The sequence below is a fragment of the Eucalyptus grandis genome, chromosome 1, assembly GCF_016545825.1.
Source record: "Eucalyptus grandis isolate ANBG69807.140 chromosome 1, ASM1654582v1, whole genome shotgun sequence".
Taxonomy (NCBI): domain Eukaryota; kingdom Viridiplantae; phylum Streptophyta; class Magnoliopsida; order Myrtales; family Myrtaceae; genus Eucalyptus; species Eucalyptus grandis.
The window spans coordinates 27,105,475-27,249,653 of NC_052612.1; the positions used below are offsets into that span (position 1 = coordinate 27,105,475).

Below are 144,179 nucleotides of genomic sequence, written 5' to 3' on the forward strand. Positions count from 1 at the left end.
CTCTTGTCTTACATGTTTGTTTTTATGATTTGTTACTTTTAGCAAGCATAAGTTTTGCTGTTATCTTATCTTATATTTATGTTTGATTTATTGGTGTTTATAATTTGGTTGTTCGATATCGCATTGCTGATGAATATATAATTTGAAATAGTACGTTTGTCTTTTTAAGGAATGTAAAAAAGAAAACAGAAAAATAAATGATTAGTCTCGGGTTAACCCTGGAATCGAACTGGATCCATAGAGTCGGTTTAGTCATTGGTCCCAGGCTCTCTGGGTCAGTCATTGGTCCCAAAAATTGAGGACCGACATTGTGTGGCTTGGTCCCTAGGTTAGGTGCTGATTTGGCCCAATTACGCGTTAACAAAACTCTCATCAGAAATAAATATTTAAAGCTATTTGCAATGCAAAGCTTGAGCATGAAACTTTAAAATTTCGCTTCGACTAAACTACTCCAAATCGATTTTCATCAAACCCATAGCTCCACAACGCCCTAATATGCTATTTCCATATAATTCCACAGCTTAATAACTGAAAAATCAGGCCTCATAGTTCAAATTTCACATAACTTTGAAATCATGAGTCAATTCCGAAAACTACTTCAATTAAATGAATGAATGGCTTAAATCCTTACCGAGTGTTGCAGAAACGAAGTAAATTCAGCTTGGTGAGGCCTCTATGGTGTGTACCCCTTTCCCTTTTCTTTCTACTTTGTGCCTCTCTCTCTCTAAACATGCACTTTTCTTTTTCTTTTTTTTTTTTTGGGGGGGGCTTTGTATGTGACCAAGTGAAATATGACAAAACTTACATGATAACAAAAAGCGCCAACTAAAAGTTCGGTCAAAGTAGAACACTACAACTTAAACTAGTTTGTTTGAACTTTATTAATGTCTATTTCAGGTAAATTCAGAATCACTAGGAAACTAACTCAATATAACTAAAAGGCAAACTCACCTCCAACTCAATGGTTCAACAAGGGCAAATATCAAGGCCAAACATAGTAGTTTTTGAATCCAATTTTAACAAGGCACAACAAATTTCAAAATTCCACCCCAACCAAACCGTAACTCCCAATCAAATTTTCTACCATTCTACATGTTCAAAACATTCTAAGGTTTCCTTAAAACATGATTTCATAGCTTCGAAATCTCTAGTCTCGACCTATAAACCAATAATTCAATGTAGTCCTAAGTTATAGCTTTACTTAGATATGCTCTTTGATTAAAAGAACCAAGGGTTGGAATTCTCACACTTCGAAATGACCATAATTCAGTGTGTTGAGATGTTTGTGGCTTGCATGAATAGGCCCTTCCTTCCTCTGTCATGGTTTCTCCTCCATTTCTTCTTTTTTCTTGCCTTTGTAGGCTCTCCCCTTTCTCTTATTCATTTCCTCTTCATTTATTTAGCAAGAAAAGTGTCGAAAAAGTCCTAAATCTTTTGCCTTTGTGCCTATTTAGTCCTAAACCTTTTTTTAGTGTCAATTTAGTCCAAACCTTTTTATTTGGTGCTAATTTAGTCTTTCTGACAAATTTAGCTCAAAAAATGCCTACGTGGATACATAGTCAACATTGGTCATCCTACGTGGCCTGAATGGTATTAACATGGATGCTTGTAAAAATAAACGATGCCATTTTTATAAATCGATAAAATAAAAACCTAGAACCTTAAAAACAAAACAGCGCCGCTACTTCTCCTATGGTTTCCTCTGCCCCAAATCAAGTGAACGTCTTCAATGATGAAGGAAGAACCTAACTCCTATCTGCCCAAATCGATTCGGTCTAAACTCAAGCTAAAGGATTTTGCTCAAGCCAAGTTGTTCTTTCATCGAATCGACTCCCCAATTTAGCCCAACCCCTTCGTCTACCCAAACCTTACACTTCGGCCTTCAAAATTGCAAAGGCCCAATTGACCCGATTCAAGTTGCAACCCAATTGACCCTATTCAAGTCATGACCCGATTTGACCTCAGTGAACGCGCCAAAGTGTGTGATCCAAATTTGCTCGTGTTGTTGGCACTTAGTAGACATAAAGGTATGTTTTTGTGGTCGTGGTCCCCAACCCTCAAATTTTGTTGTTAAAATTCTAACATTCCACAATGTTGTTGCCATGATATCTAGATGCTTAGCATGCCTTGTAGCCGTGCTGCTAATCCAACGTGTAGTAAATTTTTGGGTTTTCATTGTCTTCACGTGAGCTTGACAGAAAATGAAGGCAAAAAAAAAGGCACAACAATGTGACCATTATATTTTGAGAAGCAAAACATTGAAGTAAATGGCTATTGAACTTATCTCGGAGAATATGCATTTTGATTTCACTTAGAAATTTCATCGAATAGGTGGGATTTGAAACATTCAAAGTAACTATTGATCATGGTCATCATGTTTGCATATTTGTCAGCATTTACCAAGTTGAGATTGTCTATTTGAATCTCATGCGATCATGCTTCTGCCTATTATCATGTCCGTCATGCACCTACATCATTATTTTTGTAGGATTAGCATACCGCAGTTATAGTTCTTATCAGAAGTAGCACGAGAGCTTCCTTGGTGCCCCACCATTCACTTGGATTGCCATTGGAAGTTCACTATCATAAATTTGGTACTTTGAAATCAACTATGCTTTAACTATAGACGAATATTACATGAGCCTTAGCCATGTTTCTCGGACTAGACTAGCCAAAATAGATTAAGGTTACTCAAACGTGGTAGATGTAATATTTGAACATAAACATCGATTAAATTGAGAACATTAGTTTCTAAGACACAGTCGCATTGCTTTATTTGGCTTTTTGTCATAGCCAAAAAGTCTTGAAGTAATTGGACCTATTATGTTGTCGCTCTATTATGAGTCTTCATATGCTTATAATATATGTTGTATTTTTGTGTAGGGTCAAGATGAGTAACAAGTCTATATTGGTTTACCTTTATCATGGTGGAAAATTTGTTCATTGCCCAATACTTGAATATATTGGGTGAAAGATGGATTTAGTACACATAAATATTGATTCTATGAGCCATGAAAAGTTCACCAGAGACATTGAGAATGGGGTAAATGATAAATTCAAAAAACTTTAGAAGATGGGTTGAGACATATATGTAATGATAAAACAATTGTTCGATCTAATTTTCTATCATTTGCGACATGGATTGGTTGAGGTGTATGGAGAATCTTTTGACAATGCAGTAGGTGAAGGTGTTGGTCATGGTGAAGGTGCTGGTGAGACATTTGTCAAGGTGAGGGCATTAGTGAGGGTGTTGGTTTAGGTAATGAGGCATTTGTTCAGCACGGGGGTGATTTAGATTACGATTACTTAGTAGATGAGGGTGATTGTGCTCATTTAGAAGGTGATGAATTTATGGTCGAAGTCGATTCGGAAAATGAAGACACAAACATAGTCGATGCACGATTCTTGATTGATGATGATGATGATGATGATAGGGATAATGAGAACCTTATGGAAGGAATGAAAAAAATCAAGGAATTCCACAAAAGAGCTACAAAGGCTCAGATTATAAGGGAACCTCTCGTTGTATTTATACCATCCCAATAATCTATCGGACAATCATCTAATCCTCTAACAATCTGACATAGTTATTGTTGAAGCTAATTACCAAACAAACTACTACGAAACAAATGGAGATGATAGTTTGGGATCTGATGTGAGGCCAGAAGATGGTGAAGTCACAAGAAGGAGAAGTAGGTATCCAAGGTACGATCCTCATTTTATAGTACACGTGTTTACTACATCTATGATGTTTGATGATGGTAGGCAATTCAAAGATGTCATCAAAAATCATTCAATGATTGAGCGTAGAGAGATAAAATTTATCAAGAATGAAAATAAATTTGTTAGGGCAAAATGTGCTGATATAACTTATCTTTGGAAGATTTTTCATCTTTTGATGTTAGGACTGGATTATTCCACGTGAAGACCTATCATGAAGAGTATACTTGTAGCATTAGTTTCACTAATAAAAGGGTTACAAGTTCTCGGTTGACGGATCGCTATTTCAATACAATTAGAGTAGTGTCAACTATAAAAACCATTGCTTTTAAGGAACTTATCAAGGAGCGGTTGAGCTTAAATGTAACTATAGATCAATGTAAAAAAGCGAAGATGCTTGCCTTTTGATGGAAAACTATAAGGAGTATTCAAAGTTATGGGATTATGTAGAGGAGCTAAGGGAGACAAATCCTAAGAAAACTGTTATATTGAAGGTTGAAAAGCTTGACATGCATTCTAAAGTATTATTTGAGAGAATACACATATGTTTTGCTGCATATAAAAATGATTTCTTGATGAATGTAGGAAAAATATGGGGTTAGATGGCTGTTTTGTAAAGGGAATTTGTAAAGAGGAGATATTATGTGCCGTTGAAAGAGATGTAAACAACAAAATGTTCTCAATTACATGGGCAGTTGTGAGAGTTGAAAGTGGAGACACATGGACTTGATTTTTGACAAGTTTGATGTATGATCTTAACTTGATAGACACATATGGACGAGGCTGGGTTATAATTAGTGACAAGCAAAAGGTGAGTCATTTATTTTCTTTTTATTTTCTTTTTTTAGCGTTATACCTTTTAATGATTACTCTTGTAGTATGTTATTGACATTGGAATAATCTTTTTTTAGGGCATTCTTCAAGTCGTGGCGAATTTGTTGCCTTTAGCTGAGCATAAAATATATGCCAGACATATCTATGCTAATTGGGGTCAAAAGTATAAGGGAATACAAATGTAAATACTATTTTGGCATTATCGTTAGAGTGGTACTATGGTGGAATTTGATGAACATGCAAAAGCATTGAAGAAAATGAGTCCTACCGCGTATCATGACTTGGTTCAAACATAGTCAAAGCATTGGAGCAGGGCTTTCTTTATTACTGAGGTTAAATGCGACATAGTCGATAACAACTTATATGAGGCATTCAATGGAAGAATTATATATAATATGTTAGAGGAGATGAGAATAATGATCATAACAAGGATGCATACACAGAGGAATGCCTGTGCTCGATGAAGAAAGGATTGTGGTCCAAGAATCATAAAAAAAGTTGGAAGAAAATAGAGTTGGTGTGACTTACTGCCATATGATATGGAATGACGATGCTGAATACGACGTGATGGATAAGGGTGTTAAATGCATTGTTGATGTGTTCAAGAGAGATTGTACTTGTAGAATGTGACAACTTACTAGTATCATTTGTTCCCATGTCATTTCAGCTATAAATCATAAGCAAAATGATACATATGATTATATGGATGAGTGTTACAGGAAAGTAAAGTTCTTAGCTACATATCAGAATATGATGATGCCAATTCGGAAAGAGAAATTTTCGAAAAAAACTAACAATGAGGCACCTGAACCACTTCCAGCCAAGGTGAAATATGGTAGGCGCAAATGGAAAAGAAGAAGGGAAGAAGGTGAGGTTGCACGTGGTATTATAATGTCGATGAAATGAATAAAAATGACCTGTCGAAGTTGCTTGAAGACAGGACACAACAGTTTAACATGTCTAACTATGAAGGTTAGGACTACGGCATCACAAACACAATTATCTAGGCAAAAACTTTCAGTAAGTACTTTCATATCTATGGTTTTATGCTTGTTTCGTGAATAAGATTTTAAATGAATATTACTTTTTTCAGGTTAAGTGACGTCTTAGCGAATGTACAAGTAAAAGTATTGATGGGATACCAATTGATAGTGCTACTCTTAGGACACCATTATCTCATGGGAGTGTAAATAATACTTTTGTTAGTACTTTCGTTTTTACAAGAATAATTCTATTGACTAATAAAACTAATAATGTCAGGTTTAGAGTATAAGTACCAAATAAGGCAATAGATGGAGAGTTGATATATAAGCACAAGTTGAATCAACATCACAAGCAGCTACAACTAAAGTTCCATTTAAAGTAGTAAGTCCAACAAGAAAGAAGAAAAAAAAAATCAGAGGAAGTAACTCCAATTTATAGCAAGTGACAAGATTAGGAAATATTATTGTAGCTATTTTTTGTTTGTTGATGATGTGTTGGTTCAATGAAGTAGTGTTGTGGTTGTTTTTTTTTGTTGATGATGTATGGGAGATCGATAAACTCTTTCTCTAAGTATTGTGTGGTCTTCACCACTTAACCTTTGTGGTGTGTGAAAGGCTACTATAGACTAGAATTTTTAGTTTACTTGGGCTACGGAATTCCTGAAAGATAATTCATTTTATAAAAAAATCTCGAAGTTGGCTTAGAATGTGGCCATTTACTGCATTTACAAGGAAAGAAACTCTATTTTGCATGCTAGTCCCATCAACTAAATTGATCAAATAGCTGCTTATGTTAACATTATAATGACTTATGTGCGAGTTGGAGAAGCAGGTTTAGGTAGGAGGACTAATTGTTGTTATGATAAGTGAGTTTGCTACTTTTATTAAACTAATTATTTGCTTTTATTACATTTTTTTTTTTACTTTGTATTTGGTGTGAGTGACATAGGTAAGTGAGTGTACAGTCATATATTTGAAATTGTATAGTTATAGCTCAATTTAGACTTACAGTGGAAATAATCTTCCACATTTTTTTGGTTTGGAGCAATACGACATAAAGTTTATCTATTACAAAAGGAAAAAAAATGCTAAATTTCACTAATATGATCCGTTGCTCTGCTCACACACTACACATGTTACTCAATCTTCACATTTTAAGGGACTTTAAACTTGTTATACAAGTGTGTTCCAATTGAAGGATTTTAAACTTGCTTTAAAGAGCCTTTAAAATGCAGAAAGTTTACTTTGTCTTCACAATGATTATGGCTTTCCTATTCTAGCTGTTTTATTTGGTTACCTATTGAAACATCATAGGATAATGCAAATGAGCTTACTTCAAATTTATATGCTATATATTGTTCGTTTTTTGAATCTATGGTGAAATTTCACTTACTATTGTATTTTGATTGGGGATACTAAATTCCTCTTGTAATTTCTCAAATTTGAAGGAATCTTATTATATGCAAAGATAAAGGCATAAATTATGAATTTTTTTATTGAATATTAAGAGGAGAATGAGTAAAGGTGGAGATGATTTATTTGGTTTTCGTACAAGTACTACTATTTTCATAAATTGATATGGCTTTAAGGATGGAAGGTCCATTAAACACTAACAAAGTCTATTTACCAAACTCTACATATAAAGTGTTTGTGGCAAGGTTAGATCAGGTGTTTAAGAAATGCGTGTGCGTGTGTCTAATATGGAAATGAAATTTGTTTCAATTTTGTTGTAATTGCCCGCTAGGCATTTTTGAAAATTTCTCAGAAGAATTTAACTTGAAAGTTCAAAAATTTTAGCATATATGGTTTGTAGACCAAGTTAGTTGCATAAATCAGAATGTACATAAAGCCTCATTGTTTTAATATCTAGATTATATTTGTAAACTATAACGTTTATAAAGCTTCTATGTTTCAACATCTAGAATATATATTATGCTTTGCGCTATCCAAGATACTAGTTAATTTGGATCCAAATACTTACATCTTATGCATGCAACCATATTCACAAGGAGAGCAATATATGATTAAGTACAAACATATGTGTTTTTTAGATAGTAGAAATGCTTCACTTCATTCTCGCAACTCGAGTGGATATATATGTACTAAACATGTTCAAAATAACACACACTAAGGCAAACTCATGACGTCCTTCATCTTCAAATTTCGAAATGACATGCAAGCTAACATTACCATAAACAATAACAACACAACTGACAATGTCTTAAATTAAAAATTTTCTTTCTTCAGCTTTGCCACATCTTGTTTCGCAGATTTTAGTTGTGCTTTGAGAGCTTTGATTTCAACATCCTTGGAACATCCATGATCTTCGTCATGGGTTGGCACTGGTTCTTCTTCGACATTGCTTTGGCGAAAATTTTTTGACACGATCCTTGCCTTTGATTGATTTCCGCATCAACTCCTAAATAAAAAAAACTACAACTTTCCCCTCTATTTTTGGGGTTGTATCTTGGACAACTGTGATATCTTCTTCCCCTATTTATTCATAGAGGAGATTTTAGGTCATAATGGCAAAATACATAGGTATCGTTATCAATTGAAGGTCCGACGTCACTGATTGTGACAAGTTTGATGATGTCTTCATGAATTCACTAACCTCCTCTTGCAATGACACCTCATTATCAGTTTTAGGACAATTCCAATAGTCAAAATAGTGAGCAAACATAAACGGACAGATGAACAGATGAACATATGACAAATAAATAAAAACATCAATGAAATCTTGTTGCCAAAATCTTTGTTTCTACAGAAAGTCGAAACATTGTTTTATTAAAAAAAAAAATTAGAACCAACAACATGCATAATTACCTCGCCAATGAATTGCACAGTGGTGGATTTGTTTTCAATCCCAAAAGTCTGTTAAAAAACCTAACCACAAGAGAGTGCACCTTGGATGATTACCATAAAACTTTACATACTGGAAGTATAAGATGAGCAACCACCAGTCACACGAGCATGAGTAAAAATTATATCCAAATTTTATTAGAGAAACTGGTGAATCGCATTCTACAAAGGTTTAAGAAAAATTAGCCTTTTTAAGAGCCAAAATAATCCACACTGGCACCGGACTTACATCACTCTAGAGCATAGAGGATCTATAATTTTGCCTACATGGAATGCTAATAAGACCTCTTAACATTGATCTCCTCAAGAAACTTGATCACAAATTTTGAATTATTATCCATATGATGTTCTCATATTTCATCACATACACCCGATAAATTATTCTTCACGTTCTTCTTTTTCTGATGCTTGCAATGCACGAAGAGATTCCAATACGTCATTAGCTGAAAGGGAATGCATATAAAAGTGATATAAATCATACAGTCCAACCAATAAAGATGTAGTATCAAGAGAGGCAAAAGAAAATAGAAGATGCTAGTAACTTTGACTAAACTTGTAGAGCAGCTTTCTCTCAATCAACAGTTAATGGACATCTAAACTATCATTGACCCATGTGAACAAGCATTGTATACCATTTTCTTCATTTATGAACAATACAACTGACTGTAATAGATATAGATTTGTTTAAGATTGGCAAACATAGCTTTAGAACCTGAAATTTTGAGGTTCTTATAAAAACTTGTTCTGTTAGCAAAAGAAAGAACAATTCATTGTATGACATCAATCAAGCTGATTATCACCAACAGATGGGTAACGGAATTTTGAAAAAGAAGACAAATTAGGTTTGATTCAAAAGAACATTGTTTGACAAACTTACCTCAGAACATTAAGCAAACTTCCAACGAATCTAGGGAGAAGATGTTGGTCGAGCATTAGGTGACCGTCAGGCGACCTCGGCTTTAGCAAAATCCTTCGATTTGAGTTCAGACCGAATCGATTTGGGTAGATAGGAGTTAGGGTTCTTCCTTCATTGTTGAAGATGTTCGCTTGAATTGGGGCAAGGGTAAACATAAGAGAAGTAAGTGGCGTCGTTTTGTTTCTAAGGTTCTAGGGTTTTTTTTTTTTTTTTTTTTGGTTGATTTATAAAAATGGTGTTGTTTTGTTTCCAGGCATTCATGTCAACATCGGTCTGGCCACATAGGATGGTCAGTGTTGACTGTGTATCCACATAGGCATTTTCCTAGCTACGGAAAGATTAAATTAACACAAAATAAAAATGTTTAGGACTAAATTGGTACTAAAAAAAGATTTAGAACTAAATCGGTACAAAGACAAAAAGTTTATGACTTTTTTGACACTTTCCCCTTTATTTAATGGCTGAAACAACATTAATAGATATGCTAAGGATGTAGCTTCACAACCGAGTGCACCAAACTGAAAATAGAGAAATGTGTTAATAACTTCTAACGCACCAATTTAAGCATTAATGAGAAAATTTATCCTTTTTTTTCCCGGTCTTATAATATCACTAGAAAATTTTCAGTTAAGCAATGAGCTTCATGAGTGTATATATATATATATGATATAGGCAATGTCGGTGACCAACTAATCAAGCTTAAACTTCCGAACTTCTTAGACCAATTAAAACATATATGTTGTATAAATCCCCTTATTAAAAGCTGGTTAGGTGAAATGGACCTTTTCCAGAAACCATAAAAGCATCGGTGTCAAGGGGAATTTACTTTAAAATAATTCCCTGCATATGATCCAGCTTTCAAGACAATACAGTTGACTGAACTTGAGATTCAGCCCCTCCAAATAATTTTTTTATTTTTTATTTATTTTTATGGTGGTCGCATCTCAAAATTTCCAATTGCAAAAATCGTCCTAACAACCACGAGTTTAGTAATTTTTGAATTATACAAATCATCTGAAAGTTCCATTCCACCAACTATTCGGTGCAGTAGCAACTCACAAGTAGCTCTCTCTCTCGTTCCTTTAACTTAAAGAAAAAACTTCAAGTGAAGAGAAAATTTCTTCTTCTCTCCCGCCTATGAAAATGCCCCAAACAACTGGATTAGACCTTGAGGTCGCCTGTAGCAATCATTGGCATGTTGAGCCCCAACCTCCTGCTGGAATATTTTAAAAAAGAATAGTTAATTAGCATCACCTTCCCTCACTTTCCGAGCACTTCTCATATAAAAATCCACTTTCGACACAATTAAGCTTCTAGGTTGCTCGTTTTCCTGTCCCAACAACATCATTTCTTCACCAAATTTCTCCAGCTTCTATAATTATACTCCCCTTTTTTTTCTCTCTCTCTTTTGCTTGAAAAACTCGGATCAAAGTCCAACGTCGTAGATTTTTGCCAGGATGGGGTCTGTGGAAAGATCAAAGAAGAAGGTCCAGTTGTGGAAGAAAGCCATTGTCCACTTCTCTTTATGTTTCGTCATGGGATTCTTCACCGGCTTCGCTCCCACGGGTAAGGCCAGGACGTTCGCTGGCCAACCCGTCATGTCCAACAAAATAGAGATCTTCTCTCCACAACCTGGAGAACTATCGGACCCGCCACCGACCACATCTTCGCACGTCAGTTTCAATAGAAGCTTGATTTCTGAGGTGCCGGAGCGTGTCTCGGGGAAACCCCGTGCCGAGCCTGAAGAGGACGATCTCTTGGAGAACGAAGATAACCAATTAGAAGAAGCTGAATTTCCAGAGGGAAACAATAAGCTTGTCCCTAGGAGGCTCTTGATCATTGTCACACCTACCGCAAACCATCCATTGACAGGTGTGCTGCTGAGAAGGTTGGCCAATACTATAAAGTTGGTCCCTCAACCATTGCTGTGGATCATCGTCGAAAAGCGGTCGGACTCCAGGGAAGTGTCGGAGATGATGAGGAAGACAGGAATCATGTACCGGCACTTGGTCTTCCGCGAGAACTTCACGGACCCGGATGCAGAGATGGACCACCAGCGGAACCTTGCTCTCCGGCACATCGAGCACCACAAACTCAGCGGTATTGTTCACTTCGCTGGGCTCTCAAACGTCTACGATCTGGACTTCTTCCAGGAGCTCAGAGAGATTGAGTAGGAATTCTTGCCTCAGTTCTCTTAATTATTCCGTCATTAAGTAGGATTTCTCTTTTTTTCTTAATGTGATAAGCTTAGGATGCTTTTATGGTTAGTTCTACCAAACAACGTGTTTTTTCATGTGGTTAAGTAGGAAAACGATTTAAAGTGCTGAGCTTGACGTGCAAAATGATGAGAGTTTTCAAAGTTTTAGGTGATGCCTAGGGAGATATTTTACTAGGATTCAACAATGTTCATAGCTGGAATATGGTTATATACTATAATTCACGCCAAGCGTGGATTAAGATATGGCGATTGACATATTTTAGGACACTTTGGTCATGTTTTATGGTATTTCCACATGCACAGTAATGAAACTTTCCCGCGACTTTCATATTGCCTAAGATTCATCTCATTTGTCAATGCTATCGTAGACATTTCCCATCGTGTGATAGTCGTTGTGATGTCATAGGTCTATTTCAACGGTGCCATAGTTTTACCATTGACTATTGACCAAAGAATTTAGGCTTATTTTGGGAATGTCCGATTCGATATGACAGGGTGTTTGGGACGTGGCCCATGGCGGTGCTATCGGCGAACCGGAAGAAGGTGAACATAGAAGGGCCAGTGTGCGACTCGTCCCAAGTGCTGGGATGGCACCTGAGGAGATTGAGCAACGAAACCACGGCCACGAGCGAATCGAGCGAGAGACCTCCCATTCACATCTCCAGCTTCGCATTCAACAGCTCCATCCTTTGGGACCCTGAACGATGGGGTCGCCCTTCTTCCGGTCAACCCAACTCTCAGGTACCGGTCCACCCACATCATTGGTTCATATTATAATGCATTGACGATTGAGATTTGTCGAGACATTTAGTAAGGGATCTTTATCTCATACATACATGCTTTGTCTACTAGTGTCTACTACCCTTAGGTTGTCTACATGCCCCGTCAAGCTCGAGCTTGATCTCAAAATAGTCCCCTGGTCGTGTCGCACATTCGATCATCCTAATTACATGTGAGCTGAATGAGAGGATTATCGTGTCGTGTTGTTTGTGCTAGCCCCAATCAGCCCCCCTTCCGAAGTCCGATAATATTGGATGGAGGCCCAGGGATCCTCAAGCTCAATGCCTTTATGGTCATCGAACATTGAGACCGGACGATTTGACGCTAGATATAATCAGGGGTTCAGTAGTCCGCTGGACTCTTCCGAGCCAATAGATACCCGAAGCACGATTAGGGCGGATCTAGACAAGCGATCTCCTTCTTGCACGATAGGCAAGCTTGGGCCTATCTAGATCTAATTAGCGTTCTATAAAACGTAGGTAGGCCTGGAAAATGACTGGCTGCCCACTTTAATCATATCTAATTAGGTAGCGGACGAAGAGACAAGGGACCTTATTGGTGGGTATACCTTCCTAACCGAGGAGGCCCACAAAAAGCCCATTGGGCCTTTTCCATGTGACCCTAAGGATTAGGCCTCCGATCCATTGAGTTTTTCGTAGGTAGAGTTCCTCCCACAATATCTAGGTGGCGAGTCCTATGCACCGACAGGAACAAAGGTAGAATTCAAGGACAAGTCTTTTGTACGCGTCGGGGGTCCCTATAGGTGGGTTGATTGTTTTTGGTGATTCAAACTTTTCATTTAATAGAATAAATTTGATCATCTTTCGTTATTTCTTTCGATAGAAAAGTGCATTGTGTTTTGTCACCACCCAATCTATTTCACATGGATTGAGCTATTAAACAGAGTATTATGAGAAATCGTATAAAATTATTTGGGGGTGAGTGATGAATTACTTATCACTCGATAACGTGACCTCATCTCTCTGATTAGAGACTTGAGAGTACTTTTTTTGTGATTGGCCCATGTGGAATAGACTCAGGCTTCCTATATTTTTGTTGATAGAGAAGATCTGCTTTTCTTTTTGTCTTTCAGTTCAAGTGGCTCAACCTCTCCATCAACAACTTTAATATCTTAAAATGCATTTTGAAGAATTATACTTATTTAACGGGTGCACTTAACACTTATTGAATAACCAAACAAAAAAAAGTTTGCAACTTTAAATACTATGCTTTTCTCATGTCATGCGTAATTAATACAAGAAATCCAATCATTTCTTTTTTTAACATATTTTTGCTTAACAAGGGGGCACTCTCTTCTGGCTAAAGGTATAATGTGCAAGACCCTAAAAAATTACACATATTAGAATGACTAATTATATGATTCAAGTCAAGTTGCAGGAGACATTTCTTTGCTCGAGAATCTCGTGTATGTATGATTATGCAATAATCTAAATCATCATTCTAGAGTAGGCCCTCCTATTCTTTTACTCAATTAAACCTTCACTCCTGCCCTTTGGAATCGAGTCCATTTTGTCATGCGTGTGTTCAGCGAGGGAAAAAAGCGAAATTTTTTTTTCATGTGAATGTAATATCGAGTCAAGACTCAAGAGGGATCGATTGCTTCGGCGATGCAGGACTCCATGAAGTTCGTGAAAGAAGTGGTGCACGAGGACGAGACCAAAGTGAAGGGACTTCCAGGAGAGAAGTGCTCCAAGATCATGCTCTGGCATCTTCGCTACCTCCTTCCTCGTCCTCATCATCCTCCCTCGACAGCTCTCCATCAGACGCTGACTTCTCAACGATAAGAAGGCAAAACACTACAGTGAATAAAACGTTCTTTATTTCTTGTCGTGCTCTCAAAGTTCCTATCATTCATTCTTTTGTGTTTATACTCTCGAAGCGTGTTGTAGAGCATAAAATCGTTTCAGTTTTGAATCGTTTGCGAAGTTGCTCAAGACCCTCCTTGGTTTTGGGCCTCACGCGGCGATCGGTCATCTAGACTGTTGCAAGACTAGGGCATCGATGCGTTCCTCTCTACGTGCTAGGGTTAAAGTAGTCCAGGCTAGCTCCGGCGAGCTTTCTCCTTTTGGTACGAGGTTAATAGCGTAATCATCGACTAAAGTCGCCTTCCTTCTTCCCAATTAGATTCGTGTATTATTCTTTCACGATCGACCCACACGACAATCAATTGACCAAGATTGCTTGTCAGTCAGTAACATCTTTTGCAGTTCAATTTCATAGCCAATTCACTTAAGTTGCGTGGTGATTTCAATACTAGTTTTCCTAATGCTGCAGCTATCATGGTTGGACTTCAGAAACTTGCAAAATATCCATATATGTGGTTCTTTTATAACTTGAGAAAAAACTCCCAAAAAAATCCAAATTATGTTCACCTGTGATACATTTACTTGAAACTTTTTTGTGACACTAGGAATCCGAAACTTATACTTGTGTAATACATTTACTATATGTGTCATTAAAAACCTGCATTCATGGACAACGTAAGGCAAACTAGACTGACAATGGTGCCCGTGAGGCTTAAAAAAAAAAAAAAAAAATTATCTAACTAAATTTTAATGGAGGGTAAAATAAGGTACGAGTTTGGATTTTTTAATGTTACAAGAAAAAGTTTAGCTAAATGTGTCACAGTAAGTATATTTTAGGATTTTTAATGTTGTAAAAAAAAGTTTAAGATAAATGTGTAATAATGAATATAGTTGGGGTTTTGATTTTTTATTATTATAATTTTTTGCAACTCAAAAAATGTTTAGAAAAAGAAGCATCTTTTATGGAGGACATTTGTCGCTTTACGGGTATATTATGACCAAAATGTTTTACCAAGCAAGAGAAAATGCATTTGAGGTCCACATGGAGAACTCCAGAAGCTCCCAAGCATTTTGGGTTTGTCCCCATATTGCTGGTGGATTGATTTGCTCCCAAGCATTTTGGGTTTGTCTCCATATTGCTGGTGGATTGATTTGACTAGTGTTTAACTATTCTATAATGATGATGTTCGATTCAGCCATGAATTTTGTAAAGACGAGGCTTCGTTTTGAGATGGAAGATGACTTCCTTTGCTAGCTCTTTGATCATCTACTTTAATAGATGATCGTTGATATGTTTCATAATCATGAGATAACAAATGAGAAAATATTTATGAAAAATTAAACTAAAAATAAAATTCTAACACACTTATAGGTATTACATCTAATTAGTATGATTTAAAGTTATAAGTAGTAGAATTAATTGTACAAGGGCGAGAAAGTAATTATATCTATGATTTCAAATAAATTTGACTCCATTTTGCATGTGGATGATATGACATGTTTAATAGAAATATTTACTTATATATCTAGAGAAAAACATGAATAGAAAATTTGACTTTTGGGATAGTACAACATAGAGAGTAAAATTACTTCGAAGTTATCCAATATAACATGCAGTAAAATACAACATTAGAGTTAAAGTAATTCAAGGATAATAATTACTCAAGAAGAAATGACTAATAATGGAGTTGAATTCAATAGAATAAGTTGATGATATATTCAATTTTCATGAAGTATGACGGATGGGAAGTGTAAAATGTTAGGCAATTGAACCTATAATATTCATTTATGTGCCAAGTGATGTATATTACTTTCCAGTGACATTTCTATCACAATTTCATATTATTGTTACAGGTATAATTCTAATACAAATACCATTTTAGTTAAATGTGCAAGAGTAGATGAACATTTTCAATGAACATAAATTTTCAAAAGGGAAATTATGCATAGAACCCAACTAAGCATGAGCAAATATATACAAGTTAAAAAAGCACAACTAGAATTAAAAGGAAGTTATTGGTACTTTATCATTGGAAGATTGAGTTGCATTAGGTTCACATTCTTTTAATAAATTAGGTACGGCATTTTGTTTGGTGGTAGGTACAATCTTTTATTTGATATGTTTTACTGATCTATTTAGATTAACTATTCTGTTTTGGTGATCTTCTTTCCTTTTAGTATCTTCTACTAATATATAAAATCGGCTTTATCTAACTAACCTGTTATTACAAAAAAAATAAAAAAAATTAAGTAAAATAATCATTGAAATTATTGTGAGAATTCCACCCCCTCCCCCTAAATTGAATTTCTTGCCACATCATTGATTATGAGAAAATTTTTACATATGTGATTTTACATGTCAATACTAGTGTTGTTAGAAAAGAAAATTCTCTCGCATGTTTTAATAAAGAATAATGACACAAATGATTCTTACATCTTGGCACAACATGTAATATGGTCTATGAACTTTAACTCAATGTTTAATATAATCTTTGAACTTTTAATTTTGTCAATATTGTTTCTAGACTTTTGTACATATTCCATATAATCCATAACCTATATGGAAATGTTCAATATTGTCCTTTCATCAATTCAAGTTTAAGAACATCATAAAACATTTTTGTATAATCTAAACACTAAATTAAACATGTATCAAAAGTTCGGGAATCACATCGAATAAATTAAAAATTCAAGCATCATATTGCATATTGGGATAAAGATTTAGTATTACATTTAATAAATTAAAAGTTTAGGAACCACATTACACATTAGATTAAAATTCATGAACCATTTCTATTATTTTCTCTTCAATACAAGTGAATTTCTTTTTGGTCGGAAAAATAAAAGTGAAGTTGGGGGTGTTCTAAAATGCACGATAAGACATTGAAGTTAAAAAGCAAAGGCGACCTCCTTAATAAATATTGCCTGAACTATTTTTCTGAATATGGCCAAAGACACTCATTTGAAGGTAGAGTGGGGCTCAATTCGTTGGGCTGGTTGAGGGGGTGAAAGGGACGTCGCAGAAGGAGAAGGTGTCCTCCTTGGCATCCTCAAAGTCACGAGAAAGAGAGGTGTCTGATATAGATGGGGATTGTAAAATGATGAATAGTTTTTACAATTTGCACGGTTTATTTTTAATTTTTGATCCCGCAAATCAAACGCTCATTTCAATATTTATTTGAATCCATATGGCATCTAGACATCAATACACGTTGAATGGGATATTTAAAATCCTATCATATTCTTATTCAATCCGGCATTATTCAATCCAGTAAGAATATTCGAACGACTAAACATAATTTTATTATTTTCTCAAGATAAATAAGGGCTCTGCCCTACTACGTAATAATGGCTAATATATTTCTCCCGAAAGACAAACCGTCTCCATCATTTTATGGTGCTGTGAAACAGGAGCTCGACATATGGAGCATCTCCCGGGTTTAAGACAAGTCAATGATGTTGAAAACAAGAGCGTTGGGTGCTCATTAAACTTGAAGTAATCAAGTCAATTATAGGGAGGAGATATGACAAAAACAAAAATGTAGTGATTGGTTAATGCTCATGTGATCGTTAGTTGGTCTATCGTACTCAATTCAAACATATTGGCAAAGCATAATTGGTAATGCATGGACGATGAGCTGCAAGTTGTCACATGACCTGTTCCAGCTATACTAAAATAATACGTTTAATCACATAGCAATTACCACTCAATCCATCATCTGAAACGGAAGTACTTACCATCATTCATGACCAATCACCATGAGCAATATTGCCAACTCAGCGACAAGAAATGGAAAAGGGAAATTACAAATTGGTCCTGGAAGTTTTGGCGGAAATCAATTTTGTTTCTCATACTTTGTTTGGTTGTAATTCGAGTTCTCATATTGTTTTTTTAAGACGTTCCGTCCAATTTCTCATCCATCAAAGTACCGGAAATAGCGAGTCGACTGTGGTAATTGACGCGTGACCCCTATGTCTATAGGTGACTATAACAAGCTATAGTTTTGCACCCTGTACTTTTTCGAAATGTTCAAATATTGTCTTGTACTTTGTCTTCACAACAATACTACCTCATACCCATTGATTGATGAAATTTTTTAATAAGAATAAGTATACCACAAGTCCTTAAATTCATTGTGAAAATGCAATTGAGTTTTAGAATTTACTTAAAATAAGTGTACTAAAATATTAAAATTTATTAGATTTGAACAACCAAGTTCCCCCTTAGCTCCATGCAAATTGATGAATAGACAATGATGACCTAGCTTTATTTATTGATTTCTTCCTTCGACGTGACCCGTTACTTAATTGAATTATTCTACGAAAGAACTTGATTGTACTTTTTTAAGAAGGTTTAAAACTTAAATGGATTAATTGAAAGGCTTAGGATTCGATTACATTTTATACAAAAAAATTTAAAATATTCTATGCAATTTTAAGAATAGTTTTAAGAAAAGGGAATTGGCTACAAGAAAACCAAAAAGAGAAAAATCCATTGAAAGAAGACGAGAAAAACCACCTTCTCGAGGATCTTGAGAACCCCTCCAAAATTTTAAAAATTTCTAAGATGCATAATTACATTACTTGGTATAAAATGTAGAAGTTCCCCCTATTGCTCTATTCATACCATGATGTAGTGAAAATTTTGAGGGTGTAATAATTGAGCAACTTTATCAATGTAACAGAAGGAATGAACTTCATAATCATTTTTAATTATCAATCACAATTTTTTTTTGTGGTCTGGAATAAGATTAACGATAGTTAAATGATCATTTTTTTCTTAATTGAGAGGGGGCTAATTTGGTGGTGGTAAATAAATAAAGCAAAGGAACAAGAAGAGTGGGGGTCCACGGTCCAGCAAAACCAGCTGGAGAACTGGAGCAGGACACTGAGGACAGGTCTCTCTCTATCTAATCATTGCTCTCCCTCTCTCTCTCTCTCTCTCTCTCTTCTACACTTTCTTTTTCCCCTTCTCTCTGCCTCTGATTTGTGACTTCGAGAAGAGAAAAGTTGGAAAGAGGAGAGAGAAGGGGAAAAAATCAGGACGGAAGAGAGAGAAACAGAGAGAGAGAGAAAGTGTAGAGAGAGAGAGAGAGAGAGAGAGAGAGGGGGCCATGTACCGTTGGGTCTCGTGAAGAAAAAGGAAGGAAGGAGGCTTCACTTCGAGATCTGCATCCCCCTCTGTCTCTCCTTTTTTCTCCTCCCGCACTGGTCCGCTTCATTCCCAGGTAGTTCCCCTCTCTCTCTCTCTTTCTCTCTCTTTCTCTACGTGAGATCTGCTCTTTGTGCCCTCGCCTTCGTCGGTGGTTGTCCACCTCATTGTCTCTTCTCCTCCTCCTCCTCCTTCTCCTTCTGCTTCGTAAACTGTCGTAGCTCGTTCCGTGGCGTTACCTTTTCGCCTCCTTGTTCTGCTTCCTACTGTTCGACCCATTTTTCGCTTTTCCCGGAAGCTGCGAGCTTTGCCGTGTCGGTGCAGTCCCATCGCTACAAATCTGCGTAATTCGATGAGGGCAATCCGAGCTCCGTTTTTTCCAGCTGTCCAGCGGTTGGTCTTCGGTCGCTCTACCGAATTGGAGTGTGCTTAGACAGAGTGCAATTCGCCCATAGGATCCGTCGTTTCTTATTCCGGTTTTTCTTGCTTTGCGTGCCTTCGTGAAATTCGAAGGACTTCGGGGATGGTAATCTGGGTTGGGATCTTCGTATCTCCTATTTATCGTGTCACTCGAGAGTGAAAAATCGACTCTTTGTGGCAATTTCCAGATTTAGATTTCTGGGCAGGGACTAATTTGCTTGGTTGACTTTGGTAATAATGCTGGTTAAGTAGAGGGGGCAAGGGGGGGTTTTGAATTGCTTTCTCAATTGGGTTCTGATTATCAGCAGATGATAAAGAGATGGGGAAAGGGAAGAACTGGTTTTCCTCTGTGAAGAAAGCACTCAGCCCCGACTCGAAAGAGAAGCGAGAATCGGTGCGGACGCCTCGACCCGATGTTTAATTGCGTTTTCTTGTTCTTCTTTTGCGATGCCCTTTTGGTTTCCTAACGAATGTGTGAGATGCCCTTTTCCAGAAATCTAGTAAATCGAAGAAGAAATGGTTCGGCAAGCAGAAAGACCTTGTATCCGATCTGAACTCCCCCGTGACGGTGGCGGAGCCGCCACCTCCGCCACCTCCGCCACCTCCGCCACTTCCTCCTCTGACCGAAGAAGTCAACTTAACAGACGGGGCGAAGGAAGAAAGCGGCCATGTTCAGGCCGTTCCGATAGTTGCTGATTCCAGTTCAAATTCGGCTGCAGAGGCTGTTAGATCAAGTTACCTCGTTCAGTTCGCTGGCAAATCAAAGGAGGAAGCAGCGGCAATTAAGATTCAGAAATCGTTCCGAGGATATCAGGTAGATCTTCTATGTCGGGCGGGATTTGTTTTTATTTTGCTTTGATTCTGTCAAAGTCCTATCTGCTCTGCAACTGCTGCGCTTCTGATTTGGCAAGCCATATAAACAAGAAACCTTTTTAGTGGGTTGCTTTGAAAAGAAGGATGCTTCTTTTCCATTTCTTCTATTTTTAAGGAACTTAATATAGTTGTTGCTGACTTACGTGGAAATTTCTCCAAGTTCATAAAAGGAAAATTGTTTCTCGCTGTGAAACTCTTTTGAAATGCCTGCTGTGTAACTGTACATTCAATTAATAGCAATGCCTAGCATCAGCTGATCACAAACAATCAGCTAGCCAGTTGCCTCGTGGCCCAGATGTTTTTCTATTTTAACTCTGCAAAAGTCATACTTGATAGAACCATTCATTCGCATCACTATTTTGGTGCTCTCTAAGAAGAGTGTGGACAAATGTTTGCTAAGTGTAGGTTTCTATGCAAGTGAAACATTTTCGGATCCTATGTGGTAGCATCTCCATGTGGAAATAACTCTGAACACTGCCACATGCGACAAACACTACTTTGGTCATTTTATATTGAGTATGGCACATTCCTTGCCAAATGAAGTTGGCATGGTTCTGTAGGGAAATTAAATACTAAATTATTTTCTAAAGCTCTAAGACGTGTTTCAAATGAAGTACAGTAGCTGGATCATCAGATATCAGTTCATTAATTCTAAGAGAATGGAGTTCTGACTATGATATCCCCGGAGCATCTGATGAAGTCAAAGACTAAAAGGATTAACTTGGTTCAGACACCAGATACTGAAGTTCTTGATATGAAAATACAGCACCCAATGAAACTATTTGATAAAGTTGTTAAGATGAGTGCCATCATGAATTTTCTTATGAATAGAGATGTCAAGTGAACCTCTGATTCTGGCTTTGGAATGAGTCTTTTCTTTAAGTGTGTCGTTGACATTGTCAATATCTATTTCAAGGCAAGAAGGGCAATGCGAGCTTTGAGAGGGCTAGTCCGGTTGAAGTCATTGGTTGAAGGGCCAACAGTCAAACGCCAGGTTGCAAGTACCCTAAAGTGCATGCAGACTCTATCTCGTGTACAGTCTCAGATCCATTCTAGGAGGATCAGAATGTCAGAGGAGAATCAAGCTCTTCAGAAACAACTCTTGCAGAAACGTGCAACGGAGTTGGAGAATCTCAGGGTATCTTTCATGTATCTTTCTCGATTCTCTAAAATTCATATGCAGCAAAGCATGTAATTGCCCCATAAACCTGCTTTGAACCAGCATGAACAGACCTATTATAAATTTACTTTGAACCAGGGTGAAGATACAGTTTGCTTCCTTAAACACCAACTAGCTCAATTTTGATTACTTCTGACAAATATCCTCTGGCATAAAATCTTTGGTTTTTTAAAGGCCTCTTGCTTTTACTGAATATGACCCTTTTGACAGCTTGGGGAAGAATGGGATGATAGTCTGCAGTCAAAGGAGCAAATTGAAGCGAAGCTTCTGAAAAAATTTGAGGCAGCTATGAGAAGAGAGAGGGCACTTGCTTATTCATTCACTCATCAGGTGGGCTATGATGTTGTTAATTCATCTAACAAATCAGTTGCTAAAGTAGAAAATGAAAAACGTTGTGAAAAGTACTAGGAGATTTCATCAGTGAATGGACTTCACTGATGAGTATTGCTTATTTCTTAAATACCTATAGAAGCCAGTTTTGCAGCTCAACTAGATATGCCTCTCAGCTGCTTACATCTCATCCTACTTTGCCCTCTGTTTATTTCTCAAGTCTTGCATTGTAATTTGCTCAAGTTAATGTGCTTTTGTTGTTTTAGTCCTTATGATCTGATTATATCATAGCATAGCCTAAATTAGAAGACTTCCAACAAGTATTTGTGCCCTTTTCTGCATAGTCTCGATTCTTTCAATGCATTTTGTTCACCTAAGTACAAATAGAAGTGTGTTCAAATGCTGTTATGGGATTGTAGCTTGAGCCCTAGATAATCAAACGGATATTTGCTTAAATTCGTGTATTGCTAATGCTTCTTTTGCTTAATAGGAAGTATGCTTCATACAAACTTCAGTATGATGTTTGAATGATGATCTGATACTAGATCCTAGTCTGCCTTAGATTTCTGGCTACATGTCTTGTCACCGGTGGCCTGATTTTGATAAAATAATTTCTTCTACTACATAGGGTAAAATTCTCATCCGATCTGCCTATCACACTCTTCCTGCCGCCTACTACTTTGTCGGAAAAAATTATCATTTGCAAGTCTCTGCTTTCTTTTCTTTTTCTTCTTTAATAAAACTGAGTACTAATATAAATAAATTTCATCTCATACTTGGCCTCCTCCTGTACAGCAAAGCTGGAAGAATCCGTCAAAGTTGACAAATCACATGTTCTTGGATCCAAGCAATCCCACGTGGGGTTGGAGTTGGTTGGAACGTTGGATGGCTGCCCGACCTTGGGAGGGCCGGAGCACTACAGAGAAAGAGCCCAGCAACGACCTGAAAACTAGCATCTCCGGAGGGGAAGTTACCACATCTTATGCTCGCTACCAACTCAATCTGGATAAACATTCTCCAACAGCCAGCCAGAAGTCTAGCCAGACAAACGGCTTCCAGTCCCCTTCAACTCCAAAGCCAGCCTCAAAGCCAGCCTCATCAGTAATCTCTCGCAAACTGAAGCCAGCTACTCCAAAGAGCAGTGCCCGAGTTGCAGACGATGACTCTGAAAGCATGGTGAGCATGCAGTCTAGTATTAATAGAAGGCATAGCACAGGAGGGCCGTTGGTTCGAGATGACGAGAGCCTGGGAAGCTCCGCCTCAGTTCCTAGTTACATGGTAGCCACTAAGTCTGCAAGAGCCAAGTCCCGGCTGCAGAGTCCCTTGGGGATAGAGAATAACGGGACCCCGGATAAAGGAACCGCTGGACCTGTAAAGAAACGTCTCTCTTTCCCACCTTCACCGGCCAAGCCGAGGAGGCATTCGGGTCCTCCAAAGCTCAACAGCAGCATTGTCTCTGAGAGTAGCGTGACCACTGGAGGGGCAAGCTAAAGCTAAAGCCGGAGTCTCAATAAAATGGAAAGATACTTGAAGAAAATTGGGAATGCAAAGTCACGGCTCATCACATCACATTGATTTCTTTATTGTAATCGTGGGAAAAATATTGTTTGATTGGAAAGTTTCGTACCTCGGGTTGGGTTAGTTGGTGGGAGATCCCTTATTTGTTATTATTTGTTCACACGTTTGACATACTTTCCTAATGGTCCGGTTCTTGACATCGTGATGAGTGCAATGAACCGGACTGCCATTGTCAATGTCCTGTTTACCCAGAGAGTGATGTGTTCTCACAGTTGAATCGAATAATTTGTCTATGTTTTCTCCAGGTGTCATCATGTCCATTCTTCCCAAGCGACGTTTGGGTTCACCCGATAGAGGATGCTTACTCTATCACTCAAAAAGAGAAATTCCATGATAAATTATTTAATCAAACTGCACTAACACTTCATCCTCCATAATACTTTTCACATTTAAAATGCTGGTGCAGTGGAAGAAATAGTAACATTATGCAACAAATTTTGTAGCTCTTCGTATTTTGCTAAGCAGGGTCGCTAACCTTCTTTTGGATAAATCCCAAATTATGGATGTGGATGAATGCCGAGTGAACCTAAATAAGGATTCAGGCCAAAGCCAACCAGGATTTGATGTGAACTAAAGAGTTGATGAGATGAAAGCATAACAGCCTAGGGTTTGGTGGGTTTATGCTCTGCAAAATATATCTAGTGAAATCAAATCTCACAGATCAGATGGCTAGCTTATGGAATATCGCAACTTTTTAACCGAGACCATCCCATCTCAAGGGAGCAGGAAAATCACAATTTTTCGTAAATTGAGTAATAAGATCATATAAATTTGACTATAAAATCACTTTGATAGGAACTTGAAATTGCATTTATAACTTGTTAGGATTAATTCACAGAAGGTCGTAATTTTGACAATTTATCAGAAATTTGGCTGTAACTTTGAAAATTTCGATCGCGAGCTTTCTAAGGACGCAAGGGACATCGGATGGATACTATGATCAATCATAGCCCGGTCATAAAGGAAAGAATTATTTTCCAAAAAGCAAAGTTGGTGCAGTTGGCTACGTCATCGACCAATCGGAGGCTGCCACATGTTAATTTTCGCGAAGGTTAGCTTGTTAGAGCATCGGCCCGGTGATGCACCGGCCCAGTCGTGTGCGGAGACAGGCAGAGGCTGTGTTTCCCCTTCTTGGTGTATTTTTTTGGGTCCACTTCACATCGATTCTCTTCTTGGTTGCAATATTCCCCTGATGATGTGCATTATTTCCCCTGTGAGGCAAGAGTTGCCTATAAAAAGGCTTTAGATTTCTCATTTCAAGCATGCTTAGTTTAATTGAAATTCTATCACGTAACATGAATATGTCAAACAATTAATTATTGATGGAATTTTTCAATAATTTATGCTTGGACAAATAATAACTTGGCTAATCCATTCATTAAGGGATTCTCGAGAGATTTAGCGCTGTTAATACCTAAATTTTGGGGTCTCATCTTGCAATTCATTGCACAGAAAATTACTGATCAACCCCAGCTCCTAAAAAAGATATTAAGTTAAAATCTTGTGTAGATATTATGAGCATTTGCATTAATAATTATACTTGCATTGGACCAGCGATGAATGGATTAGGGTAAATCGTTATGAGCTTGATTGAGTTAAGTCTGTGATGATGAAAATTTGACCTAGCCCATTATAATTCTCATGGGCGAAATTCATTGGGGTGTTTGCGGAGATGGGAGATTGAAGAAAGGAAATCAACCGTGCAAGATTTGAACAAGATTGTGCCGAATAATTTATGTGTCAATGGTCAATTATCTTGAGCACGTGAAAGGCATATCTTGAAACATTGAAAGAAGATTGGATATCCAGATTCGGTTAAGGGAAAATCGATTTGAAGCAATCGGCACAATCCTCATTATATTTGTGCATAATCGGCTACTTGCTGAAAAAAATATAAAGAAAGAGCGACGTATATGCGGCCACCGATTGCATGTGAAGAGCCCATCCATGTACGCTTTGGTTATGGAAAGATTCAGACCAACTTAATCTGAATATCTTGAGTGAATATTTTTGGCGAAGAGAAGAGGTAATAAACGAGCGAAACAAATCCGGCGTTAAGGGGTGGGTGCGCCGTCTGTCATGTTCAATTTGCCAGCGCTTGGTCTCTGTCGCACTCAGCAATGCCATCAGTCTTAGCTTTCTTGCTCAGTGGGTCCAACGAAGCAACAGGATCCGTCGGATCCAATTTGAATTATTTGCAGGTTCGTTCGGGTGTTGCTGGAAGGAAGTGCAGCAGATTCCTTTGCGACGCCGTGAGCAACACCACCCACCACGGTTTCTCCCGACTTTGCCGCCGAGAGCAGTCCCCACCGAGCTGCTCTCCTTGGCCAAGACACCACCGGCCCAGCCCCATCACCGCGAGCACCGCTTTGTCGCCCCACTATCAGCAAGCCGTAATTCGCCGGTATTCCCTGATCTGTTGTCCGTCCGAGTTTGGAAAAGCTATCCGAGTGATATCGCAAATTAGGTAAGAATTTTTATTGACTTGACTTTTATATATTTTGTTGCCTAATTTATGAAATCACAATCTTGTTTGAACCTTCAATAATATTATCGTATTCACGAAATTCCTGAGTAGCCTTTAAGTTAGGAATTATTTCATAATTTCATAACGTATTATGATCGTCAATTTGATCTCATACTTGGGATATGATTCACGTTTGTATGGAAAATTGTCAATCCGACCTCATGCTTGAAATACGATTGTGGTTGCACAAAAAATTGGCCAATCCGATTTTATACTTGAGATACGATTCGTCAATTTATTTCCAAAATTAGATGAATATCGATAATATCTTGTGTGATTTGAGGCCGTGCTTAATATGGATTTGATTTTTTTTCTATCTTTGTCTGTTTTGAATTGATTTTAAAAAAAAATCCAAAAGATTAGATACAATTAAAGTAGATTATTTTTTTAATAGATTGCATGTTTATTTTGTTTATTTTCTAATTTCAATTTTCATAAAAATGCACCAAAAAAAAAAAAAATGCATCTCATGTAGCTTAGGTTATGTTATATTGCTATGTCATATCGCACGTTATGTTAGATCAGTAGCATGCATTGCATAAAGTATGATTTTCATTAAACAAGAGAAAATCTAAAAAACCATCGAGGGAAATTGTATGTTAATTAGAAATTATATTTAGGATGATGATGTGACTTTCTAGCTAATATTATAAATACTTTCGTTGTTTCAAGATAAGTATTTCCTCCACATGCTTGCAATTTATTTACCGCTTTACTTTATTGAGTGTTAAATAATTGTTATATATACCTGCATGATCACCTTACATGTTAGGGGTAAATCAAAATCAACGTAAGTGGCTTGCAAAATATTTTTTATAAATAAAAGAGAAAATGCACCAAAATGACGTTACAAAAATCTAACGTATTCAAGTCTCCGTTCCTACGATCTCCAATTCATAAAAGTGAAGTAATTCTTTCGTTATTTTACTTGAGTTACTAATCGATCCACTGAATATAGATTAGTGGTGACTATAATAAAAGTCATTTGTTTGTTAGGAACTTGAACATAATTTGTGAATTGGTATGAGCCCCGAGTTAAGTCTAGACTTAATAATTTAGGTTGCGTTTAGTAATGTTTCTGTTTAAAAATTGTTCTAGGGAACATAAATAAAAAAAACTATTTATGTTACGGAGAATAATTTTTGATCAAAAGAATGCGTTTGGTAAACTTGTTTCTGGAATAAAAAAAGAACAGAAAAATGTTTGGTAAATTTGTGTTCTTTTTTGTTTCTTTTAATTTTTTAATTTTCATTTTTTCATTTTTTTCTTTCTTTTTTTCTTTTTCTCTTTTTCTTCCTTTTGGCGGGTCGCTGGCCTCGGCCATGGCTGGCGACTGGCCGATGAGGGTTGGCGGCCTCGCCCAACCACGGCGAGGCTCGGCGACGCCTGGCGGTGGCCCAGTGAGGCCAAAGCTAGTGGTTGGGCGAGCTTAGCCTCGCCGGATCTGGGCGAGCCCGAGCTCGCCTAGCCAAGGCGAGGCCGAGCCTCGCTAGGGGCCGACGATGCTCGGCCTCACCGGCGACGCTCCCGCGAGGTCGTCAGCCCTTGACGGCGTTGCCTGCCCTCGACGATCAATCGCTGGTCATGGCCGAGGCCGGCGACCGGCCAAAGAAAAAAGAAAAAGAAAAGAAAGAGAAGAAAAAAATAGGAGAGAGAAAAATTATTTCTCAAAAGTGTTCCAAAAACAATAAATAAGTTTTTTTGTTTTTTGTTTTGTTCCAAATTTGTTTTCGGGAACAAAAAAATAGATTTGAAACAAAAAAGCAAACAAATGTGTTTTTGTTCTTTTTTGTTCCCCGGAACAAAAAAAAAACAAGATTTGTTTTCATAAACAAAAAAAAAGAAATACAAACAAACAGACCCTTATTAGCCAAATCCCTATAAGAATAGCTATCGCAACCTCTCCGAAGTGGATGGAATCACCTAGAGGCTAGACTTTCTCCTAAGTACATACCAATTCGTGACAGTTATTAATCTGCAAATGATTTTTAATTAGTAGTCGTCACTAATCTATCTTTTAGCGAGTCGATTAGAAACCAAGTAAAATAATGGGAGAAGAGGTTATAGGTGTGGGAATATTTTCTCTTTTATTTTAGAAAAAAATGTATTTTAAACAACTATTATTTAACACTTAATAAAACAAAGTAGTAAATAAATTGCAAGCACATAGAGAAAATACTCATCTCAAAGTTGCGAAAGCATCTGCAACATTGTTAAGGCTGTGCATGACAAAATTTTTGAAACAAAAATTGATTCTGGCCAGAAATCAATTTCTCAATTTCTATTCCCGGACAAGTTTCTGAGCAAAAAAACCCATTTGATAACAACTCAAAATTTCTATTTATGAAGCGAAATCCGTTTGATAACAGAAAAAAAATTTCTATTTTTATGAATCATGTTGTCCCCATCCTTTTACCTCACTCTTCTTGGTGCTTGTGATGGTAATTTAATTTGATAAAAGTTGGTAAATCACTTTAATTTATATTGGTAATTCGATAGAGTAGTTAGGAACTTCAAAACATTAGCAATTTATGTAAATAAAAGCTAGTAATTAGTATAAGGGTTAATACCCTAAAAAAACCCCAAACCGGTACACTTGTGACAAATTTACCCCAAACTATTTTTTTGACCACCAAAAACCCCAAACTGGTATATTTTTGACAAATTTATCCCAAACTGGTATACTTGTGACAAATTTTCCCTCTGTTAGTTTTCGTTAAATTTTAATTAAGTTAAATAATACATGACAATTGACTAGTATACTAATTTGAGATTTTATACTTCGTTTGTTACAGTTTACAATTTTTGTGAATTTTTTGTGGTATTAATCCAATTTAGCGAATGGTATAATTGTCACAAATTCACCAGTTTGGGGTTTTTTAATGATCGAATAAATTAGTTCGGGGTAAATTTGTCATAAATGTACAAGTTTAGGGTTTTTTATGGTTAGTCGGGGTAAATTTGTCACAGGTGTACCAGTTTTGGGTTTTTTATGGTCAAAAAAATAGTTTGGGGTAAATTTGTCACAAGTGTACCAGTTTAGGGTTTTTTAGGGTATTAACCCTTAGTATAAAAAATGCTAATATGCAAACTATAAAGATTTGGTATTTTCAAATGCTAATATGCAAATAGTGAATGTATTTATTCTCCTCATTCAAGATTCGGGTTTAAGTCACTACACTTTTTTGCATTCTTTTGAGACGACGAAATGATTTTAAAGTAGGTACTAGTTGACATGGAGGGAGGCGCAATTTGCGAGAGATTCGAAATTAATAAAATGGAAGTTGTGCTAGAAATAGAAATTGATTAGATAACAACATATGAAATCCTCAAATACAAAATAATAGTCGAAATAATACTAATACATTACAAAAGCTGAAGATACAATTTCATGAAATTTCCGGCATATTATTATCCCTTGCCATTTTGTTGGCAATGGACTTCTTAAGTGTGTTCATTTGGTTTCCCTCCTCGGTCAATGTATCGTTTGCAAGCTCATCTTGCATAGGTTCAAACAAGTATTGTGGATCTCCATATAGGGAAAAGTTCCTATCCATCTTGTCCTGATCACGGATGTAATTATGGATGGCACAACATGCAATTACAATATGTGCTTGCTTTTGAATTGCAAATGAGGGCATGTGCCTCAAAATGCAAAAGCGATTCTTCAATGCCCCAAATGATCTTTCAATGACATTCTTCAATGCAAACCCCTTCAATCCATCCCATATTTGCAATAACACAAGCATAGACAACGAAATAAACATAACAAAGGTCACTGAGGTGTCCTTAATATCTCATAGTCCACGTGAAAATCAACCAACACCTGCCCTGCCCGCACAACATACACACAAAAATCCACAACCAGAACATAGAGAAAGTTTTCTATGATGTTTAGAATAGTTCCAATAAGAAAACCCAGTCAATCACCATTTATTATGCCATTCATAAAATCCCAAGTGCCTTGCACTAGTAACAGTGCATGAATGCCCATGGGAAGTTCCACAAGCCATACTTGCAATTTGCAGAGCAACAAAATGCAGTCCAAATAGCCATTCTTCACTTTCCTCATAACATTTGATGCATTTAAAAATTCAAAGGTGATCATAGGCTTCACTATGATATTGCCAATGTGGATTGGTGCATTCTAAAACTGTCAACAAATGGATTGACGTGTGAACAAACCAGCAGAACTTTTAATGTAGGGTATATACATGAGTGAAGGACAAACATCACATATCAACCACAAGATCCATATGCATAATGGTCCCATGGAGCAAGTGGTAGCCACAAATCGTGATCCCCTATTTCCTCTATAAGGTGCAATCAGTCAGACTTGAACAAGAGAGTCTTCATTTGTTGGCAACAAGTCACTTAAGCAAAATTTCTAGTAACTCTATTCATAGCAAAACAAATTAATGATTTAAAAGAATCAGTTGCTCATTGCGGAACATGGATAGTGTTGGGATTATCGGATTCCCAAAAAATGGATTCGACACTAAATCGAACCCCTAAAACGAATGCGGAAGACAAGCCCGGGAAAATCATGTATCACTGATCCTAAAGCACACCAAGGATTCGAGCGTACCTTGTTAGCCATAGATTAAACACCAATGCTAAGGATTGAGGAAGAGAAACCGATTTTGTTCGATCCGATGACGTCAATTGGCCTTGAAGGGAAGACGGCGTCGCCTTAAGCGCTTGTTTTTCTTTTGGAGGGAGAGGGAGAGGAAACGTATGCACAAAAAATGCCAAAGGGTGTCTACGTCTCTCTCTTTCATCCCTTATATACGTTCCCTCCAAAATAGAAACGTACCCCTTCATCCATGGGCCCTAATCCCGTGGGCCGGGCTTTTAGGCCCAACATGGGCGGACGGGCCTTAAGCCCATCACATAAAACCATCAGATAGGCAAGAGTAGCCTACCTAAATGAAGAGAAGAAATACAAAATGAAGGAGCAACTATCAGTGACCTTGATTCCAGCTCAAATTCAGGTCCCGGTCGCATCAACATGCTCTCCGATTCAAGCTAAGCTAGCAACGGCCTGCTCGCATCGCCGAATCTCAAATTCTAATTACAGGACAACAACCAAGCACAGCAAAGATATGATATCCGATTATAGGACAACAACTCGGCGAAACCCGTTGCAGCTGAAAGCAGCCCCAAGAACGCAGGCTTCTCGCTTCTTGCTCTCGCTCGAGCGAAATCTACCTAAGACTCGCAGCACAAACACTAACCATTCGCAATCACTCTCACATTCCCCACCCCACTGAGAAACAGAGCAGCCCAGACTCGCAGTACAAACACCAACCGTTCGTTGTAGAGCACAAGCACATAACAACCAAGAAAGAGGCGAAAAGGGAAGGATCGATCGAACCTCGTGAGGAATCGAGAGCAAAAAGGGGCGACGGCAACTGGATCCGTGGAATCGAGAGCGGAAGGGGACACGGACGAAGATGGGCGATAGAGATGGGTGACAGCGACTAGAGATAGGCGATGGCGACGGCAACTGGAGTTGGGCGATGGTGACTGGAGATGGGCAACGGCTACTAGGGACGCGAACGGAGGAGGCGGGTCCAACAAGACGACCGGAGCAAATTGGTCGGTCTGAGGATGGCGACGGCGAGATGAGCGGCGACGGCATCGGAGTCGACGGCGAGGATGAACAACTTCGGAGGGTTTTTGGTTGAGGTGAGGAGAAGGAATGGGAAAGCAAGGGTAGTGAGGAGATGAGTCGACGTCTCTGCTGAAGGAGTGGGTAAGCAAGCGTAATGGGAAACAATTTCTATTTCTGTTTCAGAAATAAAGAAGCTAAAATTTTTAGCTTCTGATTTCTCCTTCAAAATAGTTTCTAAAATAGAAATCTATTTCAGAAATAGAAAAATCAATTTGCGTTACCAAACGGATTTCTGTTCTAAACTTGTTCCGGGGAACAGAGAAATTGAGAAATTGAGAAACATAAATTTTACCTTGCGCGGCCTAAGAAACCACATCAACAACCTAATTATAATTAACACGCAATTTCAATCAAACCTTTTTTCTGGGTTCTCTTGTTTAATGAAAATCATACTTTGTGTAATGCATGCTACTAATCTAACATGACATGCGATATGATATAGCAATATGCCATGATCTAAACTACATGACTTGTATGTCAATTTTTTTGTGTTTATTTACTTAAATTCGGAATTAATTAAATTCCCAATCTAAACATGCAATTCATCCTAAAAAATAACCTACTTTAATTGTATTTAATCATTTTTGGTTTTTGTTTTAGAAGTAAAATCAATTCAAATCAAACAAAGATAGGAAAAAATCAAATCTACATCAAACGCGTCATCAAATCACATGAGATATTATTGATCTCTATATAATTTTGGAAATAAATTGATGAATCGTATATCGATCATGAGATAGGATTGATCAATTTCTCGTGCAATCATAAATTGTATCTCGGGCATGAGATTGGATTAGCCAATTTCTTATGCAATTATGAATTGTATTTCGAACATAAAATCGGATTGACGATTATAGCATGTTACAAAATTAGGAAATAATTTATAATTTAAAAGCTACTCGGGAATTTCATGTATACGATAATATCCCTCCTCAAAGGTTCAAACAAAATTGCAATTTCACAAATTAGGCAACAAAATAAAAATCAGGTTAATGAAAATTCTTACCTAATTTGTGATATGGCTCGGATATCGTTTCCGAACTCAGACGGACGATGGATCCTGGGAATTGGGATCGACAATGCTTCATGGTGGCTGGCTATGCTTGGCGAGAGAGCTGCTCACGGCGAGGTGGCTCGGTTTACACTAGTTCTCAATGTCGCTGGGTGCAACAAAATTGCTGGACTTTCGCTGGAAAATTTGTGGAGCTTAGCAAGACGTCGCTGGGTTCTCTAGAGTTGTTGATTTCATCGGTACTGAACAGGAGCAGTGGTCGCTGGCTATCACCGGAAAACCTTCTCTGTATATTTCTTCTCGTTGTTGCTTGTTCTCGTCTGTGCAAGGCTCGGACGCTCGGCTAGTGCTCGTGATGCCGCAAGAAGCGTGTCAACGAGCACGACCGAGGAGTGCCGTGATGGCTTTGCTCGATATGCTGTGTTCACCGGAAAACCTGCAAGATAAATCGACCGAGATCGCAGGACCGGCGATGGCAACTCGTTACAGGCTCCGGAGATAGCTAGGTGTGCTAGAGCAGGAATTTGGACTTAGCGGTCAGAAAAAGCATGAGGCGAACAGGATAACAGACAGAGTTGTGTGTATATTTTGATGTTGATAAATGAACTCATTCCTTTAATAGGTGAGATTTTTCATTTCATGACAGTTTATGTAATAAAATATCATTAACCGAGTATCTTTTTGCTTTAATTACGACTGTCTAATCCTGCCATTTGCGGCCTTTCCCTATGATTTTATTTTATTCTATTTTTCGATAGGGTATAGTATGGTATAGAATCGTTGCAATAAGGACCTAGAAGCATCCATTTCATAATGCCAATTAATTACTCAGTCACGAATTTAGTATTCGTAGTATGCCATATTTGAAGTTTGCCAAAAAAAATTCAATACTTTTTGTCCGTGCAGTTTCACATTTTTTCTAAACGAGTCTTTGTACTGATAATGACTTAAGCTCAACTTGGGCATGATAGACATTTGTGATTGTCAAGCGCCCTTGAGTCAATGGGAGAGGTGAGATGGATGATGAGCACTATGACTTGGTTCAAACATTGAGTCAAGATAGAAATTGTTGAAATTATGTTTTTGAGTCAAGCGGATTTCCTAATTTAAGTAGATTTTCTAAAATAGGTTTCCTATTTTGTATATAGGTAATATGTATTCTATTCTGATATGAAATACATTGGAGCAAATAAGAAAAATATTAGATTTTCCTCTATGAGTTTTTTAAGTGAGTTTACCGTGAGAGATTGTGAGATAATACTTGTGGGTTTGCTTTGGGCTTAATGTAGGTGCCGTGCGAGTAATTGTAACTTTGCAATTCTCCGATTATTATCCAATTATTTGCTTCTGGCCTTCCCGAGGAGCTGATACATACACTTGGAATGAATTACGTAAATCTCTAGTATTCTTTGTTGTTCGTTATTTATTTCTTTAGTAATTTTGCATTAACTTGAATGCAAGATCTAGTTAGCTTCCACATTGTATCACAACACATTCTTACCTCATCTAGTATACCCGAAAAGGTCTCATTTGCACGTTCAATCTTTCCCTATTTAATGACCAATCTATGATGGTAAATTTGCAAGGTTAATAATATAAAAAATGTGATGCAAAATGAGTGATTAGAGGGTGGCCATTAATTTGGATGAATTTTATAAATTAAACGTTGAGAGGACACGCAAAAATAAGAGACATGAATCCAAGTTCATATGATAATGATTTATTTGGTTAGGGGTCGAAATACGTTGTTATCGACCAATCCCACTCCTAATTTTTTATGGTATGCATAGATGACTTATATGAGGTGGAAAGTGGAAACTAGTTATCTATACTATAATGCCTCTAATTTCGAAATGCACGAGAGATGTGCAGGCACAAATTTATTATATATGTACACACACATACAGATACATGCTTAACACTTTATGTTCAATAAATTCATTATCAATAATAATTTATATTTAAATATTTTTATGAACGATGAAAATGTTTTTTATTTATTTATTTTTATAAATATTAATCAAGGAAAATATTTTTAAATCTTTCATTTCCACGAAACGAAAACATCCTTAGATATCGGGAAATTCTCCATTTGACATTTTTGGGTTTTTTTTCTTTTTTTTTATAATTAAATTCAAAAGGTTACTTTCTCTTCATTTAGATAGCATGGTCGGCAGAAGACGGTGTGTAAAGGAGATAGGAGTGCGTCGGTCCCGCCTCCCCTTGCTTCCCTCACCTAATCAACTTTCTGTCCTTTTGGCTGGAATTGTTAAAAGGACTCTCCATTTGCACACTCAAAAAGCTATCTTTTCCTTAAAAATCACTAATTCAGAAAAAAAAAAAAATCATTATTTCAATTGCTTAGAAAAATAAATTAACGAGAGAGTATTTTCATAAATAATAAGAATGTTTAGGCACAACATCGTGATTAATGAAAATATTTTTTTTATTGAGATAAAAACATTACAAATGTCATAACTTTTGTACATTGCTAACTCTGAGTGTTACAACTTTTTTTTTTCAACTAGTTAAGTCTCACAACTTCTAAAAAAACGTTCATTTGAGTATTATAACTTTCTTTTAACAATTTAGAGCGTCATGAGTTTTAAAAAAAGTTCATACCAAGTGCCAAAAATCCGATGTAGGATAACACTTGTGAGTGTTTTTAAAACATTATGGGTTTCAAGTGATCGAAAAAGTTACATGGCACTCGGACAATAAAAAGAAGAAGTTATAGTGTGAGTGTCGTATTTAAATTATGACATCTTATATAATCGGAAAAAAAGTTATGGCAATCAAGCAAGCGTTGTATGAAAGTGATCCTTTTTTCCTTTCATTATTCCTGTTTTCTTTAATTTGCGGCTGTGCCCATATGAAAGCAAATGGATGAATTATAGGAACCTAAAACTGGGGTGCATGACAATGGTGCAGTTGCATCCCATTAATGTTTCCAGCCCAACAAATTCCCATCAACACACCTTGCATCTCCCTGCTGTGCAATGATGGCGACGGTTTCACTCCCCTCAGAAAGGTGAAATTCAACCTCAACTGTGCTCCTTTCCGTGACCCCAACGCCTTAAATAACGCCTCCATCCTTCCTTCTTCCTTCCGCCCTCTCCATATATACGTGCCATCTACCCAAGTCCAGCACGAACATATTGCAGTATAGCACAGTCTCGAGATCGATAGAAGGCCGCGAAGACGCCCATGGAGGTCAAATCTGCCGTCGCAGCCGTCTTCTTCTTCCTCCTCCTCCTCCTCCTCTCTCCGCCTCGCATTTGCACAGGTCCCTCTCTCAAACATCACAACATTCACATGCACATGGTGATCGGTAAAGGCCGGAAAACACGGTTTACCAAGATAGGAATTTACATCAAAACTGGGCCGTATGCTCATGTGCACGTTTCATTTATTCTTCGAGTATTTCGTAATTCTCAATGAAGTTCACTTATTAAGTTTTTGGGCGCGTCCAGTGATGAGGTTCGTTAAAGCTGGTGGCGAAGTTCGCCTTCCATCAAATAGTTCTCAGATCTGGACCCGGTTAACTAGCTAATATGGGCTTACCTGTTGAAACTTTGCGTAATCCCAGTCTTTATAGATGATGATAAACAACCGGGACTTTGCACTTGATTTAGCGACAGTCCTCATCAAGAATGGTATGGTTAAATTTCGTTGTGTCGCCACAGGGAAATTGACTGGATCCAACGGTTCGGAGGTGTATGACATCGACTATAAAGGTCCCGAGACTCACTCTTCTGCGATCCCTCCGCCCACTCATTCTCGCCGGACGCCCAGGAGCCACCAGAGAAGCGCCAAGCCACCACCTAAAGTCAAGAACTCGAAGAGCACCGAAACAAATCGACGAGTAAGTCCGCCTACATCTGATTACCGATTCTAATCATGCTTTTCTGCGTTTCATGTAAAAGTCAGTTCTGTTAAACGAGGAATTGTGGCAATTTGAATGTCATAAAAAAATTGGAATTCTGGGTGCTCTTAGTTTTGTTCGATGTCGCTCGGGTTCAACCGGAATTTATCTTTCGATCTGTACAATTTTTGCATCCAGAGTCAACTTAAGATCTACTATGCGGAATAATGCTAGACTAACAAAGACTATTTTACAAAATCCATTTATTAAGAGATATGTCAAATTGTTGTTTATTCTTCAATATGTTCACTTGTTTAAAGAGGACGTACAATCCGATACATCACTTTATAATCAATTTCGTGATCTTTACCCAATAAGTCCAGCACCCTCTAAAGAAAACTCTTGTTCCTTTTGGTCCTTCTAAAGGACCTTTTTTTTTTTTTTGCCACGTCCCCTAAAGGATGTTAACAAGTATCTCAAAGGTTCCCTGTTTGTCTGCACTTATATAGATGAATTTCGACTTGTACCTATTATTTTCCGCCAGAATATGAAATAAACAAAGTTCGAATATACATTAGCAAATAATGCTCTAAAAATTGTGACTTACTTTACATATCATGTCGAACGAGATATCTCGATCATGATGCCCGTCAACAACCCTTTTTTTTCTTAAGTAGTACGAGGGTATAGTGAAGGTACCAGATAAATTAGGAAAAGTATTAAGTAGTCACTCAACTTTATTCACAAAATGTTTTGGTCTCCCATTTTAAAACCCAATTTCAACTTGAGTTTTGAATTACGCTTCAAATCGGACAGATTTTACTTTCTTTACAAAATTGCCCTACCATGTTTCTAATACTTTCAGTTTTCATATTAAAAGACAAGTAATTTGTTCGTTGAAGCTAGTCTAAGACTTCAAAGAAAAAAAGGGCTAGTTAAAGATGCAAATTTGGAGTTTAACCTCTAAAGGGTATCTCAAATTGTAAATTCTTTCTCCTCATTCAAAGTTCAAATCATCACACTTGTGTATTTTCCTATGACCCCTCTTAGAATTGGTAAATCTGTATGTCTCTAGTATTTCCTTGGTCTGTGTGGGAGGAGGACTGTGACACTCCAATTGGAATTAATTGGATTCTTGAAAAGTCGCGAACCTCCATTGATATCAATTAAACTATTGGAGTTTTAAATGCTATGGATACAAAGAGGTATCTGACCCTAGCGAATTTCTGTGGTGTTTTAAGAAACTTTCAAAAGTTCATTACCAATTTTCGAATCCATTATTTGCCATACCGGGTACGGTTGTGCTCGCTTATTAATTCTTGCCGCGTTTCCTTTGCAGACTTAAAAACAAGTTCATGGGCTTTCACCATGTGACAAGTGTCAGAAGTCTTGATTGTGGGGTATGTAAATGCAGAGGGTTTGTTCGGAGACGTGGAGATCCATAAAATTCTCTCCCTCCACGTCTTGGTTCTTAAGAGATGCAAAGACAGATGAATATAGTATTTCAAGAATTGTTTAATATCTTAAAGAGTGAATTTTTGTGTGGTTATAGAAATTGTACTTGGGAAGCTACTTGTTCTAGGAATCTTTTCCCTTAAGAAACTCTGCAATGTAATTTATGAAACTCTCCATTGGTTACCCATTGCTAAATTTCGCATCTCCAAGTGCTTAATCATTGCCTAATTGATGTAGCCATCTTGTTCCATAAATCCAGACGTAAGAAAGAAAAAATAGTTATTGTCATGGCTTCTTTATGGTTGCTGAAAGATTGGGTACGGGGCCAGCAAAGCTGTCTCATCAAGATTTTTAGGTGTTTTTTCATTTCGTGCTTCGTGATTGGTTAAATGTACAGATGACATAAATTAAATGAAAACGACTCTGCAAGTAGGGTATCGCCGTTCTTTATTGGCCAGTCATGTTATACGTGATCATTTATCATGCTGTTAAGTAATCCGATATGTCATGTTATATTGTATGTGATCCTTTGTCAAGCTATTTTATCATCTAATTTATGGTTACATAGCCGGTGATCTTTGTCGACTGCAGTTAGGGTTTGTCCCTCGTACGGCCAACGCAGTTGCCGATTGGGCTGCAAAGGCCCAATTGGGCGGTACCTTATCTTCCTCTTGGCTCGCCTTTCCCCCTCCTTTATTATTAGATCTTCTTATTTCGGATGTAATGGATGCTGGTGATAATGTTTCTATCAATTAATTGTCGTTTCCGTCAAAAAAAAAAAAAAAAAAAAACTTTATCCCTGGGAGGAGAACTCAAGACAACATTGTTAATGTCAACAGAAATTCTCCATTATATGAAGACTCCTAAGCGTAGGAAAAGGTTATTGGCCCATAAAATTGAGCTTGAAAAGGCATATGACCGGCTGAATCGAGCTTGATTAAAAATGTCCTCTAAAGGTTTAATTTCCCTGATATGTTCACTTTGATCTTATTTTGAACTCTACTGCCATTGCTTCTAAATCCATCCTTCTTAATGAGGGTGCCATTAAACCATTTCAACTGAGTAGAGGCATCAAGCAAGGAGATCCATCCTTTGCCTGGATATCTTAAGTTTTTAATGGGGAAAATGACAAATAATTTATAAGCTTTGACCCAATATGCAATGTGATTTATAAAATTTTAATTTGTCCAGTGTGATCTTTAAACTTTAGCGCAATATGCAATGCAGTCTCTGGACTTTCGATTTTTTTTTTAATGTGATTTTGGATCTTTTGATACATACAATCTAGTTTTTAGAACTTGAATTAATTGAAGGATAATATTAAATATTTTCATATAGTCTAGGGACTAACTTGAAAACGGAGCCTCTATGTGTTTTAAAACCCATGAGCTTGGTCTTTGTTTTTTGTGGCCTCTTAATGCCTATAAAAGACAAATATGATGTAATGTTTTGGATAAGCTCTCTTGAAGTAAAGTGTGTACTTATGTAAATTCTCTCAATGTCTCTCTAAACACTTCTTCTTCTTCAGTCTGGTCAAATCCTCTAAAAAATGTAGCTTGGCTAAGTTAAAGATGTTACTATCCTATCATCTTTGAGAATCTCTATACTTTAATCCAAATTTTCGAGTAGTTCATAGCTAAAAAACAGTCCCTAAAAGGCTTAAACAGAGGTTTAACTTATCTATTGCAATTGACCTAGTCTTTCTTGGTTCTAAGTATAGATTCCCTCATTGGTCAAAACCACATTGAACAAAGTTTAGGGATGACACTACACATTGTGTTAAAGTTTCGGGACCACATTACATATTTTTGTCAAAATTTAGAGATTATTTATGTCATTATCCTTTTTTAATTAAAAGAAAATGTAGGAAGGGAACGTGGACCCCTTTTTAAAACTTCCCGAGATGGCCCCCAATTCTTGTATTTCCTTTTCGTGGATGAGCTATTCTTATGTGCCGAAGTGGAACTCTTTCTTCACCTCTCTGCAAGATTTATATTAGTAAATAATCCGTGTGACTAACATATTTCGAAAACTCGTTGCCGCACATTTGTTAAGAATATATAGTGGCTCATAATGGACATCACATTTTTTGAGTATATAGTATGCAATACCTTAGATCTATCGATCATATTTATATCTCTTTTAGTCTCTTTTTAATATGAAATATTATATTCACAATTATGATTATCCCAAAAAACAATCATAATTAATTGACAAGTGAATACAAAACTAGAGCGTGATTCTCCAGACTCGATCTTCCTATTTCCTTAAAACTCTCGATTTCAATTCAACTTAGTTTTCAAGAAATGTCATATTAGATCAAATCAAGTACATTATCATTGTCAACATTCTAAAATAGCTAACATTGAATAGAAATCATGAGAATAAGTAACAGTTATGATGTCACTTAATTGAGGAACACTTTTCCTCAAGAATCTTACATGGCATAAAAATTAAAATAAAAAATTTTGCCACTCTTATTTGTTATCTCATGCATACGTAGTATGAAATATGTATTACGGTATTAACTTCTTTCCCATTGAGCATATGTCTTCAATTTCAATACCGTACATATGATAATTTAGATATACATAATGTCTAACTTGAGTTTGCATATCTACTTCCTCAAAAAATCCATCAGAACTCATATCTGGCATCAAAGACAGATAAAGTAAAATATATTGGTTATTTTATTCAGACATAATAAATATTATGTCATCATCTTAACACTCAATTAAGGCGACATTTATATTTTAAGCTTGAGCTCTCCATTATTACCTAGATAATAAGCTTGAAAATCATCTTATATCTATTTATCACATAGTAAATAGAGGCAATTACCTATGTGAATGGGCTAATATCTTATCTGTCCGACATACTTTCTTAATTTTATATAATACACTAAGCATTAAGATACATAAATATCAAATAAAAAACCATAGGCATTAATAATGAAAGACAATTTCATTAAATGTAAACACTTAGGAAAATTACAATGTTCAATACATCAGTCTCTACGCAGTCCTAGTGATTTTATATGGCTACAAGACATATCTAGGTATTGGTTTCGTCATAAGATCTGCTATCATTCTATGCGTAGATATGTATTATAAGTTCACATTTTTTCATGCAACAATATATTTAACAATATTATACTTGATATCTATATGTTTAGTCTTACCATGATAATTTGGATCATTGAAGTACACTATTGCTGCTTAGCTATCATAGTTAAATAACAATGAGTTTGCAGCATTTTTTGTTTTTATTTTATTTTGTAACCCAGGGAACCCCGTAAGCCGACAGTCGGCGAGCAAACTCTAGGGGAGCAACTGCAGGACCCACCGCCATAGTACTCTGGGTAAGAATCCCTAACAACACCTTTGGGATTCGAACTTCTCCCCTTCGTAAGGGGGAGAGAGCCAAGCCAGCTGAGTTTGCAGCATTTTTAACAACACTTAAGTGATAAAAAAAATCTCTTAAGCCAAATACCTTCTTATATTGCTACTGATAATGCCACGAAATCAGCTTCCATCATCAACAAAATTATACACATTTGTTTCTTACTGCTTCAAGATTTGACACCATTATTCAGTGAGAAAACAAATCCAGAGGTAGATTTCTATTCATTTAAATCTCCTCCCCAATTAGCATATGAGTAACCTTCAAGTCACATATCCTTTTCTTGATAACTCAGCGTATAATTAGTAGTTCCCTTTTGATATCTCAATATTCTTTTGACGGCTTTCCAATATGCTTGTCTTGAATTGGATTGGTATCTACTTACCATTCCAACTGCAAAACATATATCAGGTCTTGTACATATCATAGCATACATTAAGCTTTTAATAGCACTAGCATAAGAAATACATTGCATTTGTTCATTCTCTTATGGAGTTTTTGGACAAAATCTATGACTCAATCATTTACTTTTTGCACTGGGAGTATCTATAAGTTTACAATCTTACATATGAAATCGTTTCAGAATCTTGTTTATATAAATTTCTTGTAAAAGAGAGAATGAATTTTCCGAACGATCTATTGAAATCTTAACTTCAATAATGTATGCAACATCACAAATGTCTTTCATCTCAAAGTTGGAAGATAAACAATTCTTAATAGTATTAAAAAACTTCATATTGTTTCTGGCAATTAGTATATCATTAACATATAATAATATAATCACAAATTGATCTTTGAATCTTTTGATATATAATCAATGATCCTTATCATAAAATCATATGCCATTATGGTATCATGAAAATGTATATACCATTGTGTCGATAACTGCTTAAGGTCATATATTGATCTCAAAAGTTAATATACATTTTGTTTTTGGCATTTCAAAATGAAGCCAACAAATTGTTCTATATAAATTTCTTTTTATAATTTCCCATTGAGAAAAGTAGTCCTTATATCCATTTGATATAACTCAAGATTCATACTAGCTACTATTACCATAATAAGGCGAATTAAGGTAAATCTCATTATAAGAGAAAATATTTCCTCATAATTAATTATTTCATGTTGCTTATACCCATTTGCCATAAGATAAGCCTTATGTCTCTCTATTAAGCCATCAACTTTATGCTTTATTTTGATAACCCACTTATTCCCAATGGCTTTGCGCCCTTTTGGAAGATCAATCAATTCCCAAACATGATTTGACTTCATTTCCTCCTCCATTGCATGCATTCATTTTTCTTTATTAGGACAATTTAGAGTCTTATTTACATTTCTTAGCTCATCTTCATCTTATGGAGCAACCATTGCACTTGTTCATTCATTTTACACATTATTATCCATTATGCTCCAATTTAGATTAGATAATGACGATATTGTTTCATCAAGTGGTTATAATTGAGACTAAGTCGAATTTAAATCATCATTTCTCATATTACTTTCACTTGGATGAACTCTATTGAGTTCATTATCTTGATCCAATGTTTCAAATAGGGAGTTGTCCTCACTTATTTTGTTGTTCTTAGGAAATTCATTCTCTAAGAATGTGAAATCTCGTGATTCAAATTCAGTTATACTTCTACTTTCTTACTCACTTATAAATATATACCATTTTGAGTGTTCTAAGTATCTTATGAAAATACTTTTCTTTCTTCTAGGATCCAATTTCCCATACTTATGATAATGCTCATGAGTATAGTATAGGAAGCACAACCCTACGGTTTAAGAAAACTTAAGTTGGGTTTTTTACCTGTCCATAACTCATATGGAATAGAAGTAACTGATTTGAAATGCACACAGTTAAGTATATAAGCAGCAGTTAATAAAACATCACCCAAAATGTGATAAGTAAGTTGGCATGCGCCACGCCACCATCCTAAACCTAAGCATTTCTAGTAAGGTTCTATTTCTATATTCTGTAACACCATTTTGTTAAGGAACATAAGGAATAAACAAATTTCTTTCTATTCCTTTTTCATCACATAAATTTCTAAATTCATTAGATAAATATTCTCAACCTCGATCGGATCTTAATACTTTTATTTTTCTCATTTAATTGATTTTCTACCAAGTTCACAAACTTTTTGAAACAACTCAACACTTCAAATTTAAGAGAAATCAAATAGACATGTCCAAACTGAATATAATCATCTATAAACGTGATGAAATAAATAACCCAATGCATTTCTCTCACATTCATTATATCACAAAAGTCAGAATTGATTAATTGCAAAGAAAATTCAATTCTTTTACCATTTTTTTTCCAAATGGTTTCCTTGTTGTTTTCCCTATTAGGCAATGCTCACATATAGGTAAATCAACTTTTCAATGTTGCCTGACAAATCCCCTTTAGCTAGTCTATTCATACGTTGTTGGCCAATATAATCAAGTCTAGCATATCACACATTCACATCATTATTATATGAATTAGAAGATGTAAAGGGAGAATAACAAATATTGACATTACCAAAGTCAACATCTAATACAATAAAAACATTTAGAAAATAACCACAGCCATAGTAGTTTGTATTCAAATACAAATCCACACAATTATTATTAAAGTTTAAATCGAAACTAAATTTAACCAACACTAACATAGACACTAAATTCTGACGAATCTCTTAAGCATAGAATATATAATGTATGAACAAAATGCATCCACCACGCATATTTAATTGGCAAGTGTTAGCTCTAGAGTTGTTTCTTACATAGATCTATTTCGTTCTAATCGGTACTCATCAGAATTTCACGAATGATTCTCTATTCTTCGTTATATGGTTTGTTGCTCACGAATGTATAGTTCACAAAGAATTAGATTCAGTTAAGAATGCATAACATGATACATAAGCAAAGTTCTTAAGAATACAATGGCTATTTATATTTTTTGGCTTATGACAATCGCAAATATAGTAACCATTCTTGCCACAGTTATAACACTTCAACATCGACAACCTTTTCATTTAAGGACTCTTTCTTCTCTCATATTGGTCAACTCCAGGTTTCTTTCTCGAAGAGCTCGCTCCCTTACCTTTTCACCTTTTGAACGAATCAAAACGCTTGCGCTTGGAGCTCGAAGCCTCTTGTGAGCTAGACCCAACATAATAAATGTCAGTTTCCAGCTTAGTCATCAGGAGACGGTCCTCTTCTAGCTCAAGATGGCACACTACATCCTCAAAGGTTTTAATGTTCTCATAATGGGTCAGATGCACCTTCACATGCTCCTAACTATGAGGCAAGGAACGGATCACTACCTACACTTGCTGCTCATCAGTCAAAATGTGGTCAGCATCCTTCAGCTCATTAATCATATTTGACATCTTTCTCAGGTATTGTTTCATGGTATGACCACGAGACTTCTTGGAAGAGTCAAATCTTATAGTGAGTTGTCTCAGCTTGGTCACTAATGTATGATCAAATCTCGTTACCAATTCTTTCTACATTTCTTTAGCATTCTCAAAATGCCCGAACTCTCGCATGATATTATTCTCCATACTACTCAGCAACATGATGCGAACAAGTGACTTTTTTCTCTTCCATACAGCAAATGCCTTCTTATCTCGTTTGTGTTGTGCAGTATTCCCATCTTCATACTCTTCCATAACCAAATTAAAAGCTTCTAGTGCCTCTTGCTCTCCTAACATATATTGGTTTTCATATGTCATATTTCATAATCATCACTATTTAGCTTATCTCCTTTGTTCAACTCAGCGACTATACTTTTAGTTGTCAAAGCCATTAGTTCTAAACATACAAAATAGTGAAATATGATTAGTTCATACAAATAGATGCATAAATGATAGACATTAATAATTCATATATGTGTGTCTGAAACTACTAAAACGTTTTTGAACTACCCACAAGTATTAATAATAACATAAGCAATCAACATTGAATATACATTAATGAAATATATATATATATATATTTATATATTTACATAATATAACCAATATATCAATAGCTACAATAACATAAATATGGAAGGAACTATCTACATAAGATATCAATAAAACATACTAAGAACACAAAAAATAGCTAACACCAAGTTAACCTATGAACAGGGAAAGATTTATCTAATTTCTTAGTAATTTCCTCTGAAATTCTAGAGGTACATTAGGCAACCATAGAAAAATAGATGGAAATCCCTTAGGATTTCTCCCTCACACATTCATCTCCTACCGGGTTGAACTCATTTCTTGGGTCGAAGTCTTTGTGGCTTCAATCTTATAATATTTCTTCAAAAAAGCCACTACAAGCTTCTTATAATCAAGAACCACGTTGACCTCCCATAAGCGATTCAACGTTCCTTGCAATTCAAATGGAAGAGTGTTAATCAAGAGCCGCATCATCTCAAAAGCTGGCATGGGATAATGCTTCCAAATGACTTTTTGTATATTCTTATTAATATCTAGGACATGTCCAATTATATCACCACTTTCCTCAAGAACATGTTCAAAAAAGCCACATGTTCAATTAGCCAACTCAATATCATCCTTGCAAATCTCACCTTTTGTCTTTTTGAATGTTTACAAATAGATGTACGCACACAAACGGGAAGCATTATTCTTACAACAACTGTAGGATAAAAAATGATTACTTATAAAGTTATAATCCATAGTGGCATAATTGGGAAAAAAAAAAATTCTTCATTTTTTTTTTTTTGATCAACGGTCAACTCGGGTTAACGAAAGATAGGGTCGGACAAGTGATTCATCTAGGTCAAGTCATGTTGGTCGGGCCAAACCGGGTCAGTCGGACCGACTGAACTGGCTAGCTGATGTCACTGTGACGTCATCATCACGTGTCCCGCGCACAAGCAACCGCCAGTTCACATCACGATAACGTCAGCCCACACGTGTGACGCACACATAGGGCAGTCACCGCGCGTGTGTCACACACACCCCTACAATTTCCACACGCGCTGACAAGGCTTCCACTGTCTAACCGCGTGTGGGGGTGCATCCAATGGCCTTCGATGGCGTGCCACCCATCGTTTTTTCTCATCTCGACGAGAACTACGACCCTACACTATCAAAATTAAATTTTAATTCACAAAAAATAAAAAAGGAGGGCAAACAGTAGATGGGTGTTGAGATTTCCGTCCCCAAGTGTCCGACGGTGAGGTTTCTCGAATTTTTGGCCAAAAACAAATTATAAACATCAACAATGATCGGGAAACATTAATAATATTGCTTTGATACCCATATTGGAAACGGATTCTTGAAAAATGAATAGGTACTCAGATGAACGAATACCAAAAACAAACGCGGAAATGTGCTCGGGTACCATATAACACCAATCAAAAGGCATATCACGAAAATAAACATACCTTATTTGCCTTAGATTAAGTACTTACTACAGTCTCAAAGGAATTGATCAAAACTCTTGTAATTCCATTCTTTGAGAGAGTTTATTGTTGTCTCAAGAGGGAGAAGAAGAATATACTATTTCGTTCTATTCAATTCTTAACGTAACCCTTTTTCCTTTTTCTTACATATATAGCAATTAATTTTTACTGAAAAAATAACCGCTCTTACTCTCTCATGAGCTCTTACTTTATGGGCCAGGTTTAGCCCAACATGGGTGGACGGGCCTGACTTCGCCCATCAAATAAAAAAACATCGCTTTGATTTACCGAAAAAGGAACTAAGAGTTCATTTTGGCTCTCCTTCCCTTGTACTCCACCATTTGGGATTGATTAGACTAAGTGAGATCATCTAGAGAAGGAGAGGTACTATAAGCATTGAGTAATTCTTTGTAGAGAAAGAGACGAAAAATTTTGTTTTGAGGTTTTTAGGGTATTTTATGTGGGATGAGTTGCTGTCGTCGTCATTATTATTATTATTATTATTATTATTATTATTATTATTATTATTATTATTATTATTATTATTATCATTGTCTTTGTTGTTATTATTATTATTATATTGCTTAATCTTTTCTCATTTGTTGTCGACACTTGTGGAAAGAAGATAACCTTACCTAAGGGGAATGCCCCTCGAAGATTTTCGGTTTATCCTACTCTGAAAACCCTAGTTAATATTTACGTGTCTGATTTTTGTCACAGATGCCATCATGCATACTTCAGTTCGCAAAGTCAACATTATGATAAGAAGAAAAGACATATATTGTGGTGTGGTATTCTAATATACATTTTGAGTACTTATATCAACATAAATCAATTGAAAACTCAATAGACAGAAGTATTGACCCTAGATATTTTTTAGGCAATTTGAAAGGTATACAAAAGTGTAGAGTTATATGATATTCTTGTTTAGGTTATGTTTGGGAAATAATAAAAATGGAAAGAATGAAAATTGAAGGGACAACATACTGAAACTTAATATTTTTGTGAGAATGAAGAAGAAGGATTATCTAAAATTACAGCCCATCCCACTAAAATTTGGAATTTGCCTTCAAACTTTTAACTTTTACACAATACCCTCTAAACTCTGATAAATTAAGGAAATCTTTTTTCTTTTCCTAAATTGTTGTAAAAATGAAAATATAGAAAATGCGCAAAAATACTATAATAGAAAAAAATAGTATTGATAATTACATTAAAAATAATTATAATAATGTTAAAATTTAATAAATATAGCCACTAATTTAAACTAAATAAGATATTTTAAGAAGAAGAATAAACACAGATTAAATAAAATAGAAAAATATCCCAATAATAAAAAGGTCAAATTACAAAAAGTGGGTTACTCATTATGTATATTCAAATGGTTAATTATTAAGAAATAAGATTGATTAGCAATAGTATTATATAATATTATAATAGGGATACATGTCATCAAAATGATTAACCATTGCAGGTGATTTTCTTTTAATTTTTTTTATGACCAATCAGTTTTTACTAATTAACCATCGCTATCATTTCATCTTTTGTTATTGAAACCTTTTTTTATTTTATTTAATTGTTTTTTCTCTTAAAATGTCTTAGCAATTTTAGCAATATTTTCATCAATTTTTTAACAATTTTTATTAGCTTGATTTTCATTTTTCTTCATTATTCACATGAATCAAAGATAAAATAGAGATTTACACCCAAAAAATTATAAATTAAAAGTACAAATTCATCCCTTAAAAATCATGTGCTTTTTTTTTATGCGAGATGGAAAATAGAAGATAAAAAGCCAACAAGAAAATGAAAATAGATAATAACACAAATGATCTCTAAACCTTAGCCATATATACAATGTGGTCTCTAAATTTTTAATTTGTTTGATATAACCCTCGAATTTTTAATTTATTCAATGTGATGTCCGAATTTTTTATAGATATTTAAAAGTCATGAAAGGCGATATTAAATATTTTCATTTACTCGAAGAACTAGTTTGAGTGTATATCATAAATTTGAAAATCACATAAAATAAATTGAAAAGTCATGGGTTATGAGCCCGCCGGTGTCAATTTTTCCATATGGAAATTTAGGAATTTGCGACGGGTACTCCACGGACTCCGCGTCGATCTGGACTGACTTTTGGTCAATGATAATAATGGTCTCCCGTGTAGAAAAACATCACGCGGTTTGCTCGAAAAACAAGGTAAAAAAAAGACCAAAAAAAAAAAACGACTTCTTAACCTATCTTCCGGTCCTCCCGTTCCGACACAAGCCATATTCTCTCTCTCTCTCTATCGATAATCCTTTCCCTCCCTGAAAATGGCGAACGCCGGCGAGAAGACCTGCCCCGCTTCCGACGAGGAATCCAGCCCTCTCCTGGACCGGAAGGTCGCCGACGAGGCGGCGAAACCCGCCCAGGTCCCCGACAAGTTCGCCGATCACGCCAAGAAGCCCGGCCAGGTCGCCGACAAGGTCGCCGGCGGATGCGGCGGCGGGTGCGGGTGGACCGCCGATGGCCTGCCGCTGGCTCACGGCAGCGTGGTGGGGGAACCGGTGGAGCGGGCGCGGTGGAACTCCGGCCTCTTCGCTTGCCTCGGCCGCAACGACGAGTTCTGCAGCAGCGATCTCGAAGTTTGTGAGTCTCTCTCGATTCCTGGATTAGGGTTTTTTCTCTTTTCTGTGATCGCTGCGTTTGGGCGGTGGATTTTGCGGTGTCTGCGGATGAATTGGGTGATTGAATTGTTGGTTTGGTGGTTTTGATCAGTTGTGCTTTCTGAGATATTAGCTTTGGCAGCGGGGATTTCTTGTCTAGGTGGTGTGAGTTGTTGCGAAATTGGATCGAATTAGCGAATCGAATTGGCTTTGTTAACTGGGAGGTCCTTGGCTAGTAATAAAAAAAGCGGTCCTAACTCGTAAGGGCTGTTGAGTAACAGTATCGGCAAGCCACCACATCCATTGCCCACCGCGGTCGCTGTGCTAATTTGATCCACCACAGTAGCCTCTAGGGCCATTATGTGACGGTGTCGTAACAGCCTGTAAGTGTCGTAGCGCCCATTATAGAATATGGAGACAATCCATTGGCATTTCACTTTGGATAGTGGCCAGCCTTGCTCAAACAAACTTAAGATTGAAGAAAAAACAAGTGTGCGGAGCTCTCAAAGACTCAAGATTCTTAGATCTGGTGTATTCTTCAAATTAGGTCTAGCTTCTCTTGATATGCCTATCAAAGTGAAAATCATGAAATATTTGTGGGTTTTGGATCTTGATCGGTCTTCGTCTGCTCTCGAAAGATTTGTGGGTTTTGGTCTGATCAATGGGATCCCTGTTCATCTCTGTTTTCTTAGCTGTGTTCTCTCCATCGGGAACAACAAAAGAGAGAGAGGAGAGAGAACTGTGGGGACTGATTCTAGTAGAATTTATATTGGTGTGTAATTTATCTATGAAGAATGTATGTGTATATTATATAGTTAGAATTTTGCAATTTTTTAATAAAACAATCAATCTCTAATTTTTCAAACATGATGTGCAAGCATCACAATATTCAGGCCACAATGACTACAATCCTTTACATAATCTCTGTCACACCCACTTCCACAACAACCACTCTGCAACCACGACACAACCCATGTCTGCGCTATAATTCCTTGCCTTTGCATGTGAATTGTTTTTGTTGATTTAATTACCTACTAAGGGACATGAGGCATTGTAGGTCATGTACAAGCTATAGATGAGAGAGTTTTACTAATTTTTTTTTCCCTTTTCTGGATGAGCTTTTAGTTTGTGTTTTTATGGAGGTCGTTCTGAACTTCTGAAATCATAATCTTGTTGTGAAAGATTTCGTTTGACTTTAGAAAAACTAAAGTGGAAGGGAAAAAATAATTACTATCATTTTGGAAGAGATCAAAATTTATTGTGGTAGTTTTGAAATTTTCAGTTTTTAAGTGTTGGGAACTATGCTTGCTGGAAATGCTATTGAATGTACTATGTTTGCTGATTCTAGATCAAAAATAGTAATTACTTTCAGAGAAGGCATAAAGGGCGTTTATCCAGTCGAATATATGTTAGCAAGGGATTACTCAGGCTAACTGTGTTAAGCATTTAGATATTGTTATCAACATTAGTTTATTTTTGGTTAAATCAGAGGTCGTTCTGCTTGTATTCCTTTTCTATATGCTTTTGATATCATGGATCCTTTTTATCATATTTTCTCTATCATGACATGACTAGGTCTCCTTGGAAGCGTTGCTCCTTGTGTGCTTTATGGAAGTAATGTTGAGAGACTTGGAAGTGATGTTGAGAGACTCGGAAACACTACCGGAACTTTTGCGACCCACTGCTTGTCTTATGCTGGCCTTTTTCTGATTGGAAAGTCCTTCTATGGTGTCAACTGCCTTGCGCCCATGTTTTCATTTCTTAGCCGCACGGCTATTCGTCGCAAGTATAATCTAGAGGCAAGTAATTTTTTCACCTGTCCATTCTTCACTGGCATTTTTTCTCCCAATACCATGAGATAAGTTTGTTGACTGAGTAAATCACTAATCACACATTCTGGTGAAGCTACTGGGATACCTTCTGCCCTTTCGAAAGGCAATTGGGCCAACGTCTCATTTCTTTTCTCCAAGGAAAGATGTACAATTGATGCTTTTTTTTTTCTCCTTTTTTAACAGCAGAAGTAATGTTAGATTCACGAGGTCCTCATATTGTAGTTAGTTGAATTAGGAAATCTCTAGGTTATGATGTGAATTGACATGTCACTTCATGTTTGGTTGTAGTCAATCTTAACAGATTAGTCTGATGGGTGCCCGTGATTTGTGAAATTACAATTGATCCTGCTATGTCTCTTAGGATTAGCAACGGGTGGGCAGGGCCGAGGCCCTCACTGTGCCTCATCCATGCCTTCTGTCCACCCCTTGCGTGTGTAAATGCATTCGATATTTGGCCCAATCTATCACTTTCAACCCCATCGGAAAGAAGACTTATTTTTCCATCCTTTTTATACCATAGCAGCCAGTAAGTATATTAAGGGAGGATCTGCGAATATAAACATCAATAGAAATTATAGTCATCATGAGGATCTGTACGCCTCTCTCTGTACCTTGCAATTGTGAGTGAATTATGCAATTGGTGGTGATCCTTGTCCAACAAATTGTTTATCCCCCATGTATCCCACTTGGGATGGGCAAATGCTGGTTCCAGTTAAGCCCATTTCCCCCTTCATGACCAATAGTTACTTTCTTCTTAAAATTTTTGCTTGAACTTTCTTGCCTTACTATTTATGATTGTTGTCCTGTAAATATGACTAGAATAGTCATTTTGGGGAACAAAATTAAATCTTTGTAGTGTTTAATAGAATAGATTTATTTGTAGGAATAAGTTGTGAGTTTAAATCTCCAACAGTAAAAATTAATATCCTCAAGTAAATTTGCATGTAACAGTTGAAGGAAACTTTTGATTTTGAAGAGCTGTGACAACAAAAATTGTGAAAAAACGCCTGAGGGATTCCCTGAAAATCAGCTTTCACTTGGTCAACTGTATCTATTTCTAAAATGTCACAAGACACTCAATTGGAGGTTACATTGACTTTCTGAAAGAAGAACCATTTTCCTTGAAGAACTCCTAGGCAGCAACTTAGGATGTTTGCTTACATCTAAGTATGTTTCAATTGATAAACAATAAAATCATTGAACTTGCTTTTTGTTTGTTTAAACATCTTGTTAAACATTGTTAGGTTATGCATACTGATGACATCATTTTCATTAAACAACATTATTTGTGTCTTGCAACCAGTTATGCTTATAATTTTTATTGCCTCATGATATTTTTCCCTCATTTACTATTATACTCTTGGTTTGTTTTCTTCACTTAATTTTCTAGCAATAATAAGAATAATTGAATCCAATATAGTGAAATGAACTTAGTTTTATCTTCAACGTGGATTATAATTTGGAAAAAAATCATTAACTGCCCAAACCAGAATGTTAAGATCTAAATATGAAAAAGTGCTATGAGTATACAACATTTTTTCCTTATTTATATAATTAAAGGACAAAAATGAAAAGGAAAAAATTTAAAGGAGTAGTACAAAAGGGTAAAGTTCAGCACAGCGCATATTAAAAACTTAAATGAACTTTGTTAGTTATATAAATCTTATCATTTACAAGACCAGCTTTGAATTTAAAAAACTTTGGCACCTCTGAGACAGCATTTTCTTCTGAGTAATCAGGATATGTTCAAGGAATCACGACCGATTTACAAATATGAGTGGCTTGAGGTTGAGGTTGCAAGAGCAGACCGCCTTGTAATGCAGAAATAGAATTAACCTTTGAATGTGGCTTTTTTGGGTCTAGACATAGGAGATTGGTTTACTTGAGCTCTTCCTTGTCTTATAGTGAACTGTACAGAATAAAGCGATGACTGACTATTTGCTTCGTCGGCTTTGCTGCCTAAATAGGGTAGCTGTGAGGCACTGCACAGGTCATGTGGATGCTGTGGAAGTTGTGTGGAGGACGAGGTGCAACTAGAGCGGTGCGAAACTGGGTGCGACGTGCTAACTCACGTCTTATGCCATGCCTGCGCTCTCTGCCAGGAAGGACGTGAGCTCCGCCGTAGGGTACCTCATCCTGGATTCAATGCACATCCAGTCTTGGTGATGATCCCCCCAGGCGAGCAGACTATGGCTCGCAGGGCTTGAGCGTTCTACATCTATATGAAAACCAGCCTGTATATGTGCAAACCGTACGTGTGATTTCTCTGGTTGTGGACTTACCAGACTTTGTATTGTACTAAAGAAATGGTGATGAAATTTGGTGCTTGGTTTTAACCAGCTATAAATAAAAGCTCTGTTTATGATGTCTTGTTTTTATACAGAAATATCTCTTAACTAGTATGAGCGCGTTTGGTAACGTTTCTGTTTAAAAATTGTTCCAGGAAACAGAAATAGAAAAAAGTGGTTCTGTTCCTAACAATTTCTGAACAAAAAACGCGTTTGCAGAATCGTATAAAATTTCTGTTTCGGAATAGAAAAGAAAGAAACACGTTTGGTAACTAGTAAAAATTCTGTTTCGGGAATAGAAAAAGAACGAAACACGTTTGGTTATGTACAAAATTTCTGTTCCAATTTTTTTCCAATTGTTTTTTTTTTTTTTTTATAAAATGTGAACTTGGTATTGAATTATCATTATCATGAAATGCTTATCAATTTAATTTTGTTCATATTAAGTGAAAACAAACATTCTAAACTTGATCATATTTGCTTAGTCGGAATAAATATTTTAAGTTCGTACCAAAATTTTCCCATTTGTTTTTTTTTTAAAATAAAGTGTAAACTTGACTTTGAATTCTCATTATCATAAAATGTTCATCAATTTAATTTTGTTCATGGTGAGTAAAGTCAAACATTATGAACATAGTTATAAGTGCATACTCTGAAGAAAATTTTATAAATAAACTTTGTTCCAAATTGTTCTCACGTGCCTTTTTTTTTTTCAATAAAGTGTAAACTTGGTATTGCATTATCACTCTAATGAAATGCTCATCAATGTAATTTTGTTCATGGTTGGTGAAGACAAACATTTTGAACATGATCATGTGCATACTTGGAACAAAATTTCATAAGTAAAAATCCCACCATAAGAGCTACTTGAAAGAAGAATACTTCATAGATCTCTACGTAAACCATTTCATACATAACATCATAATAATGAAGTAATATAGTTCATTGTTCAACTTCATCACATTGGATTTGATAAGTGAATACTTAAAAACAAAATTACAAAAGCCGGAAACACAAAGTCATGAAATTTCAGGCATATTATGATCCCTCGCCATTTTATTTGCAATCCTTGTCCTAAGCATGTTTATTCCAGGTGAATCATGCAATGTATCATCTGCAACCTCCAATTCTGTAGGTCCGCATGGATATTCCGAACAGAGCAAGGGAAAAATAATATGTCTTCGTGGATTGGCACCGGCAAGGCGGAACTTTGGATGGATCCACCGAAGTTCTCAAAGCATCAGTGTTCACCTGAGAATGAATCAACCAATTGAGGATGTACCTTAAGTAAAGAAAAATTCAAGACAAGCAATAAGGCAACAACGAAACAACACCCTCCATTCTCTGCAAATCCATAACTTAAAGAGAAAAATCGAAGCATTATAGTCATAAGATATCAAGGATCTCGCATAATGTATAATCCCCAACATTCCTACAAAAAAAGTCGAACAACGCTGTTCTTATAGATTCACAAAGAATGTACTAAATGAACAAGTCGACAACGTTGTTCTTCCCACGTGCCTTTTTTTTTTTTTTTTTCTGTTCTTTTCTATTCTTTCACTTTTATTTTTCTCCTCCCCTTTAGTCTACCCCTCTACACGTTCTCTTCTTCGGGCGTCATCTTCTTCCATTTGTCTTTCTCACTTTTAACACCCATTTTTCCTTTTTCTTCCTCGACTTCCAATTGGATCAAAATGTGGCTGAGTCGCAAGGGTTCATAGAGACACACAGAAAATACTAATATTAGACCAAATCCAAGCAATACGGGGACAAAACGCAAATTGAGAACAACAGGAGATATTTGCCATAGAACAACAAGATCGCGGGACAACAGGATCGTGGGACAAAGATCAACAGAACAGCAACTCGTCATGGTGTCGAGGAACGCCAGCAAAGGCCAGATCTAACAACACCCATCAATACATCATATTCATGTATACGTTGGAATATTCCTCCTTCTTCTTAGTGAACCGCTAGTTTTGTCATTTCAAAAACAAGTAAATGCATAGACTGCGTAACCAATCAATTGATAAACATCCCTTGATAGACGAATGAAGAAACCAAGGAAAACCAATCAACACAAGCACAAAGAAAGAGTATTTACCTCTATATTGAGAGCCCAATGGTCAGTTCTTGGAAGACCCGAAAGAGAATGAACCGGGATGAATATGCTCTGCTCATACATGGCAAAGCAGAGCAAGAGAAGGGTTTGGTCAGATTTGAAGAGAGCAACTAGTGACGGTTAAATGACAGCTCCGTGCTCTCTCGTGATCTTGCCTTGTATATTTATTCCATGAATGTATCTCTCGCGCTCTCTCTCGCACGTGATGAATCGGCGGTGAACTATTTTGGTATTGTAGTGATGGACGGAGAGAAGAGTTCCGAAATTGAGATTTGAGAGCGAGATTTAATAATTATTTCTTGCCAGATTGAGAAAAATTATAAGTGCTTAAGTGCTCGGGGGAAGAAACCGAAAGATCCAACCTTTGCCCGCCCAACCACCCTTCAACACGGCCGCTGCAAACCCCACATACCGACTCACGGTCAAACCGAACTCGCTCGAACTTGCTCGCTGGAGCCTGAGCAGCAGCGAGGCAGCAAGCGTCGCTGCCCTGCTCGCTCGAGCCGAGCCTGAGCAGCAGCGACGCTCGTTGCCCTGCTCGCTCGAGTCGAGCCCGAGCTGAGCCCTAGCAGCAGCAACGCTCGCTGCTCGCCGAGCCGAGCCTGAGCAGCAGCGACGCTCGCTCGCCGCTGCTCGAGCCGAGCCCGAGCAGCAGCCGACGGCCGCTCGGGCTCGCGCTGAGCCGAGCCCGAGCAGCAGCGACGCTCATTTGCTCGCTTCGCTGAGCCGAGCCCGAGCCGAGAGCCCGAGCAGCAGCGACGCTCGCTGCTCTGCGCTCGAGCCGGCTTGGAGGCAGCGGTGATCGGTCGCCCTTCCGCTTTCGCTCGAGCCGAAACCCAAGCTCAGCAAAGACGCGACGCGCCGTGCTCTGGGCTTCCTCGAGCCGAGCCCGAGCAGCAGCGACGGTCGCGCTTCTTCGCCCGGATCTCGAGCGAGCGTGACGAGCCGCTGTCGCGGATCTCGGGCAGCAACGCTCGCCCAGATCTGCGAGACTCGCTCGAGCAAGCGGCTCGCAGATCTCGGGCAAGCGGCTCGAGCGAGCCCTAACACTCGAGCTCTCGCCGAAGTGAAGACAATCGTGAAGGAGGAGAGGTGACGACGTTTTGGGTGAAGGAGCAGCATTTGTCGAGACGAGGCGGCGCTGGCGCGGAGAAGACGATGGAATTCTCTCGCTCGCGGAGGAGGCGCTGCGTCGCTCGTCGCAGGTCGCCGGAGGAGAAGCTCGTCGCAGTCGCCGGCGAAGCTCGCCGCTCGCCGCTCGTCGCGCAGTCGCAGGAGGAAGCTCGTCGCGGGGGGAGAGGAGGATCTGTTCGAGCACTATCCAAGAAATGAAAAAGGAACACAATTTTGTTCCGTTTTTGTTTCTGATTTGTGTTCCAGAAACGAGAATTCCTGGGAACAAAAGAACAAAAAAACAGAAAAATTGTTTAAAAACAAAAAAAAAAGAATACAACCAAACGCGGCCTATATGGTTCCACAGTTAAGGTTATTCCTTGTGCTCTGCTTCTCTCTTGGTGGAAATCAAGGAGGAAATTTTTAGCTGTGCTTGCTTACTGCTGTGTATGTTGGACTGCCCATAAATGACGTGACGACTTTGAAGACAAACGAAAAAGTTCATTGAAAGTTCTAAATTCCATCACGAAATGCAATTGAGCCATGGACGTTTCTTTTAATACAATCAAGTCCTTTCAAATGAATGGACGTTTCTTTTAATACAATCAAGTCCTTTCAAATGAATTAGATCAGGACATGTAAAAAAATGCCTTGGCGGTAAGTGTCAAATTGTACTTTTCGACATAGGTTTGAGACTGTTAAAAATATGACTATGCTGGTTGAATGGTATTGGGCTTCGATTATGTTTGTTTCGGATTGCACCAGTTAACAAGATTGAAACTTGATTGCAATCTCTACGTAATATTTAACTCTTTTAGTTTAATTTTACGAAGATCAATCATGAGTGAGATTCTTTATATGGCATAACCTAGTCTAAGAGTAGTGTGAGCAAGTCTCTCTTTTTTAGTGACAGTTCACCATTTAGATTGCCAGGAGGATAAATAGCAACAGGAGAGGGTATAAATATTTCGAACTTTTGGGAGGGGTGCAACAAATTCTTATGTTGTTATCATTCAATCAATTATTTACTTCAATGAACCACGTGGAAATTTTTAAGAATTGAGCAATGTTAAAGATATTAAGATTCGTCCATCACATTGATTCATTATATAATTGTACACGCATAAAGTGATTATTTGAGTTAAGTGTATTCAATTTAGCACCCAACAGAACTAGGCATAGTACTAAGTAAAAAAAAATTAATAGACGGATTTTAATATTCCTTAGATTATTCTAGAATAATTGAGGAATAATAAGCTTGGACAGCTCAACTAAATTTTGAAACTTTTTTTATAGAACTCCCCATGAGTTGGACACAATCACTATGCACATCTATAACGATAGAGAAGCAACATCTGAGATAATGATAGAAGTTGGATGGGTTTGAAATGGGTCATTTCATTTGAATCTCAACTCAATGAAGTAGTTGGGTACTCTATTATTTTAGTAGACAAATATGAAACACTAGAACAATATTATATAATATGATTTACAAATATCAATATTTAAAATAAAAAATAAAAAAACCTTCATAACCTTCAGCTGATTCTATGAATCAATACTAAGGATAATTGATTTCGAGGTAGGTTGGACCAAGCCAAAGCACAATCACAATTATTTCTCTTCTTTTGTAAATGGTATAATAATTTTATTTGAAAAGAACTAGGAAGAAAGATGTATGACATGCTACTTTCCTTCTTAATCTTCGTGGGACTAACAGAAGCATCCAAACATATCCCTTGGCCAAGTTTATGAAAAGTCAAATCCTACATTTGAAACTAAACATCTCCACTCCCAACCCTCATTGAGAAGGTGGGGAATCAAAGTTCTCACACTCTGTAAAGAAGCAAGGTATAAGTTTGAGAGTAAGCTAAGAATTAGAGTATAAGAGAATAAAAAAGAAAAAGAAAAAGAAAAAAAGCATGCGGAAAGATAAGATGCCTAAAGATATCTAGCACGCCTATGATATCTCTTTTATCGTTAATCTTATATAACTATTTACTATAAATAAATGAGTTTTAATTTTGGTTCTTTGCGGTAAGTCACTTTCATTTGCAATTAAGGGAGAAGATGCGCATCCTCTAATTGGTCGTCTGCGGAGTCAAAAGGCGTCGATTGCTCATTGATCTCCATGCGCGTTACAAGGAACACGCCGTTCATCTTCTCCATCACCTTAGTCTCAGAAGAAGAAAACGATGCTGTCCCAAGGGAGGTTGACCACCAAATCCGCCTGTTCCTTGATCGCGTTCAACATTTCCACGCTCAGGCAAGAGGGGGGCGTCAAGCGAAGAGACTCCGGCAGTCAGGCTACTAGGAATTTCACTGAAGATCTTCCACGGATAGGCTATTAGGGTTTTCTCCCTTCTTTCAGTTTTGACTCAACTTTTAAGAAATATTTTTTTAATGATAAGAATTTAAAAAAGAAAAAAGAAAAAAAGGGTCAACGAGGTTGAGTCCACATCTGGAACCGAACACTGAACCGATTTCACCACTTCCAAATTTAGGAAATCTGTTGGTTCGGTCCAAATTCAGTGCTCGCTCCTAGTCAATACACCTTATACAGGGATCGACTATTTCTAAGACGGCGTTGGCTTATAAGATAGATTAAGGAGAAGAGGAACTGTACTGCGACATAAAAATCCCACCTTCACTGGGCTGGGTCCTTGCGCCAGAAGAACAAAGGACCTTTAAGGCTGCGTTTGTTTGTATTCTTTTTTTTTTTTTTTGTTTTTAAACACTTTTTCTGTTTTTTTGTTTGGGAACAAAAAAGAATGTAAAACGCGTTTGGGTGCGTTTCTGTTCCTTTTTGTTCTTTGTTCAGAACAAAAAGAAACAGAAACAAGAAAACACAAATTTTGTGTTTCTTGTTTCAAACACTTTTGAGAAATACTTTTTTCTTTTTCTTTTTTTCTCTTATTTTCTTGTTCTTTTTCTTTTGGCCGGCCGTCGGCCTCGGCCATGGCCGGCGACCGCCGACGAGGGCCGGCGGCTCGCCCGCCACATGGCCGAGGCCGAGGCTCGCCGGCCGGGCGAGGTCGGCCTCACGGATCGGGCAAGCTCGAGCTCGCCTGACCATGGCGAGGCCGACCTCGCCCGCCCGGGCGAGCTCGATCTCGCCCAGATCCGGCGAGGCCGAGCTCGCCCGGGCCGCGAGCCTCGGCCCGGGCGGTGGCCCGGTGAGGCCGCGCCCGCCCGCCGCCGGGCGAGCTCGGCCTCGCCGGATCAAGGCGAGGCCGACCTCGCGCCGGCCGGGCGAGCTCGACCACCCAGATCCGGCGAGGCCGAGCTCGCCCGGCCGGCGGCGAGCCTCGGCCTCGCCGGACTGGGCGAGTCGGCTGCCGCCGGGCGGTGGCCCGGCGAGGCCGCCTCGCCGCCCGCCGGGCGAGCCTCGGCCTCGCCAAGAACCGGCCAAAAGAAGAAAAAAATGAAAAAGAAAAAAGAAAAAAGGAAAAATAAGAAAAAAAAAATAGAAAAATAAAAGAAATAAAAAAAATTATCCAAATTTACCAAACATGTTTCTATTTATTTTTGTTCCCTAGAACAAGTTTACCAAACGCGTTTTTTGTTCGAAATTGTTCCCGTGAACGTAAACACTTTTTTCTATTTTCGTTCCCTGGAACAATTTTTAAACAGAAACGTTACCAAACGCGCCCTAAGTAACCATCCTTCCCGAACACGGAAGAGAACGAAAAAAGGACACGGATGGTGGTGATGTAAAAACTTAATGGAACCAATTAAAATGCGTCACCCTCAATCGCACTTTTCTTAAATTTTGTGACTTAATTAAACCAATTGAAAATTTTAGGACTTTGATTGAGTTATGTACATGGGGCTTGCAATGCAACACATACAATGTGACATCCTCCCCCTCATAGCAATCAAAGGCGAGTTTTGAAAGCCGTGACATCCTCTCAATTAGGGCTAACGTTCTTGCTCCGAGAAGTTCACTTGTTAAAAAGAAAAGAAGGAACCCATAGATCACAAGTCACAACACCTCCCCTTCCCTACAAGGTTGATATTGAAATGTCCGACGGTCATCCAACTAACAATAATTGTGACATTCTACCACCTCGACAACATTAAGATATTACAAAGCCACGAGTTGCTGTTCATGGAAGATAAAATCTCTCATTCCTACCGAAGGTGGGGGGATCACCAGCGCACCTCCCCTAGTTTTAAGCTTTGCATGTTCATTCTACTCGCACTAGAATCATCTCTCAGCGAAATGAACCCCACCAGGGAAAGGACTCCCTCTCCCCAAAACAATGGCTAGCCAAGTTCAGATATGATGTAATAATGCAGGTTAGCAAGCAGAGTGATGGAACCGCCAAAACTGGTGATTTTAGTGGCTGTGTCTATAGCTGCTGTAAAGACGTATATGATATCTAAGTAACATTCCTTAATTAATTCTAAACAACATTTCAGCAACTTATTTTACCAGCTGCATCCAACACGAACTCGGTAAAGCAATCTTTAAGACAATCCAATAGTGTCTTAAATGCCAGATAAAGGAAAAATTCTGGAGTCTAAGGACATTGAGCCGTTAAATAGGAAGCATAAGCTCTACTCTCCTGGTGCAGAAACCCCTTGCTTCAGTTTTTCCCTCTTCATCTTCTTTTTAGAGACTGGCTTCTTTTTCTTAGGAGGAAGGGTCTTTTGCGCGTACACGTAAAGTACATAGTTCCCCACAAGAAATATCAAAAGAAGCCCGGCTACCAGCAGCAGCACAATCAATCCCGGATTGAACCCTCCAGCATCTGCAGCCTTTCCCTACACAACATAGTTTAAGTTATCTCCATATCACTAGATTAGAAGAGATAGAATAACTACCACTCATTCATAGCATTCTCTGGTTCCTTTTAACATGAGTACCAAATTTGTATCTTAAAATGAGCATAATGACATTTATATAGGCATTTGTAGCTATGCCAAAAAGTGATTCCTGCAAATCCTCTGTTTGGAAGTATGAAAACAATCAATTACATCAGGTAGGTAGAGTTGCTTCAACTCAATTATATAAAAAAAAATGGAAAGTCTCTTTCTCCCAGACTCGCCAAGAACACGCATACATCTGAGAGGCTCATCAAAAGGAAAGAAGCATATAGCTCAGTATCAATTTAATAGTATAAAGTAATGCAAAGGTGACTGAGCTTCAATCATCCAAAGATTGCCAGCTAATTGGCTATTGCAAACATCAAGGGCTTCATTTATTTTGGGCAAGGTCTTGGATCCAACCCATGACAGTCACTGAGCCACCAACAATCACACAATCCAGAAGATCATCAAAAGATAAGAAGCACAAGGCTAAGAATTGATTAACTATTATCAATTCATGCCAGCTAGGTGGCCCATTTGTGAGACTCCCTTTTTCTTGAGAAAGGTCTTAAGAGATCCAACCCATGAAAGGGACTGACTTTGAGTTTTGGAATCATAGTAATGATATTAGAACAAAGAATATTCATCACAAAAATTCACCACATTAGCCTTATTGGTGGTCAAGCAACTTTAAAATACTTTTTCCTTTGAAGAGGAAAAAAGAGGCAAAAGCAACTGCCAGTCTTTGCAGATTTCAAAATTAAGCTACTGACAAAAGCTTTTGCATCAAGAGCACATCTTGACTTGGACATTGCCTAGAGAAGAAGAATAAGAAAAAGTTGGCAGCTAAAAGAATCCCAGTACATCAAAAAGATCATCTGCAAACAAATCAAAGGCATTATGATTTTAATATCTCGTTCTACGAGATAGTTCCTCAGTCATCCATGCCGAACACACTTTCCAATTCCACCTCTCAAAGAAAAAGGGCCCCAAAGTAAAATAAAACCCCAAGTCTGCAGCCTCCGTCTGTATGCAACATTCATGTGTCTAATTTCTCATCCATCTCCCTCTGTGTCTCTGGGGTCACGAAACTAGTCCAACCTCATAGCATTTCACTAGTTCCATTAAGAACGCTAAGTCGAGAGAGAGAGAGAGAGAGAGAATCAATCTTTCAAATTAAGAACAAACTTCCATTGCATGCCCATCAGATATCATCTTCAAGGACAAACATTAACAATTTCGTGGAAGAACCAAAGCAAAATGAAGGGCGATGGAGTTCAATGTTCAGACAGGAATGCAAGTTCGAAAATTCGACCTGAACGGAACATCGCTCGGTAAATTGATTAGATCACGAATAGCATTGCCGATCTTTCAAACTATATTGCCCGACATAAACAGCTGCATGGGCTCTTTCCCTCTTCCCGATAAAAGGGGTTCATTCGCTCTACTCACTCGTCTCCTCGAGAAGAGACAAACGGACGCTCCAAAACCAAAATCGGGACTCCCATCCACAAGTTCAAGCCCAACGGAAAACCCCTACTCCCCAAGCTACCGCGAGCGTTTCGCAACCGGATTCCTCCGATCGATCCAGATCAAAGGCATGCATCGAAACCCAAACCAGCGCCTCGCAAAGAGAAGACGAAAACACAGAAGGCAACCCCAATTCCCCACACACAAGCACACATACGACTCGAAAGGCGAGACATTTAAACTAGAACAGCACAGATCTGCCGGATTCCGCCGACCGGAACCTCGGAAACTCCCGATTTTCCGATGCACGAGAGAGAGAGAGAGAGAGAGGGAACGCACATCGAACGACGGAGGGACCTGATCGGCGAACTCGAAATCCTCGGCCATGGCGGCGGCGGCGGCGGCGGCGCGCGGGCTAGATCGAGCTTCGCGGTGTGGATGGGAAGGTTCGAGAAACGGGAGGAGATCTGGAGAGAGAGAGGCGAACGATATTTGAACGCTCGTGACCGGAGGTGGGGCGGTCAAAGCCGTGACTTCTGGTTCTCAAGCTCCCGACCCTGTCGTTCGCGGAAGTGGGCCGGTTGGGCCCACGTCGATCCGATGCGGCCCATTACAGATGGGCCCATTGCTAACTTCCCCCTGAAATAGCTTGGTTGGATTGGGCCTTTCGGGTGCGAATGAATCTAGATAGGAGTCATTAGAGTCTAGAGTCTACTTTTATATTGCAGCTTGATATCCCAGAAGGACAATGGACATCCCTATAGTTTAAATTTACCGAAGAACGGCCCAGATTTGTTTAAATTTATCTCCTGCCCGGATACATAGCAATAGCAATTCAGAACCTTAGCCATATTCTCCCTTTCCCTTAGGTTGCTACCCAAGAAGAAAATTAAGTCATCCGCAAACTGTAAATGAGTGAGGGTGGGGCAAGATCTTATAGGGGTGTCAACCGAACCGAACCAAATCGAACCGTTAGGAAAAACTTTCGAATCGAACCAAATGAGACCCGAATTGAATACGAACCGAACCGATTTCAGCTTTCAATTTTCGATTTTTGCATTTTTTTTTTTTTCTATTTATTTTTTTCTGTTGTATATTATAAGAGTAATTTCCTTAGGCCCCCGTTTGATTCGTATTTTCAATTTTGGGTTTTGCTTTTGTTTTCTTTTTTTTCTTTTTGGTTGAATATTATAAGAGTAATTTTCCCAAGCCCTGGTTCGGCGGTTTGGCTTGATTCAGTTTGAATTTTTTATTCTTCCTTTTTTTATCATAAATTTTCAAATCTGTCCAACCTCAGTTTAATTAACGCCTTGCAATGTCACGTTTTTCTAAAAGGTTCACATCTTCATATGATTATTGCAATTTGCAAGCGCTTTCAAATTTGTGCAAGCATACCAACAATAATTAAATATGAGCCCATTCAAAATTGATTGCAAGACATTGAACTTCCAAAAAACCAATGACTTTACCCTAACTAAGGGTGTGCAACCGAACCGGGTATATCCGGTTCCTACACCGACCCACCCAGAAAATAGGGTCAGGAACCGGTTCCCATTGAAACCGGTTCGGCAACCAATTCCCAAAATTCGGAACCGGTTTAAACTAGTTTGGGAACAGGTTCCGAGTGATTGCCCACCCGGAAACCGGTTCTTGGACTGATTTTGGAACCGGTTCCCAAACCGGTTTTGTAAGTAGAGGTCCAAAACCCCTTTTTTTCCCCAAATTTCTATTCTTACTCCTGCAATCACACGATGTTTTTCCTCTTGGCTCTCTTAAACACGCATGGCACTCCTCTTTTGTCATTCATCTTCCTCACTTGCTTCCCTCCCTCACCGGCTCCCTCTCGCACCGTCTGATAGATGGACAGTGTTCATCGCCATCAAATTTTTGTGTATCACATTGATTGGCTTGCCTAATTTCTCTTTTGTAGGACGTGTTATGCTTGCATAAATGAGTAGCTTCATATAATAGTTGTGGGAATAAGACTAATATTAGATCCATGTTTGTTGCTAATTCTTTGCTTTATGATTTTATTTATTATAATTAGTCTTGTGGATCCTTAATTTTTTGTTTAGTCAAAAATTTCATGTATTTATTTATTACAAGCGCTTAATGTTTCAATACAAATTAGGAGGATTACGTTATTTTCTCGCGTATTAATATAAAAATCGAAGTTGTATAAGATATCAGAGATTGTAAAATAGATTCCAGTGGAAACAAGATTGACCCTAAAACTAGATTGGAAAAACAAAGTGGATTGGGTATGGGGTTCAATACAAACAGGGTCGGGTATAGGGTCCATAAAAGAGGAACCGATTATAACAGGGTCTAAGTCTAGACCCTACCCACCCTGGACCCGATCACCCCTAACCCTAACCATGAGCACCAAACAAAAATTAACCGACAAAAAGAGAGGGAGAAACTCCATTCCTAAAGATCATATGAAATGACCCATAACTTCAATAGGTCTAAAGTACATATCCCAAACTGACAAAAATCTTCATATCTTAGAGAAAATTTTATGAGCCAAGCATTGATGTCACTCTAAGTAAGACAATCATCATACTTTCATTGGCTTGTTGAATATCTAGAATTCTAGTACTTCTCGATTTCCTCAGCTGTCCTTCCTGGAATTCTACTAGCAATGAAAGACCACTTGATCATGAATGACATAATTTTGACTCAATGATATTATCTTCACAAAAAAAAAAAAAAAAAAAAGAAGAAGAAGAAGAGAGAGAAAGGAAATCATCAACAATAAAAGAGAAGCGGAAAGGAAGCAACAGAATATAGCCTCACCTTTCTCCAACCAGATTGTATTCTAATTATAAGCATCTTCTCAGATTCAAAAAAAGCTTTGATTCTTCGCTTATCTCTTCTACAGTAAACTTGGATGAACTAATCATTCAAGAAACAAAATAAAAAAAAGAAGAGCAAACTTGGATGAACTTCGCGTCTCACCATTGAGGAGATCAATCCGGATAGTAAAGTGTGACAAAGATAGTGAGTGGTGAGAATAAGATAATCAGATGACGGCTTAGACTATTTTTAAATAGAGCATTATAAGCGAGCGCACATATTTTATATACATATTTCACCAGACTCTAAGTTCGTCAATCATTAAGAGAAATCGCTATTGAGTTTAGGTCCATGGTCATAGATGACAACTCTATATTAAATTCACAATGAAAATGAGAATTGAAGTATCAATTGTAATATTGAAAAATATAAATATTCCATGGTCTTTTTTTCTCACGTGACTCGAAACTTTCAAATTCTTCTCAATCCTCCTCAATCGACTGTGAAAGTGATGCGGATCGTAGCCAATCTTGAGTACATATAAGAGCATCTACCATCATTGGGGTCAAAGAGCTACGAAATACATCAAGTCCTTGACCTCCCATGCTAAATGCAGACTCTGATGCTACAGTGGAGATGGGCACGGCCAAAATATATCTAGCAATGGAAGATGGGATAGGATATTTGGAAGAATTGACTTTCCACCGATTTAAGATATCAAAGGTGGAGCTATACCGTTCACATCCTTCTTCCAAATACTTATTTAATTTAGATTTTTCTTCCACATATTCTTGTCGTGTTTGGCTAAGATACATTGCAGTCATAATGTTCGCACCAACCATAGGAGACATTGAAACGTTCACTATTCTTGTCCCCTTTAATCTCACATTGCTTTTGGGGTATGTACCAGTGCGATATTACTCAAATAATAATGTTAGAGATTTTGTCATCCTATCTCGCAAAGTTTCTAGCAAAGTTTCTGCTCAAATATTGAGAGCCCCTAATAACTCTATAAAAATAGAGTTATTTTACCTAGTTTAGGCAACAATTAATGTAATATTTATGAGAAAATATTTGGATTTCCTTCTGATTATTTGAATTTTCCTTGTATACGTAGAATAATGAGATATGGAGAAGATAAGGAAAAGAATAGCAAAAATTAGGAATTCAAATCAAAAAGCAATGGAAGATGGATATCAAATTAGGGAATCTTTGATTTTGTTCCATAATGTTATCTACAAGCCTTGAGAGATAGATATATTGGATATATCTTATGAATAGGAGAACATTGAGAGCCTAAGAAAGCAGCTAGGTTTTTGTTAGATCATTTTTTTTTTTAATTGTTTTGAGAGTTTTCAAATATTTTCAAAAAAAGACAAAAGTGGTGATAGAATTTTTATTCTTTGATTCAAGATGCTGGGTTTGATTTATATTTTTATTTCTTATTCTACTATGTTATAATTTTCTTTTGTTAGGGCTATGATGTAGCCCAATCATGATGATGTGAATTTCATAATTTTTATGTTTTGCAACTGATTTCATTTATGTGAGTTATATATTATTGTGCATAATGCTTTTGAATGATTGGCCACCACTTGAATGATCTGATGTGCATGTTTGAGACTGATAAGTGATAATATGCAATTACTCATTATAATATATAATCATGAATTAAACGTGGATATAGATATACACGTTATTTGTGTAACTTTTGCTGATAAGGTGATCCAAAAGACTCATTATAAGCTAGGAATATTCATAGTTTTTTAATGTACTTATGTTTATTTTATTCACATAAAGATATAGTGGATTAATAAGCTAAGTAGGTTTGCTATACCTAGAGATAGGATAGTAAATAGATTAGGAAATTCCATCATCATATGTTTGATATCGTTCTTGTACCCACAATAATCTGAAATTCATATCTAATGATTATGGTGAAATCGAATGCTCTAACATATTTATCTGATTGATTTACTACATTTAGTCTCCAAATTTTATTTTATTTTTAATTTATTCTAAATTATATTTTAATCTGTTAGATAAATTTTAGAATTAATCTATTTTAGTATTTAATTAGTTTATTAATCATCGATCTCCGTGGGACGATACTTTTTCTTATCATTATATTACTTGTTCAACACGTTCATTTGTGTTTAGAATTTTACGAACAACCCCCGTCTCGAAAAAGTTCCTTACTTCCTTGAAGACTGAAGATTGTAACTCCTTCCATTCATGGTGACAGAACAATCCATTAAAATCGTTAGGGCTAGGAGCCTTAGTAGCTCCTTACCGGTGAGCTACTTGAGAAGCTTCCTTCAATGTCACTTCACCAAGTAGAGCTTGATTTATTTCTTCCCCTATCACCAAAGGACATTGATCCACAGTAGGTTATAAATGGTGAGTACCCATTCTCCATTTGAGTTCTTCAACACTAAGATTATGTTTCTCTGCCTTATCTGAATAGTAGTAGCATGGAAATATTTATGTGGTGCTTTATACTCTATGTTGTAGTTGTTTCTAAGTAATGATCTGCAAATTCTCGTGGCATAAATTTTTTTTGTTAAGAAGCATGTCACTATTCTTCTTTTATAATTAAAAAGTTTGTCTAATTAGATCTAAAACCTTCTAGGCAGTTACAAATAAGATTGAGCACATATTACGTATGCATGCAATTGAATAGATATACAAAAAATGACTCGCCAGTTATTTTAAAGAAGGAAACTTATTTGTTGATTTTTTTTTTTTTTTACATGACTATTTGGATTTTCAAAAGTAAATGGAATAATGACAGTGAAAGTCTTAAAATTTATATTGATTTGTCACTTTAGTTTTGAAAGTTTTTTTTTTTAATTGTAGTCAATTAAGCGCTAAAACTTGTGTTCGCCTTTCTAGCTAGTCTTTCTATTAACTTTGCAATTTTGTCTTGGATGGAAAATCTAGGTGACATTTTCTTTTTCTTTTTTTTTAAAATTTTTCCCCAATTGGCGCTATCGACATCTGAAAAAAAAAAAAAAAAAAAAAAACAGAGACTAAAATTTCCAAAAAAGAAAAGGAAAAAAAGGGGCACAAAATTTGACCAGGACCGGGGCAGGGTGCAAGAGGGGAGGGTGGCATTTCTTGTACTGCCTTCTTTACTTTATTTTCTTTATTTGCAAGCCAACCTCATTGGGCCACCGGCGAGCACCCACCAAGCGACAGTCGGCCACCTTTAGCCACGACTCCAGCGAGGGATGCCGCCCTATGGCCTTTGCGGCTCCTCTCTCACGATCCCATCTCCCTGGCCCTCTTTTTCTTAGTTTTTACTCTATGTTTCTAAAATTTGTGGATGAATTTCAGTTTTTAATATGGTCAAAGCATAAAACAAAATGAGTAACACTAAAATGACATCTCATTTTACGTTAAATGACATCATCTTGGACTTTAACAAGTTCCGTCACCTAGATAACAGCCACATGGACAAAAAAGAATGAAAAATGCAAGCTTGAATTTTTCAATCACTAAAAGGCCAAGAGTACGGAACAACTAATTCAAAAAATTGACAATCAAGTTTAGGACTTACCTTACTCAGGAAAGGTTTAAAGTGTGATGTGATTGATCACACATTTTTTAGGACTTCCACTACATTTCAAATTAAAATGTAATTTTTTTACTTTCCCCACAAAATTAAAATAATTTTCTTATTTCAAAAATATGAAAAATTGATTCGTGAATTTATGTCCCAATATTTATGTATTTTGAAAGTTTCAAAGGCTTAAAATTAAAAAAAAAATAAATAAATAAATAAAGTGTGCGACGCAAGATTTGAACAAAAAAGGTGAAAATCACTCCAGACAAATTTTTACTGTTTTACGCAACACTACTGCTGAAAAGACCGAGAAGTGAGACAAAAAAAAGGCTTTCTTTTTAGTTATAATATTAGGTATCACTTAAGTGCACTCTATTTTTTTCAATCCTAATTGAAAAGAGATTGGTGGACAAATATTATTAACTATCATTATTCGTTGATAGGGCAAGCCAGACAATCATTACGTTAGGAGAACGCATGAAGGCCGTTATTTCATTAAGTGACAGGGATTCGCCTGAAGTGAGTGCCACCATAAAAATCCCATATATTTCTTCTCCACTATGCTCAAATTTGCTTGGCTTACAAGTCAAAAGTGGCATCGCCTTTGATGGAAGGGAAGATGCAGAAGGATCCTTATTGATGACCGTGTGGAAATTTGAGAGGGGGGGGGCCACCACAAAAGACAAACGCACCTATCACAAAAAAACGAAATGACTTGGACAGCCCATTATCTTAATCCTCAGCAACCAAGTCATTATCGAGTGCACGGTTGGTGATTAATCGATTGATATCTGCATGAGTTCGATCGATTGTCTTAATCGAGGGCCATGAAGACCCCGTCAGCCGACAATGAAACAAAAATAAAAAGAAATTTGTAAAATTTAAAAATAAAATTATATAAATTGTTCATGTCACCATCATATCACGTTGGACGGCGGGTGACTCTTGTCGACTCATAATGAGCAAAAAAGAAAGAAAGAAAAAAAATGTATGAAAAATTCAAATGAATTTAGAAAAAAGTTATGAAAATTATCCATATTAATATCGATCATGCCACATCGAATATTCAATGCTCACATTGGCGATTGTAGGCCAAAATTGATCAAAATAACTATATTGACAAATTGTCAAAAGATTTAGATCAAAATGATTAGATTAAAAAATTTATGACTAAATTGACACTCATACAATAAGTTCATAGTGTTTTTATTAACTTTCCCCATCACTAATATCAAATATCAACTCCTCCTCCGTATGCACAGCACATGCTTACGTGTACTAACTACCACCATAAATCAAACAATAATTCTTACCCAAGAAGCCCACCAATCGCCTAACTACAGGTGAGATCTGGCGATTTTATCTTTATCTCTCTCTTTCCCTCAATCAAAAACCAGGACCTGAGTTTGAATGAAGCATTCCTTCGTCGATAATTTGGCACCAACCTTATAAAATGTCAGTAAGGACAAGATCCTCGGTTTACCCTCAGCTCACGGATCGTACCAAACATGGTCTGCGTGGCGCAGGTAAACCCCACTGAACACGAGTTGGACCAACGTGCGTCCCCATCTCCTTACAGCATCAAGCCTGCAGCGGCAGCCAACAGAGCCTACCGAAGAAAGAGGCGGCTTAGTTAAGGCAGAGAAACGCTTTATATCTTCGTTTTCCCTCCCATGTGAGCGTGGTCAAACTCAAACCCCAGATGCAGGTAAGGTGTTCGTGGAATGTACAGTTCGATGTCGCGAGTATTTTTCGGGGTGCATGTGCACTGGGTTTGGAGAACATGCTTACGGAAATCGTGGGCTCTTCTTCTTTTTTTTAACTTTCGATGGAATCGATCGCCATTTATGTATGTGGAGCACAGGGAGAGAGATGAAGCAGCTCGGGGTGATTGACGATTCACTGACATGGTGCGTTGGAACTGGGCCAGCGAGCCAGCCAGCCAGCGGTACATGAGGAAGGCTCGCAAGTGGTTCGAATCGAGGGATAGCTGGCGTCACTGTTCTAATCTTCACGTGGCCTTTGACCATTCCATTGTGCATGTGTAGATTATAGCTTTTGATTAAAGAGAGAAAAACTAGGTTTCATTTGCTTAGTGTAAAATGAATGATTCAAAAAATATTATTTCTAAAAGGCGTGCTCGTATTGACTTATTTAGGTATAACTTATGATTGATAATGAAATTTATTTTTTATTAATTAATTATTTTAAGTGATACAAGCAATTTTTTAGGAAAGTGTTTTTGAAATAATTTATTTTTTGCAGAACAAATGGATCCTTATTAAAGTTGCTATAAATCAAGCTAACAATCTTAGTTCATTTGGCTAAAATAGGTTAATTTTGCCTTTGCGAATAATAGAATGTACCAAAATACAAAGTCCCACAAGCTACGAAATCAACATCTGATCCGAAGACCAAATCACAAAGCTTTTTACTAGAAAGATGAACTGTTATTGGAAAACAATGAGTCCGTAAATAAACGGGATGAAGTGTGAATAGCATACCGCTTTATTTATAAATTTAGGTTTTTATATAATTTCTTGAGGGACAGTTCCTCTGTCAGACCACGTTTTATCCAAGTTAGCTTATCGTGTTTCTTATATAATATTGTATCAAAAGATTATCTTAAAAATGATATGGGAAGCACATAAGATGACTACATTTGGCCCCCAATTTTTGGGATTGTGGCAAGTTGCCCTGAACGTTTCAGTTTTTACAATGTGCGCCCTAATTTTCAAAACTAGTGGCAATGTGCCCCTTAACTTCGACTCCAGCCCAATGTTTCTCACATTTTGACCACATTGTTTTGTCATTGAAGGTAAATTGATCATTTATCATCTATATACATGAGAAAAAATAATAGGGACAACTCAAAATTTATTTCAGAATGATACGTGGATGTACATTCAACATTGACTTCAATCAAATTGGCGCTTGAAACTTTAGGCAGGTGCTCTCACATGCAATAACATTTCCGAAATTCAGGGGACAACTCGCAAAAATTAAAATGTCAATGGGCAATCCGCAAGAGCCCTAGAAACAAGAGGGGCAATATGTAATTCGCCCGTGGCACTTTGAGAGTTGAGACTGCATCTTTTCATGGTCACTTTTTCCCTGTTACCTAACATTATTGAATCGACCCTTTTTTGGCCGTTCGAGAAGAGAAAAATAGACAATTATTGAGGTGAACGGAAGAGGTAAGAAGAGGAAGTGGGGCTGGCTTTGCGGCTCTTGGAGTTGGAAAGGTTAAAAGTAAACCCAAGTAAATGCGAAGCTAGAACCCTCTAGTACCGTCGCCACCACCATGATTGCCTTAAAATATAGAAACCCAAGTTCGATGCTTTGAAACGTATGTACATGCAATGGAGGACCTCATTTTTTGACTTTGTGCATGCATAGTTAAAGTTCATGAGTACATCCTTGTCCTCTTCCTTCGATTAATCATATGGAAAATAAGTCACATCTTAGCCCTTCCTTCTCTATCTCCATTGGCTAAGCAAATTGCATCTAAGTTTTTATTTATTTATTTATAATTCATGGGCACGAGCACAGAGATCAGGTCACACGAAAGCCTACAAAACATCCTGCTAATTCCAAATTTCCCGACCGGTGCAGATAGGCTCGATCGAAAATGACGTTTATTTAATGGGCAATTGCCACAACATGACAACTCATCCATGAGATAAAACCACATCCAAGAGGTATAAACTAAAGGATAATTATAAATTAGCAGCATGATAGAGGAAAATTTGTCCATTCATTTGACTTCATTGGTTTCCTTTCCCTCTCTACCAGCCACAATATGAAAACCCAAGAAAACTAAAAAAGAAAGAAAGGTAGTAATTGAGTTCTCTGCTTTTGTCACTATACTTTACCGGACCTCTACTCATCGTCCTCTTTTGACCTTATGGGGAGTAGCATCATCGCTTGTGAAAGCAACAGCCCACCACCTCTCCCACAATAAACAAAACCCGTCATCCTTCAATACCCCCAAAACAAAATGGCCAAAACCCAAAAAAAATACAAAAAAAAAAAAAATACAAAAGACAAAAAAAAGAAAATGACTGCCACCCATTTCTATGTGCACCAACTTGGGACTACAGCACTTCCCTCTCACTAAGAAAGAGTGGCAAAAACACGAACCTTTCAAGACACCCCTAAATAGATTATCCTCATGTTACATGTTTAATATGTTCTACTACTACATGAACAAATGAATCGAATATATAATGTTATATGTACCGAGTCGAAAAATATGTGGAATCCGATCGATCGCCGTTCCGAACTCAATCCATCAAACAATCTCATTGCCGGGGTAATCGCTGTCCGAGGACGATGTCGAGATGACGACCATGTCGTTGCAGTCCGAGACGCTGTCTTGCAAGGTCAACAGGAGGTCCGAGGTGCTGAAGGTCATGGAAGGTCGGGTTCTCGGGACGATGGGCACCTCGGCCTCGCCCACCAGCATCTGGACCGCGCTCCGCATCGTAGGCCGAACCGACGGGTCGGGTTGCGAGCAGGCCAGCCCGACCAGCAGCACCCGCAACATCTCGCCCTCGTCGAACTCCCCGTTGAGCCTCGGATCGGCCGCCGTCAGTAGCTTCCCTTCCCTGTGCAAGCTCCAAACCCACTCCACCAAGTTGCTGTTCTTGCCGGCCGCCTTGCCCGCCCCGTTGGTGTCCTTCTCGATCGGCCTCCGCCCGCTGGCCACTTCGAGGACCACCGCCCCGTAGCTGAACACATCGGTCTTCTCACTAGCTCTCCCGGTCAAGAGATACTCCGGCGCCAAGTAGCCCATCGTCCCGGCCGCCACCGTGGCATCCGGTGACTTGTTGTGCTCGACTTGCCTGGCTAGTCCGAAATCCCCTAACTTGGCATTGAACGCTTCATCCAACATTATGTTGCTGGTCTTGACATCTCTATGGATCACTTGATTTTCGCACTCTTGATGCAAGTAGGCCAGCGCCGAGGCCACTCCTAGTAAGATCTTCCGCCGGTGCGCCCACGGCAAGGGCATCCTCGCCTCGAACAGCGCCTTGTCTAAGCTACCGTTCGGCATTAGATCGTACACCAATAGAATTTCACCCTTCTCGTGGCACCAACCCTGGAGGCGGACCAGATTCCGGTGCCGGAGCGTGCCGATGATCGATAGCTCGGAGAAGAACTCGTTCTTCCCCTGCGTGTTGTGGCTACATCTCTTCACCGCGACAATGTCGCCGTTCCCCGGCAGCACGCCCTTGTAGACGGTCCCGAACGCGCCGTGGCCGATGATCCGGTTGGCGTTGAAGCACTTCGTGGCGGATTTCAGCTCCCGGTAGCTGAACTCCTTCGGCATCTTGATGATGTCCGCGGCGAGGGACTCCGACTTGTGCTGCTTGACTTTCTTGGAGTACACCCATATGAGAGCCCCCGCGAAAAGAGCCAGGAAGAAGGCGCCGGCGGTGACCACGCCGGCGACGGCCCCGGGGCCTTGCTTGCAGAGCTGGTTGTGGCAGGACGAAGACGGCGCCTTGTTGCTGTCCTTCCGCGGAGCATTGGACCCCGAAGGGGCCGCCGAGGGCGGCGGCGACGTACTGGAACTCGCCGTCGGGTTCATCAGAGTAGCAGTGGGCGCCGGCGGAGGCGGCTGCGAGGGCGAATCGAAGGAGGAGCTGAAGCTCCACCACTCAATGCTGTGGATCTCGGTGCTCCCCTGCGTCGACCCGGAGAAGCCGACGTACATGAATTCGTTCACGTACTGCGCGAGATCGAGATTCATGGACAGAATCGGGTCCTTCGGCTTCAGATTCGAGTACGAGACCGACACGTTGAGGAATCCGCTCGACCCGTCGAAGACGACCCAAGCGTTGATCAAGTCGCCGCTCTTGAGATCGACGTCGATCGCGCCCAAGTCGCCGACCTGCGACGACACCATGGTGTTCAGATCCAGGCCCACGTGGTTGCCGTTGATGTCCCTGAACTCGACGTCCATGAGCGTGTCGAACTCCACCGCCACGAAGGAGGCGGGGGCGGACGCGCCGTCGAGGAGGCCGAGGAACCCGCCGGCCCCGCCGAGGAAGTCGGCATCGGGGGAGATGAGGAAGGCGAGGCCGCCGCCGATGGAGGACGGGTTGAGGTTGGTGACGGAGAAGGAGAAGAAGGTGGAGAAGCTCGCGGTGGCGCCGGCCCCGGGCTGCCGGAAGCGGACGGGCTGAGAGAAGAGGGCCCTACCGGCGCCGGAGTTGGGGACGGCGAGGTCGCGAGTGAGCCGCACGCTGCCGTTCAGGAGGTGCGCGTCGCCCAGGAGCTTGAGGCTGCTCAGCGTCAGCGTCCCGAAGTCGAACGCTGTGCCGCCGGCGGCGGCGGCGGCGGCGGCGAAAAGGGTCCTCTTCCTCACGACGGCGGCGGCGTCGAGAAAACAGAGCGCGAACAGAGCGAGGGCGACGCGCGAGAAGCACCCTCTTCTTCGATCCCGCATTTTCCAAAGCTTCAGTGACCCGCCATTGGAGAGGAGCCGGCGAGATTGAAACGCGAAGAAGACGGTCGAAATCGGTCACGGGAAGAGAGAGAGAGTTAGAGAGAGAGAGAGAGAGAGAGGTGGGATGATTCCTTGCCTTTGAGCTAGAAGAACAGAACAACTTGGGGAAAACAACAAGGAATCCAAAGAGGACATGGGAGGACATGGATGAGGGAGACAGGTGTGGCGAAGGGGCGACACGTGTCCCCCCGCAACGGTCCTTTCTTCGCTTTTTTCCCGAGGGGTGGAAAGGAAACTTCCCTTTTACTTCATTTTTCTAATCGACGATATTAAAAAAGAAAAAAAAATGATAAAAGGTGGGCGATGATCGGCAGTAAAAAAAATTTCTTTCTTTTGACTTGGTGCGATTCCACTTAAGATATCCGTTAGCCTCTTGCTTGCCCGGCCCTAATCCCCGTCGCCCCTACGACTTTACGGGAATGCCCCCCGCCACTCTGCCTTTTTACCTTTTTGCGGTGGCCCCCGACACGACAAGTCGTCGTGTGTCGTGCCCGATGCGGTAGCTACCGCCCACGGGGACAACGGCTATTACGGTTACTGTTGGTACAGATATACGAACCGGCGGTTAGGTCGCCCCCGGCTCGACGGCCGGAAGCGGTCCGATGCCTCAAAAACCGGCCTGTGCCGTTGGAACACCAATCCAGTTACTTTTGAATGACACCTGAATTTTCCAACTATAAACAGAAAATTGTTATTTACTCATAATAAAGTCAGCAAGTTTCTATTTACTATAAATACTAATGTTAATGCCCATGTGCCACACACCGGGTATGTCGGTCGCTAGTCAAATATCGTCAAACATGTGCATTTTTAGAAAGGTAAGTAGTTATCCCCCTTGCATGAGGAGGTAGGGACTATGGAGCTTTCTATCTTGTGATCAAGAGTCGAGAGATCTAGTAGATGAGTTTTAAATCCATCGCTGAATATAATCAAATGAGACATTAATTATAAAAGAATATATGATTCTTGAAGTTTGTATTATATATATATAATTACAATCTCTATAATTGTCGAGAATTCATTTTTTTGTCGCTACAACATTAATTTATTTGTGATAAATTAGACTTTTACTTAATGATTAACACCTCAACTTGCAGAAAATATAGGAATTTTAATATTTTACTTTTTAGGTTGCTTTGAGAATAATGAAATGCACTCCTAAAAGCCTCTTTAACTTACTATAAAGTCCTTTTAAATATGATGTGTTACAACGGGTGGATGAACTCATCGTTACTAAAAATAGCTAGCCAAGAGAAGGTTTTACAAGCCTTAGAGTATTCCTTAGTTGCTTAACATGGGACTATACCTGCCTCATCCCCCCCTCTTCAAGGAAACACACCCCCAATGATAAAGTGCTCTTGATATGGGACTTTTATGCATCATCCTACCCCTATTCAAGGATTCTGTATCATTACAGAATGGCCTGAGCCTCGAATATCTCCTTAATTCCTCTTCAAAGATTATGTGTCCTCGTCGAACGGTCCTGAGGATGATGTCTTGGGTCACCATCGAGGGACTGCACTCTCGAAGATAAAGCATCTAAAGATAACGACTCAAAAAGTAGCTCTGATACCATGTTGATGTATTACATTTGGTGGAAAATGTCATGTGAGAAGTTAGCTTGCTAGGAGAGAGAATCCAACCCATTATAAGTCATAGAATATCTCTTTAGTTGCCCGACGTGAAACTTTGCCCACATCAAAATAGGTGCATTTAATTTTTTTCATCAAGTAAAAATAATATTCTAACTTTACAAAAAAAAAATAAAAAAAAAGAAGAAGAAGAAGAAGAAAAATTCAGATAATTTTAAACGAAACTATCGGTGCACGTTTATTCACTTGGCAACTTCAAAAGAAGCCAAATCAAAGAAATTGATCAAGATTCATTTTCAGACTTTTCATATTCTTTTTTTAATAATTCTGTATTTGTTAAGCCTGGTTCAGTGAGTTATAAGCAATGTTCCCTTTTCTTCGCTCGTCACATAGATCACTCGTGTTTCAAACTCAACTTTGGATAGAGCTTTATGAAACCGAAATTAAAATATATATCTAATAATTCCAAATATGATTTTGTATATCTCAGATGCGGTATTTGAGGAGCACTTACAAGTTACAATAATATTCCCTTATTTCTCGGACAGAACAATTTATTTAGTATTCTCCAGAAGAGACATTGCATCCCAAGTTTCAAAATGACAAAATGACGTCATAAAGGCACAGAAAGAAAAATTATATTGGACTTAACAATCTCTATTAACGATGGGATCATTGCTTTTTTTCTTCAAAAAAGAAATTGTTCGAATATGTTGATATTTTTATTGAATTATATCCCTCTGATCAAAAGGAACTAAGAAACAAGGGAAAAAGGATATTTAATCTCTGAACTGGATCTATGATTATGGAGCAATAGTAAGTTTTTGTCCAGAAATTCGATTTCCTTAAAAAGCACAAACTTTTTATTGAGTTCAATTTTGTCTCGAACCTTTTTTTTATCTTATAGAAAGAGCACCACTTTTAAGTTGGGTGAAAAATGTGGCAGAATTTTTTTCTCATAAAAGCACACACTTATCCTGCAAAATGTGGCCTGAACTTTTTTTTTCTCTCATAAAAGTACCAATTTTTAGTCAATATCAAATTGGCCCCGTCAAAAATTTCATCAACTTTTAATTGGTACTCAGAATCTATTGATAGTCTATCATCGTTGAGTAATTGTAAATTTTTGTCATATACATAAAACAGTTACGATTCTCATGCATAATCTATTCAAATTTGCAAAAGCTCTGTTTAATATATTTTTTTTTGTACACATCTTGTTTGAAACATCCAATACAATGTCAAGTAAACTTTTTCTTTACAACGTGTATTAAGCTAAGGTATAATTTTAATTTACGAGTCATTTTTATATAGGGCAAACTCACCAAAAAATCCTAAACTATACTCATTATAACATATTTATCCTAAACTTTTTTCTATTTCCAAAATATTGACCTGTATATGTGTAACATATTTACTTTCCATCAAAGTTTTGTCAATAAGAACCGTTAAAAATATGCCTACATGGATACTTGAATCAAACAATATTGACATAATGCTTACATATGATGAACTTTGACAGATGATAAATGTGTCACATAAGTATATATTTACGGTTTTCAAATGTCATGAGAAAAAAAAATCATGATAAATATGTTTAAGTGGTATAGTTTAAAGTTTTGATGTTATGAAAAGGTTTTGAGTCACATGGAATATAATTTTAATTTTTTTTTGGTGACTTTTTCCCTTTTTATAGTGATGAGAGTTCCTAGCAATTTTAGTTTGTGTGACATTTCCTCGATTATGTTGCTAGGTACTGCCAAGCAATTTTAAACGTTTGAGGCAAAGGTAGGATTTTACTTTATGGGTCATTTTAATACGGACAAAAGTTATAAAAAATCGTAAATTGTGTTCATTGTAATATATTTATCCTAATTTTTTTAAAAATCTCAAATTTATACATATGTGACGCATTTACCCCATGTTTAAGTTTTGTTAATGAAAACAATTAAAATCTATTTACATGGATAAGAAAAAACAAATAATGCTGAAACATCATCTAATGGAACATTGATGGAGGTCAAATGTATCACACAAATATGATAAATACGTCATAATGAGTATAATTTGAGATTTTATATATCGCGAAAAAATTCAAAATAAATATGTCAGAGTAGTATAATTTCAGATTTTTTTGCCACTTTCTTCCTTTTTGTATTGATGAGAGTTCCTGCCAATTTTAGCTCCCGTGACATTCCCTCATTTCTCTGTTGCTAGGTACTTTCCAAGCAATTTTAAACGTTTGGGGCAATGGCATTCCCTCTTTTTTTTCTATTTGGGCAAAGAGGTCTTGGCAATTTAAACGCCTGCCATCTACCTCCGTACTTTCCTGTTTATTCCCACCTACCACGTCGCAGTGTCGGACAACTCGGAAGTGCTTTGCTGGCTTTGCGTGAGAGATGGTCAGAACGACCGACTTATGGTACTTTTCAGCAGTCACCAGTAGCTTGAGTCATGCGGAGCCTCATCTGCTCCAATTATTTAGTGGCACATGTTGAATTTTGGTGAAATTTTTTAGGGAAATCTCAAATTTTTACTATTCTCTACTCGTACATCGCCGCAAGAATACTAATAATTTACTTTTCTAAATTAAAATATAGGAAATACTCATTAGTTTTTTTTTATTTCAAATGATTAATACTCTAAAAAACTCCTAAATTGATACACCTATGACAAATTTACTCAAAACTATTTTTTGACCACAAAAAACTCTAAATTGATATATTTTTGACAAATTTACCCAAAAAGACACACTTTTTTGTGACAAATTTATATTACATTAGTTTTCGTTAAATTTTATTGTCAAATTATTAAGTTAAATGACACGCGACAGTTAACTAATATACCAATTTGAGATTTTACGCTCCGTTTGTCACAGTTTATAATTTTTGTGATTTTTTTGTAATGTTAATCCAATTTAGCGGAATGTATATTTGTTACAAATTTACCGGTTTTGGTTTTTTTGCGGTCGAATAAATTAGTTTGGGATAAATTTGTCATAAATATACCAGTTTATGATTTTTTATGATTAATCGGGATAAATTTATCACAAGTGTACTGGTTATGGGTTTTTCATGGTCAAAAAACTAATTTTTGGTAAATTTGTCATAGATGTACCAGTTTTGAGTTTTTTAGGGTATTAACCCTATTTTTAAAAAGAATGACAACATTTTACAATCACTGTTGGTCTAGGTAAATGGCCTAATTTCTTTAGAAAATAAGATTAATCTTTCAATCATCATGGGCAAGGATTTCGGCAAAGTATTGCTCAACGTAAAGCCCCACCCAATCAAATATTTGAGTCTTCGCATATCAAATGTGTGACTTTTTATAAGATTATTATTTACTATATTGATGGTATAAAGAAACTGACGTATTTAACCTTCCTCAAGTCATGTAAATCTTTTATAGCCTCCCCAAAAATATATACATAATTAACTCCTAAAATAAGATGAACAATCTTAGGAGAGTGCTGAAAAATCTGGGGTTCTGTTTGATTTGTCAAGCACGAATAGTATTTTACATAAAAAATAATCACTTGTATTACTTGAAATGATTAATTAATGAAAATTATTTGCATTTAGATAACAATTTATGTCTACATAATTATTTTTATAGACAATAAAAATATTTTTGTTTACTTATTTTTGTATGTAATACAATCAATCACTTTTAAGAAATTACTTTTTAAATTATTTATTTTTCGTGAAATAAATATACTAAACCTTACGCCTATAATTATCATCCGACACCTCAAAACAATCAAAATTGACAATTTTAAAAGCAACAATTACTCAAATCAGCCCTACAAAAGCTCCATCCGTCACCGGATAAAAAAGAAATGCAAAAAGAAGCACTTTCCACCTCTTTTATGCAAAAGATGATCATAGAGCCCCACGCATGTCACCTCACACTCGTAGCCACCAATTAAATGTACCTTAAAAAGATCAAACAACATAAAAGTTGAAAGAGCGAAAGAACAAAAACGAAAGGAAAAGTGCAACTGGCGATGAAGGGCCTTTTGCGGGGTCTTGTCTCTCTCCTCGAGATGACCCTTGTATACCAAATTTGTTTGGTTAGTACCCTTATACACCCATTTAATTTAAGGGTGTGCAATCAAACCAATTATATCCAAAAATCGGATCAGACCGTCCGAAAAATAAGTCGAGGAATTGGTTATTGTTGGGATTGGTCCAAAAATAAGTTCCAAATTTTTGAAACTTTTGGAATTGATTGTAATCGGTTCGGGAATAGGTTCTAAGTGAATACTCACCTCGGAGCTAGATCCGACTGTCCTGTTTTGGAATCAGTTTCCGAATCGATTTTATAAGCTAAAAAGCCAAAATCCTAATTTCTTTTTCTCTTTAAATTCTAACCTTAGCACACCTTCATCTTTTGTCCTACCTTGAAACTCCTCACTAGGTTTTCCTTTTCCCCAAAAATTTTATGAATGAATGGGGAATGAAGTTTTATAATTTATATTTTAAGTTAGATATTTGAATTTTTTATTATTTATAATTGTACGTGGCCACGTATTCATTTTATGGATTTTTTTGGCAGATTAGAATTTTTTTGTTCATCTTTTCCTTTGAATAAGTTTCGTTACTTATATAACCTCATATAATTTTGCTGTAAAAATGAACAAGAAAAAGGGAACAAAAAATAAAACAAGTTTTCAGTAGACTTTGAAATCAGACTCGAAGAACATGATAGGTTCTAGAACTAGTTCTAAGCAACCATAATAGGTTTTAGGGTTCAAAAACTAGGAACCGGTTATAACATGAATAGGTTTCAGGTCCAGCCCTAGAATTTACTTACCCTAGATCCGATTATCCCTAATTTAATTTAGTGGAGGATTTCTAAATTTTGTTTTGAATTTTACACCACAAAATAATAAAGATATATTCGGTGCATGCCACAGCCACATGCTTCCAATTAAAAAAAAAAAAAAAACACTCTAAGCCAACTCATCCATAGAATTACCAAGGGAATCAATGCTGCGCGTCATGAGTTCTCCAAAACATTTTCAAAAATTATAATTATTTTCTGTAAAAATATTTTCAGCTCTCTGGCCCTTATTATATATGGTCGAAAGGAAAAAAAAAAAAAGCTAGTTAAATAGGGCGAATGGTAACATGCCTCCGTCAATTTCGATACAAAGCATGAGCCATCAATTTAAATGTCGTTTGGTTAATTGCACATGCATCCACGACACATGTTAGAAATTGTGCATACTTGCACATCATTAATCATGTTTTCAAAATGGAATCACGTATAGCGCATGGTCACGCAAGGGGCGTAAATGACGAAGGTCTTTCACCTTCTTAAGTCTCCGGCAAAAATGAATAATTGCATTGACATTTTAGGAAATTATCTGGTAGTTGCATTCAATCGACCTGATTGAAAAACGTGATACGGAAAAGGGCATTTAATGGAAGCTAACCCCTCCCCACACGTAACTAAACCCTTGAACCATAGGTTTTTTAGTTTGTGCAAATGGCCAAATTTTTCACACGTGCACCTATGTTTCCAATGAGCCTAACCTTTTGAAAAAATTAGTAGTATCTAGTCTATAGAAATATTTTGGAACCCCGAATTTTTCCAAAGTTTCCAAAACTCTTTTCCCATCGTAACAACGCTCCTACCATGAAGCCAAAGCCAGGAAGGAGAACCTGAAAAGAGTACAAGGATCACTGGTGACGTCATCCGTAAATTAAATTTTCAATTTACTAGGGACTACCTCTCATAAGGCCTGAATCTCTAAGCATAGATATTTGTCCGATGATGGCTAGATTTTAACATTACTTGCTAGACAAGGTCATCAGATGGCTAGCTAGATGGGATGATCTCTTTTACCTAGAGCGTCCACTATGCCCAGATCCTTTTCAAATTGTAGCATGGCCAAAGGACAAAAGCCTTCCTCAAGGATTCAACTTAGGAAGGCCTTTCTTATGGAGAAAACATAAATTCGACACCAACATGATTAGGTCTTTTCAGTCTTCGACCTGATCGCAGCCGCGCAACCCCTCGAACCACCACTAGACACACTGTCATTCATCTAAAACAATTAAAATATGAAGAGAAATTTCAATGTAGGAGTAATGAAACTTGATTAGAAAAGGGACATGAAGTAGCGTGTCTTACTAGAAAAACCACATGGATTAATAATTCATTGATCGCAATTGGCGAACGATGTGATATAAAAATAAAGATTATTTGGGGCTGAAACATGGTGAAAACATTTGTTTTCGGTCACCTCATTTATCGCAGTAGAGAATTAGGCGTGTACTCCACTCTAGCGCATCTGAATATATTCCTCTGTTTTTTGGGGAACCGTACAAGGTACGTTTTTAGATTAATATCACCAAAAATCTTAAATTTAATTTACGTCTTTTATTTATCCCATTTTAATTTTCGCGTCACAAAAGATTTTAAATTGGTATACTAGTACTATAAGGGCCTCGACGATTATCATATCATATAAAATCTTAATTAGTATGCCCATGCCACATTTACCTCAAAATAATTTTCACATCACAAAAAAATCATGCATTTTAGTAGATGCCCTCTTAAGGAAAAATTAGCAGATTTCTCAATTCAGCACGCATGTATTGATTTGGAGTTTTTTTTTGTGACATGAAAATTAGTTTGAAACGAATTTTACATAAATGTTGGAAGTGTAAAAATTCTCGACCCAAACCAAATCGAAAAGTTTGGGTATTTTCGAGTCGGGTCTTTTTTTGATTCAGGTAATAGGCGAAAGAAGTGACATCTTTGTCGTTTAATTTTCTTTGGATTAGGCCGGTTTAGGTTCTCGAAACACATTCTCATCTCCAGATAGCGTGAAGCCCTCCAAGAACAGTCTCCTTCCCCATTGCCATATGCACCTCAATTTTTCTAAAGAAAGAAACAAAAAGATCGTTTATCTATGTCGGATCTAGACTGCATAAGTACTCATCAATGTCAACTTCAAGGCCTCTAGACATTTTAAAAGAACATTTATCCATGTAGTATCAAATTTTGGACATTTTGTAACATGGAAATTAGTACGGAAAGAATATGACATGAATATAATATTTTGGAATTTTATTAGTCCTTTGTTTTTACCCGTTACCTAACTGAGATTATCCAAATTCAATTCAAAAGCTTGACCAGATCTCATTTCCAAGAAGGCGTGCCCCCAAAAAAAAAAAAAAAAAAACAAAACAAACCTGTTCCCAAGAGAAAATCATGGACGATACGCAAAGGTAAATTGCTTGTCAATTAACTTTTTCTGACTCGGAGGAGCAACTTACACAACTTCACCTTGGCAAATTGCCTTTGTGGAGGGTTCTGATCATATGTAAAGAAGAAGGCCGCAAGAAAATCTAGAGTTTTATGCAAAGCGAATAATCTTAGTGTAAAATCTTTTTTAATAAGTGCAATCAAGTTATATATTTCTTTTAAGAATTTTTCAATCGCACGTTTTCTACATAGTAATTAATGACCGTCGACATGACAACACTAAATCGCATCCAACAGAAGTTTATAATTTGCTTACACCGTAAGGCAAGACGTTCACGGCTTATCTTCTTCAATTAAAGGATCGTACTTTTGATAAAATATTGCTTAGAAGAATCATTAATACCATGTCAATTTCGTTCTACAGGCTTTGCGTAGCTGGCGGATTACCTAGATTTGTCATGTAGCTAGCTTGGACCTAACATTAGGGGCCTATGCCTCTTTTTTATTCTGTTTTCTTTTAACTTGTGAAGTAGCGTCAGCGCAAAGTGTCAAAATTCTGGCACGCCATCGATATCCGGTCGACATTTTCGACGGAGTTAGCATCAATCGCCAAAAGAAAATATTCAATTTCACGATTGAGCATCGCTAAATAGGAAGATTTATCTTTAATTTCAAACCCGCTTGGGACTCGTACAATTTAAGAACTTAGAAGTTATAACACTTCATTCGTTTTACGGAAAAAAAATGATTTGAAAAGTATTTTTTCTGAAAATAATCACTTTTATTTCTTATAAAGACGAATAAATTAAGATGTTTTCATCACTTAAACATAACTTATTATCAATAAAGATATTATTTTCATCGGCTAATTACTTTAAATGATAAAAAAGATTTATCTCTAATTTTGGCCCATGTGAGACTCACATAATTTAAGGACTTAGATACATTAATGCTTTGCTCATTTAACAAACAATGAATGTTTTGAAAAACATTTTCCTGAAAAATGATCCATTTTATCTCTTATAGAAATGAATAAACACAAAAATATTTTTATCATCAACGAAAATATCTATACATAAGTTCTTGTCAATAATGAAAACATTTTTCATGGACTACTTATTTCAAGTGTCACGAGCAATCATTTTTTTTTTTATTTTCTTCAAATTATTCATTTTGTGTGAATCAAATAGGACCTATGTAACGGCTCGATCTAACGAAGGTGTGGATAAGGAGCGGATTGTAGTAGACTTCTAGGATGATAAAGGTGATAGGCAAGAACCGATTCACATTGAATAGAGGGGACAGCGTGCCTGGAATATATATATGTATGCGTATCAAAACTGGAATTAACTCACGGATGTGATTTTTAATGTAACCGCAGTGCGTGGCTTTGGAGTGTAAACATACTTAGATAAAAGTATTATCAGGATGAATGACCTTTTGGAAAAGGTCTCCACTATTCACCAAAATATAAAATCGCGAGACTCGGCACGAGGACATGTCAAAACAAAACGATGCCGTAGAAGTTAATTCAAGGGACGTTACAATCTACGATCACAAACAACGGAAGCATCCAAGGCGTCTGGTGCTCACCAGTCGCCACCCACAGTAAGATGCCTCGTCATCACCGAGCTGGCTGGAGGGGACACGCAAGGAGCATCGGGGAGGACGCCTTTTTTTAGGAGTGCGTGGAGGGGAGATGGAGACTTTTTGCCCATAAACGACTTTGATGTCATGTGAATCATTGCTGCCCGCGACCGTCGGGCCCTCCATGGACCACCGCATTGTCCGTTTGCAACCTCGGTCCCCCCCCGCGCCCACGTAGTCGGTCGACATCCGCCGGACTCAGCATCGGATCGACGTTTACATGACTCGAAAATGAGTTCGATCCAAATTGATCCTTTCGATCTGTATTCATGTAATATAAGTTTGACGATTCAAGGCTGACTGGATTCGGATCCAATCCATACTCAAAATGACATGGATTCCTATTCTTAACGATTTTCCACCTTAGGTATAGAATATAGCTTACTAAAAAAATGTTAACCGATTAAAATCAAATTAAACACAAACAGTTTAGTAGATAAAAAATACTATAAAGGTTATATATATGTATGTATGCGGTCACCAATACGATTTTAGTTGTATGATACTTAGAGTCCGTTTATTTTATGGAATACTCAAGATTTGGTAAAATGATTGGTTATATCACTAAGAAAATTTTTTTAATTGAAAATATTTTCATTTTCAATGAATAACTTATGGCTAACTATTTTCGCAGGTGATAAAAATATTTTGCATTCATTTATTTTTGTAAAAGACATAAATGATCTTTTTTGGGGAAAATACTTTTCAGATATTGAGTTTTCCTTAAAACAAATATACCTAGTGAATTTGATTTTGGACATTAACTTTGAGTATCTCCAAAGTTGCCCATTAGGTGTCACGATTAGAAGTGAGCTTTTATGGAGATAGTAGAAGTCAGAGACAATAACACCAATAATTCTTGAGCTTTGGTCTAATTTGCAATATCATTGAAGAACTTTTAATTTATGCAATACTATCCATAGACTTTTAATTTGTTAAATGTGACCCCTGAACTATTAGTAAACATTTCATATAGTTGCTAGACTATATGTAAATGTTTAAAAGTCCAGGGATTATATTTAACGTTGGACAAAGTTCTAAGATCACATTGAAACAAATAAAAAAAAAAATTCAGAAATGATATTCTATGTTGGATTAAAGTTCAAAAACTATGTGTCATTCTCGTTCCTTGTACTATTTGTGGTTATTACACAAAGTTAATCTTGCATTGGTTAGGGGAATATGGACCGCCATAATTTAGTTGGGCTAGTCGGCTAGGCTTTAGGTTGAAAGATCCCAAACCTGAGCATGGATACTTACTTGGCCAGGTTGAGTAATAGTAACTGGCTGAAAGATGGGTCCGAATCAAACCCATTTAGATCCACTTTCTGTTGGTTTTTGATGTTTACATCTCATCGTAACTCATTCATGGAATTGAAGTGGGCCATTTCAAACCTAACTCAATAAATATGAGCGGAAAAATGGGTTGGTGAATCCATTACACCACCTCTACGTACATATGTCCTGTGTGAACTTTGGAAAAGGACCGAGCTCTCGACATTATCCGTTTATACGACTCGTAGTTAAAGTGCATTCATATTAAGCTGAAATAGGTTTGTGTCATAAATGGATCAATTTAATTGTACACTAACGGTACCAATCAAAACTCTGTTTAGCTTGACTTTGATTACTTTCTTCACCTTTTATTTATTTATTATTTTTAGTATTGTTGTTAGTGCTTGTGCCGATTTGCTCGTGCCAATCAAACCAAACTAAATAAAGAAGCAGGAGATATTGCAAGTGATTTACTTCTTGCGTCTTGTACAATTGATTATTTTAATCCGTTCATGGTAGGACTGGACATCGGATTAACATGTTATTTGTGTCAACACAATATGTTTAGATTTATTAAGAAATGTTTATACATATTAAGACATGTTTATACATGACTTAACGTGTAAACATTTCTTCTTCTCTCTAATGTTTTTGGTCATTGGATTCTGTTTGGAGATTTTTCCCTGAAAGACTGTTTGTTTGTTCCATGGATTTTTTTTTTTTTTTTTTTGAGCAAAGTTTGTTCCATGGAAATTGACAATTCGTTTGTGATGGGATTTTTTTTTTTTTTTCTGTTTTTGGGCTTATTTACGATGGGATTGACCTCGTCAGTTTCATTTCGTTTATGATGGGATTTTTTGTTTTTGGACTTATTTATGACGGGATTGACCTGATCAGTTTTTTCTGATGGGCTGGTTCAGCCGCTCTCTCGCGCCCGTTTCCATATGCAATGACCCTGTCAACTATTCAAATGTATGTGTTCCCTTATATTTCTTTGTAGTTCGTCAGTCACAGTCATACCTCTATTTTAGATAGATGTTGTTTGATGTCACAGAACCTGCTCTAATTCCCTTCATTTCCTTTCTTTTCTTTAGTAGGCATCCGACAGTACAATTCAATTCAATCCATTCCTTTCCTTTCTTTTCTTTCCCGAGATCATAGTCGGAATCTTGTCCATTTCCTCAAAATCTTTCAATCCGAATGGAGTGTTAAAGTTGGTAGAGTCCTTACGATGTTGACAACCTCATCATGTACTAATTTCCCCACCAAGTTATAGTTTTTGAGTGACAAATTTTTAAAATAAAGTGGATAACTTTCCATTGCATTTCATATCGGTAAATTGCTCACGTTGTCGGCAAACTACTGTCGGTTACTTGACCAACAAATTGCCAATTGCACGATTTTACCATCTAATCAAATATCAGAAAATTATGACGCACTGAAATTTGTTCTGTGTCTACAAATGGAAAAAAAGGAGCATAGACATACTTATAAAATGTCTGTTTGTACTATTACTCAAGCATAAAAAGACCCAAGTCATGCAGACTCAAATCCTTGGAAATGGCCCCATGGTGAACATCTCTTTAGACTGCATTAATGTATCTGCAGTCCTTCCTAATTTCTCCTTCATCTCCCGTGAGAGGATTGTTCTCGGACAACGCGAGCATGGCCCTCGCGAACTGGTCCTGGAAGTAGCCGTTGTCGGCAGCCATCTTCTCCACGAAAGGAGCGGTTGTTGGATCTGAAGCCAACTGCTGATCTACCAGCAACAGTCCCTTGTGAGCCAACAGGTGCTTGTAGTACATGTTGTCCAGCACCATCGGAGTCTCTCTGTCGTTCCTCGAGTACCGCACCTTCTCCGGGTTTGGGTCTGGCATCGGGCACCGGCCTTTCAGGTATTCGGCGTAGTCGGAGTCTAAGGTTGGGTCCACGGTTGGGTAGAGTCTGTCGTATAGGTTGACGCAATGAACTCGACCAACCGAATGAGCTCCTGATCAGCGAATCGATGCCAATTAATGAGATGGGAAAAGTTTTATCGCTGAAAGTCTGAATTTCTATTACTACAATCCACTTCAATATTGGATAGAAATCATGCGTTAAGAACGATGAACAAGATAAACCCTAACCGATATACATCATACGAGATTATATCAAATGATGCATGAAGCGATCTTTCTATTACGGAACAGCAACATCGTCTGGGATACCCGGGTCCAGTTAAATAAACCAGACACGGACAAGGCATGTTCAAAGATGCATGAACTTGGTGAACTGCATATATCAAACACTTACCAAGGAGAGCGACTGTTCCTTCAGCATCGATGCCAACAGATTCAAAACGAGAAAGCACCAACGCCATCGAATCATTATGGTTAGGAATGAATTCTTCCACCACACTCGCGTGACTTTCTCTGCCGTCTCTCCTTCCACTTCTCATTTCAATGCGCGGTCCCCCTAACTGTACAAACAAATCGACGTATAGTATGGAGATCAAGCTACTTTCACAGACATTGATAATTCTCGAGTTCTGTCGGGGAACTGGGAAGCTGGTCTGTGTCGGTTTCGAGATCATTTTCATGTTGAAGTTTCGAAAAGATCCTTCCCTTTGGCACGCTCCGTGTTTTACGCAAGCCGTGCAGAAAAAAAGATGGCGTAAAAGTGAATTATCGAAACACTTACGAGAACGGTGCCATCTCTCGCGGAGAGGGCGATGATGTCGGCGCAAGAGACCGTCGCGGGGCATTCCTTCTCTAGAGCCTCCTTGATCTTGGTCACGTACTTGAAATTCCTCATCCCGAAGCTCCTCGAAGATGCCTGCTCCGACACGATCCCGTTTCCGTGCTTTGATTCTAGCAGGAGCGAGGCATCGCAGGACTAGCGATTCGTCACAAAGAGGTCAGCGACAGAGAGTCGTACATCAGTTCCGTTCGATACCCAGAAGATGAAAGATAATTCAGCATGCTTCAACACTAATTTGAGGACTATACATGCAGTGTTTGTGCGTGTGTTCATGTGTATAGATAGATATACGTACTTGGACCATGCAGTCATGAAAGAGATTGCGAATCCAGGAGATGGCGGTATTGCCATGTTCATCGTAGAGCTTGGCGACTTCTTGTTTGATGATTTCTTCTGCGTTCGGACAGCTCTCGGCATAGTAATTCGACTGAAGTTCACTGGAACCTGTGCACGTAACTAAAGAAGCAAGAAAAAAAAGCAAGAACTTGCTTCAGTAGAAAGAATTTGGCTCATCATTTCACGGACGGAAAATAGATCCACAAGTGACCTTTTTTCGTAAGCGTGCAACACACAAATGTTTACTATTTCTTGTGATTAAGATCGTCAATTTTTTTATAAGATTGTAATTTTATTTTCCTCTGGTTTGTTAGGTTATGAGCAAGTCTCCATTAGTACTCAACGAGCAGTAACATCGCATCATCGTTTGTTATCCACAGGAAAACATTCGGGTGATCAGCTTCTAAAATCACATCATGGGTCCCATTTGAGAGACCCATATGTTCATGTGCTATAAAGTTGACTTGTGCCCGCTCCACCTGGTGTTCTTAAAAAAAAGAAAAGAAAAATCTTCTTCAAAGGAAATCAATACTGCGTTTTTGGCAATAAAAATAGAATTGGCAACATCAATTACTTGACAATTTCTAGGGCCATGTTTTTGTCCAATTTCTAGTTGCAAGAAACTTTTTCTAGTCAGTCATATCTCCAATTGATAGGTCGCAACTAGTTAAGTTTGCATGTGAGTGATATCTATAACTTGTAACTCTCTAATTAATAGTATTGTTAGAGGGAGATATTATCCTACTTTCTATGCATGGATCATGAAAGAAGATGATTTGTTGCTTGATAATGTTGGTAACATTTGATGCTCTAGGGGTCATCCTCCTAAAATCCAAATTATTACTTACGATACGTCATTCAACATCTCCATAAAAAACTGAGCAATAAAACAATTCAGATAACATATGCTTAAGAGCACATCTAGTCAACTTCAAGATGTGATCGGCTTGAGGTAATGGATCGAGTCTAGGAAACACCTGCTCGATGCTATTGCTTACGATGATTTAAAATATGAACAGACCAACTACCGAGCTCGAATAAGGAAAAAGGGTTGATGTGTCTCACCCGACAGAAGCTGGAGGAGCAATGACAGAAGGACAAAGCCTAAGCCGTAATGGCGGAAGCTTCCGGTGGCCATTTCCTTTGGCTTTTTATCTTGTTTTCGTCGATGTGATGAAGGTTCTCTTGGAGCCTTTAAATAGAAGGAGGAGCTCTAGTGCAGGATGGAAACTGAGAGCCTTCCAAGTCACCACTAACTTAGACCTTTCTGCTATCACCACCCCACGCGCGAGGCCGCCCCACCCAGAAGAGGAGAGACTAAAGAAACATTGAAAGTGAATTAGCACAAATCCATTATCATCATAGCAATTGGAGTTGGAATTTGACCAAACCTGATTCAAAGAGCCACGCAGAGAATCTGTGTGAGATTTAGGGAAAATCTCAAATAAGGACCCGAAATGACTTCATTTTCTCAAAAAAGGACCTGAAGTGGAGCTTGTCTCAAATAAGGATTCGAAGTAGTCATTTAGTCTCAAAGAGGACTGACTCGCCGGCGGTGAACCCGATGCATTTCGATGCGTATTCGGCGACCTAATCAGGGTATTTTCGTCCAAAAAATATTTTCTTTTCATTTTCCTTTTCCCCAGTTCATCTTCTCCATCTGCGAGCAAACCTCCAGTATCATTGCCCAAGTGGAGTTCTTTGAGCTAGGTTATCGCCCGCGAGGACTTTGCTGGGAAGATCCCGAGAGGTTGAGGAATCGGAGGGAGGTGGGGCTGCTTAGAGCTCGGCGGGAGGGTCCGGTGAGGTTGTCGGTGGTGAGCGTGAGGTTGACGAGGTCGCGGAGAAGGCCGATTTCAGGTGGGATGTAGCCCGAGAGGCCGACGGATGTGATGTTGAGAGAGACAACCCACGAGCCGGCGTCGCACGTGACTTTGGTGAAGGAGCAATGCGGAAAGGGCGGCGGCGGAAGGAGGAGGAGGAGTCGACCCAGTCGCCGATGGCGGCGGAGGGAGGCCCGACCATGGCGGTTCGAGAGAGCACGTCCAGGTCGCTCCGTGCAGGGGAAGCGGAGATGAAGAGGAGGAAGAAGAAGAAGACTCCATTGCAGGGCGGTTTCGTCCTCAGTAAGTTCGGCGAGGCCAGCAAGGGCTCGCTGACCACTGGTAAGGGCGGCGGGCACACGCAAGCCCTCGCTTCGCGCCAACGCCCCGCTGCAGGCGATGGGTGTTGAGCCCTCTCGGCCTCGGGTGAGGCCGGCCACGCCGATCCCACGACCTTCGCCGGCCCTTCCCCACTTCCGATGTCCTTGATTTGGGCAATGCCTATCTCCGACGAAGAAGACGATGAACAGGGACAACACCATGGGTAGATCAGGAAGAAGATGAACAAAAGAAGGAAAACAAAAAGATAATATTTTTTGGACAAAAATACCCCAGACCAGGTCGCCGGAATACGCATTGAAAATGCATCAGTTCGCCGGCCGGCAAGTCGGGTCCTTTTTTGATACTAAATGACTACTTTGGGGCCTCATTTGAGACAAATTTCACTTTGGGTCCTCTTTTGAGAAAATGGGGTCACTTTGAGTCCCTATTTGAAATTTTCCCTGAGATTTATTAGGTAGTGAAGCATACACAAATCAAAGTATACATAATCTATAGCATAAGAATAAGGCTAGGTACGATGTACGACATATATATATGTGTCCCTTTCTTTCTATCTATTTATCTATCTCTCTTTACAACTACAATCATTCTAAAATTCTTTCTTTCACTTCACACTCTTTAATATTCTGGGTGTACGGTACTGTTCCCCCGTGCTATCCCCCATCCCGGTCCTTGTTCTTAGACCGTTGAATTTGCGCTCAAAGAACCCACAAATTGTTTCTCTATCCACTCCATCAAACTCGACGCCAATGCCAAGGGTTTGGCAGGACTGGATGGAGAGGGTGCAAGGAGAAAGAAGGGGTAATGGGGAGATGAACTATTATGATTTTTTCTCTTATTGTGCGTCTGATTATCACGTGACGCGAATTCAATGGTTGATATATGATGATAGTAACTAATAAGTACTTAACCCCTAATATTCTTATACATATATTCTAGTACACAAAATGGAGTACTTAGATTTGGTGTGATACCTCAAAATAATAATAAGCACCTCAAAAGCAATCGATAATAAACACAAAATAATCAATAACAACAACTTTCAAACATACAATTTTCCATTATCTTTATCACTTTAGTATCGTCACCCATCAATGCAACCGAAATTAGATGAAAGTTTTTAAATTTAAAGCGACCTCTCAAGATAAATATCTTCTCATAAGATATGGAAGTATACCAGAAAAAAGATGAACGCCCAACATAACAGTCTATCTCATCACTCAGTGTGTATTTCACCTATCTCAAATTGAGATGTACGAGATACTTCGAACCCTAGGGTGATTTCGATGGTAAGTGGCGACGTCCGTTTGACGGGCCAAAACCCCGGGTAACGTGGAGTCACGGGAAAAGATAACCAAGGATTTGGCAACTGGAATTCCATCCATGCCGCATGACAATTTTCGGCTGTGATTTTCGATGCTGGGATTTTACGTTTCAATGTGGAGAACTTCGTCAGCCTCCATGATCGCAACTTAATGGAGCATATCATGCTCCCCAAGAAAACATAAACTCAGAATCTCAGCCACAGAATCGCTTCTGTGTTGGTTTTGGCCCTAAAAACCATGTCGATCTTCGACACAATCATGCAGCTCCAACAACAACAAAAAACAAGAACTTAAAAGATAGATAACAAGGCACATCCATCACAGCGAGAGAGAGAGAGAGAGAGAGAGAACTGAAAGTTCTTGGTCGCTTACCTGGAGAACTTCTCTTCTCTTGAGGAGTTGACGATATTGCAGGCTTTGAATCTCAGAAATTAGAAGTGTAATATATATATACGGAAGAAGTATGGTGTTTTCCTACTCAAACTCTAATTAGTATTCCACCAAAAAAAAATTCCAATCAGTAGTTGTAAAGATAATATTAGAGGAGACCCCGCGACTTTTTACTTCTACTGTTTCGATTTTTTTTTTTTTTTTTTTTTTTGTGTAAATGTTGCAACAAACTCACATTTTAAACTTTAATCAATCTGAAATCACTTGAAATATTTCAAAATATTGAAACATGGGCACGCAGATTTGCTGATATATATGTTTATTTATCTTCGTAACTTCTCAAAACTTAAAAAATTGGGCCAAAAAAACTTACAAATTTAAATCTGATCTTTAAGTTTTGCAAGGAAAAAAAAAAGGTAGAGTTAAGAAGTGGCTGTAAAAGATTCCCCCAGATAGGAATATCTTTCTACCCAATTTTCAAATTTCTTCCTCCATCTCTATCCAGCTAGGAAGAAACTTAAATTTGGTAGAGCTTTTCAAATAATCGCCGCTGGAGGAAAAATGAAAGATTCACAGGCGGGCTTTATCCGCGATCGTAATTTTGTGGACCGACCTTTAATGGAACTTGGGCCTGCCAGACAATTTAATGATTACACCTCGTGGACCGGCTCGATCAGCACAATTTAACGACGTGTGTCTCTAATCCACGAGACGCACATCGACTTATTTATCTTAAAGACAAAAAATAATAATAAAGTAACCATAAAAAACCTCAATTTTAGATTCAATCTTAATTTTACCTTGAACTTGATTTTTGTCTTAAAAAAATAACAAACTTTCACTCTAATATTAATTTGCCCCAAATTCAAAAATAGCCATTGAATTCTTCTAAATTATCAATGTCGAGAGGTTGCTTCGTTCCATCTAAAAGTAAAGGCATTGGTAAAGACACAAGTTTTGAAAATGAAATTTTAATTGGCTATGAGGTTGGTAATTTTGAAAAAATTAGAGGTGATTTTTGAAGACAGCAAATTTGGGATTATAATGAAAGATTCTGATTTTTTTTAAAAAAATAAAGAAAAAAGTGATGGCGGCCAAGTGAGGCATCGTGACGGCACGGTGATCTTAGATTTGTAGAGAAAAGGTGAGAGGGTGAAGGTTAACTCAATGGATGGATTTCATTTGTTGCTATTGCAGCGGCGGCCATTGGCTGCTACTAGGGCCTTCTCTAAGCTGGTGTTATTCGGCATTACATTATACTACAATGAGTGATATGAGACCGTCAATGACTAACTAGTTACAAAGCAATCGTCGCAAAAAGGTAGAAAATTCATTTCTAAATAGAAAAACCAAGTAATATTCTTCTTCTACTTTGCATCGACACAATGGACAAGTATCCTTCCTCTTGAGCCACTCGACAATGCACTTACTGTGAGAGATGCAAACATGATATCTCCGCCACGTTGTCTGCCCCGTTCAATTCCTCCGTACAAATACAACATCATCCATCACCAGAGCAGGCAGAGTAGCTCTTTTACTCGAGCTTTTCGATGGTACTTCTTGAGACACCCTGTGTGACTTGGTTGGCATTTGACTCGTATCCTCTAGAAGACATCCTCAAAGTTTTCCTCTTTGACTTCCTCTTTGATGACCAAATCCAAATTTGTACTCATGTCGAGCTGCCAATGGCCATTGGCCCATCCCCAAAATGCTATACCTAGGATAAGTCTTTACAATTTCAGGGAAAAAGCTGTGGTAAACGCCCGAAGCATCAAGAACTTTCTCCATGTGCCTTTCGAAGAGGGATTGCCATCGGAAGATGTAGAAAGCCATCTCAAGTAATCGACCCCACTTGTACGGTATAGCATCTTGAAATTTTTTTTGTCACTCCTAGTTGAACGATAAATACTAGCAGATGGTGCTACTTCACTAAGCAGTTGAAGAAACAAATTGGCAAGCCAGCAAAGTTGGAGTTCCTTATGTTTAGATGCAAATCATATCTGTAGTGGCAGCTACTAAGGGTACGAATAATAATCATTTTGGCAATAAATATATTTTTCTATTTCTATTATTGAATGAGCTTTTGGGCAAAAATATGCATTTGATAATAACACAAAATTTATGTTTTTTGAATAGAAATTCGTTTGATAATGACACAAAATTATCCTCTCCCTAATGCTGGCGGATGGTGGGAAGTGGTGGTGGGTGGTGGACTGCGAGTGAGTGAGTGGGCGAGTGTGTGAGGGGTCAACGGCGGGTGGCGGCAAATGACGGGTGGGTGGACAATGACGGACGGTGGGCAGGCGAGGGAGCAGCGAACAATGGTGGGTAGGTAGGCAGCAACAAACGATGGGTGGTAGCGGTTGGTGGGTGGTCGGCTAATAACGAGAGCAAGTGATAATAATAGTTTTTATTTTTTATATCAATTTCAGAAATATAGAAGTAGAAAATTTTTACTTTTCATTTCTATTTGAAATCTAGTTTTGAACAAAAAAATTGTTGCAACAATAAAAAAAAAATGACATTGACTTATTAAACGAATTTTTATTCTAGACATTTTTTATAACAGAAAAATAGTTCTGGAATAGAAATAGAGTGGTTATCATGCGTATTATAAGACTTTTTTTTTTGGTGAAGCAATGAAGCGTTGAAATCCAATCGCGAGAAATTTTTGAGACCCGCCCGAGAAAAACAAAAAACTCTTTCCTGTAAAGTTGCACCAAACGGAGATGCCAGATGCTTGCAAAATCACACGTCCTCCGTGACGAAACAGAGCAGGGCTTGAAGATGAAAGAGCCCTTAGACGCTGCAACAATTTCGATTCGTCCGGTGTTCTCCTGTATAGCAAACAAAGTGAAACTAAAACCCCTTTCGTATGAGACGGTAATAGGACCAAACAGGAGTGTTAAAACGAAAGAGATCAGAGATATCAGAAACCTGTAAAATTCGTCACACCTCCAAAGACAGAGCAGAGCTTGAAATTATAAAAAAATCAGCAACTCCGCTTCGAAACCGAGAATTGATGAAAATCGGGGGCTTCTGCGATGGGAAATTCCTGCTGGAGACGAAAACAATAGCACCCACAGATACTGAGAATCGCTTCGTGAGAGAGGTCCGAAACAGAGCTTGAAGAAGAAGAGGAGGAAAGAGAGAACAGGGGAGTGACGGTTGGAGCTATGCGAATGCGAATGATATAGCCGTTGGTTTGTGGTCTGAAGAATCGAGCGATTGTTTCCCGTTTTGTGCACCATCTCTTTTTGGCGGTGAATTTGAGTCGGTGGAGAGAGATTTCAATTTGATGGGAAAAAATTGAAAATTTCAAAGATCCAGTATAAATCATATGAAATTTATATACCCAGACAAAGCTATAAAAAAATATGAAACCGATGATCGAACATCAGCAGGCAAAAAAAAAAAAAAAAAAAAAAAAATGTGTGCGCCTCCATTGCCTAATGAAAATCAGACAAAATTTAGAATGTCTATCAATTGCTATTTTTCTTTTCTTCGCACCGTTCCTTTCCTCTAATTATTTCTCTAAGGCTTTTAAGGAATAATATAATAACTTATAACATATGAGTAAAATAATTTCACTACTCGACATTCAATCTCCACTCGAGTGCAAATTACTAGTAAAGATTATTATCAATAGAAATTCAATTTAAATGGAAAAGCAGAGAGCAAATCCTCTTTTTCTTGTTAATCTTGTCTATTGTGGCTTACTGATTTTATGTCAGACATTATCTTTACTTGTCATGATTATTGAACTTTCACTGAGGAGTTGGCAAGGGCCCGGTAATTCCACATCCAAAGAATAGGTGATCAATAGAATTGGCAAGTACAAAATGTACAATTAACATTCGAGATCCTGCCAAAAGTAAGAAGCAATACCTAAGTGGGCAGCCTATTCCGAGTGATTACCCACAAATGAAATTGGAAATAGGGAGCTAAGGAGCAATCCCATATAAAGGAAGCCCAAGGCACAGAAGGCCCCCTTAACCGAATGACATTCCAAGCAGAGGCAACCTATTCAAAATTAATTTTTGGATTAACATAAACCCAAAATTAATATGCATGTAACAAATTTACTTCAAATTAATTTTTGAATATCTAAAAACCTTAAACTGACACATGCATGGCACATTTACCTTGTGTAACTTCTGTCAAATTTTACTGTGAAATTATTGAACTGGATGATATATAGCAATAAGTCAACTCCCATGAATATTCATAACTCTCTCTCCATTAATTTCATTGAATCTAATTAAACTTTTTTTTTTTTTTTGCACGGCCTTCTCTCCAATCACGCCATACTGGAACATGAAGGATGCTGTCAGCTTTGCACACGCACTCCCGCCCCCAGTGTCTTCGACATGGGAAGGTTAACGAGTCATTGGCTGCTACCAGGGCTGCAGCTAACTCAAGCCCTTTATTTAAACATATCTCACTTAAGAAAGGTTATTGCCTTATTAAACTGTATTTTTGCACACGACATTGTTTCAAAATTCAAATTCTTTTTGGAAAATTACTAGTAAACCTATTGCATTCTTATCAATTCATTTATAAACCTTTCAATTTGGTCAATTTAGCCATAAACCTATGATACTTATGCCAATTTAGTTTTAAATTTTTTAATTGTGCCAATTTAGTCATAAAACTTTTGACAATTTGTGAATTTTGTCAATTTGACTAATTTTGGTTGGAAATCATTGATATGGTAACCTAGTTATGGCTGGTGCCAACATTGACAATTTATTTATTTATTTTCTAACCATGGGTTGGTGAGGGTCGGCTTGATCCTTGCACATTGGCCGATGAGAGCGTCCTAGCCCCTCCTTGGATTTGGGCAAGGGTCGACGCCCTTGCTTGTGATTGGCATGAACACGAAGGCCCTCACTCATAGTTGGCAAGGGTTGTGACGCCCTCACCTAGACTAGGCAAAGGTTACCGGGAAAAAAGATAAAACAATAAAAGAACAGACAAAATTTAAAAAGTCTAAAAATTGTTTATGTCAGTTGGCCATATCATGCACGATGGTCCATGTTGGCTAAACTGCCACGTTAATGATTTTTTTTTTATTATCAAAAATTGGCTGGAATAACTAAATTGGTAAGTTGCCAAAAGATTTAGGATTAAATTGGCAATTTGTCAAAAATGTTTAAGATTAAATTGACATAATTGAAAGGTTTAAGATTGAATTGGCATAAATACAATATGTTTATGACTAAATTGGCCAAATTGAAATATTTAGAATTGAATTGACACAAATGTAATAAGTTTATGACTTTTTTTAGAATTTTTCTTGTTCTTTTTCCTATTGATGGTTTTGGCTTTTCGATTTAACATTTATAAAAAGTCCTTGCTAAGGATTGCCTGCCGACCGGGAAAGAGTTCTTTTTATCTCTAAGGTGTGCATCTTAATGCTGCGATCGGGTCATATAAGATTCGGTCTAGAAAGTGGTGTTCCTATTGCCCACCCTTACGCCTAAATCTCATGCTGAGTGCACCAAAGTATTGGGATAAAATAGCCCTTCGGCTTTTGCTCCTAAATTTTTATGCAATGTTCAATTTAGTGCTTGATTTTTTCTTTCAATTAGATCCCTAAACTACATGATGTTTCATTTGAATTGGTCACTGCTATAAAAAGACTTAATGAAATTACTTGGCCTGACCATTAGGCTGCTGTTATATGTCACACGAGCCTCCCACTTAGCTATGAAAGCCTTAATAAATTTTCAAAAGAAGGAATGAAATTCTCAAAAAAAAAAAAAAAAAAAAAAAAAAATTAAGGCAAAGGAATATTGGGAAAATGAAAATATAAAGAGAAAACCATATGGAATATGTAGGTTGGGAGGCTATGGCAGTGGTGTCACCTAGCCATCGATGAGGGTCCAAGGTTCAATTTAATTTCTTAGAAAACATAAACTTTAAATTGGATCCCAATTCTAGCGTAAATTTTCTTGTCTTATAAAAAAACATAGATTTTAACTTGTGTCCCATTTTTGGTCAAATTTCTTTTTTATTTTTATAAAAAGCACAAACTTTAGCTCGGATCTTAATTCTAGTCTCGACATTTCTGTTACCTCATAAAAAAAACGCCAACTTTGGTGTTGGTATCCAAATCTAGCCTTCATCAAGTTATAGTGTGATGATATGATTAAAGATAGGGTGTGGCACTCCGTGTGTGCTTGGTGAAAACTTGATGGTAGTGGCGGGGCCAAATTTGGGAATCAATAGAAAGTCATTATAATTTGGGCCATAATTGAGGCCCAACTTAAAGTTGATCTATTTTTATGAGATAAAAAAAAATTGAAGTGAAAATTGGGATTCGAATGCATTTTGAGGGACTTGGACCTCCGAGGCTGACTCGAGTGAAGTAGTCTCTAACTTCGGGGCTAGATCACAATCCCGAATGAATTGAGAAATTTTACGAAGATTGAATTTTTGCAATAAAAAGGAAATTGAGAAAAGAAAAGAAAAATGAAACTAGAAAGACAAGGTGGGGAGAGAGGCTATGGCAACAACGACGCACTGTCGGGTCTTCAACGAGGAGAAACGAGGGTTTGCTGAGAAATTATTGAGCAGACGTGGACACGTAGGCCGAGCGTCGCTCCATTCATTATTTGCCACGTGTCCGAGTGGCCCACTTTTGAGATATTTTATTTCTACCTCTTCGCTCAACAGTTTTCTTCCGGTTTTTTTTAATAATAAATAGTAGCATCATTGACCGGCCATGAGCGTCGCCATTAATGAGCGAGCCAAGCTCACGAGCAATGCCGATACTTGTCCATGGCTGTCATCATCACTGTCTGGCCAAATCTGGTCGACATTTAGAGACAGAGGTGGGTGAGGCCAGATCTAAAATTCTCCAGCTCCAGGTTTGGATGAGCGGCTGATGAGTGACGCCTATGCTCGTTAATGGCTGTCATTATTGTTGTAATTATGGTTATAATTATGGTTAATGGATCAACAGAAGCCAATAAATTAAGATACGTTTTTTCTGTTCACGTATCTCTTTTTGGATTCATGAATTTCCTATACTTTTATGTTCACATATCTATTGAATTCATGAATTTCTTAGATTCATGTATTGTTTAGTTCATGTATTTATTGAGTTCATGAATCTCTTGAATTCATGTATCTTTGGATACATGAATCTCTTGGATTCATGTATCTCTTTATTCATGAATCTCATGGATACACGCGTCTATTTAATTCATGTATCTCTTTAGTACATGAACTAAAAATCTCTATATATAGATAGGAACATAGAGCTTCATGATGAGTTTTTGGTTTTCCCGATTCGATTCCAAAAAGAGCTTTGATGTCCTTTCTACTCTTCTGTTTTTCCCGAGTGTCTTTGGTTCAATTGAACGGTTCGACGAGTCATGTTTGCATAGTGCTAATCCAAACAGTTCGAGGTGTTGTATCTTGGGAGGCATAGTTCGTGAATCTGCGGGGCACCATTGGCGGGAACTAATCGCCTTAAGGAGATTCGGTTATCCGTACCTCACCTCCAATTTTATATTATTTTTTAATGATATCTTATTTTATTCTTCTCCAAGAGTTGTAAGTTTACATAAAAAGAAGAATATTATATAACTGTTATCGTCTTCTTCAATTTCATGTTCTGATTGCAACAAACAGTTTGTGTTTTATTTTTGGATTATTTTCCAACAATTACCATTTGGCTAGATTTGGTCAGCTTGGTCAGTGCTGCAACTCTACCAGTGGCGATTGTGGGAGGAGGCGCAGAGGTCGAGCTCTAATAAAGGAGAGGGCAAGTGAAATTTTTGGTGAACTTCTGGAGTGTGCAAGTGAGGGAGAGGGCCAACGAGAAAATGGGAGGGAGGAGCCACAGGGAGTGGAGGAAAGAGAGAGACGTTGCTGAGGTTAGACAGAGAGAGCAATGAGATTAAGAGAAAAAATCGGACAAGTACGTCCACTGTGGACATGTGACGATCAATGAGTAGGGTAGCTTACGATCTACATGATAAAACAGGCCTACTTAATGCAAATTTGATGTCCATTGTGGGGATCGGAAGTAGCTATGGCCTATGTAGCTCCGACACGGACACGTGACACGTTATATATTAGATATATTTTTATATATAAATACATAAATAAATAATAATAAAAATAGCATAGAATTAATTTACACAAAAAATATTAAATAATATCATTCATTATTTTAATTTGTTATAATAATACACAATACTTAGAGGAAAAAAACATTGTTTAAAGAAAAATGTTGAAATGATATTTTTAAATTTATTTATTTATCATTATAGCATTTTTTATTACTTCTTTCAGAGTAAAAGACTTTTAAAAAAAATAAAACAATTCTAAAAAAATAAAACTGAAAAAAAAATTGACCTCGTGTGTGTATATTTATGGCAATTTTATTACTTCTTTTATTACTTCTTTTGTGTATATTTATATTTTGACCCCTTAAGTATTATAAATTTTTAAAATTGACCCCGTGCGTGTCGGAATCGCGTGTCGAAATTTTGGACTCGCGTGTCGGAAAGAGTTGACCACGTGTCGGATTTTTCGACACTCGTTGACCGCCGCGTGTCGGAGCGTGTCGGGACGTGTCGAAGCGTGTCGAACACGTGTCGGAGTGTCAAACACGACACGAAGGCTTTCGGAGAGTGTTCGTGCTACATAGGCTATAGCCGCCACGGCTGCACCGTTTGCGTTGTGGTGCGTCATCACTTGTCAGAAATGACACCATCGTCGGTAATTTCGCCGAAAGACCATGAACCACCCTCATTGGCTGGTTGGGTCATCATTGCATAAAATCATTGGCCCGACCAGTTATGGTAATGACAGAAGGCACGCTGTCCCGATCAGTCATTCCACGGTAAGTTAACAAGTACTGATGCAACATCTGACAAGAGCCTGAATGAATCGGTTCCTATTCCTATTCATCTCAATAATTATGTTATCCACACGTCACTTCTCACTGAATTTGTCCTGCTCTCTCCCTTTTTTATCCCGTTATCCATTTTGGCAGAAAATTCAACAAGCACTTTGAGATCCCCTTACAAGTAAACGACAAAATGTTCATTTGCACTTTTTTCATTCAAAGTCCCATCCACGCACAAGCATTACCCACAACCCCACCATATCCTCTTTTTACAGTTCCATCTGTTAGCATGAGATCATAGTTGGACTAATGATTTCATGCTGATCTTAACGATGGCGAATAAGTGAAATTGTTGTGGGTTTTTCTTCTTCACAAAGGGGTCAAGACTCCTGGTGAATCTCAGAAGCAACTGTCCTAGCCCAGAACTTCAGGTGCTTCTTCATGTCGGAAGCCTCGTACGCCCGGGGCACCCTCAAGTTCAGCAGAGGCGAATCGGGTCTCTTTATGAGCCACGCTTCTGATAGATATGGCCTCATGATCTCTCGCTTCCCCTCCTCGTCGTTCGTGGCGCTTTCTGGTATGCTCGCGTCCCGTCCGAGCCTGTGTAAGCCCGGGACGACACTCACCATTCGCGGGCTCAGGTGCTCCTTCTTGAAGATGAAGCCCAGGTCCATGAACCCTTTCACTTCCTTCATTTCCAGCTCCTCGAAGGTCCTGCAACTCATGGATTTCAGCAGTTTCTTGGCTTCGGAGGATTGCTTTCTTGGCCTCTTCTGAGTTGATGGCGACGAGGAATGCGAACGCCGTGCTCTGCTTGCGATAAGATGAGTCACCCTCGTTGGTCTGATTTCCTCCTCTGCATCTTCACTTTTGTTGGTGTCATCCTAGCAAGAGCAGCGTGAAGAGATTAACAAGATGGCCACTAGCGGGTACACGTTTTTGGCCACAATATCCTTAGAAGGACAAAAATGGAAGCAAACCGCATCAGCCAGAGTTGAAAGGTGACAGCGAAAGTTCAGGGACCAAAACGGAGAATACTTCCAAGTTAGAAAACCAAAATTGTAAGTTGTCTTATAAGTTTATTTCACGCATAAGGCTTGCACGATGTATTTAATTTAGCTTCCAGAAAATCGATGAATAACAGATGTGTTTTTTCAACAATAGAATCAACTTTTTTGAAATCATAGCTATTCGGCATGGACACTAGCTAGACAGCTTGTGCTCATCATAATTTTTACGAACGAGAGCCAAACTTAACGCTAGTGTGCTTGCTTTGATAAGCCCTACAAACTCTAGTCAAGAAGCGAGGGAGAGGTAGATACTAGAACTTTTGAATTTACCATTGAAGAATCCGATGGATCCAACGAGGAGAAACTATAGCCTGCAAGTGGCGATTCTTCAGCCATCGAATGAAGTTCTGAATCGGGAGGTGGCAACTCGGGCATGCTCGAAGGTTGACGTTGAATCACAGTGGCCGAGTCGGGTTCTTGTGGATCTTGGGTTTTGGAGCCAGAGAGCGATGGAACGGGCTCGGAGAAGAAAATGATTTGGTGGAACCAAAGTCGATCCATTATACCCACCAGACATATTGATGAGTAACTGGCGTCAGCCATGGCCATGTCTTCTGTGCGTTGTGTGAGTGGAGAGAGAGAGAGAGAGAGAGAGAGAGAGGGACGGTGGGAGAGGTGGATTGCGTGGAATATCTTTTATGTGGGAATTGAACGACGGGGGCGGGTGTGGTGCTGGTGGAAGAAAACGGAACGAGTGGAGGGCAATGAATGCGAATGGTTTTGGTGGGGGCGACCACGGAAAGAAATGGAGGAAACAAGAGATGTGGTAACAAGACATGGATTCGTCCTGCTCCACATCTCTCGCATGTGTTCCAACTTCCAATGACCTTCGTGGCCATGCTCTTGGACAGCAAACTATCTGAACTGTAAATGCGACAAAAAGAGTCCATGTTCGTGGTGGCCCTTGTTAAACCCATATTGTGCTTTCACGCTAATGGTCGAGGAAGCACGTTTGTGGACCAACCAGATTAGGGTTTTGGGCACCATCGTCCTCTAACTTGGCACGGCTCCTGTCGAATCCACGTATGATGTGTTTTGAGCCCGATAAGATTTGAGATCTATTTTGACACGTATTGTGTTGCAACTTCGATTTTCGCTTTCGATTGAAAAGACAAGTGCGCCATTAAGGGACCCATGAGCAATCTTGTAACCTAATGTAGGTTGAGGCTCCGATAGCCGTCACCACAACGTAATCAACCCGAAATGATTTGTGCACAAAAATAAAAGATAAAAATAATGGGATAAATGGCACACTCAGTGAATTAACCACACTCTTTAGAGACTAAGAGTCCCTCCTAATATTAAGTAGCAATGAAGTTAAAATTCAACATTATGACGTTTGACTCCAAAGATATATCTAGTCAAACCTTCAAGGAATAGTTCAATACAAGCAATTGGATTCCTCAAAGATTAATGTCATATAAGTTCAAATTTTCGATGAGCAATTTAAATATGAGATAGTCAATTTCCTAATTTCAATCATGTCGAAATTTATGTTCCTTTTTCAAAAGATTCATTAATCAAAGTTTACAATCACAACTTCACAAGTCAGAATTTTTATAGCCTTACTAACTTGGAGGAGTTGTAAGTCCACATAAGTAATTGGCCAAGACTTAGACCCACAAAGAGATGCTAATACAAAAGCGTCCAATAACCCCCCTATAGTTGATAGTTCATATGATTCAATTGTGATGCGGGAGCATCGGGTCAACTCTCAAGCTCCACTCATGTTTCATCGATCAAACCAACCTATTCCTCATTCCTACAAGCAAAGACCGATTTTGGCTACATTTTGACTCAATGGATTCAAGTTGAAGAAGTTGATTTTACAAATTAGTTGTTGATTCAATGAATAAATAGCTGATTAAGTGGTATAGTTGTTGATTTATAAGCTTTTTATTGATTCTAAGACTACTAAATGATTACCTAGCATCTGGAGGCTGTTTTGATTGACTTCCACAACTACTTGTTGTGCAGTTATCAAACGCGTTTTTGCTCATAAATTATTCCCAAGAACAGAATAAAAAAGAATAATTTCTGATCAGAAATTACAAATGATGTGTCGGGCTAAGGGAGAGTTGCATAAACTCCATGATCAAGGAAAAGATATAAATCATCACTAAAAACAGAAGCAAGGAGGAGGATAATTGGATCCTTTTCGTTCTTAGTGAAAAGGAGAACAACAACCCTATAATCATCTGAAGTTGCAATGAATCAAAAAGTAACAGCAAGCGTATGTCGCACTCAACTATTATGGTTCACAAGTGTCTGTTTTGTGAGGGCCATAGATTTGAATTCTGAACAGCACCCACGTATGAATCCAAACAAATGAACATGGAGACAAAATGAACCAATTTCACCCCAATTTCAACAACACATGAAAAAAGCCAATGAACACTAGGGCTACGACCAAGCTAGGGCTGACTCTAGATATTGTGGTTTGCAAGTGCATAAGAGAGGGTTGACTCCAGAAACATAAATTGTAGAAATTGGTTGCGAGTCGAATGACAAAGAGGGAGGCAGAGATAGGTCACAACAACAAAGAGGAAGGGAGAGACTCACCTTGTTGCGATGGAGGCTAGGGTTGAGATGGAGTTAGGATTGTGGCGAGAGGCAAAGCTACGATTGTGGCGATAGGCGTTTGATAGTGGTGGCAAGGCTCTCTTTAGCAATGGAACTTGAGCGAAGAGGAGATGGAGAAGTTCGGCCAAGTTTGTGCACGCGAGAAACAAGGACACGAGAGAGAGGGAGAACACATGCAAGAGAGAAAGTGAGCAATGATAAGAGTTTTTATTTCTATTTTTATTCTTGAAATAGAGAAGTAAAAAAATTATACTTCTTGTTTCAAACACATTTTTGGATTAAAAATTTATCCTGTAAATAGGAAAATAAAATTACATTATAAAACAGGTTTTTGTTTTAAACCTATTCTCGATAAGGGAAAATCGAAAAATAGAGAAACAAAATGGTTATTATGTGCATCCTAAGCCTTTTAGTCTTGGCTGGTGGATTCTTTTTTCTTTTTTTTCTTTTTTTTTTTTTGGGTAAAAGGTAAGAATATATATTAAACTTTGGAGAAAAGAACAAGAATTCGGCACCGTAACTCACACTTTAACTGTGGGGGCAGGGAGAGTGTGAGGGTGCCGAATCAAAAAGAAACAGAGAGAAGGAAAAACATAACAGCAACTACTCGGCTGAACTACAATTAAAAAACAGACTAATGACCCTCAGGCACCCCTCCAAAGATTGAAGAGATGGAGGAGAGCTAGGAAAAGGATGCCGAGCTGAAGATGGACGGATCGAACCCCCAACTTCTCCGGAGTCGCTTGTTTCTTGGAGTAGGCGGGACATTAGAGAACACAAGAGCCTTATCCTTCACAACCTTGATCAAGTGATTCTTCATGGCTGGAATTGCCAAAGAGTCACCTCGAAAGATGATAGAATTCCTTTTTTTCCATATGAAATGGCATAAGGCCCCAAAAGAGAAATGGGCAATACTGTGAAAAAAATCTTTGCCGGATAGGAATTTGAGAGCCCAAGAGAGGTTGTCCTTCCAAAGTCTGTTCTTCCAAGGTAAATTACATCTAGAAGCCCAAAAGAACGCAAGAGTCGTAGACGTTGTGCACTCAAAGAACAAGTGGTCCACGGAGTCCGGAATGGAGCAGCAAAAAGCACAAACAGAGAACTCAATCCTCCCATGAGAGAGAAGGAGAGTTTGAGTTGGCAGCCTATTTTTTGCGAGCAACCACAAATGAAATTGAAATCTGGGTGCAAGGTCATTGTCCCAAATAAGAGAAGCCCAAGACACTCGATTCTTTTTAACCTTGATGTATTTCCAGGCGGAGGCAACAGAGAACGAACCGATGGATCTTCTTGTCGGGTGAAGCGGTCGAATCGTAGAAAGAATGGGTATAGTAATTCCCATATTTGCGAGGAAGTCTCTCAAAGAAGCACCCACGGGAGAATAAAGGTCCGCCACTACAGAATAGCTTGGAAGGCGACAGCTCTCCACAAGGTCCGGCGGGATAAGTAAGAGAAGCGGGCCACATTCCAGCCAATTGTCGTGCCATAAGGAAACAGAGGAACCGTGGCCAATCTTCCAAAAGAAAGAGAGCCTAAAGTGTCTTCGAAGTTGAAGGATTTTTCCACGCCCATGAACACGTAGTGGGTGTGGAGGAGTTCCAAAAGTTGTCATTCTTTAAAAAATAAGAATGGATCCAACGACACTAGAGAGATTCTCTATCGGTGAAGAGAAACCAGATGTACTTAAGCAAGGAAGCGTATGTGCAGTCTCTCAATTTCCGAATACCCAAGCCACCTTCATTTTTTGGGAGGCAAATGTCATCCCAAGATACTTTGGCACCGCCTCGGCCAAGCGAGGTGCCATTCCTGTAAAACTGTCTTGGCGGTTGTTCAATTCTATCAAGAACAGAGATAGGCAGAGAAAAAACACTAGCCCAAAAGGCTTGGATAGAATGCAGTACCGACCTTATAAGTTGAAGCCTTCCAGTAAAGGATAAAAAGCGGTGAGCCCACGATTGAATTCTTGTGGTAATACGATTAATCAACGAAGCACAATCAGCTTTCCCAAGTCTTGAAGTAATGATGGGCACCCCTAAGTACCGGACTGGGAGTCGACCTTCCTGAAAGCCAAATGCAAGCCGAATATTCTCTCTGATGGAAATAGGGCCTCTTGAGAGAAACACCTCGCTCTTATTTTTGTTCGGAAGCAACCCACTCCAAGATGAGAATATATCAAGACTTCTCTTGAGGATCGTGGCGGAAACCCAATCAGCTTGACAAAAGAGAAAGACATCGTCGGCAAAGAAAAGATGGGTCAGCTTTACCTTCTTGCATCTCCAAAAGTATTTGAAGCCTTTCACCGAAGTACGGGAATTTAAAATCCCTGAGAACACATCCATAACAAGGGTAAAGAGGTACGGCGACAAAGGGTCCCCTTGGCGAAGGCCTCGACCTCCGGAAAAGAAGCCATGAAGTTCGCCATTAATAGAAATTGAAAACTTGGGTGTTCTCACACACACCATTATCAAATGGATGATCCATTCCGGGAATCTGAAAGCTTGCAGAGTAAGTTGCTGGTGGATTCTTCTTTAGGCCTTAGTGGTGAGCTTTTACTATACCAATTCTTTATCTCTAGAAAGTGGATTATTCCTTAGTAGTGAGCCAAAAAGTCTTTTATCTTTAATTGATGGTGGGTCCTTTAGGCCTTGGTGGTGAGGCTTCCATATCCACAATTATTTTATCTTTACCGGTGGTTTGTCCCTTGAGCCTTGGGGTTGAATCTCATCAATCTCGATCTTTATCTTTGGCCCGTGGTGCGTCATTTAGACTCTGGTGACGATTGTAATCTATCCTTTATTTATCATACATCACGCCATTGTTACTCAAAACACATCCGCCATCCCTGTACCCTCATCAAATTGTGCGCAATATACCGAGCTCACACAGAGGAGTATCAGCCCTGCACAAAAATTCGACCGCCCCCCACCCCAAAAAAAAAAAAAAAAAAAAAAAACCCCTCCCCCTCTTCGAGAACATTAGCTCGTGCCCCAAGCTACCGCCACGAGTCGTCAATGTGGTTCCTGTTCATGTAAACAACATTAGGGGTTTAAAAGTCATTTAGAACTCAGATTCCCTAACGTTTGAACAAAGAGGAAATTTTTAGAACTCATACGAATCAAATTAAAAGGGCGTTCAAGTCGATTTATGCAAGTTGAGCCTGAATGGTTCTAATCCAAATCTGTCCAGATTTTTATTCATTCGAAAGTCGATCCCATTAAGATCCGAACGGGCCCAATTCCAATTTATTGAAGGCCCTCAATGAGCAAATCAGATAATCAAAACTTTGAGCTGGTGAAAGAAAGATTAGACCGAGTTCTTTGTACCTAGAATTGGAGAATCTTATTTCCAGAGGCTGAAGTCTTCGCTTTACCTGCAGTTGGATCGGATCATAGTCCCCTGGTGCTAAATACTGAAGTTAGAAAACCTCGTGCTGGCAAGACCTTCAAATTTGAAGCATATTGGTTAGAGAACCACACCTGTCGGAATGTCATTGCCAAAGCCTGGTCTTCCGTTCCAGCTAGGGGTAACACCCTACAATATAAATTAACACAGGTTAGAAGGGCTCTTTTGCAGTGGAGTAAAAGTACATTCTCTCAAGCGCATGAACAGATTGCAAATCTACAACAACGCTTGCAATTGTTAACAAATCGAGACCCATCCTTCCAACGACAAACAGCTAGTCCATGAATTGAAAGCAAAGTTACACAATGCGTGGAACGGGAGGAACAGTATTGGGCTATGCGGTCAAGGATAAACCGGCCCGGTGGGGTGACGTAAATACTAAATTCTTTCACGCGACAACTATTCAACACGAAATAGAAAGAATCGAATGTTCTTTGGATGACAATCAACAATGGGTCCGTGATGACAATTGTCTTAAAGACATGACAATCGGGAGTTCTTCTCCAAGCTATACCAAAGCGAAGGCTCTCGAGCTTATGTACCAATTCTAGAGAAGTGTGACAGTATGGTAACCTCTCGTGATGAATGATCACCTCATCTCAAATGTTACTCGTGAGGAAGTGAAACAAGCGCTTTTCGGTTGGGGAAAACTCAAGCACCGGGTCCTGATGGTTTTAATGGTCTCTTTTATCAACATCACTGGGATATCTTAGAAGATCAGGTATTTTCTACAGTACAGCTATTTTTTCAATCTGGTATCTTGTCCCCGGAGCTAAACCGTACCAATCTAACACTAGTGCCTAAAGTTCCCACTCCAGAAGGTCTCGACCAGTACCGTCCTATCAGTCTTTGCAACTATGCATACAAGATAATATCCAAGGTGCTAGCCAACGTGACCGAAACCTCTTCTTCCTGATCTCATCTCAAAAGAACAAAGTGCTTTTGTAAGCGGACGTCGAGATACAAGACAATATTTTAATTGTACAGAAGTCCTTCATCAACTCAAGACGAAAACGTAAGCGAAAATTTCAGGCTATTGTCAAAATGGACATGAAAAAGGCCTATGATCGTGTTGAATGGGACTTTCTCAGAGATTATCTACTCAAGATCGGCTTTCACTCCACATGGGTACAATGGGTTATGCAGTGCATCACTACGACATCCATTAGCATCAAATTTAATGGGGAACAACTGAACTACTTTCATCCGACGCGTGGCCTTCGACAAAGGAGATCCTCTTTCCCCTTATTTGTTTATTCTATTGGCAAATCTGTTGACTACCCTTATTCACCAAGCTGTCCGGATGGGAAACTTAAAAGGTATACAGCTTAACAGGTGGTGTCCAACTCGACTCATTTGTTTTTTTCGTCGACGATGCTATTTTCTTCCTAGATGGGTCAGTATTGGAATGCCAAGAATTGGCCAATATCCTCAATCAGTATTGTCTTGCAACGGGACAGGCAATTAATAGAAATAAGTCTGGCATCTTTTTCAGCAAACCTTGCCCAGATGTTCTTAAAATTAGATTGGCACGAGAACTCTAATCCCCGTCTTTGGACAAAACCGGTAAATACCTAGGTATTCCGTCGGACTGGGGAAGATCTAAACGTGATATGTTTGCGTGGATTCTAGGGAAAGTCAATGCTAAGCTAGATGGATGGAAAGAACATCTTATGTCGAAAGGTGGAAAGGAGATTCTGATAAAAAGTGTAGTACAGGTGATCCCCCAATATGCTATGTCAATTTTTAAAATCCCTGTGTCGTTTTGCAAAAGTATCGAAAGGAAAATTGCGCGCTTTTGGTGGCAAAATGATAGTAACAGATCAGGAATACACTGGAAGAGTTGGGAGGCACTGAAGATTAGGAAGGAATTGGGAGGACTTGGGTTTAGAGACCTTGTCGACTTCAATAAAGCTATGTTGGGTAAACAGGCCTGGCGGCTATTGCAACAACCTACTTCATTATGGGCTACTCTATTTAAAGGCTTGTATTATCGACCAGGATTTTTTTAAAGGCCTTACCGAGTTCTAAGCCTTCTTGGGGTTGGCGGAGTCTCCTAGCGGGGACGGGACACTATATCATCAAAAATCCAATGGTCGATAGGAGATGGCACTAAAATAAAGATTCGAGAACGTGTTGGCTTCCGACGGGTAAGTTAAGAGGAAATGCAGCGTCGACGAACCTAAAGAGTTGCGATCACGATTGTTCCGAGAATCAAATCAATGGAATAGGCCATTACTAGATCATCTCTTTGATGTTGAGACAATTGCTGAAATTATGAAGATTCCAATCCGACCTCGGTATATGGTGATCATATCATTTGGCCGTGCACGGCTAGTGGTACATATATCTTGTTAAAAGTGCTTATAGTTTTCTTCGACAGGATCAAAATACTTCTATACTAAACAAAGCTTCCTCATCCTATCAACCACCACCGAGCCTCTGGAAAAAACTCTGGAAACTTCAGATCCCCCCCAAACTTAAATTTTTCCTTTGGTCCTTACACCAGAATGCATTGCCCACTAAAGACAATCTCTTCCGCAGAAACATTTGTGCTGATCCTATCTGCTCTCTCTGTTCAACTCAACAACCAGAAACCTTGGAACACTTATTTTTACTATGTCCATGGACATCACAAGTGTGGTCTCATTCCCAGATCCATATACCAATTCTTCCTACAGAAATTCACCGATTAGATGAATGGCTAGCAAGTCATATGAATGTAGGGCAGAGTGTACCTGGCATGGAGTTTCTTGTCAATCTGGTATGGCAAATATGGAAATCGCGCAATCGATTCATCTTCAACCAGCAAACTCGATCCTCTTCAAATTGTTGCAACCGCAACCGAACAAGCTCGACTAGCCCGCGATGTCTTCTCCCATGTTCCGGTGGATGGCTCCAAACTCGGTATTAGGGAAGTTTTTGAAATTCTGAAATCACACACAAGGAAATGCCAAGTTAAGCATGAATCACGCTTGCAAAAATGGTGGCTTCTAGGCCAGAAAGTCCGACTTTAATCTTAAGTTTCATTTATTTTGCAAAAAATAATGATTCGACTAATATTTTCCTAAATTATATATCGCTTACGAAAAAAATAAACGAAAAATATTTTCATTGTTCATGAAAATATTGAGATATAAATTGTTTTCAGTAATAAAAACATCATTCATTAACTTATTATTTTAAGTGATACAAACGATTATTTTTAGGAAAATATTTTTAAAAATTATTTATTTTCTGCAAAATAAACGGAGTTGTAATCTTAGACCAAGACAAACTGAGCTTATTGTTTTGAGTAGATCACTTACTAATCTTTTGAAACAAAAGATGTGGGCAGGTAGACACATGAACATTCGAAATTCATTGGCTATAACGGTTTTAAAACATTTTTCTTTTAATTCAACCCAAATATTTAGCTTAGATTAAAAGAACCCGTTTCGATTCCATATCGTTCTAAATCATTTTGTTATTAATTCAAAAGTAATAGGTACTCAGTGAATTTGAAGTTTTTGAATTTAGGGTACTTGAATCAAGACAAAGCCGGTTTAGGCTTTATATGCGCGTAATTTGAGCTGAAACAAAATTCTATATTTGGAAAATCTGAAAAGATATCATGTTTCAATTATATCAAATCAAAAGTTCAACAAAAGTTGAAACGAAAAATCAAAAACCACATCAAATAGTCATTAAAATTTAAAACTTTGCATTATGATGGACCATATATGTTAAGCACAGGACTAGCAAAAGCATCAGTGGCAAGATTTTAGGGTCAATTCACGAAGTATGACCAACGTGGTTTTTGCGCAAAATTAACAATGGCGAAATTGGCGAAAAATGTGCTTATCATCACGAATAATCGGTATCTCCACTGAATCTTTCATTGTGAGTGATTATACAAGTGTTATCGTTACTTTGTTCATTTCGCAGAAAAATGAATGATTTCAAAAACATTTTTTGAAACTAAAAATGATCACTTATTTCGCTTAAAATAATTAATTAATGGAAAATATTTTCATTAATGATAACAATTTATGTGTAAACATTTTCATAGATGATGAAAATATTTGTTATTCATTCATTTCTATAAACGATATAGGTGATCGTGTTTGGGAAAATATTTTTTAGATTATCTATTTTTCGCAAAACAAATGGGACCTATATAATGCCACAAATTGTGTGTTCTCTTGATGTGTTTCGTGATAAAGCTCTAAAGAATTCCATGCATGCAACTAGTAAGGACAAAACTGATGATTAATGGCCAAATTTAGGTTTTGTTTATTTTATGAAAATTGAATGATTTGAAAAATATTTTTTTGAAAGTGATCAATACCACGAAAAATCACAAACTTCTACACTTATGACAAATCGAGAGAAAAACACCAAATCAGTATGTTTGTTATTTGTCATGCGTTATTCAACTCAATAACTTGACTATAAAATTTAAGGAAAGTCAACATAAAGTAAATTTATTACAAGTGTATTAGTTTGTGATTTTTCGTTATTAAAAGATTGGTTTTAGATAAATTTATCATAAGTTTAATAGTTTAAAATTTTTGAGGTATTGATTATTTTAAAAATATATATTTTTAAATTTTTTTGGCGAAATAAATGGAATTCCAGTGAAGTTCCAATCATCAAATATGATATTGTCGGGAGTCATATGTTCAATTGATAGCATCTCTCTATACCGAAAGGTAGTTATTGACTATGTAGCACGGACACTCTCCGGAACCCTTCGTGTCGTGTCCGACACTCCGACACGTGTCCGACACGCTCCGACACGTCCCGACACGCTCCGACACGCGGTCAACGAGTGTCGAAAATTCCGACACGTGGTCAACTCTTTCCGACACGCTCCGACACGCGAGTCCAGAATTCCGACACGCGATTCCGACACGCACGGGGTCAATTTTAAAAATTTCTAATACTTGAGGGGTCAAAATATAAATATACACAAAAGAAGTAATAAAAGAAGTAATAAAATTGCTATAAATATACACACATGGGGTCAATTTTTTTCTTTCAGTTTTATTTTTTTAGAATTGTTTTATTTTTTTTTAAAGTCTTTTATTCTGAAAGAAGTAATAAAAAATGCTATATATGATAAATAAATAAATTTAAAAATATCATTTCAGCATTTTTATTTAAAAATATTTTTTTCCTCTAAGTTTTGTGTATTATTGTAATAAATTAAAATAATGAATGATATTATTTAATATTTTTGTGTAAATTAATTCTAGGCTATTTTTATTATTATTTATTTATGTATTTATATATAAAAATATATTTAATATATAATGTGTCGGAACGTGTCGAAATTATCTATTTTTAAGAAATGACGTGTCGTATCGTGTCGTGTCACGTGTCACGTGTCCGTGTCGATGCTACATAGGTTATTGACAATCTAATCTCGCTGATGATTATCCATCCAATATGATTGATTTGAAAGATCTCCACTAACTCTAATAGGGCACCGCCCTTTTCTTTCCGTCTTCAAAGTTGAAAATCAAACTGGACATGTTTTTCAATACTTTTCATAATCAACATTCATTTAGCAAACTTCATTGTCGCTAAAATTTTTACAAAATTTTAAAAAATTATCCATTTATTTTTAAAATTTTTGGAGGTTGATAAAATCTTCCTTTAGTTTTTTGGCACATGCATAACACGTGCGCTGTAGGCGGTTTGGGATTGTGTGAAGTTCTAATAATTTTTCAAAGGTAGAGATAATATTTTCTTTTTCGACCTGAATGGGGCGAGTAAATTTTTTAGGGAGCATTGAAGGATATGTTTAGAAACACGACTGAATGGAGTCCAAATCAAGATCCAAAAAGTTCGAGAATTGGGGCCTCCCATTAACGTGGTAATACCAGTGAACATTCTTGAAAGGGACAAGAAGAGCCTCTTTTTGAGACTTGAGCAAGTCCTTAAATTGTTCACGTGGTTTCTTGGAAGGAGTTTCCCTAAAACCCTTTCCCACGGGGCTCTTTGCCACAACCCAAAATCCCCATATGGGGTGAGGGTGAGGATCCCACCTTGGATCCCCCAATGTCTTATCCCCGTGAAATACTAGAAATGAAAGGGGTTTCCCCATAAATGGAGGATGTCACGCAAAACCTATTTTTTCAAGAACATTCATGATGCCTTTTCAATCAAATACATTCATGAATGAAACAGCACTGTTGGAGTCATGCCAACGGTCGTTCACCTTTTGAATTAATCATCGCCATTTTGGTCAATTTTTTCTTCCTCTTCCAATTGCGGTGGGACTAAGGGAACGTGCCAATTCAGGAGTTGTGCGGTTGATCTAATCTTCTGTTTTGACTGGCACGAGACATACGGGGAAAAGAAAATATTGGCAATTTGAAAAATTGTGATTTATCACACATTGCCTCGTACCCGATTCAACATGTTTGACGTTATTGTGATAGGAGACAGATTCTTGGTAATTTAATATTTCGATTTTGTTATGATTATGATGTATGGAGTCACATAAGTGATAGGGCTTAGATAAATTATTATATATATGTTTTGGAATTCATCTAGAACTGGCCCCCTCTTCTAGACGGAATTTACCGGCACTTAACATTATGTAATAAAGTAATTGCAAATTGATTATTTCATTTGGCATTTCCTTGGTTATTCTTAGTTTTTTTATTTTTTTAATTCGGTCAACATGGTTTTGAATTCTTCTGAAAGCTAGACCAGTTCGTGTGGACATACGGGGGAATAGCAACGAGTTTCAACGCGGTCGATATGTTTTAAATTTATTCTTTCATCAGATTAATTCAATTGCGTACCACATGCTAGTAGTTTAACACTATTGTAAATGCTATTAACAATCCCAAATTAATACTACGTGACAAATTCACCTTAAACTAATTTTTCATCTCACAAATAATCCTAAATTGGTACTTCATTGCACATTTCCTACAAGCTAATTTTCGTCTTGCGAAAACTATAGTGCCTTTGACCTGAATCTATCCTTTGTTAGCAGTTTGGAATCGATGTCTATGGTAGATTTGGATCTGGTGTATGGCTTTTAAAATTTTTCATAAAATAAAAATTTGTTTGGAATAAACTTGACATGAGGTACTAATTTTAGATTTTTTCAAGATGGGAGTTAGTTTGGGATAAATATGACGTTGGATACGTATTTGGAATTTTTAATGATAATAACCAATGTGATTAATTGTCTTTTTCATCAAAAGTAGACGGAAGAAAAACTTATTAATCGGAGGTTAAATCCGTAATTCAAAATTGGTGCCCCGAGCCAAGGACTATCTCCATGAGAACGCGGCGTGTAGAAGTCATATCAGAAGTCAAATTAGCGCAACAGTTAACTGAAGTCAATAAAGACACGTGAATGCAAGAGCAAAGGATATGAGGAAGGACGATTGCACTTGCATCATCTTTGTGATTAATTTTTCTTTTTTTCTTTTTGGCAATAGTATTTAAACAGTTCCTAGAAAAGATAATTCTTTTTTTAAAAAAAAACTTACCTTCCCCAAGAAAGAAATTTTGTAGAGAATCGTCGAACATGTAGAACATCTTTTTGTGTAACATTCTTATAGATACCATGTGATTATGTATGTGGAATATCTTTTTAGCATCTTTCACTTTATTTGTTCATTTTCTTCAGAAATAATCACTTATCAAATGAAAAGTATCCGGCAACATATTAAATGAACCTTTTGAGATATGATAAATTTAAAAGGAGTTGCTGTATAACATTCTCTAGCTATGATTACAAAAAAAAAAATGGAAAAAATTAATTTCCCAAAAAACACAGCTTGGAAATGCAATAAGCGAAGGAGTTCATTGATGTGACTAATTCGTAAATATGCAAGTTGTACATGTGATAGCTATTGGCTTCGTAGCTTTTATGATGTCGTATCACTAATTAAAATTTACAAAAAGATCATTTTGGCAAGTCCTTTTCTTTTCTTTTCTGCCAAGTGGTTGTATGGGGCTCGATGGATTTTCAGTACTTGTACTATGGTCATTGTCATTTATTAACGGATAGGTAACAATGGGGGAGGTAGCTAATGCTCGCTGATGGCAGATTGATGGCTGATTTTCATGAACTCTCTCGATCACCCTCGCGTACATTTATCCCAAAAGCAAGATACTCTGTTGAATTTGTGACACAAAGTTCTTGTCAAATTTGGAGTTCGGCTCGAGCCTGAAAATCGAAGTAGGTTAGAGATGTAATTGGTCTTGTGGTGCGAGGAGGTAGGAGACCGATAGCTCGTGCCAAAGACCTAGGCTAAGTCATGATTGCAGCATTGGGCGAGCGCTCGACCATTCAAGGCCGGGAGCCCGGCTTAGCAAGGGAGAAGTGTCGCACAAAATTGGAAAACACGCGATTTGTAACTTTGGTTTCAACTAATTTTCATAAGCTACAAAATAGAGCAAACAAGATTAATGCTAGTGTTTTCTTCTTATGAATCCTCTAAGTAAGTTCTTTATGAGAGTTCATGAGATAATTTGTGGGTTTGCTTTACATGTAACCTAGGGTTTGCAAATACTTGAGCAATTATAATTATGTAATCAACCGAATTCATCATGAATTTCTTTATGGCCGGCTCTAGCGTCTATTTAGTAATGATGTCATCTTTTATTATGGTGGAAGTATAAAGGAAAATATTGCTATGCATTCGAAAACTGATTTACAAAAAATTATTATTCCAAGTGGCAAGTAGATTACCACTTAACGGCTTAAAACATCTTCACCGTTAATATTTGAAGAGGAGTTCATGCGACCACTTGATAAATGAATTGCTCTAGTATTAGTGCCGTTAATACTAATAGTTGCTAGTACACGTACATACGTGCAGACAAGATGAATTTGTCTTGCTACAACAGTGGCATCGGTTGGACATTTCGCACATAGTTCGGTAGGGGGTTCAAAGGTTACACCAGTTGTCACCTTTCCTAGGTATAAGCAGTCAAAGAATTCAGCTTTCTCAACTTCCGAATTTGCAGAGTCAAATGAAAGGAAACGACAAAGAGGAAGATGAGGATGGTACTTGGACAGTCGCAGCGTTCCCTTCTCAAGTCAGAGTCTTCCTTTGCTTCATTGCCTCCATACCCTCCTCTTCCTCCTCCATTCCCTTCCTATATATTTGATCAATCCTCACTTCTCTTGAACCCGCCCATATCAAAAGAACTTCTCTTCCTCTCCTCCTCCTCTCTCTTTAAATTTAAGCACGCTCTTGAGAGAGAGAGAGAGAGAGAGAGAGAGAGAGAGAGAGAGAGATGGCAGGAGGGACAGCAGGAGGGTCGCTGGAGCAAACGCCGACTTGGGCTGTGGCGGTTGTTTGTTTCGTGCTTGTTTTGATCTCTATTATCATCGAGTACATCATTCATTTGATCGGCAAGGTAGGAAAGAATACACACGTTAAGACTAGCTTGGTAAAATATGAAGTATTCACTTGAAGCCTCTCTCTCTCTCTCGCATAGTAATACATTGGGTTTCATCAGTTCATGACAGAGACCATTGCTTACTCTTACCATTCTCTCTTTCCATCGCTCGGCATTCTTGCAGTGGTTAACGAAGAGGCACAAGAAAGCTCTCTACGAAGCACTTGAGAAGATAAAATCAGGTCTCCTCTACTTCTCAAATCCCTCTCCCGTGTGAAAATGAGACCATTTTGGCTTAGGCTTTTCAGTGGTGGTTTGCCGGTCTTTAGGAAAGGCCTTTTTCAGCAAACGTTAACCGAGAAGTCATACGTCTTGATAGCATCTGTCACCGACCAATAATGCTTTTCCATGAACAGGCAGAGATTTAAGAATTCAAGCCGTCATGACACGTGGACTAAATGTCTTGTGCAGTAGTTTGAACTTTTGAGTCGCGCACTTCCATAATTATTGTCGATCAATCAACTTTGTGAAAAGTTGAGTCACGATCATTGGTCAAATCGTGGCATAAAATAGAGAATGTCGTTGTACCGGTGGATGATGTTCGCTTTCTTTTTGAAACAAAATTGTCCAAGTTAGATCCAAAGCTTGGAATATGAGCCTGTTGAGCTAGTTATGTGATATATGTAGTTAAAGATGCAGCTAATTATGTAGTGACTGGAGATGTTTATAATCAGGTCAAATCTGCAGTTGTGTTTATAGAAATATATATCGTTAGTGCCTTGCTTATATGAACTCACAACTGTGCTTTACACTCTCAGAACTCATGCTGTTGGGCTTCATATCACTGATGCTGACAGTGGGGCAAGGTCCCATCTCAGGCATATGCATATCGGAGTCGCTGGGCTCCACTTGGCATCCATGCAGTCATAAACTGGAGTCCAAATTGAACACAGACGATCAAGAAGATGAAGACGCTGATGACGGAGGAAGACGACGGCTCCTCCTGAGCCTCTCCGACACCACACAAGCTTTTGGCCACCAGAATGCTCGCAGAGGTTTAGCTGCTGCTGCTGGATATGACAAATGTTCCTCCAAGGCAATCATCTTATTTGCCTTTGAAAAGATATTGCCATTGATTCCTTTCCTTTGGCTTCTCTTAGTTTCAAGAAGTCCAAAGTCTCAAAGCCTCCTAACTTAAAGACAATAAAAATCATAGTTTAGTACCAACGGAGGGTTCATTTGGTGTCACATTGCAGCTGCTAAGTGGTCAACCCACGCTATTTTTTCAACTTTCAAACTACTTTCCGGTTTGACATGGTTAAGAGAAAGCTTCAAAACCTCCAACCTTAAAGTCCATTCTGAACTTATGATAATAATTTAGTATTGTGGATGCTCAAGCTGTTTTAGGGGATATTTCTTTTTCCACCCATCTCTATATTTTCAACTTTTTAAACTATTTTCGGGGTTGACATGGTGTAGACTGTTGAATTTGGCCAGCTGAAAGAATGTAACAACAAATTGATGGGGGAACATTTATTCAGATGACATGTTTTATGTTCGATGATCTTTCATGATGCAATGATGTAAATGTGCGCGGTTTACATGCTGTTATTACAGGGAAAGGTGCCGTTTGTGTCCAAAGATGGGATTCACCAGCTTCACATATTTATATTTGTGTTGGCGGTCTTCCACGTGCTCTACTGTATAATTACCTTGGCCTTGGGTAGTGCCAAGGTATGTGCATGGATTAATTAAAAAGTTTGATGAAGAAAAGAAAATTCCAATAAGGATTTTGTGTTTTGGGTCATTGCAGATGAGAAAGTGGAAGGCATGGGAGGAGGAAACGAAGACAATTGACTACCAATCTGCACATGGTAGGTATCTTAACCTCATTTAGCACGTTATGGCGACCTTTTTTCTTCTCTGTTGACTTGAAGTTTTGATAAGAAAAATGGATACTCGAACCAGAGTGTTAAAATTTCCGAAGAATGACTCCTAAGTCACCATATAACTTCAAATAAAACAGTAAAAGGGAGAGAAAAGGGATCATAGACATGTGATTCGGACCAAAAACTGCACTGAAGGAATGCAATATCAAATTGACAATGTTTCTAACTTAGGCATGAGGTTGCTGGGGCATGATAGTTTGTGCAAATCAAATTATGCTTATCAATTACCTTTATCATGCATCTCCATAAAATGTCAAACTCAAGCCTGCAAGGTGTTTTGGGTTCTTGCACAATCAAATTGTTTTAAACTCATTCATGAATGTTGATTGATATTGAGATTCGATGGAGTTGATTTGTCTGATCCACCTACTTTTGATTCTGGGCATTATATGTACATTTGCATAAGACACGGTGTTGCCAAGTTCTATAATCCTCCTCCATACATGAAATTAGAAGGCCCTAATCTCATGTTACTTCATCTATCAAAGGTTCATAGACAAAGCCAGATTGCTATTGTCTGATCTTAGTAGGATCATGTAATAATTGCATCCCTAAGGAATTTACACGTGGTCCTCAATGACATTTAGAAGAAATCGAGGCCTCATTTATTACTCGTATATGTGCCCTCTGACTTTACAATTTAAATCAATTAAAAATCCGTTTAGTCATAGTATGAAACTTTCATCCGTTAAACTGTAAACAGTGATTCAGCTTGGTTAGTGTCCAATGGTAATATTGTCTGGTCAATTTGCACACAGACCCAGAGAGATTTAGATTCGCAAGAGACACTTCGTTCGGGAGAAGGCACTTGAATTTCTGGAGCCACTCGACGATCCTGCTTTGGATAGTAAGAATTTCATAAATACTATTTTGTCCAACATGTTTTGCTTTTGCCGGAGCACTGAATTTGATCATAGCTTCATGTCATGATTTGCAGGTATGTTTCTTTAGGCAGTTTGTTAGATCGGTCCCCAAGGTTGATTACTTAACGCTACGCCATGGATTCGTCATTGTGAGTTTCGTCTAATTACGTTACATCAGTTGATTGACTATGCATATGTTCTGAAATGTTTTACCAGATGACCATCGCTTCTTGTTACTGAACTTCTCAGGCTCATCTCGGCCCTCAAAGCCATGTGAAGTTCGATTTTCAAAAATACATCAAGAGAACACTTGAAGAGGACTTCCTAGTTGTTGTTGGGATAAGGTACACGAAGTTCTTCACATTTTTCAGCAGTTCATTATGAGTTTTGTGGTTTTGGTTGTAACTTGCAGTCTCCAAGCTTGAACAACCAGGTCAAGGTCCTCAAATTACAGCTCTGTTATCTTCTGTTGACTTTGCTCTGCCAAAGTCAAAAGAACTTATCTGATTGCTTTGGCAGATGACAGCTTATTTTCTTCCTTTTGCAGCCCAATAATCTGGTTATTTGCCATCTTCTTCCTGCTCTCCAACACCCATGGTAACCAAATTAAGTCTTTTTATTTCCACCTTTAGCTCCCATTCGAAATCTAATTTCATGCTTACTGTGGAAAAGCAAAGCCTGACTGAAGGAGTACAATCTAGTCATAAACTGCTCAACTGGTTCCATTAATTCCAAAACACAAAAAGCAGAATTAAGTGATTCCGGTCATCAATTCTCCAATTGCCCCACAAGCAATTTCTGGATATTAGCGGGCAATTACGGATAGCAAATGACCTAAGAACAATTTTCACTTTAGAATGAAAAAAAAGGATCTGGAGTTGGTTGCATTGATTGAATTGTTTAGGATTTGATTGCGTTCCGTGCATAAACATTTGGGCCTTGAGTGAATTTTCACTTTAATTAAACAGTTAATAGGGTATGTTTGACTTCCCAGTTGCAACTTGGTTTTGACAATCTTATTTCTCTTTATCATATTTGACAGGATCATATTCTTATCTGTGGTTACCCTTCCTTCCCCTAATTGTAAGCCTAATTCCCATCATTTCCTTTCAATTTGTGTGGAATAGAGAATTCAAGACTTCTCAAAGAAAAACCCAATAAGCTCAGTTGCGAGCACTCTATTGGACAGTAATTAATCGACCTTCAAACGGGTACGAAACAGCCTAACGGTTGCCTAACATGTTTACAGATCATTCTACTGGTGGGGACTAAACTGCAAGTTATAATAACAAAGATGGGTCTGAGTATCCAAGAGAAAGGACAAATTGTTAAGGGAACACCAGTGGTTAAGCCTGGAGATGATCTCTTCTGGTTCAACCGGCCCCGAATATTGCTCTACCTCATCCACTTCGTTCTCTTCCAGGTCAACTTCCCGAAACTCAATCGACTCATCTCATGAATAGTCATTTCTGCATGGAAAAATCATGCTGACACTTTTGGTGCTTAACTTCTCTGGTCCTCACAGAACGCCTTTCAGCTTGCTTTCTTTGCTTGGACTTGGGTTAGTCATCGTGCTAATCTTCTTCTCTTTATGGAACAACTTGTTCCTTCATCTTGGTGAATTGGAGGCCCAACCGTCTGCTTACTCGTCTGTGTTTTTATGTTCCATTTCAGTATGAGTTCGGCTTGAGATCATGCTTCCATGAGAAGCTGCAAGATGTAATTATCAGGATATCAATGGGGTATGAACTCGTTAACATAGTACCATTGGTGCATGTTATAAGAAAAACTCACTATGGTTAATAATCGTTGTGTTGTTTGAGCAGGGTCTTGATCCAAATATTATGCAGCTATGTGACTCTTCCTCTGTATGCACTCGTAACGCAGGTAAACTTCCCATTCGAACTTGCTCATCAAGTAGTCCGTTAAGTAGAAGATGTTTCTCACTTCCATAATCAGATATTACTTTTCTGCAATGGGACTGGATGATCTAACTTGCCTCTTCCTTACAATCCAATCAGATGGGCTCAAACATGAAGCCGACCATCTTTAACGACCGAGTGGCCAACGCTTTACGTAATTGGCACCAGAGTGCGAAGAAGCACCTAAAGCAAAATCGTGGATCAGTCACACCGTTTTCCAGTAGGCCTGGAACTCCATCGCGCGGAATGTCCCCTGTCCACCTGTTGCAGCACTACAAGTCAGCGCTCGACAGCGTGCAGACGACTCCGAGGACATCCAACTTTGGAAACGAGGGCTGGGAGACCGATGGCCAGAATTCACCTTCTCGCCGGAAGGAGGATCGTGGTGACACCGAGATGAGGGTTCAACATGCTATTCAGGTTCAACATGAAATAGGAACTTGCTCAGTGGATTTCTCTTTCGAGAATAGAACCAAAGCTTGAATGTTCAGCGTAGGAAAGAGCAAGAAGAGGCCAGAAAATGTAGTACAAAAAACCGAAGACACAAAGAAGACAATAAACGAAGTAGTCTAGGCTTAGCTGTGTCGAAACATGCCTTCTTATAAAACAGTGCGAAGATTTTGAATGTAAAGATGCTTTGTAGGAAAACACATAGTTGATCGGCAGTAGACAACCCATTGTAATGACAGAAGTGTTGAAATAACAGGACCATTCTATTTCGTGTCTATACAATAGAATGGTCCTGAGAATGTCATGAACATTTTTGCCTTTTAGCCTTGAACGTGTCGAACCCAAAGTTACTAGGTTTCCATCTCAGTTGATCCATACTAACGGAAAAAGTTCCTAGCAATGTCCTAATTTTATCAAGCAGTTTATCGATTCACGAGCATTTCACACTTGTGATGTTTCCTCAACAACTACTAAGATCGATAACAAGAATGCCAGCTCTTAAATACAACATCATCTCTTTCTCTTTAAAAGAAAAAAGGGATATGTTCCTTGAAAGTCCTAAAGTTTGTCACAAAAGTAAAATTGAATTCTAAAATTTATAAAAAATGCAATCAAGTTAAAAACTTATTAAATTGGTACAATAGAGTCATTCCGTTAATTTCATCCATTTAGACTAACAGAAAATACTGACGTGACTTTTTTTAATATTTTCTCTTTCTTATGTGGCTAAAACATAGAATACTAGGCTAAAAAGATGTTGTTTTATATTTAATTTTAATTGTTTAACCATACGCTTAATTAAATTTTAAAAAATAAAACAGAAAAAAATAGCAAAGGCAAGGATGGAGGCCCTTGTTGCCGCTCGCCCTCGTTGCTAGAAAGTGCCAACAGTTGTTGGGGCTTGGCCAGAGACGACGATCCTCGCCGACTACAAGCGAGGGCTTGGCACTCCCCCAAATGTGGGCACGGGTTGCAGCCTCCCACCCAGCCCATTTGTGGTGGCCCTCGATGAGGGTTGGCGACCCTCTCCCACATTTGGGTGGAGGCCCATGACCCGTGCCTACAATTAGCGAGTGTCACCTGCCTTGGCTAAGGCTCTAGCTCAGCCCTAGCTAAGGCTCTGGTGACCTGCGTTGGCTTTTGTTGAGCCTCGCCAGCCTTTCTAGTGATAGGGCTGTGGCTGCAAGAAAAGCTAAAGCCTCCACCCTTGCCTTTTTTTTTTTTTTTTTGGAAGATTTTTTATTTTATTTAATTAAGCTTATGGTTAAAAAATTAGAATTAAATTCAAAACAACATCATTTTGGCCTAGTGTTCTATGTTTTACCCACATCATCGTAGGAAAGAGAAAAAAAAAAAGGCTAGGCTAGCATTTTCTTTTAGTCTAAATGGACAAATTTGACAAGTTTTAAGACTTAATTACATTTTTTGTAAATTTTAAGACTCAATTACAGTTTCATGATAAGTTTTAGGACTTTTAGTGAACATATCCCAAGAAAAAAAAAAGTTTTCTGGGTTAGAATGCCCACACTATTGAAGTACAAATTCCATAGTCATCTGCAATATCTCGGATTTCCTTTTGCTATCTTTGGAAACCAATATTCTTTCACCGGCAGTTCAAATGCAGCAGACGTAGCCAAACTTTTCCGAGTGCCTTCGCTATATGAAGTTGCAGCGCTGCTTGCCGCTCAAGTAAACAATCATAATCACCCTCTCAACTGAATATATGAACTCCAGAAAAAAGTGAAACTGTGGAAGACACTAAAGAATCACCCAATATATTGACACAAGTTATGTGGAACGACCACAAACAGCACGGAAGTGAATATTGTGAACAACTTAGCAAATTTAGTAGTGTTTGTCCAGCCTCTTCTCTCATAGGTCTTGCACATATCATTCCATGAATCCATATACAGAGTCAACTTATTCATGTTCATGGTTTGAAGAAGGAGAAAGGCCAGAGGCCCTCAACTGGAATTCATAGAGGATAACTTATTCAGGCTCCTAGAATACGGAATGCAGAGGAGTAATTCAACATTGATATATCAAGCATCTGAAGATGGTTTTAGCCCCTACAGGATTTCGAGTTTATGGCTTGAGGAAAATTAAGAAGGCAATTGCCCACGAACAGATCGAAATCTTCATCGCATTTTCATCCGCCCCAATTCCGGTTCCTGCGGCCCAAAACATATGGAAAATCGTTCATTCAAATTGCAAGTAGAAGAATCACTCCGCATTATTCCAGAGATGGAAAAGATCTCCGGCATCCTATCATGCCACAAATTGTTAAACGGAGAAAAAAAGCGGAGCGGGGGACCTTTTTCGTCCACAAGAGCAATCTCTCGTCTGGCTGAAAAAATTCAATATGAAGCGACTAAATTCTGGAGATATAAAAAGGAGAACAAGCGCGGAACTGAGCAATGTCCAAAAACAGGTTTATTTATTCATATGGAAGACGATCTAGACTACACAATGCATCGACCCCTAGACTTTTTGCACTGCTAAAAGGACGGCGGTGCTTCGAGACGCCGCAACGAGATAACCCGAGAACCCCATATCCGATCCAACGAAAAACACAGGCCCGTCCCATCAGAAGCCGCCGCCGCGGAGGCGGAGGACGAGGTGGAGGGTGGACTCCTTCTGGATGTTGTAGTCGGCGAGGGTGCGGCCGTTGTCGAGCTGCTTGCCGGCGAAGATGAGGCGCTGCTGGTCGGGAGGGACGCCCTCCTTGTCATGGATCTTGGCCTTGACGTTGTCGATGGTGTCGGAGCTCTCCACCTCGAGGGTGATGGTCTTGCCGGTCAGGGTCTTCACGAAGATCTGCATCTTGACGTATGGCTGTTTTGAGCAAAGGAGATTGAATTCTCGATGAGAAGAGAAGGTGGCGGGCGGCTTGAGAGAGTTTTAAAAAGGAGAAAACTCGCCGACTCAAGGTGAAGGTGACGTCATCCCGCAAATCACCCGCGGAAAAGATCCAAAGCAATCCGGATGGTTCTGTGAATATCTTACCTTCCAAACCTGTATTTCAATGTACTCATCATGCAACCATATAATTTAAATACCTAGACTACGTTTGTGAAACTAATTCAAATTGGGATGAAATAGGATAGAGGGGATTTGCAATCCTTTAAAAATCCTCTGGATAGTAGAAATATCCCATCAAATATTTGATGCGATATGATATAATATTTGAAATTTTTGAAACTGCAATTTAAGATGGAATTGAAAATCTGCTTGTTTGAAAAAAAATTATTATCCCATCTCTATCGTTAACAAGCCTTTAGGAAATTGACATCGGGAGCTTGATGATTTTCAATAAACATGACATCTTTCATTAAGCAAAGTTTTGAACTTAAGGTAAGGCAGACAGATCTCTCTTTGGCATTTCATCAAATACTTAAGGACGCTAGAGTGAGGGCCATTGGAGTGGCGATGAGGTGTCACCTGGTGAGAAACACCAAGGATGTGGGAATCATTAAATTAATTTTTAAAGTTTTATAATCAATCTGAGTTCATCCTCCCTATGCCGGATTTCTTATCCAGATATATTTGAGTTTATCCCATTTGGAGAACGTTACTAAACACTAAATATGATAATTTAATTACCCATTCGAACTCAAATCTGGAGTACCAAATGAAACCTAAATTAATTTGTATCTATATCTAAATGTGCATTTTTGTTCTTATTTCGCATTAAACTTGTCAAAATGGGTCCAAAACTCATTGGGTTATAAGTGGGTCACCTTAAATTAAGCAAGATAGCCATAAATGGGTTCTAAATGAAAAGGTAAGAATAAACGGTCCATATATAAATGGTCCTAAATGGTTTATATTATGAACCCATTTACAACCATTATCATATCATCCCCTACATCTCCACAACACTTTAACCCAACAATCACCAAATATGTGCCCTCCAGATCACCCCACCCCCAATAGTAATCCAGCATCGCCATCGTCAGGGCCACCGTGATTCGACCCCTACGCACCACTCATCGGCCATTGTATTGCATTTGCCGCACCCACTATTCTCGACCTCCTCATGATCACCTTCCTAGCAATACCCGCTATAATGCCACCAGAGTTCGGGCTCGACCCGGGCTCCTCCCTTTTGTCCCTCAACATCTTCACCTCCCCCGTTGCTGCATAGTGCGACCTAGCTCTCTTCGTCGGGAATCCCAAAAAGCTCATCACTATCAAGTACACTCACATGAAACTCCTCTTGGATTTCCGCCAACTCACTCTCCCTTGTCCCTCCCTCATTCCCGCCTTCACTCAGGCCTTGGCAATGTGACCACCGTCCTAGGCCCCTTGGATAGATAGAGAGGGAGGGCAGAGCTTTTGGTTTTTTCAGATGGATCGACTCATCAAGTTCTTATTGAAATAAGATCCACACAAGGAAAAGAACTTGCCATTCGTTGGGCCTTGGCAATGCGACCACAATCCGAACCGAGGCCCTGTTGGTGATTACGATCGTTTAATGACTTGGGTGTGAAGGGCTTGGTGAGCATGTTGAAGGGCGAGTTGGTGACCATTGACATGGTGGCACGAGCCAATCAAAGGTTGCCAGTGACTTGGCTCCATGGTGGGTGACTGTGTTCGACGTTTGCTTCTCATGCATGGGTGTTCACAACTCTGACCGACAGTAGGGTGGTGGCCATTGGATGATTCTCGGAGGCATTTTGTGAAAATTATAAAAAAAATCCTAAACATATTGTAATTATGTCAATTTAATTCTTTATAATCAAGTCTCAAATGTTTTACATTTATGTCAATTCAATCTATCCAACCAATTTTAACCAGGCGGCACTGACATAGACGTAAACTATTTTATATAATACTAATGGTACTAACGTGGATAATTTTTAATAATATTTTAATATTTTTTGAATTATTATTTAGTTTTTCTTTTCTTTTTTCACTTTTTTGAGTTTTTCTTCCCTTCTTTCTTCTTTAGCCAATCATCAATCCATATCACATGATGAGCACATGTATGGTGCCCGAATGGTGGTCACTTCACCGGACGTGTTGGTGGCAAGCCATGGCAAGGCGGCGAAGGTATGGCACGCGTTCACTTTTCAATTTTCATCCCACGTACTGTTCACCTATATAATTGCTTAAATTCATCAATGGGGGCATCCTTTTGCATGTGTTAAGTGAACTCCCGTCGAGATGAGTTGCGATGAGGGGGGCGGGCTTTCCCGGGGGAGAAGGAATATGAGTTGATGGCGTGTGATGACGCGTTGATGGCGTGTTTTTTTGGGGTACTCTGGTCGATTCCAGGTTTGGGAGCACTGTGATTTATGATTATCACTAGGTGGTCCGAATAAATTGAGTGTTGTGTTACGTTGACAGTACTTATGTAATATTAAATTACTAATTTTAATAATTCATTTGTGGCTTTCACATTAACAGGTTTTATCCTAGCCTGTCTATTTGATTGATATAAACGAAATTTGATTTTCAGTCACGTGTTTTGGTGTGATCTTTTTCACATTCTGGGGACTGGCTTCTGCAAATTTGAGCATTATTCGCAGCCTATTACTTTGGCAAGTACCTTAAATATTGAAAATGTGTATTCTCTAGATCTTTGAATCTTCGAATTACTTCCGAAGAAATGGTTTGCCCTTTACATGTCTTTAATAGTCGAGGTTTTGTAAGTTTTTCCCTTAACTTGGTTCCGATGATGCATTGGCATTCAATCCCGAGTTCCGTTGCAAAGTCAACAACAGAGTCGGCCTTAAAAAAATTGACTTAATGATTAAGCTGTCTTGATTTTTTTTTGTATCAGAAAAGTGTCTTGATTTGAATGGTTGCAAATTACAGCATTTTCCACTGAAAGTAATCTTGGATTCAGACACATCACCTTATGATAAAATAAATCTTGCTCAATATAAATGAACATGACGGTTTATGTGCATTCATGGAGATTAATCGAGTTAAACAAATATTTATTAAAGTGATGATGCTTAGATTAAGAATACGATCTGTTCCTCTTAAGGTAGACCGGAACTGAGTATTAATCAAACCAAAAGATCATCACTGAATGAATGTAACAAGACGACCACAGAAGATCATCGCTGACCATTAATCAAACCCACAAGTAAAGCAGAAGCACAAGCGGGCAACAAATGGGGCAAATAAAGATAGTAAATTCACAGTACCATCTTTGTAAATGATGTTGCTTTTTCAACAAGCTACTTTCTGCACTAGAAAGACCAGGATCGAAACCAAGTTCTTCTCGCCTTGATAGATTCAACGATAGTGGGAGCATCATCGTATTCAAATGGCTGATATTGTGCCCCTCTCTTATATATGCAGAGACCCTTTGGGACTATCAGAACTGCCACAAGTTTCGTTATACACGTCACTAGAGCGCAACCATGTCTTCCTCTGCAGGAGATAAGTTTACATTCTGACAAAATGGCTGAAGGTTCGTTGTTTAATGGCAAATTCCATCCCACCAGTGACACATCAGCTGCAAAACTACGAAACTCTGAGGGAACATAACTGAGGCATTCAAGAAGTTGATCTAAATGGAACAGATCTTCATCTCACTAATCAAACGTTTCGAGCTTCGAGTATTCTCGGCACCACCATTGAAAATTACAATACGTCAGCACCTTGAAACTTCAAAAGCAACAGAGTAAAGATTACAGACTCTCACTTCTGGAAATAAAACAGAGATCTTCAATACCCGTAGAATTGCATTCTCTCACCCCAGGAGATCCTCCAGAGATCTAATAACATCCCAGCAGCGCAAGGCAAGACGTGTTCAGAAGCAGTAGAAAACTCTCACGCCCAGTAAAATTGTTTAGGAGCAGGACTGAAGCCGAAAATATTAGTCTCGAGATATGAACCGCACAAGAGAAAGAAAATCAAGTTGTACTTTTTGAAAGGTTCATCCGTTCACGATTCTCAAAAAAGAAATGCAAAACCAGAACTAGCGATGAGCTACAAGCTTACACTACCGAGAGATGGCCACTTTCAAGTACCATGGTTCCAGATGAAAACCCATGAGAACCCCTAAATTCACCACAAAGAGAACATACCCGTCTCTAGTGCAGAGGCAGAGGAGAACAAGGTGCAGCGACCGAAAAAAGGATTTTTTTCACCGTGTCGCCATGATTGGCACTTCAAACTTCAGATTCCTCGATCAATAGAACACATCAGATTCCTCAATCGATAGAACACAATGCATTGTCGGAACCTTGTCAGCAGAAGCAGCATAAAGTTTAGAATTTGAAAGCTTGTGGTCATGCCACATTCATCAGCCACTTACAAATCCAGGCAAAAAAGCCACTTACAATAAAACCGCTCGTAACCGAAGTTCTGGTTCTTTGCTCACCCCCATACTGAACATCTTTATAGCAAAAATCAGAATGAAGTCTTCAAGCGGTGGATTTATCCCTAGACAATCTAGCAACAAGATGCTCTCGCCGCACGCACAAAGCAAAAATTAACCTATTACGTCCATCGATTTTGATATACCAAACAACTTGAGAAATCATAGCCATTGGTCCTTTGTTCCATACTCTATACTAAGGGAGCATATATAGCTTGATCAATTTGTCCACTAACAATTTCACACCAGGATACAAGCACGAATTCTCTCTGTATAATCTTCCTGCTCTTCTTCGACACCCCGCCTTCCGACAATCTAATCCAACCAACCCATGAGATGAACAAGAAACATATTTCATAATCATTCGCTCATGGACAAAGACATAATCAAGAAAAACGACTCCAATATCCCAGCCTCTCACCATAGGAGATACCCTCGAGAGATCTAAATTGTTCAAGAGCCGTAGGAAAATCTCAGGCTTAGCAATATCGTTTCAGAGCAGGATCTAAGCCGGAAAATGCAATCATCAAATCATGTGTAGGTGTTAAACATGTTTGATGAAATATGATTCTCGAGATGCAAAACGCACGAGAGAGAGAAAACGAAGTTGTACTTATTTTAAGGTTCATTCATTCATTCACGGTTCACATTAAAGAAAAAACTACACCAGAACAAGCTTATACTACTGGAAAATGGACTCTTTAAAGCACCATAACACCAGGTGAAATCACAAGACGACTGCGAGGACTTCCTGACTTTATCACCAAGAGAACATGCCGATTCTTCAGAAGTCGCCACCGCGGAGGCGCAGAACAAGGTGCAGGGTAGACTCCTTCTGGATATTGTAATCGGCGAGGGTGCGTCCGTCCTCCAGCTGCTTCCCGGCGAAGATGAGTCGCTGCTGATCCGGCGGGATGCCCTCCTTATCCTGAATCTTTGCCTTCACGTTGTCGATCGTGTCCGAGCTCTCCACCTCCAGCGTGATCGTCTTCCCGGTCAGGGTCTTTACGAAGATCTGCATACCTCCCCTCAAGCGCAGCACGAGATGGAGGGTCGACTCCTTCTGGATATTGTAATCGGCGAGCGTGCGACCGTCCTCCAGCTGCTTCCCGGCGAAGATGAGCCGCTGCTGATCCGGTGGGATGCCCTCCTTGTCCTGAATCTTCGCCTTCACGTTATCGATCGTGTCAGAGCTCTCCACCTCCAGCGTGATCGTCTTCCCGGTCAGGGTCTTCACGAAGATCTGCATACCTCCCCTCAACCGCAGCACAAGATGGAGCGTCGACTCCTTCTGAATGTTGTAATCAGCGAGGGTGCGACCGTCTTCGAGCTGCTTTCCAGCGAAGATCAGACGCTGCTGGTCCGGCGGGATACCTTCCTTGTCTTGGATTTTGGCCTTGACGTTGTCTATTGTATCAGAGCTTTCCACCTCGAGCGTGATGGTCTTCCCCGTCAGGGTCTTGACGAAGATCTGCATGCCTCCACGGAGCCTCAGCACGAGATGGAGCGTCGACTCCTTCTGTATGTTGTAATCAGCGAGGGTGCGGCCGTCCTCGAGCTGCTTGCCGGCGAAGATCAGACGCTGCTGGTCGGGAGGGATGCCTTCCTTGTCCTGTATCTTGGCTTTGACGTTGTCGATGGTGTCGGAGCTCTCCACCTCGAGCGTGATGGTCTTGCCGGTCAGGGTCTTGACGAATATCTGCATGCCTCCGCGGAGCCTCAGCACGAGATGGAGCGTCGACTCCTTCTGGATGTTGTAGTCGGCGAGGGTCCTGCCGTCCTCGAGCTGCTTCCCGGCGAAGATCAGACGCTGCTGATCCGGCGGGATGCCCTCCTTGTCCTGGATCTTGGCCTTGACGTTGTCGATGGTGTCGGAGCTCTCGACCTCTAGGGTGATGGTCTTGCCGGTCAGGGTCTTCACGAAGATCTGCATCTTTTCAGAGCTTAATGACGATGATGATGAAGCGAGAGAGATTTTCGAGAGAGATGACGAAAGCTTTTAAGCAGAGAAGAGATTGATTTCTGAATCCGATGATGAGAAGAGAAGTGCGTCGGGGCAGGTTAAATAGGAGAAGAGTCGCCGACTCAAGGGTCGAGGTGACGTCACTCGTTACGTCATCCGGAGAGAAGGATCTGGAAAATTCAAGATTGGACTGTGTAAAGGCTGGAATCACTCATCCCATCACGCATCAAGGGCCACCATAGTTCGACCCCTCCATGCCATTCATTGGCCATTTGCTGTACCCACCATTCTTGATGTCACGCTCCGATCTTCCGAGCACATACCCATCCCTTTTTGGTCGATTAAATTGCGAGGTCCAATAATATATCGCCGACTCATTTATTTTAAATACAAATGTGAAAGCAGATAAATAATCCCCAGATAACAATTCAATGAGATAGAAAAGCAGTGTCACATTTTTCCTTGAAAACTACAACACACCTTTGTATATATCTATATAATTTATATACATTACTATCCGTTATTTACAAGGTGTATCAAAAAGGTCGATTCTCAAAACTAGTTGTTCTACGACCAACTATTTAAATCCGATTGTTGAACCTTCAAAGTCCACGAGATCTGGGCAAGACGACGGTTCCTCCACATCATCCTTAGGCAGGTCTGCTAGGCCCTCCTCTTGGGCAGCATCAATCACCTCAGTAGGGATATCAAAACCCCTAAGGGGACCTACCCTAAGACTGTAGAGAGTGGTATGAAACCAGGCTGTGTACTGATCAGGTGTCTCCTGGTGTGAGACTTTCATAATCCAGACTGAGGTCACTACCAACTCATAGGTCCAATCACTTTTGGAATTGGGGAAAATAGTGACTTGTTCGGTTATCCTCATGGGGTGACCAAGATTCCCAGGGGGGTCGCCATCTGCGCACCTAAAAATGGTTATACAATAACCAGTGAGATAACGTCTCAGCAAGTTCTACTCCTAAGACCCGATTAGGAAGCCAATACACTCTAAAGGTTGCCTAAGCATAACACGAGTCAGAGGAATTTACCTTGGCCTCAAATTCCACTTACAAATCAATACAATTCAATAGGCACCCAACAATCACAACAGATCGAAACTTTGATTAATTGACCTAGTCGATTACATGTCAATTTGACAATTTCGCAGTCATTCTAGCCATTACTATCTAGTCTCAACCGATAGAACCAATCACCGAGTCACGTGCATTCTCCGAGGCGATATTCCTTATTACCGAGCCACGTGCATTCTCCGAGGTGACATATTGAATCATCAAGCCAATACTATGTCTTTCTCCTAGATGACATCATTGAGCCGACATGATGTAATGAAATCAATTTCTCAACTACTTGCCAAAAATTAATCAATTTTAAAGTAAAATACTCATTCACGCAATTCCACTCAATTTGCACAATCAGGTACTCAATTAAATAAAAAGAGATCACCACTGCGATCAACATGAAATTCCGGTTGTCGGCTATCCCAGCCTAATTTCCGGAAAATAAATAAATAAATAAATAATTATAAAAATATTAAATAAATAACAATAAATCTAATTTAGGCCCGTAATGCCTAATTGGAAGCCGAGACAAGCCCGGAAAATTACCGAGACTCGTTCAATAAATAGTAGGGCTTGTCTACTTGCTAAGTACACTAAATCTCTAATTTAATTATTTTAATTTAATCTATCTACTTAATTACACTTAATTAAATATAATCAATCCTAAGCATCATTAGCATACTAAGCAAGGAGTAGTGAGCAAAACTCACTTGTTTGGCTAGCCAGTCGGTGCAAACCGACGAGAACATCGGGGGAACGACTTCCTTCAAAGTGGGTCCACCAAACAGGACTGAAGCGGGCATGAAAACAGGCCACTAAACCCGCATACCCTTGCTGATTTTGTGGGAAAAATTCAAATAAGGACCCAAAGTGCCATCATCTTCTCAAAAGAGGATCTGAAGTGAAGTTTGTCTCAAAGAATGACCCAAAGTAGTCATTTAATCTCAAAGAAGGACCTCACTCGTCGGCCGGTGAATAGATGCATTTTCAATGCATATTCCGGTGGCTTGATTACGGTATTTTCGTCCATTTTTTTTTTTCATTTTTGGTTGCCCTGTTCATCGTCTTCTTCGTCCCCTGTCCGATGTTCTTAAGAAGAAGACGAACAGGGGACGAAGAAGATGATGACCAGCGCTCGTTGGTCCTTTCCAAGTCCGATGTTCTTGAGAAGAAGATAAACAAGGGACAAAGAAGATGATGAACAGTGTCACCATTGACCCAAAAAAATAAAAATAATAAAGAACAAGACAACTAAAAATTGAAAAATATCTTTGATCAAACTACCGAAATATGCATCGGAGATGCATTTATTCACCGGCCATTGACAAATAATGTCATTCTTTGAGACTAAATGATCACTTTGAGTTCTTATTTGATTGCAGGACTCCATTCCAGATCCTCTTTTGAGAAAATGAAGGTACTTTGAGTCCTTATTTAAGACAAACTTCACTCCAAGTCCTCTTTTGAGAAAATGATGGCACTGTGGGTCTTTATTTGAAATTTCGCCTGATTTTGTTATTGATCAAAGCTAAACAGGCTACCACAGGGGTTGTTTTGAGGACGGCTCGGGCTAGGTTCGACGGTGGTGGGTCGGAGTATAGGCCGTGGCTAAAATGGCCGTGAACCAGGCCAAGTTATGGCCGCCGGGCTTGCTGGAACAGGTTGCTGTTTTGGGCTTTGAAGTTGGGCCAAAGCGGATGAATGGTGGGGCAACTCCACGTTTGTTGGGTGCGGCTGGTGGATCGGTAGGAAGCCTCATGTGAGACAGCAGCAACCGAAGACAGAGATGGTGGGGACTCGGGCAGATTGGTGGGGCATCCGTGGGATAGGTCAAGAAAAGGAAATGGACAGCAATTCAAAAACATAAAGGGTAGAAGACCGTCGTCGTCGTGGAACAGCAAGACTAGTCAAAGACACGTACAAGGAACGACGAATAAAAAGGGAGAGAGAGGCGATTAATGAACGTCAGCCAAGGTAAAAATGAAAGCAACCGCTGAAGATCAAGGGGGAATTGCGGGGCAGCTGGCGTCGTAGTTACCGAAGGTCGACCAAAGAAGATGACACCATCTACTGGATAGAAGAGACAGAAGTTGTCAGCCAAAAGAGATTTTGCGAGAGAGAGAGAAAGAGAGAACGTGCATTAGTGAATAATGTAAGACTAGGTCAAAGGAAAATGAAATGGACAGCTGCGGGAGGGATACGTCGGCCAAAGAGAAAGAGGAAAGAAGGAAAACGTGCGTGAGAGGAGGGAGGTTCGTGCGAAGAGCGAGAGAAAGAGAGAGAGAGAGTGTGCGTGAGGTGGGGGCATCGGTCCAAGAAAACAAAAGAGAAAAATAAAACAAAACCAACTTATAAATTTTAATCAACTTCTAAACAATTTTAGCAATTGGTCATCTTAGGACCAATTTCTCTATTAATTGCTCAATTTGAAGTCCCTATGGAGGCCAAGATGAGTCGGCTCTTCCATCTCACGAATTTCCTTCAAATCTGAATTCTCTTTCATTTTTCTCGGAATCCGATTTTATGAACAAACTTCTTCGGTTGAGGTCCGATTTGTTGCAGAAAAAGCCCACGAAATTCCCTATCACCCATTCACTCACACTAGATACCAAGATTCTCTTCAAATTGACCAACCCAAATTTTCGTTTGTTTTCCGAATCATCCGATTCGTTTTTCCGTGATAATCCCGAACTCGCTGGAAATTCCTCAAAAAGTAAGTCAACATTCCTATAATGATTCGTGACACAACGGGACTTTCAATTTCCGAAATCAAATTCAAATTCGCAATTATTTTCAATCAAACGCGCTTTTAGTGTGACTGTACCTACCGAGTAGCTTTTAGGAATTTTTGTTGCAATTCACCCATGGTCGATTTTCTTCGAGTCACACGTACCTCTTCGACTCATTGGCAATTCTTGGTGGTTGTAAAAATCTCGATGTGTTAAATATTGACACAGGGTATCCAAAATGACAGAAAATCAGTTTAGTGCCGATCGACAATTTTTTTGGAATCAAGTGGCATTACCCACACTTGATCACACATCTTAGTTGAATCGACCTATCTCCGGTCTCCGATTGATTTCTATTTGTGCTGGAATGACCCTTGCAGACTAGCACAGTCGAACAGTCGATTCCCGGTTGAATTATTAAGTCTATTACATTTAAAATCCCTTAATAGCTTCACCAGATAAGTCAGTTATCTCATGAGTGGTCATCTTAGAGAAAAACATTATAGTCACGTTGATGAAATGTCCGACTTATCCCGTCAAAATCAGAACTGAAAATAAGGATGTCACACTCAACCTCCTTTTGTGGGTAGGAAGATGAGTTAATACCTGCTAGTGTGAGTGAAGCAATACCTGCTACAATGCCACTATAGTTCGGGCTCGACCTGGGCTCCTCCTTTTTGTCCCTCCACATCTCCATTGCGGCATATTGCAACCTAGCTCTCTCTGTCAAGAATCCCAGAAAGCGCATCACTATCAAGTGCACTCACATGAAGCTCCTCTTGGATTTCCGCCAACCCACCCTTCCCCCCTCATTCCCGCCTTCGCTCAGGGCCTTCACAATGTGACCACAGTCCGAGCTAAGGCCCTGTTGACGATTGTGATTTTTAATGATTTTGATGTGAAGGGCTTGGTGAGCATGTTGAAGGGTGGGATGGCGACCATTGACATGGTGGCGAAAGCCAATCGAAGCTTGCAAGTGCCTTGCCTCCATTGTGGGTGGCTGTGTTCGACGTTTACTTCTCGTGCATGGGTGTGACCTTCACGACTCCAACCGACAGCAAGGGTGGCAGCCATTGGATGATCCTTGGACGCATCTTGTGAAAATTATCAAAAAAATCATAAACTTAATTTTTTTAATTGAGTCTCAAACGTTTTGCTTTTGTATCAATTTAATTTATCTAGTCAATTTTGACTGGCCGACACTAACATTAACATCAACTATTTTACATGATATTACTGACACTAACGTAAATAATTTTTAATAATATTAAAATAAAATTTAAATTATTTATTTATTTATTTTATTTACCATCGCCTGCAAGTGAACTCCCGTCGAAATGAGTTGCGACGAGGGTGGTAGGCTTTCCAGTGGGAGAAGGAAGATGAGTTAATGAGGCCTGATGACGTGTTGATGGTGTGTGTGTGTTTTTTTTCGGTCGATGCCAGGTTTGGGAGCACGTGATTTTATGATTCTCATTAAGTGGTCCGAATAAATTTCGGGTTGTGTTACGTTAACAGGTGCTTATATAACATTAAATTATTAATTTTAATAATTTATTTGTGGCTTTCACATTAAAAGTTTTTATCCTAGCCTGTTTATTCGATTGATATAAACAAGGTTTGATTTTCACGGTCATGTGTTTTGGTGTGATCTTTTCCAGATTCTGGGGACAGGCTTCTACAAATTTGAGCATCATTCGCAGCCTATTACTTTCGCAAGTACCTTAAATACTGAAAATGTGTATTCTCTAAATATTTGAATCTTCAAATTACTTCTGAAGAAATAGCTTGCACTTTACATGTCTTGTAAGTTTTTCCCTTAACATGGTTCCGATCATGCATTGGCATTCAATCCTGAGGTCAGTTGCAAAGTCAACAACAGAGCCAGCCTTAAAAAAATTGACTTAATGATTAAGCTGTCTTGATTTTTTTTTTCCACCGAAAAAGTGTCTCGATTTGAATGATTGCAAATTACAGCATTTTCCATTCAAAGTAATCTTGGGATTCATACACAACACCTTACGATAAAATAAAGTTCTCAATATGAATGGACATGACGTTTTATGTGCATTCATGGAGATTAATCGAGTTAAACAAATATTTATTAAAGTGATGATGCTTAGATTAAGAATACGATCTGTTCCTCTTAAGGTAGACGGGAACTGAGTATTAATCAAACCAAAAGATCATCACTGAATGAATGTAACAAGACGACCACAAAAGATCATCGCTGACCATTAATCAAACCCACAAGTAAAGCAGAAGCACAAGCGGGCAACAGATGGAGCAAATAAAGATAGTAAATTCACAGTACCATCTTTGTAAATGATGTTGCTTTTTCAACAAGCTACTTTCTGCACTAGAAAGACCAGGATCGAAACCAAGTTCTTCTCGCCTTGATAGATTCAACGATAGTGGGAGCATCATCGTATTCAAATCGCTGATGTTGTTCCCCTCTCTTATATATGCAGAGACCCTTTGGGACTATCAGAACTGCCACAAGTTTCGTTATACACGTCACTAGAGCGCAACCATGTCTTCCTCTGCAGGAGATAAGTTTACATTCTGACAAAATGGCTGAAGGTGCGTTGTTCAATAGCAAATTCCGTCCCACCAGTAACACATCAGCTGCAAAAGTACGAAACTCTGAAGGAACATAACTGAGGCATTCAAGAAGTTAATCTAAATGGAACAGATCTTCATCTCACTAATCAAACGTTTCGAGCTTCGAGTATTCTCGGCACCAACATTGAAAATTACAATACGTCAGCACCTTGAAACTTCAAAAGCAACAGGTCGAAGTACAAATCTACAATGCCCGCACTCTATGCTAGAAACGGATATCAGCAAAGAGTAAAGATTACTGACCCTCACTTCTGGAAATAAAACAGAGATCTTCAATACCCGTAAAATTGCATTCTCTCACCCCAGGAGATCCTCCAGAGATCTAAAAACATCCCAGCAGCGCAAGGCAAGACGTGTGCAGAAGCAGTAGAAAACTCTCACGCCCAATAAAATTGTTTAGGAGCATGACTGAAGCCGAAAATATTAGTCTCGAGATATGAACCGCACAAGAGAAAGAAAATCAAGTTGTACTTTTTGAAAGGTTCATCCGTTCACGATTCTCAAAAAAGAAATGCAAAACCAGAACTAGCGATGCGCTACAAGCTTATACTACCGAGGGATGGCCACTTTCAAGTACCATGGTTCCAGATGAAAACCCATGAGAACCCCTAACTTCACCACAAAGAGAACATACCCATCTCTAGCGCAGAGGCAGAGGAGAACAAGGTGCAGCGACCGAAAAAAAGGATTTTTTTTCACCGTGTCGCCGTGATTGGCACTTTAAACTTCAGATTCCTCAATCAATAGAACACACATCAGATTCCTCAATCGATAGAACACAATGCATTGTCGGAACCTTGTCAGCAGAAGCAGCAGAAAGTTTAGAATTTGTAAGCTTGTAATGTACTGGTCATGCCTCATTCATCAGCCACTTACAAATCCAGGCAAACAAGCCACTTAGAATAAAACCGCTTGTAACCAAAGTTCTGGTTTTTTGCTCACCCCCATACTGAACTTCTCCATAGCAAAAATCACATTGAAGCCTTGAAGCAGTGGATTTATCCTTAGATAATCTAGCAACAAGATGCTCTCGCCGCATGCACAAAGCAAAAATTAACAAATTGCGTCCATCGATTTTGTTGAGATGGGGCGAGCGATCGAACAAAATATAGACGAAAGAAAAAATAAATCAGACATCGGATTTACGTGATTTAATCGTAAATACTTACGTCCACGGGAGAGCAATAGTGAATTTCACTATAGATCAAGCGATACAAGAAGATTACACACTTAAGTCACTCAAAGTTTCCCAAACCCCAATTTAACCCAAACCCAAGTCACGGCACAAAATTATCACACAAGCTCAAAACAAACACTGAAAAAGAACTCATTTTCTTGATCGCGCTTCAGCTTGAAGATATGCGGCTCCTCCTTTTTCTCTCGTACCGGTGCAACAGCTTCACACAAGAAAAAGGACCTCTTTCGCGGCTTTTGCAAGCGGTGCGGATGTGCGAAAAACTCCTCTAACGTGCGGCTCCTTTTCTTCTCGGCAGCGTGCGGCTTCTTGCGGCTCGTACACCGAGAAAAAGAGAGAGACAAACCCTACGTAATACTTCTTTCAGCTTTTATACGTGTAGTTGCGAGTGTGCCCCAAGGTCAAAAGTTTGACCTTGGGCCCACCTATTTTGTTTCAGCGTTTCGGATTCTTTACGTGCATGGGCTTCGGCGTTTCGGATTCCACTAAATAATTCGGCTTCCGCAGCAGCATAAAAGAAAGTTTCCCTTCTTTTATTTTATTTTTATATTTCTTCTTTTCCAGCAAAAAAACTCGAGACATAATTTCAATAGATTTTGATATACCAAACAACTTGAGAAATCACAGCCATCGGTCCTTTGTTTTATACTCCATACTAAAGGGAGCATATATAGCTTGATCAAGTTGTCCAATAACAATTTCACAGCAGGACACAAGCATGAATTCTCTCTGTATAATCTTCCTCTTCTTCCTCCAACCCGCCGTCCGACAATCTAATCCAACCAACCCATGAGATGAACAAGAAACATACTTCATAATCATTCGCTCATGGACAAAGACATAATCAAGAAAAACGACTCCAATATCCCAGCTTCTCACCACAGGAGATACCCTGGAGAGATCTAAATTGTTCAGGAGCCGTAGGAAACTCTCACGCTTAGCAAAATCGTTTCAGAGCAGGATCTAAGCCGGAAAATGCAATCATCAAATCGTGTGCAGGTGCAAAACATGTTTGATGAAATAAGATTCTCGAGATGCAAAACGCACGAGAGAGAGAGAGAAAATGAAGTTGTACTTATTTTAAGGTTCATTCATTCATTCACGGTTCACATTAAAGAAAAAAAAACTACACCAGAACGAGCTTATACTACTGGAAAATGGACTCTTTAAAGCACCATAACACCAGGTGAAATCACAAGACGACTGCGAGGACTTCCTGACTTTATCACAAAGGGAACATGCCCGTCTCTTCAGAAGTCGCCACCGCGGAGGCGCAGAACAAGGTGCAGGGTAGACTCCTTCTGGATATTGTAATCGGCGAGGGTGCGTTCGTCCTCCAGCTGCTTCCCGGCGAAGATGAGTCGCTGCTGATCCGGCGGGATGCCCTCCTTATCCTGAATCTTTGCCTTCACGTTGTCGATCGTGTCCGAGCTCTCCACCTCCAGCGTGATCGTCTTCCCGGTCAGGGTCTTCACGAAGATCTGCATGCCTCCCCTCAACCGCAGCACGAGATGGAGGGTCGACTCCTTCTGGATATTGTAATCGGCGAGCGTGCGACCGTCCTCCAGCTGCTTCCCGGCGAAGATGAGCCGCTGCTGATCCGGCGGGATCCCCTCCTTGTCCTGAATCTTCGCCTTCACGTTGTCGATCGTGTCCGAGCTCTCCACCTCCAGCGTGATCGTCTTCCCAGTCAGGGTCTTGACGAAGATGTGCATGCCGCCACGGAGCCTCAGGACGAGATGGAGCGTCGACTCCTTCTGAATGTTGTAATCGGCGAGGGTGCGGCCGTCTTCGAGCTGCTTCCCGGCGAAGATGAGCCTCTGCTGGTCCGGAGGGATGCCTTCCTTGTCCTGTATCTTGGCCTTGACGTTGTCGATGGTGTC

At 38.7% G+C, this 144,179-nt stretch overlaps 11 protein-coding genes across 14 annotated transcripts in view; 5 read left to right on the forward strand and 6 right to left on the reverse strand.

Moving 5' to 3' along the window:
- Positions 1-10,603: 10,603 nt before the first annotated feature.
- On the forward strand, positions 10,604-14,551 carry LOC104435787 (beta-1,4-xylosyltransferase IRX9). The gene is made up of 3 exons (XM_010048486.3): positions 10,604-11,485; positions 12,028-12,274; positions 13,948-14,551. The coding sequence occupies exons 1-3, from the start codon at positions 10,773-10,775 to the stop codon at positions 14,116-14,118; spliced, it is 1,131 nt and encodes a 376-aa protein (XP_010046788.2). The 5' UTR covers positions 10,604-10,772; the 3' UTR covers positions 14,119-14,551.
- A 4,655-nt stretch (positions 14,552-19,206) lies between these two features.
- On the forward strand, positions 19,207-23,919 carry LOC104435776 (protein IQ-DOMAIN 1). Of its 2 annotated transcripts, none has more exons than XM_010048477.3 (6): positions 19,207-19,367; positions 20,020-20,105; positions 20,205-20,525; positions 21,501-21,722; positions 21,975-22,094; positions 22,890-23,919. In XM_010048477.3, exons 2-6 carry the CDS (start codon positions 20,031-20,033, stop codon positions 23,583-23,585), a joined length of 1,434 nt encoding a protein of 477 aa, XP_010046779.2. In that variant the 5' UTR covers positions 19,207-19,367; positions 20,020-20,030; the 3' UTR covers positions 23,586-23,919. The 2 variants fall into 2 exon arrangements, with proteins under 2 accessions (XP_010046779.2, XP_010046781.2); XM_010048479.3 differs by having other exon boundaries at positions 19,208-19,367; positions 20,017-20,105.
- Positions 23,920-35,988: 12,069 nt separating this feature from the next.
- LOC104435770 lies at positions 35,989-38,444 on the forward strand. The gene is made up of 3 exons (XM_010048467.3): positions 35,989-36,174; positions 36,575-36,753; positions 38,093-38,444. The coding sequence occupies exons 1-3, from the start codon at positions 36,096-36,098 to the stop codon at positions 38,096-38,098; spliced, it is 264 nt and encodes an 87-aa protein (XP_010046769.1). The 5' UTR covers positions 35,989-36,095; the 3' UTR covers positions 38,099-38,444.
- Positions 38,445-49,245: 10,801 nt separating this feature from the next.
- On the forward strand, positions 49,246-53,869 carry LOC104435762 (cell number regulator 8). The gene is made up of 3 exons (XM_010048459.3): positions 49,246-49,655; positions 51,248-51,471; positions 53,472-53,869. Exons 1-3 carry the CDS (start codon positions 49,340-49,342, stop codon positions 53,709-53,711), a joined length of 780 nt encoding a protein of 259 aa, XP_010046761.1. The 5' UTR covers positions 49,246-49,339; the 3' UTR covers positions 53,712-53,869.
- A 7,479-nt stretch (positions 53,870-61,348) lies between these two features.
- On the reverse strand, positions 61,349-63,826 carry LOC104435758 (DNA-binding protein S1FA). The gene is made up of 2 exons (XM_010048455.3): positions 63,652-63,826; positions 61,349-61,797 (listed from the first exon to the last, which is right to left on the reverse strand). Exons 1-2 carry the CDS (start codon positions 63,697-63,699, stop codon positions 61,591-61,593), a joined length of 255 nt encoding a protein of 84 aa, XP_010046757.1. The 5' UTR covers positions 63,700-63,826; the 3' UTR covers positions 61,349-61,590.
- A 9,474-nt stretch (positions 63,827-73,300) lies between these two features.
- Positions 73,301-76,302, reverse strand: LOC104435757 (L-type lectin-domain containing receptor kinase VIII.1). Its single transcript, XM_010048454.3, has one exon. The coding sequence runs from the start codon at positions 76,134-76,136 to the stop codon at positions 73,974-73,976; it is 2,163 nt and encodes a 720-aa protein (XP_010046756.1). The 5' UTR covers positions 76,137-76,302; the 3' UTR covers positions 73,301-73,973.
- A 13,024-nt stretch (positions 76,303-89,326) lies between these two features.
- LOC104435756 (peroxidase 21) lies at positions 89,327-92,270 on the reverse strand. Its single transcript, XM_010048452.3, has 5 exons — positions 92,075-92,270; positions 90,969-91,129; positions 90,614-90,808; positions 90,227-90,392; positions 89,327-89,924 (listed from the first exon to the last, which is right to left on the reverse strand). The coding sequence occupies exons 1-5, from the start codon at positions 92,145-92,147 to the stop codon at positions 89,518-89,520; spliced, it is 1,002 nt and encodes a 333-aa protein (XP_010046754.1). The 5' UTR covers positions 92,148-92,270; the 3' UTR covers positions 89,327-89,517.
- Positions 92,271-103,933: 11,663 nt separating this feature from the next.
- Positions 103,934-105,507, reverse strand: LOC104435755. The gene is made up of 2 exons (XM_010048451.3): positions 105,099-105,507; positions 103,934-104,642 (listed from the first exon to the last, which is right to left on the reverse strand). Exons 1-2 carry the CDS (start codon positions 105,375-105,377, stop codon positions 104,139-104,141), a joined length of 783 nt encoding a protein of 260 aa, XP_010046753.1. The 5' UTR covers positions 105,378-105,507; the 3' UTR covers positions 103,934-104,138.
- A 14,489-nt stretch (positions 105,508-119,996) lies between these two features.
- LOC104435749 (MLO-like protein 6) lies at positions 119,997-125,686 on the forward strand. The gene is made up of 15 exons (XM_010048449.3): positions 119,997-120,197; positions 120,364-120,421; positions 120,998-121,275; positions 121,797-121,913; positions 121,993-122,053; positions 122,887-122,975; positions 123,066-123,140; positions 123,241-123,335; positions 123,539-123,588; positions 124,034-124,074; positions 124,241-124,414; positions 124,517-124,552; positions 124,666-124,733; positions 124,818-124,878; positions 125,013-125,686. The coding sequence occupies exons 1-15, from the start codon at positions 120,075-120,077 to the stop codon at positions 125,394-125,396; spliced, it is 1,710 nt and encodes a 569-aa protein (XP_010046751.2). The 5' UTR covers positions 119,997-120,074; the 3' UTR covers positions 125,397-125,686.
- Positions 125,687-127,774: 2,088 nt separating this feature from the next.
- Positions 127,775-134,735, reverse strand: LOC120293006 (polyubiquitin-like). The gene is made up of 3 exons (XM_039311745.1): positions 133,504-134,735; positions 133,005-133,009; positions 127,775-128,186 (listed from the first exon to the last, which is right to left on the reverse strand). The coding sequence occupies exons 1-3, from the start codon at positions 134,636-134,638 to the stop codon at positions 127,950-127,952; spliced, it is 1,377 nt and encodes a 458-aa protein (XP_039167679.1). The 5' UTR covers positions 134,639-134,735; the 3' UTR covers positions 127,775-127,949.
- Positions 134,736-143,349: 8,614 nt separating this feature from the next.
- Positions 143,350-144,179, reverse strand: part of LOC120292994 (polyubiquitin 3) — a 1,237-nt gene continuing 407 nt past the window's right edge. For all 3 annotated transcript variants that reach the window (XM_039311715.1, XM_039311712.1, XM_039311724.1), the window contains one exon: positions 143,350-144,179. This exon is cut by the window's right edge. In XM_039311715.1, coding sequence (XP_039167649.1) covers positions 143,547-144,179 — 633 coding nt within the window. In that variant the 3' untranslated portion in view covers positions 143,350-143,546.

Bases quoted from the DNA above. Each gene is read 5' to 3' on its own strand.
- LOC104435758 (XM_010048455.3), bottom strand. From the start codon at position 63,699: ATGGCCGAGGATTTCGAGTTCGCCGATCAGGTCCCTCCGTCGTTCGAT. The intron at 61,798-63,651 runs GTGCGTTCCCTC...TATGTTGTGTAG, and splicing joins AGGTCCCTCCGTCGTTCGAT to GGAAAGGCTGCAGATGCTGG.
- LOC120293006 (XM_039311745.1), bottom strand. From the start codon at position 134,638: ATGCAGATCTTCGTGAAGACCCTGACCGGCAAGACCATCACCCTAGAG.
- LOC104435776 (XM_010048477.3), top strand. From the start codon at position 20,031: ATGGGGAAAGGGAAGAACTGGTTTTCCTCTGTGAAGAAAGCACTCAGC. The intron at 20,526-21,500 runs GTAGATCTTCTA...ATCTATTTCAAG, and splicing joins AATCGTTCCGAGGATATCAG to GCAAGAAGGGCAATGCGAGC. The intron at 22,095-22,889 runs GTGGGCTATGAT...CCTCCTGTACAG, and splicing joins CTTATTCATTCACTCATCAG to CAAAGCTGGAAGAATCCGTC.
- LOC104435770 (XM_010048467.3), top strand. From the start codon at position 36,096: ATGGAGGTCAAATCTGCCGTCGCAGCCGTCTTCTTCTTCCTCCTCCTC. The intron at 36,175-36,574 runs GTCCCTCTCTCA...GTGTCGCCACAG, and splicing joins TCCGCCTCGCATTTGCACAG to GGAAATTGACTGGATCCAAC.
- LOC104435749 (XM_010048449.3), top strand. From the start codon at position 120,075: ATGGCAGGAGGGACAGCAGGAGGGTCGCTGGAGCAAACGCCGACTTGG. The intron at 123,141-123,240 runs GTGAGTTTCGTC...TGAACTTCTCAG, and splicing joins TACGCCATGGATTCGTCATT to GCTCATCTCGGCCCTCAAAG. The intron at 123,589-124,033 runs GTAACCAAATTA...CATATTTGACAG, and splicing joins CCTGCTCTCCAACACCCATG to GATCATATTCTTATCTGTGG.
- LOC104435787 (XM_010048486.3), top strand. From the start codon at position 10,773: ATGGGGTCTGTGGAAAGATCAAAGAAGAAGGTCCAGTTGTGGAAGAAA. The intron at 11,486-12,027 runs GTAGGAATTCTT...TCGATATGACAG, and splicing joins CAGGAGCTCAGAGAGATTGA to GGTGTTTGGGACGTGGCCCA. The intron at 12,275-13,947 runs GTACCGGTCCAC...TCGGCGATGCAG, and splicing joins CCGGTCAACCCAACTCTCAG to GACTCCATGAAGTTCGTGAA.
- LOC104435756 (XM_010048452.3), bottom strand. From the start codon at position 92,147: ATGGCCACCGGAAGCTTCCGCCATTACGGCTTAGGCTTTGTCCTTCTG. The intron at 91,130-92,074 runs GTGAGACACATC...TTGCTTCTTTAG, and splicing joins GCTCCTCCAGCTTCTGTCGG to TTACGTGCACAGGTTCCAGT. The intron at 89,925-90,226 runs GTAAGTGTTTGA...TTCGCTGATCAG, and splicing joins AGGAACAGTCGCTCTCCTTG to GAGCTCATTCGGTTGGTCGA.
- LOC104435757 (XM_010048454.3), bottom strand. From the start codon at position 76,136: ATGCGGGATCGAAGAAGAGGGTGCTTCTCGCGCGTCGCCCTCGCTCTG.
- LOC104435762 (XM_010048459.3), top strand. From the start codon at position 49,340: ATGGCGAACGCCGGCGAGAAGACCTGCCCCGCTTCCGACGAGGAATCC. The intron at 49,656-51,247 runs GTGAGTCTCTCT...TGACATGACTAG, and splicing joins CAGCAGCGATCTCGAAGTTT to GTCTCCTTGGAAGCGTTGCT. The intron at 51,472-53,471 runs GCAAGTAATTTT...CTGCCTAAATAG, and splicing joins GTCGCAAGTATAATCTAGAG to GGTAGCTGTGAGGCACTGCA.
- LOC104435755 (XM_010048451.3), bottom strand. From the start codon at position 105,377: ATGGCCATGGCTGACGCCAGTTACTCATCAATATGTCTGGTGGGTATA. The intron at 104,643-105,098 runs GTAAATTCAAAA...TGCTCTTGCTAG, and splicing joins ATCCATCGGATTCTTCAATG to GATGACACCAACAAAAGTGA.